This window comes from Euwallacea similis, chromosome 35, assembly GCF_039881205.1.
Source record: "Euwallacea similis isolate ESF13 chromosome 35, ESF131.1, whole genome shotgun sequence".
Taxonomy (NCBI): Eukaryota; Metazoa; Arthropoda; class Insecta; order Coleoptera; family Curculionidae; genus Euwallacea; species Euwallacea similis.
Genome location: NC_089643.1, coordinates 972094 through 1110838, shown reverse-complemented (window position 1 = coordinate 1110838; position 138745 = coordinate 972094). Strand labels below are relative to the sequence as shown.

Genomic DNA, 138745 nt, shown 5'->3' with positions numbered 1-138745 from the left:
GTAGGACAACTTTTCAAAAATTAATATAATTAGAATTTTAATAGTTATAAATATTTAGATATACGTTCAATATGAAGCCAGTGTATGTCCAAATGCTTCTACATAATAATTTGTTTATTTTTATTATTTTGTGAAATTTTATATTAACAATATTATTTTTTACTGGAAAAAAGTAGAGTAACTTGTCAAAGTATAGCAAATATTGTGTCCATTACACTTTAAGTACTTTTTCATTTGTAAGGAAAAAAACAATAATATTTTTGGCATCCTGGGGATATTGTCTAACGAAATAAATGTGGGTTTTGTTCATTTTTTCATTAAAAAAAAATTATTTCAATTGTTAACTGTTTTACGAGACTGTGGAGTGAAAAGAGGTGCTGGGTGAGATAACCAAAACGTGTACTTTTAGTATTTTTTGTATTTTTTCCATTAATTTTTTTTTTAATTGAAGGCCTGCAACTCTTTTTTTAGCACTTTTAGATCTTCCTGGAGCTTACCTTGCTTCACTCTTGGAGGCTTACTCCAACCTAATGAAACACAAAAATAAACCAAACCAAATCTTAGCTAACCTTACCTAAGTAACATAAATAGACTTTCCTTAACTAATCTTACATTCCCTTACAAAAGTAACATAACTTGATTTACTGTAATTAATCATATATTAATTTATCTTACATTATCTAATCCAACCTACATGACATAACGAACTATATTTTTAAAAAACAATTTTTTCTGTTATATACTCAATAATATTTCTAAAAGTAGTGGCATTGTCACTTCCATAAATTTGGAACCACATAAAGTGATCAATATGTTGAGCAAGAAAGGACAACTGCATAACATATTTTTTTCTTAAGAAAAACGTGAGACGTGACCATATATAAAAAATACTAAAACCACCCGTTTTGCTTACCCCACCCAGCACCCCTTTTCATTCCACGGTCCTCTAAGGTAGTTAAGTATTGAAAAAATGAAAAAAAAATTAAATTTATAAATGAATAAGACCCACATTTATTTTGTTAAATAATGTCCCCAGGATTAAAAAAAACATTTTTTTCCTAAAAATGAAGAAGTACCTAAAGTGTCATGTTATCCAAATATTTTCCTTAAAATTTATTTCATTCGTGGTTCATCGTTGGTCAAAATGCCTCGAGTAAAATATTTATCAGTTGAAATAAAAGAACGTGTTGTTAATTTATATAAAAGTGGCCAAAAGCAAACAAATATTGCTAAAATATTTAATTTAAACAAGTCCATTGTTTCTCAAATTATCCGACAATATCGAGTATCCGAGAATACTGATAGAAAAAGAAGTGTGTCAGAACTAGGAAGACCAATCGTTACCAAGACAAACAAATTTTAATTAAAAAAAATAAAATAAAATTTTAAAAATTGCGAAGAATGAACCATTTCTAGGATCGAACAAAATTAAGGGCCGTATTTCTGATGAGCTCGGTGTTGAAAAAATATCTAAAACAGTAAGAAATAGTTTACTTGAAGGTAAATTATATGACAGAAGACCAACCAAGAAAACCTCTTTTATCCGAAAGAAATAGACATGCCTGATTTAATTTTGCGCGACATCTCCATTGGACAGAGCAGGAGTTGAAAAAAGTGATCTGGAGCGATGAATCAAAGTTTTCTTTATTTAACGATGATGGTACGACCTACCTGAGGCGTCCTAAAAATAAAAGACTCAATCCAAAAATACCCCTGTCTTACAGCATGGAGGTGGGTCGATAATGGTATGGGGCTGTTTTTCCATTTATGGTGTTGGCCCCCTTTCCAAAATATATGGTCATATGAATAAATTTCAATATAAGAAAATTTTAAAGAATCAAATAGTGCTATATGCGGATGATATTATGCCCTTAAGACACATTTTGCGACAGGATAACGATCCAATACACACATCCAAATATGTAAAAGAATGGTTCAGGAGAGAGGGAATACATGTTTTGGAACGTCCTTCGCAATTTCCCGATATGAATACCATTAAGAACCTCTAAGAAATCTTAGAACGGAAAATTAGAGATAGAACTTATAGGAATCAAGACGAACTGCTTCAAAAGACGCATGGATAAGCATGGATCCAGTTATCCTGACAACATTAATAAGATCTATGACAAAAAGATGCGATTCTGTAATTAAAAACAATGGATATTTTTTTAAATATTAAAATTTTTTTAAATGTAAATTGTTTTGCGAAAAAATAAATTCATTTCCTTAAAAGTTGCTTTATTTTTTCCAACAAAAATATCATTGTTAATATAAAATTCCACAAAATAATAAAAATAAACAAATTATTATGTAGAAGTATTTGGGCGTACACAGGCTCCATATTCTAAATATTAATAACTATTAAAATTTTAATTATATTAATTTTTTAAAAGTTGCTCTATATTTTTCCGCTACTGTGTCTTGTTTTGGGCCATTGAACACATGACCCCTATCCCTAACAACTTGGTCTAAATTAAAGATTTGCTCAAATCTATTAGACGTTGTGGGTCCTTTTCGATGTTGGACATACTTCTTAGTTCCTAAAAAATAATTTAGTTAATAAAAGCTATTTTATTACCTTAGAACCTCCAACATGAGGCCCATACGTAATGCAGCTCTATGAGTAATCCACCAAAGATTTTGAAGGAATTGTCCATCGTGTCCTCCGCTAGAGAACATGAAGAGTTTTTCGTTTATGTTTTTCAATCAATTGAATCAATCAAGTTAATCAATATAAATTTCCACCAAACGAAGATGTGACACAATAAAAGATGCTTTCCTCATTAGGTTGCCCATTCATGATGAAGTTTGCCCCATTTTCCTGCGATAAGCGTTGAAAGTAGTACTAATGGGATTAACTCTTGCTGGGGCTGTATAAAATCAATACATTAGATTGAAACCTACACACTGCACCAAAAGTACAGTTTCTGTTCAATATATGGTCAAAGAATGTTTCCCCAAAAGGCGCTTGTGTGCTCTCTTGTCGTATTTTACCTAATTCCTCAGGTAAGCTCGAGATTTATTTACAAGGAGTCTCTAAATCCATGCCATAAATTCAACAAGGTATTTTAGGTCGTAAAATATGATGAAAACTTCATATAAAGATATATCGAAAGGCGCTTCGTTTTCGATATACAGCGTGTAAAAAGTTGGTTTTTCATTAACATTTTCGAAACGTTTCTAGATAACTTAATAAAACTTTGTACTTTATTGTAACTTTTGTGCTCTTTCTGAATCTGTATAAATAAATTGCCACATTTTTCCAGGGACGGGTAATACAGGAGGGCAGGGCTTAAAAAGTACTTACATTTTTTTGCTTGTAATTTTATTTACGATTTTGTAGGAAAAATATTAAATTTGAAGATTTTTACATAAAAAAGGCATGCTTAGTGAAAGTCGAAATTTCCAACAGTTTTTGAGAAATTTGAGATTTAACAAATCGGTGGATATTAATGCTTTATTAAATAAACATTAGAGTTAAAACCCGGTTGGCCTTGAAATGAAACAAAAGATATCTTTGACATTTCCATCATGACAGCACTTATTAATAAACTCTGGTGAATTTTCATCGTCACCAGAACAGTGTTTAATCTCAATTATTGTTAAAGAAAATGGATTAAAAAGGGTTGAAAACCTGATGTTTCTTTAATAAAACATTATGTCCACAGATTTGTCAAATCTCAATTTTCTCGAAAACTGTTGACGATTTCGATTTTCAATAAGAATTTTTAACATTTAATATTGTATTTTTCCTATAAAATCGTCAATAAAGTTAAGTACAAAAAAGTGTAGGTATTTTTTAAGTACTACCCTCCTGTATTACCCGCCCCTGGAGAAATGTTCCAATTTCTTTATAGAGATTCAGAAAGACCACAAAAAGATATACTAAAGTACAAAGTTTCATTAACTTGTCTCGAAACGTTTCAAAAATATTAATGAAAAACCATCATTAGGAACCAACCTTTCATTTCATGTACTACAATATGACCCATAAGGTCCGCATCATATGGGAAATTATTTTACTTATGAATTTGGGTAAATTTTATCTTTGTCTTAGGGGTGTGCTTCAGAAATAATGAGAAATGATATACAAATCGAAAAACAAATGACTGTTTATAACTGTGAAATTTCGTTTTTTTTTCAAAAAATTCAAAATCTACCATTATTTCTCAAAATTTTGAAAAATCACAAAGGATAAAGTTTCTTAGTTTTTTATTTTTTAACCATATGCCATTTTTCAACTTTCTCGGACGACTTTCATTAATTTTTTTTTATAATCCTACATTTCCAATTTAATTTTGAAATATGCACTTCTTAATGACCAAAAACTTCGATACGAAACATTTTCTTCTAAAACTTATATTTACTGAAATATCGCATTTAGACGCACTAACGAGCAACTCCGTATATACAGTGTGTCAATTTTAAAAATTTGGATTGTTTATCACTCCGAAAATTGAAATTTTTTAGAACTTTGAAAAACCGTTTCGGAAAAATGGAGGGGAAACCAATTTAACAGGGGTTGCTAGTCTGTACATCTATTCGTAAAAGAGGTAAGTACTCCAACTCTATCGACAACGATCTACAATTAAACAAAAATCTTTTACATCTTCGATTGGATGGTGCTCCACCGCATTACGTTCTACAAACAAAACTAATTATCCAGGAAGGTGGATTAATCACAGGGGAGAAATAGTGTGGCCACCGCGATCACCGGATTGAACACCCCTCGGTTTTTTTTGAGGCCACGTCAAATCAGTCGTTTACAAAACCAAGCTAGCTAATTTGTAAAATTTACAGCTTCGAATTACCAAAGTATGTCACTCCGTTATCCCTGAAACATTTGAGAAAGTTGAGTTCTGACTTTTTTTGGTGATAAAAAATAGTGAATATCTTGAATTGCTTTTGTGGATATTTTTTAAATATGATATTTCTATATTAAAAATGCTGTAACTTCTCAAAAATGCATTTTTTTTAACTCAAACCGTTTTTTTTATACACAGTTTACAAAGACTTTTACAATGAGGTATCACATGATAGGTGTTACAATTTAAAATTTGAAAGCTGGAGTAGTTATCCCCCTTTGCACATACAAACATACAACCATTATTAAACTGGTTCCCCCTCCATTTTGCCGGAATGGTTTTTGAATGTTCTAAAAAAACTTCAATCAGAGTTATAGGCAATCCAAAGCTTTGAAATTGACATACTATATACTATAGTATTACATTCAACTAATGCGATTCTGTTCTTCTTCATATTTCAGAGCTTTTCATCTTCATACAAAATAACAGACCAGATTTACATGAATATCAATATTGATAAGAATTACGTTGGTCAGATCGTATTTGGATTGTTCGGTGAGGTGGTTCCCAAAACTGTTAGGAATTTCAAGCACATAGCTCTGCATGGAATCAATGGCAAGGGGTACAATGGCACCAACTTTCTTGCTGCGATCAGAAGAGTGATGATATTAGGTAGAGACAAGGGAAAGTCTTGGAAGAATTTTTAGTATTGTTGTTGTGTTGATAGGAGGGGATATTGTTCATAATAACGGTAGTGGCTCGCTTAGCATTTATGGGCCCAGTTTTGAAGATGAGAATTTCGAAATTTCACATGATTCCAATGGATTGCTAGCAATGGCTAATTTTGGAGGTAAAACCATTTTTCATATCATTAATGGACAAAGTAAGTGTAATACAATTCGATGGATTTAGTGCCAGATTCAAACGGCTGCATGTTTTTCATTACCACCCTGTCTACTCCATGGCTGAATGGAAATAACGTGGTTTTTGGAAAGGTATCTATAGTAAACGCCAAACTAAAAGTCTCGCACGTCATCAAAGTTCTACGTCACGCTGTCCTACACTGTTGCCAGACTTCCGAACAAATCCTTGAGGCGATATACATATAATTTGTTTCAGGACAGTCAGTTGTAAGATTTAATAAAAAAATCTTTTTAATTATTTACAACACAAAACCTTCTAAAAAAAGGAAAATATAAGAGCAAAAATAGACACAATCATCGGTATTATAAGGTAATCTCACAAAATAATCAACACATAAACACACGTGATTTTGCGATTGACGGCAACTCTGTTGGTTTAAAATTTTTCCAGTGGTCATGTTTACATCTCAGTGAAATTATCGAATTTCAGCTAATTGACGTCACATCAAAATTTCTGACCATATTTTATTATATTGATGTTTATATTTTATTTATATTTTATTATATATGTACCTGTATGACCATATTCATTATATTTTTAATAATTAATGCGTTTTACCTTCAAGTGATAATGATAACTAAATAAGTTAGACATACAGGGTGTTCCGAAATTAAGGCACCATACTTAAACAGGGTAAATTACGTCCAAAAATAACACCAAAAGTTTATATAAACATATGTATATCGAAAAATGCTTTTTTAACGATCTATGGCTCTTTAAAGACATAACTCTGATGATGGTTATTTTGACATATTTCCAAAACGGTGCAAGATAACTTTATGAAATTTGGTACGATTTTGCACCTTTTAAACTTTAATTGACTGATGTGGCTGAATGGAAAATATTTCGTCAGAAGCGTGCCACACGGGGGACGTCGGAGTTAAAAAATGCTACATTTTTTTTATGTGCCCGGTTTTTTAGCTGCTGATGCAAAATTATGAAACCACATATGTGTCCAGAAAAAAAAGGTATTCTTGGTTCACATTGATAGAACTATATTGCTTCCGAGATAAACATAACCAATGTGACCATTTTATTTCGTCATAGATGACGTGCGAGACTTTTAGTTTGGCGTTCACTATATATCTTTTTGTTGTTAATTTTATACCAGGTGTCCCAAATTCATGCATTCTTATCTTAAAATTTCAGCTTCTCAAAGGTCACGATGTAGTGCATAAAATTGAATATTTAAAAACCGACTATAACGACAAAATTCTGCAAAATGTCCAGGTTGTTGAGTGTGGAGAAATCGTGGCTACGCCTTTCTATGATGATCATAAGAATTATGAGTATGGTTTAGAAATTTGAAGGATTTTTGCAGTAAACTAAGCGTTTTCAGGTTGAGCTTTTGGTCATGGATTAAAGCTGGTTGGTTTCCGTTGAGTTGGTCGTTTGCAATATTGGGATTTTTCCATTACTTCATAAGAAAGCTGGATGTGCTGGAGTATGAGAAACTGGAATAAGTCCCAAAATCCACACGTCAACAGAATCTAAGGACAATGACAAAAAATCACAAGTTTTTATTTCCGTACGAAAACCAAACATTTCTTGGTAGAGTTTCTAACATGTCTCAAGTTATTAAGTTTTAGAAAAATTAAAAATTAACAATTCTTTAAAAATTAGCATAAACTATTGCAAAAACGAAAATCTTGAAATTTAAAATTTCACCATAAATTTAATAAATAATGCAAAAAAATGAATAATTTGCGTTGCCTCCTCTCCCGTTTAATCCAGTTCTGCATCGTCTGCTCATACCCATAATAAGCACATCGATATTGTTTTGATCAATTGCTATCCACTCTCTTTGTGGGCATAAAATGGGCTGCTTATGTGCATTAAAAGCCAAATTTTCGCTTAAGGTCCGTCGCTGAATCACATCCAAAACGTGCTCAATGGGGTTTAAGTCTGGAAATTGCGCTGGCTAGAGAGTAACATCAACAGATTTTTCAATTAAGAAATTTAGACCTATGTGTGTAGTATGCAGACGGGCATTATCTTGCATAAATATGAAACTTGGTCCAACAGCTCCTCATAGGGAATTACTACAAGCTGAAGAATCCTATCACGATAGTCAACGGCACATAAAAAGCGCTCCAAGGGAATGAGATCAGTTTTACCGCCAGTGCTAATCCCATCCCAAACCATCGCTGTTCCTCTACAAGTGTATACCTCTTGAGCAGTTTGCAGGCGTTCTACTATTTCAAATTCGCGTCATACCCTAGTTCGCCTTAAATCTGAACGAAGACCAAACCGAAATTCATCGGAAGACAGAATTGTGCTCTATTGTTCATTTGTCTAATTTAAATATTCCTCACACCACAAGATTCTTGCTTTTTGAGTTCCATATATACAATAAAGGATGAACTCTGAGTAGGCGTCTAACATAAAGATTGGATTCATGTAAGCGTCTTCTGATGGTCTAAGCAGTAAACGTCGCATTATGTGCAAGTTGTAATTCAGGTACCAACTGGGGTGCTGTTTGAAATCTGTTTCTTTTGGTTTGAAAAGTTATAAAACGATTTTAAATCGAGGTTGTTAGTGTTGCTCGGCCCAAGTGTCTCTCACGTACACTGTGCTATGAAACCAATTGCAAAGTCTACTAATCGCACTTTGAGAGCTTTGCAAATGAAGAGCCACCCATTGTTGGGATGCACCACCTCCAAGAATCTCAACAGCCCTGTACCGAGTGGTCCACATAAAATGCTCCACTACCTTATTTCAAAAACCGTAAGGTTTAGAAAAAAATTTAGCATAAAAGTTATTCAGTTTTTCAATAATTTCTATTTTTTTAATATTTTAGAAATTGCAAGGTGGACCAGCCAATCATGGTTTGATAAAAATATATTTTGAAAAGTGGAATGCCATGTATTTTATTACGGATACTAATTCTACTTATAACTATAAGTATTTTTTGTTATTAAAGAATATGAAATTTTTTTTAGCAATTCTTGAATGAATTCAATTTAAAGTAGAGATTGAAGGAAAATGAAGTTTTTAAAATTCTCAATAAATTCACGTAGTTTTAATTGAATCGTTTGAAAATTTGTTCAGTTAAAAACAGAGTTGCTCTACTAGAATATATTTTTAATTTTCGAGAAATTTTATAAAGGTGTGAAAAAAACCAAACATTTCATATTTCAAGTGCCTAAAAATTGTGTTTTTTTTAATGGGATACCCTATATGTATTGATACAAGCATTTATTTTTCGCTGAAAGAGAAATTCTTCAAAAGTGTCAATTTGTTCCAAAACTATGAATTGAATAAAAAAATGTTTCAAGTCAAAACACGTTTGTTTTCAACAATAAATCAGAATCTGTGAAAACAATTTAGGGAACCCATTTGAAAAATCAAAGTTGGCCTTGATTAAAACCTGAAGATAACCTTGAATCGAAACAATGACAATGCGAAAACTCTTCATACAATTCCTTCTTTATTTGAATCTTTTATCTCAAAAACTGATAACTTCAGAGATATTTACATGACACACTTAAAAAACTCACCCTGTATTTTTAAACATTTTAAGTTAGGGTGTACGTCTTTCAGAATATAAATTACAATATTCTTGACAAGCTCTATGCCTGTTTTTGTTATTTTTTATATAACATTAGACTATATTAAACCTTTTTGTTTAGAGAATCTCATAATTAACTAAATTTTTAAATTTAACATTATTACACAAACAGCAACTGTTATTTGCAAAATTCATGACCAACTGTAATTTGCACAGAAATGCATTTTTTAATGGAAATATTAAATCGAATCCATTGAAATTATACATATATAAGGTTTGATAAGGACGGAAGGACAGAAAAAAATTAAAGATACAAATTTTTTCAAATTTTTTTTAATAAATTTTATAAATCTTCTGACGGTCAGTTTTCGATGTTATGGTCCTTCCGGTTCCGGTTCCGAGCTGCCGCCAGAAGATTTTCCGGAATCGCTATAAAAACAAAATGAACAATTGAATTAGTATAGAAATTCTCAACTCTGTAAAATGTATCGTAATTTCTTACCTGCTCGTTGCCACTTGCGAAATTAGGGACACAAACTGTCCCTTGCTTTCTGGACTTGGAAACTTTAGAGTTAACCTCGGGATTTGAGCAAAGGTCAATTCCAACAAAACGATGTCTACACCAACCTCATCATCATAATTGATGATACTATTTTGAGTTAAAAACAGGTTTATTACCTCGGGAGATCCGATCTTCACCTCGTTATCAGTAACTTCTACGTCCACGGGGTAATAACCCTGTCCGGTGTTAGCATACACGTTATTGAAATTAACCATTGTCAAAATTTTTTTCTTCCGACGATTCTTGTAGATTTTCCGAAGTTCCTCCTTAGCTCTACGTAGCATCTAGAAAATATGAAAACAAACAAAACAGTTAACATTTCGCCTTTGTATGCAACGAACTAATAACTATATTCGTGTAATAATTAAATTGGTAATTCAAGATTCTTTAACTTTAACACCTCACTCCATAGGCCTGCTGTTCTTGTAATGTCCATTGATTCAGAAACGTATTAATTGAATACTACTTTAAACTAATTTCAAATAATGCACGAACACAGTTTGCAAAGTTATAAAACAAACATCGCTCTAAATTGACTTTTCTGTTCAACAGAAGATTCAAGAGTGTCCAATTTCTCAACCAATTCATTCATTATATCCATATACTGTTTTAGAAGTAAGTTTATTATTATTGAATGCTAAAATATTAGGTATCTAGATGAACTTTACTGAACTCCTGAAGACCAAATGCTACAAACGCAGTCCTGAGTTGATATTACTTATTTACCAAGTAATGGGAGCTTAACACAATGTCCATTAAAAATACACGCAACTTGAGAACAAATGGAAACATTTGGGAGCAATTGAGAATAAAAATATTACCTATGAGTAAGAATAAATATTAATAATTCTGAAAGAACAAGTGCTAAATGCACTAAATCTGAATGATCGAGTTCTATAAATAGGCTAATTGATATAAATTAAAAATGAAATAAAGAGAAGATAAAGTGGTAATAGAATATTCAAACCACCGAGGAAGCAGCAATCTGATTTACAAATATTAAAGAATAGCTACAAATCTTTTTCACAAGACGCTAAAATTGATGTACCAAAGAATAATAACGAAATTACACAAATGAGAAATCGTAAGAATATTTACTCTAATTAAAGATTATTCTCAAGTCTCTTAATGATCCATATTTTTTCAGCGGTTCTTGAAATTTAACTTTTTTTAAAAAATAGTTTCAGTTTTTTAAAAACACACGTTGTGCTTGCTCCAGAGGAGATATGTAAATTTAAAGTAAATCGTCCATAATTATGTCAGGGTGGTAAATTAACAACTCCTTTTTGATTATAGGATATATTATTAACTTTTAAATATTTTACTACAGTTTTAGGATTCATTTTATATTTTTCACAAAAGGAATTAATATAATTAGATAAAAAATTATAAGATGTTAAAAGTTTAATAAATTAATCAGGTGTAATCGTCCTCGAAATTTTTGTTATTTATTTAAATTATTTTTTAAGTTATTGTAAAGTATACTGTGGAGCATTGAATCATAATGTAAGGTAAAGTATTGTATAGTATTAAGAAAGCGAATTATTGTAATATAGCATGGTATTGAGGAATGATCCCGTGGCAAATAGTAAAGTATTGTGTTGAATGGCATCGCGTTGTAATGTTTAAAAAATAAATCTAATTAAAGGGAAAAACAAATTCCGAAAAACGTGATACACAATAAAAGTGACTCAAAAAGAGTTGTCTTAGAAGAGTGGGAAAACATATCAAGTGACGTTACAAAAAAGTTAATTCGGTCAATGCCAAACTGTTTATTGGAAGTACTGAAACAAAAGGGGTACCTTACCCAGTATTAATAGACTTTATTTTTTGTAAACATAGTTCTTTTATTATCTGTATCAAAACTTCTGGGGAAATTATTTTTAATTAGAATAAATTCATCTTGTTTTTCAATAAGTAGGTTTAAGTTTTAGAAATAATTTGCATAATATTATTAGTGTGTAGACATATTGGAATACATACGTTTAGTTAAAATTATATATTGTTATTTCACCAAAATATTTAAGACTTTTGTAGGTGGTAGTGTGGTGTACCAATACTTTTGTGGGTGACTGTATGTTTACATTAAATAGAATTAATAAACTCCCTCTATGAAATTCACTGTGCGTGATCTAAAAAAATTAATTCTCTTTTGGACAATGGCCATAGCCATCGAGTCGTGATTTTGCAGTGAAAAATTTTTCTTCGCCATATTATCCAGAATTTACACCTTTTATTAAATACTCCTAGAACATTTCTCAGTGATACTGGTCACTATTCCAATATTTGTAATAAATATGTAAACATAATTCTACCTGTTAATGGGCTTATTGAAGGCTTTCTTACCCTGTATTTTATATTGAAAACCCGATTAAGAATTGTGGTTTTCCTTGGTACCTCCTACTTCCATAGATATTCCAATCGACTGGGAATGGCTGTTAGACCTTGGAATTAATTTTGCCTCGAAACACGCGCGAAACCTGAAACACAAAAGAATTCAACATTAATTCCTCAAAAACATCTTAAAAACATACACAATCATCAACTTTGCTTTAACTTTAATTTGAAACAGAGAAGTACACGGTTGAGACCTGAAACACAAAAAAATTGTTAATCTTCGTAACGGCTCAAGTTGCGATATTATTCTTCGACCACGTTTAAAAATAGTCTTGAGTACTTTCTAGAAGAGCCTAAATTGCAAGTAATTTCAACGTTCAACTACAATTCAAATTATGTCGTTCTCTTTGACTTAACAAAACTTAACTGTGAATCACAAAAAATAATCATCAAGACTCAGCTCCGAGCATCAAAAGCGTGTGCTAAAATCGCGTGAACCACACTTAATTTCACTCACTGAGTCCGTTAAACGGCGTACCTCACGAGTCTTTAGAACAAAAAAGAAACGATTGTTCCGATTATTATCACCATCTTGTTCATCTCTGCGCCAGTCACATTCGTTAGACGAGCGTCTTAATTTAAATAAAAATTACTTAAAAAAATACAGGAGATTAATTCCTTTTATGGAACGGACATTCATTCTACAATAATTAACGATAACAACAATTGTATGTGTAAATCTAACTATTTCTTACATGCTAACGACCTTTTATGTTCTAAAACTGCACTACAAGCATCTAAGTAAAAAGCGATACAATTTATGCAATGTACGCATCTTATAGTCCTATACTGCCTTGTTGTGCAGTGATAAAAATCGTAACTACAATTTTGTGAGATGTCGCGTTTTTTGAATCAATGAAATGGTGCCAACAATATCTGTCGATATAAGGTAAACCATCCAGATATTGGATAGTGGCAGATATTGGACGATCCGAGTTTCACATAAAAAAATAAGAGTCCTACTTAGTGTTTACTTCCCCTAAAAATTTAATTACATCGCCAAGCATACTACAATTTTATTATTTTCACGTAAGTTTACTTAAAAAAAATATCTTTATTCAAAATATAATATACAAAGATAGTATCACAAGGCAGGATGCTTAAAGACTAAAAACTATACTACTGATTTGTGCATTTATAATGTAATAAATGCTGAGTCTACCGGACTTCATAGACAATAGGTGTACTGTGGCTATTGTTCATTCATAAGAAGGAAATGTCCATATAACTCCTCCTTCCCTAAGACTAAGAAAATAGGAGTTTATTTTCGAGGGGTGGCAGTTGTATGCCCATTTTTACTTTTCTTAGGTCGTTTACGGTAATAATAACCAGAAATTACTATTAAAATAATTAGTACAATTAATATTGGTGAAGTAATCGATAAGCTAGTACTTATGGTATCAAACTGCCTGAGTGGGCGCATTGTTAATTCTTTCGCGCTTTCAAGATCCTCCACCCAGCTTCATCAACAGCCGGGTAGTATGGGATTCAACCGGCCATTACATCGCCCGCCTACGCACTAAAACCACCTCCCCTCTTCTGCCCCGGAGCCACCGTTAGGTATTATTTCGGGACGCCTATCCTCCTTGGACTAGGTGCGGACATGGCCTCGCACCCCGTTCTTCTTCTCGTTCTCCCTCACAGTTTTGGCTCTCAAGATTTTCTCTATCAAGCCCTCAAACGCTCGACCCACTTTCCCTCACTTTTCACTAATTCGTTCCCTATCGTGCTTCGGTTCAGGTTGAGTCCCCTCTCCCTCGATCCGCACGATAGCCCTCTCTCTCTGGACATTCCCAAAGCGTGTGCTCCAGGGTGTCCTCTATCGCGTCACAGAACCAACAACAAGCACTTCTCTCCACCCCTATGCGCTTCTGGTATTTCCCGAACACGCCATGTACAAAACACCACATTCAAAACAAGGTTACCCAATGACACAACATGGCTAACAGACTATTACCGCGACAAAGATATAGAAATTCATCTCACAATGTTAACAGTTCAAAACCAGTTCAAAGCCTACGCAATGGATGTCCTTAACCGTTCAGAAAAAACTGTTACTCTAGAATGTAACATTAACAACGGCTTACCATTAGAACCTATAGAAATCAATAAGTTCGAAACGTTCAATTTAAAATTCGAAAATAACCCTCCTCCGCGAAATGGAAACTTAAAAAATATCGATCTTAAATCTTTAACAAGGCACGAACGCCTTAATTTTGAAGAGCGGGTCCAACTAGGCAGATGCCAATATTTCACTACACTCGATTTGGCAAGCGGCTTCCATCAGATCGAAATGGACCCGAAAAGTATACAAAAGACAACCTTTAACTTAGAAAATGGATATTGTAACTACACACGAATGCCTTTTGGCTTAAAGAACCCCCCCTCGACATTTCAGCGAGCAATGGATAATATCTTAAGAGGATTAAAAGGAAAAATTTGCCTTGTATATATGAATAGAGTAGGATATAATAGTTTGCTCGACGAGTATACGAGAACATCTAACTTCTTTGAAGGTAGTTTTTGACCGCCTTGTCTTTTATCACGTGAAAATCTAATTTGACAAATCGGAATTCCTACACAAAACAATTAACTTTTATTTGGAATTTGAAGTTATTTGACCGTCACGGGCGGGGCACCGGTGTCTTCCGGACTACAATCTTGCTCCTGCCTTGTCGGCCACACTTCCCCTTTCCTCAGTGATACTTGCGGAGTCATCCCCTTCGCCGAATTCGGACGAATCGAAGAAAGCCTGCTTGCTGCTTCTTGAATTATCGTAGGCCTTCTTTTGCTGTATACGAATTTATTGAAGACAGAAAATAAATTATCGCGTATAATTTGTTTGCCGAGGGATACCACCTGTTTTTCTAAAAGACCCCTCAACGGTACTTTTACAGCTTAACCTAGGAAATTTTCGAAATTAACCGGATTATAAGGAAGAACATTTTTCTCTAGGATACTCTACAACCTAAAACTAATTGTTCAATGCCGTTCTTATGCTAAATAAACTACAACTAACCTGTGTGTCTCTTCTCTGTTGCTGGATGTAACACTAACACTCCCGAACTCACTGTTTTACGGGGTATCGACTATGAACTTTCGAAGAAACCGTCGTGAGACCGACCAGTCGGGATCAGGTACTTCTTCCGAGATTTTCGCTTGGCCCTCCGGGAACCACTTCACACATTCATTTACGTGAGGTACTTGACGAGGAAGAGGACACGTGAGCCGGTAGTTGAGAACCAAGAGCAAGGTCCTAAGACGCGGGGGTGCAAGATTGCAAGAGAGCTCTGTCTCGTGTCGCAAATTCTTAAATACCCCGTCTACTGGAGAACAACCATAGGCGTACTTAGACTATGGGGTAGTTATCGGTCCAATAACTACTGGCCGCGTTAAAGCGTAACGCTGGAGAGGCACGATTTTGCCTTTTTCGGGTCTTTTGGCAAAGGTGATTGCACCCTGGTACTAGTCTCGACAGATAAGCCGCTGGAAATTCTACCTCTTAGCTTATGTATCATCCAAGGATAATGGGTGAAAAAACCTTGTGCTTGGCGGGAGTTACTCTCATCATCATCAGTGATGTTCATAGGCGTATCACGAAAATGCTGAGCCCGAAGATTACACGTTTTTAATTTTTAAATTATCACATGCGTAACCACCTTAAATTAACAAGAATTTACGTTAAAATTCTGAAAAACACTAGACGGTACCCTGTGGCGAATATTTTTCTTTAGCTTTTATAAAAAATTGCGATTATTAAGACCTACAGATTCTGTGGCAGGCATATCCACGACAATTTTTTGGACACTAGTAACTCCTGGCGGCATCAAGTCAAATCCAAAAAAAATGAAGCAATAAAAATTTTTTCAATTCCCAAAACTCCCAAAGAAATCAAATCATTTTTAGGGCTAGTTGGTTCCTATCGGAAATTTATCAAAAACTTTGCTAAAGTAACCAAACCACTAACACATGGTTTAAAGAAAAATGTCTAAATTGTCCATGACAAACTCTTTATGAATGCTTTCAATTTTTGCAAAAGTCTTCTAGTAAATGATCCCATACTTCAATATCCCAATGTTACGAAATCCTTTGTTTTAACCACTGATGCGACACACTACACAATAGGTGTAAAATTCTATCCCGGGGATCTACAGGAAAAGACCTTTCTGTTTCTTTTGCCAGCCGAACTCTTAATTCAGTCGAGTGTAACTACTCGACGATTGTGAAGGAGCTTTTGGCTATCGTTTGGACAACCAAGTATTTTCAAACCTATCTGTTTGGCAGAAAATTTATCATTATAATTGATCACGAACCGTTGCAATGGCTATTCTCGATTAAAAAACCTAACTCAAAATTGATTAGGTGGAAATTAAAATTGCGAGACAACGAATGCACTGTTTAATATAAAAAAGGTATTAAAAATTCCAACGCTGATGCACTTTCACGACCACCGCGGAATATAAACTCCATAGAAGTAGAAGCTCACTCGACGCATATGGCAGCAGTTGCGGACAAAACGAATAAGGACGAGAACCAGTACCTGTGGCACGATAGCGATTAAACACTTTTTTGAGACACAGGAAAATCTATTTGAAAGACCGAAAAAAAGACAACGATAATAATACACTACCAAACGAAACTAAAAATCAATATTCTCGACTATAGAGGATATACAAATTAGGCCTCCTAACAGGAAGAATTGTCCAACTCAAAAATTAAACATCGCTGAGGAAAGTATGAAAAACGGCTCCATCACGGAGTCGATAGAGGAAACCGCTAACTCTAAAACGAACTCAGAGACTGAAACAGTTCATTCTTCCAAAGAAAACCCGATTTTGGGAGCACCTTATGTCGACAAGACTGTTAACAGGTATAAAAATTAAGTCATATTTAAATGAACCACTAAGATCAAAAATCCCGATTAATAACTACATTATGACGATAAACCACTCTTACCTACTAAAATCGGTAAATAATTTCTTTGTCCTAACATTAAAGGAGTATCTCTTTGTGAGAAAAATCGATGAATATTTCAGGAAAGTGCACCATGGAACCGTTACCCTAATCAATCATTGCCCCATGATACTGTAAAGCACCCCAGGTTACGCATATGTATCATTATATTATACATATAATAACTCTAAGCGAGACACCTCCAATAACCCACAGTCAAATCCTTTTTTAGCCGAACGCGGCAACGGCAATCCAACAACCTCCCGAGTTTCCCGCCCGAGTCCGGCCACGACGGGAAACATGAACCTCATCCAGGCCGAATCTCAGTTGTAAACATTCAAGACCTTACCCCCTACGTATACCTTTTTTTTTTTATAGAGGTTTAGGGCAAAAAATGCATTTACGCATTCCAGGTCGCGATGGTTCGTTGTTGTGTGACCTGGGTATGTGGGACTCGGCGTGCGCATGCGCAATACCCACTAAAAAACCCTTTGTTTTCCTCTCTTCACCCTTGATCCCCTCGGAACCGCCTTCCGGCATTACTTCAGAGGGGGGGAGTATCTTTGGGCTACGCCCCTCCCCCTTCTACGGGGGGAGGCGCTGCCTCACTCCTCCTTCTTTCCCTCCTTTTCATCGCCAGGATCCTCCTAAATACTCCACACACTCCTGTTCCCGTCCTATGTCCTCCCACATTGCACAACACACACCTCTCCTCCCTGTCACAGTCCTCACTCTTGTGTCCCTCCTCTCCACAGGCAAAACAACAGTTCCTCCTGTCCTTTCCATCGCATTCCCTGGCCAAATGATCCAGCCCCCAACATTAACAAACACCTCCGAATCTCCTCCCTTCTCTCCATTCTACACCTTGCCAGTCCCACCCTGATAAAGTTGTCCTCCATCAGTTCCCCCACTCTTTCCTCATCTATGCTAAGGGTCACGGCCTGCGTATGTCCCATGTTACTCCTCATGTCCCCCACTGTACACTCCCAGTCTTTAATTTGCTTTATCCTCTCCTTCACCGCCTCCATCACCTCCCTTCTCGACGCAGTCACATCCATCCCCCTTATATTCACTCCCATTCTTTTTCCCCTTGGCGCCCTCACCGTGACCTTGGTCATAACTCCCCTCTGTATAGTTTTCCTCACTTCTACCGCACTTTCCTCTTGCTTCCCCATTTCCACCAGTATTTTACCTTCTTTTGTTTCCCTAACACTTTGTATGTCCGCTTTCCCTTTTTTCCCCCTTACTGCGTCCTTAATTTTTCCCACAGTCTTCATAAATTCTTCCCCCGGTATTCTTTCAACCACCAGCGCATATGTTGTCTTTTTTTGTCTGTTTATTTTTGTTACGTCTTTTTTTTCAGCAAATATTATTATTTTTGTTTCGCCCCCTTGAAATACAGCTTCGGCCATTTTTCTGAGTTGCCCCGCATCCATCCCCTCTATCCCATGCAGAGCCACACAATCCTCCTCCCGAGTCTCCTCCCTTATCTTTTCAAGTTTCTCCCATAGTTCCTTTTCCCCTCCCATTAGCATTATTTTAATAATTTTATGCCCCTGTTTCCTTTGTTCCAAACCCGTTCCTTTAAAAATAACAGTCCTTTCCACTATCCCAAAATCTCCCTCACACTCCAACAGTTCCGGAAATTTTACCCTAAATCTGGCAGCAATCCCACTTTCCATCCCATCATCCTTCTTCCCAACCATAACCACCTTAACAACTTTTCCCTCGGTTTCCAAAAGATCCACAGTTCTAATTTCAGTTTTTTTAAAAGTACTATCGTCCCATCTACCCCCACTTATTTTTTTAAAACCCTCAAAATTATTTGTTCCTTCCAAATCAACTAAATCCCCTTCTTCCCCAGTTTGTGTCCCCTCTGCCCTTGTTTGTCTATCGTTCTGTATGTCTGTCTGTACGTTTATGTCAAAAGTAATTTTTTCAGCTTTCTCGTATTTGTTCGCATCCAACCATTTAGTTATGATATCCCTATTTAACACTTCTATTTGTTTTGTCAGTTTTTTTGAAATTTCTTTAATATCTCTCTGAGTATTTTTTTTTATTTTCCCCCCTAATTCCCCAATTAAAACCTTTACCCTATCAATAGTCTCCCTTAACAAAAATACCTCAGTACATTCCTTTTTCTTATAAGCCTCCCCATAATTTTGCCCCATTGACGTCTCCAAAAATGTCCTTTTTTTAACCCCACCCTCCCCTATTTGTGTCGTTCTGTCACCGTCCTTGTGTGTCCGTGTTTGTCTCCAGTATGTATCCTCCATGGAGGGCTCCGACAGGCGCCTCTCCGTGTATACTCCCCGCAAGAAACGTAAGTGGACTTGGCCCCCTCCAGAATCCGTGGGGCCAGCACCGGCCACCGGGGCTTGCACCCGGTCGGAACCGGTGGCGGGATTAACACCCGCCTGGGGTAACACATTTTTTGTCTCACTCTCCATGTTCCCGTTTTTGTGCCTCTCTTTGTCAATCTCCCCCTCCCCCGTTCCTCTCGGCAGGATTCCTGCAGGAAGGGACAGAGGAGCCGGAGATCTCAAGGCCCCCCACCACGACAAGGCGGAGACACCACGGGGGGGGCCCCCTATATACCTAGACATTCCCGAGTTGCAAAAACGGTGTAGGTTTCTAATCGACACCGGTGCAACCATTTGTCTATATAAAATCGGAAATTTAGTCAACGGAACTGCACATTACGACGATATGCCTATTTTCCTTAAAGGAATCGATTCAAATCCCGATAAATTATCAAAAACTTTATCTTATTCATACTTCTCGGCGGAGAACTTTAATGGCAAACCTCTTCTACGCCGTCTTCCACGCCGTCTCCGACGACTTCCCTATCGAATTCGAAGGCATTTTAGGTAACGACTTCTTAAAAAGACATTCTGTTACTATTGACTACAAACACGATCTCATGCTGATAAATGGACACCAGATTCCAATTTCTCATATTTCTCGCCCATCAGATACACCGACATCTGAAAGTAATACATCTCCAATCACTATTCCCCCAAGATGCGAACACATAGTCAAAATAGACGTCTTGAAGACTCCTCTAAATCGCGAAGGTATTCTTCCAAAATCCGAAATCGCCAATGGCTTGTTTCTATGCGAGAGTCTAGTCTCGGTTGACGACAATAATCAAGCTCTTACCGCAATAATGAATACTACTGAAAACCCTATAGAAATCGCACAACTCAAATTTGAAATCGAAGAAATAGAAACAGAAAAAAACCCCCAAACTAACTCAAAAATTCTCAATATCGAACCAATACATAAAAATTTTAACCCAAGCCGCCTAAACGAAATCTCGACGCGCTTACGCGCTGATCATTTGAACCAGGAAGAAAAGATATCCCTCATTAAACTACGTCACGAATATAATCATATATTTCATTTAGAGGGAGATTTATTGTCTCACACCGATTTAATAATGCATAAAATACCTACTAAATCCGATACTCCAGTAAATGTCGAAACTTACCGCTACCCCGGAGTTCATAAAGCCGAAGTCAACAGACAAATTCAACAGATGCTAGAACAAGACGTGATCGAACCATCAAACTCTCCTTGGAATTCCCCCGTCTGGGTCGTCCCAAAAAAATCTTTGGAACCCGAAAAAAGGAAGTGGCGTTGAGCAATCGATTACCGGAAACTAAACGATATCGGCATTGGTGATTCTTATCCGCTTCCAAACATTACTGAAATCCTCAACCAATTGGGTCATTCCAAATATTTTACAACTCTTGACTTAGCATCGGGATTCCATCGGGTTAAAATGCATCCGGATGACGCGCCTAAAACAGGATTTTCTGTCCCTTCCGGACACTACCACTACTACAGTTCAAACGCATGCCATTGGGTCTGCGAAATGCTCCTTCTACCTTTCAAAGGCTTATGAATTCCGTCCTTGCCGGTATCCAAAATTGCCGCTGTTTCGTCTACCTTGACGACATTGTTATCCACGCTGGAGATCTCGCTACTCGTAATTCTCGTCTAAAAGATGTCTTCGAACGTTTGTCCCGCCACAACCTCGAGCTACAACCCGAAAAACGTGAGTTTCTCCGTAAGGAAGTCATGCACTTGGGACACCTAATAACTGAAACTGGTGTAAAGTCTGACCCTGACAAAATTCAAGGTATCAAAAATTATCCCATTCGAAAAAACGTAAAGGAAATCCGAGCTTTTCTAGGCCTGGCAAGCTATTATCGCAGATTAATTTCCAATTTTAGCGAACTGACTCGACCTCTCTCAAAAATTCTTAAAAAGGACACCGATTCCATCTGGACTACCCTACAGCAGAAAGCATCGAATCGACTGAAGCAGATTCTAATTGAGGAACCAATCTATCGGTTTTCCGATTTCTTTATCCCTTTTAACCTTCGAACCGATGCCAGCGATCTAGCTATTGGCGCCGTTCTATCCCAGGGTAAAGTCAGTCACGATCTCCCGATGGCCGACTCTAGTCGCAGCTTAAACAAAAGCGAATCCAACTATGGCAAGATAGAAAAGGCGCTCCCTGCCATAATTTGGGCCGTAAAGCATTTTCGCCCCTATTTATGTGGCGGGAAATTCAACATGCGAGCCCAGGCTCATAATAGTTCGGCCGGGCGAATATTTCTGTACATTTGCTTTGACTATAACGAAAGACAGGTCGTCGAGTTACAAAATCAAAGTATTTTATTCCACATTTACAATTAACGACAAATATCCAACTAAAAATGCAACTCAACTCGTGGGTCATAATAGTTAGTATTGCGCAACACCGCTTTTATCGGCATCTACAGCTTGAATTCTTTTCGACATCGTGCCTACTACTGTTACACATTCATCTGAAGTTATGTTAATTCAAATTTCTCGCAATTATTATTTAATTTTTAATTCTTGTACTGTACGAGCTGGCTTTCTTCGCATTATGCCAAAGAGTGTCTATTGATATAGAGATAAATCTGGACTAGAAGATGTCCACTTTCCACTTTAGGAATGGTACATTATTCTCCTGAAGCCACGATTTAACTATTCGTGCCGTATGACGCGGTGCGCCGTCTCGTTGAAAGATAAAGTTACCTTCCGTTGTTTGGCACGTAGGGACGACGTAGGGGTAACAGACTCTTTTCGGGAATCTTCTTGTATTTTTTCGCGTTAACGTGACCATCGACGAAGTGTAACCTACCCACACCTCTCGCAGACATGCATCCCCAAACCATAATAGAGGCAGGAGACTTCACTATTTTTTAACTAGACAGTCGTTACGGTAAGCTTCGAAAGGTGTTCGTAAAACTCGCTTGCGACTGTCACCGACACAAACGTAGAATTTCGACTCATCAGACCAAATTACGCCATTTCACCGGTTTGGAGTCCCGTTTTTATGCTCTCTAGCCCATTTCAGTCTGTTGCGCTTCTGTGTTGTCGTTAAGAGTGGTTTTTCTTTTGCATAAAGATCAATCCGAAATTGGCAAAAATCAAAAATTGGAAAAAAACGAACAATGCTTAAGTACATCTTTAAAAAGTCCGAAATAGAAATAACCATTTTTCATGATGTCCTTATTTCACCCCTAACAGAATTCATTCTGATCATTCTTGAGGAAAACTATTCAATTCGTTCGTCAGGTCACTTAGGCTGCCATAAAACTTACGATCGTACTAAACGGTGTTACAATTGGACAAATATGAAAAGTGATATCAAGAATTTTATAAGGCAATGTGAGTCTCGTCAAAAAAATTAACTCGTTAGGAAAAAGATCGAACAAACCGTGCAAATGTTATCAACACAGCACAACAACAACAACAACAACAAGATTCCAGCAAAACCAAGAAAATTAAATAAACAGATGTACCCGCTTACGTTGGGAGTTGTGGAGCGATGTCGGTTGTCGAGGAGAGGGACGGACGAGGGAGGGGCCTCCGTACGTTTTTAAAATTATAAAAGTAACTCAAGTGAATCGTACAAAAGCATACACGATTACAGGCCAAGCCTAATACTAGTTATCGACGATCATAGGCAAAGAGCGTAGGTAAATCGGTGATTCCCCCGCTTGTCTCGAGATAACTTGCATCGTACCTACCTTCAAGGGCATGCCATATTTTTCGGACTACAAGACGTACCTCAAATTTAGAGACAATTCATTGAAAAAAATATTTTAATGTTACCTTCTGACCATAAGACGCACCCAAAATTTGAGTTCATTTTTCTACGTAAAGAAGGTGCATCTTGCAGTCCAAAAATACGGTAATGGTATAAAAAATTCGTAACGATAAAATATTTTAAAAAAATAGTCACCTTCAGAATAACTGCCAACGTATCACTTTAAAACTAACGGCAGTGAATATTGGATCCAAGCCACCTTCTGTTCACCTCATTCTGTTTTACCCAAAAGAGCAACTGAAAAATATAATGACCCTATGGAAGGGTGTGGCGGAACAACTCCCATTATTAAACTTCCAGAGCACGTTTCGTTTTACAGGCAACTACCACATTAGCATTGTTTCAAAATTTGTATTTTTGTTTGAAATTATTTTAGTTGCAGTTCGACTTTTTTAAGTTTACCAGTTAGAAAACGGATTTATTCACTTTTGTCACATTACGATTAGTTTTGGCCTTCAGTTTTTGCTCACGTTATTGTGTTTTCATTCATTCATCATCTGTTCCGAGAATAGACATTAGTTTTACAAATTTTTTTCATATCTGTACCGCAGGGGTAAACTGTACTAAGTCCAATTTCTATCAAACGTGACTTTTCTGTACTCAGTCTAACAACATTCGATGCTCTATAACATAAGATTTTTTACAGATTTTATGATTTAGTCCTTTCGGATTTAGCACATGTTAAAAAATACTAAGTCCCATAATCGGCGAGAGGTAAACTGTACCATATGGACTTGGTACAGTTTTCATTTTGTTTTGAAAATTGGTCAACACTTGACTAATAACAAACACTCCTGCTGGATTCGTTTGTGCCTGTTGATCGTAAGTGGACATCTAAAATCGTGACGTTAGTCCAACCGACACTGCAACCGACAAAATAAATGTATGACAAGTGTTGACGTAAATTGGCGCCAAAAAATAAAATGTCCTCAAGAACTAATGAAATTTTTGCTGCGCTGCAGAACGTGCAGCTTCCTGAGAATTGTGAAAGTGGCGATTATGGTATGTTATTATTGTGATGTACCCTCCGCATTATCATAATTCTCAAGATGTAATTTTAAAGCAACTAAACATATTACAGAACAATTAGATTGTTATTTCTTTGTTCAGTATAAGTAATTAACTGGGTTAAAAGTCCGGATCCCGTTGCAAACTACCCTTAATGACACGATAAACAGTAGTGTTTAAGCGACTTAGAACCCCTTAGTCGGCAGTTCCTGTTCAGCAGTCCTTCCTCATCGATCAGCTTAAGAAGAAGCCACAACCAGTACTTAATGTTTTCTTGTTCTTGTGTAATAGAGAAGTTAAATAAAAGTGTTTTATCCAAAAATTTAACATACACCATTCCACCTTCTTCACACGCTCGCAACCCTCAATCGTTCCCTTCACACTTGTGTTAGAACGAACTGATAGGTGAATCGTTTTCTGCATTTTATGTTCCAGCCAAGACGATAAACAGACTCTCTATCTTTTACGACAAACGGTTTATTCTAATTTAATACAGAGCTAAACAATAAGGGTGTAATGTACCCTTAGGCTACGCCTATGTATTTTCACTACTTTAGTGACATGCCCGGGATGGTCATATGTTGGGAACCCATTATCTTCCAATAAGGGCTACCCTTCATAAAAACTTTCACTCCTTTTCCTCGTCAAGACAAAAGTTTAAAATATCCACATTTTGCCAAAATCTCACTACAGCTGCAACACCCCCGTAAATCATCATTTCTTATCATTATCTCGACGTTACGGGTTAAGGATTTAGAAAGTTACCATCTGTGGATTGACTTCTTAATTGCCTAAAACCGGAGTGCGCCTATGGGTACGGACCCCCAGATTTGGTACTTAAGATACCTCGAAGCTTGTAAAACCACCATTATAATAATATAACTCGACGCTCCCGGAATTTTGCCACCTCCCTCATTAACTCTTGGCTCTCTCTATTGAAGTGTCAGTTTAATCCCGAGATCTTTAGTTTTGCAAACGATTAAGGGTTGTGTGTGTCATAACGAGTGGAATAAAAATCTGCCAAAGTGTTCCCGAGTTTTGTTTCGCGAGTCCCATTACAAGGGACAGACTGTATATATGTGTATATATACAGTATGTCCACAGATAGAGGGCCCAAGAGGACAAATGGACAAAAAATGTCGTTTTTCGACAAAAGATCGTTCTTGATAAAAGTCTCTGCTTCTCGAAAAAATACGATTTAGGAAGATAACTTTGAACTTTTTTATACAGGGTGTCCAAAAAGTACGAACACATGAAATACTATCAAGAATAAACTAGCTTTATTTCTCATTTTGGAGCAAAATGGTAATTAAAAAACAGATTTCCAATCCTATCCAAAGTTTAGATACAAAATTTCACTATTCCAAAATAGTTTATAAGTAATTCAAAATAAAAGTTAGTAGATATTACTTATTCAAACACACCTCCCCCGTATTCGACGCATTTCTCAAACTGCTGTCTAATGTGATTATAACTTCTTCTTATCTCCTCAAGTGAAATCATTTGAACTGACTCTAAAATTCTCTGTTTTAAAATGTCGATATTATTATCAATGGGTTGCTGAAACGTTAATTGCTTCAAACGGCCCCAAAGATATGTGTCAGAAATAGTGAGGTCAGGACTTCTTGCAGGCCACAAAAAATTATTTTTCAAAACGAGATTATTAATTAATATTGTGACATTTGTTGTTATGCTTGTTGCAAATACGTGAAATGAGGTGAAAAAGGTAAAATTAGAAATTGGTTGAATTTTAAAAGAAAAATAAAACATGGAATACTCAGTTAAAATTTTGTCTGTAAACTTTGGATAGGATTTGAAATCTGTTTTTTATTTACCATTTTGCTCCAAAATGAGAAATAAAGGTAGTTTACTCTTGATAATATTTCATGTGTTCGTAGTTTTTGGGCACCCTGTATAAAAAAGTTCAAAAGTATCTTCGTAAATCGTATTTTTTCGAGAAGCAGAAACTTTTATCAAGAATGACTTTTTATCGAAAGACGACATTTTTTGTCCATTTGTCCTCTTGGGCCCTCTATCTGTGGACATACTGTATATACACATATACAGGGTGTTTCACCCCAGCTAGAACGTTCGATAGCTCCCAAACCAATGGAGATACAAAAAAAATTATTTCATAAAATGTGTTATTTTCAAATATGGCGGACTTCCGTTTATACCGGAAGTTGACACTAACTTACTTATTTTAAATGGAACACCCTGTATACTGTTACATTTTTGGATTCCTTATTCAAAATGAATCAGTTTATTAAGCACATGGAAGGGTTAATTCGTACCATTTACAAGTTATTAGACAATTTATAAAAAAATTGACGTATGCATAACTGAAGAAAAAGTCCAAAATCAAGGAAAGTAAAAGAGGTAAAATTTTGGGGTTTCTTTCATTTCAAAGAGCACAAAATAGACTACTACAGCAGCTACGATTTTTTTATTTATTGTCTAAAATATCAATTTTCTGATACTTGTCAAATGGAAATATTCAACTACCAACAACTTCACTTTTTCAAATGGAATGATATAATTATTTTTGGCCTATCCGACGCAGAAAAAAAAACTTCATTTGACTATTATCAATAAGTATTCTTAAATCAATCCGCAACAAGAATATTTTCCTCATTTTCTACATACTACTGTCGTAATTTGCATAATAGGCTTGACATAATATAGCTATACATTTGTGAATAAATGTGCAGCTGAAGTCAATCAACTCTAGCTAAGCCGTTCTTTCGTTTATATCAAATTATTTAAGTTGTTTAATTGTCATTATAAGTTGTTGATTTCGAAAAATGTCTCACAAGAAGAATTAGTAGATATGATGTTTATTCTTGGCGAGTGCCTTGAGAATTCATTATTAGCTGCAAGGGTGTATGCCGAGCGTTTTCCCAACAGAACGCACCCCCGTCGATTTGCGTTCGAAAAGCTTTTGGTGAGATTTCGAGCGACCGGAAGTGTTCTTCGCCAACCAAGTGTCCGAACAACGACCGTCATAACAGAGGCAAATGAATTTCTGGTATTAGAAAATTCCAATATAAGCGTAAGAGCAATATCCAAATCCCACGACATTTCGACAACCACGGTACTGCATTTCCCTGTTATCCTGTTTCGTTATTAACACCTTGGCCGTACTATTTTTTGTTTCTAATGGTTTCCCAACTATAAACTCCGTGTTTGCATATAAATTTTCTGGCCAAATTTTGTTCGAAATTTTCTTCCACTCCCCATAGGTCTATGTTCCGTTCATTCTTACTTCTTTATCTTAGTCCCTCCATTCCTGTGGAGTCTGCGTATCCTGGTCCCTCATACTTTTCCCTGTCTTATTCATATCCACTTGCCCATCCTGATCAAAAGTCATTTTCTGCAAAGTTACTGCATACTTAAAACCCTCTAACCACGCATTGATTGATACCCTATCTAGAATACCCCTATGTTTTCTCATCTTTAAACTGATATCCTTTATGTCCCTATTCGTATTCTTCTCTATCCTGCTCTCCAATTCCCTTATTAATTTTTTTGTGCATTCTAAAACATCCTTCAATATAAGATAATCCTCGCTAATAACCCTCTTATATATGTAGTTCCGTGTCCTCTATACACATTGACGTCTCCATAACCTTTCTTTTCTTGCTTTGCGGATATCCAATTGAATTTCTTCTTATCAACCCACTGTTCAAATACTTTACCCTTTGCAGTGTAGGTACGTCGTAAACATTCCTTTCCTTATTACCCCTTTTCTCCCCCCTTTTTTCTAGGTTAGTCGATTGATTGCCCCTCTCAGAATCCTTAGGACTGCCTGCCAAAGCAAGGCGAGATTTCCCATGGCCGATGGTACCCGCCTGAGGTAAGTTCATTTTATCAGTCAACATTTCCTTTTTAAATATGCATTTGATCCCTTCCAGCAGGCGTTTTGTCAGTTGCGTGAGTTACCTCTGGAATCCTCCACCAAGATTAATTTTCTGGTTTCGTACACCAGGGACATTCGGGAGTCATCACGAGGAGGTGCAGTTTGAACTTTGACCCCCAATTGATCTGAACCTGACAAATAAATATTTATAACACCTTAAAAGTTAAAACAGCCCACAACAGTTAGGCAAACAAACCAGACGGGTCATGCAGCGCTGCTTCAAAACTGTACCTAATGAATTCTTTCCCATTATAAAATGCTTGTAAGTTTGATTTGTTCAATTTTGTTTTTAAATTTTTTTGGGGAATGGATTTGATATTGCCAGACGAAACATTGATTGAATCATGCATGATTAATCAGTATTAGGGTTTGCGTGCATAGATACATTTTTAACAAAAAAATTGCCATCTATGTCTGGCGGGGTACTTCTGGGATTATCTTTCTATGAGAGTAAGTGTACCAGAGAAGAGAGCCGCAATGCAAAAGAGTGATTTCTACGTTACAAAGAACTTAGGTACTAAATCTATAAGCGTACCACTAACTAAAGGATGACAACTAGCTAAATCCTTATCTATCGGTCACCAAGACGGATTTTTCACAGTGGTTCAACAGTTATACTGCTACGCAATGTTAAAATAATAAATATCGCAATGATAAATGTCGATGTCGTTGAACAACTAGACGTTTCGTGTTTGGTGACGTTCCATGGCCTCCGAGATCACCGGACTTAAGCGCATGTGACTTTTTTTGTGGGGGTATTTAAAAACGCGTGTTTACTTTCATGAACCCCGTACATTGACAGAACTAAAGGAGGCCATTAAGGAAGAAGTCGCTCAAATCAACGCTGAAATGGTGGTTCGGGCAATGGCCGATTTCGTGCGAAGATTGGAAACCTGTATTCAGGCGGTATCTACGCGACATAATTTTTTACACGCGATCAAATGGCATGTAATAATAAACTATTTTATGAATTGTAATTAAATTTTTTCTAAAAAAATTACTGTATACGGCTCGTTTCAAACTCGTCAGGTTCCCGTCGGTCACCCTTTATTTCTCTTGCGGAATAATCAAACTTTCGTAATAGACATTTTTTTTCATAGAGCGCTTATTCTTCGATATGTTGCGAAGTGGCAAGTTAAATGTTACAGCTTATATTTGGCAGAAAGGGTCTGAGTTTAACATTGATTTTATTTCTGGATATTTCTCAGTAGGTATGTAAAATTCGTTTCGTTCACATCATGATTTTTTCTTCGGGTATGTGAAATGTTCAAAATTACTCATGGAATCGAGGTTAAAATAAAACGAAAAAAGTGTATGTGATAAATATATTTTATGATTAAACAGAATCAAACTGGCTCTCGTGATTTTTACATGTCTTTGTCCAGTTAAAAATTTCTGTACACCACCCAAAAACAAAACATAATAATAACTTTCAATATTTTCCTCATTTGCGGAATAAATTTTCACCGATAAAGCTATTTTTTATTATAATGTAAGTAATATTTTTCGGGAGATGTTCACATTGCTTTCGTATGGTTGTTCCAACCAACACGTGAGAGATGGGCCTTTGTACTGATGGGATTTCAGCCATATTAAATCGTAACTTTAATAATAATAATAATAATAATAATAATAATAATAAAACCAGTCTCATGTTACAATACATAATGACAAAATATTTACAGTTTTACTTATTTCGATTGACCATGCTAAACAAAATGGACAACATCTAATAACAGTACAGTGATTCTCTACGTCTACTATGTACAGGGTGTTTAATTTAATAAAGCTAAATACTGGCATCGCCAGTGTCCCCCGGACACAGAAAAAGTAACACAGCAACCATGAAAAATAATCATATTAGAAACTTCGTTTCATCACTTTGTAGGCAACAAAACTTGGTGGAAAATAAAGACCATCAGGTATAAATAAGTCAGGAAAGGAACCTTAAAGTAATTGCTATAATATTTTACATTGCCTATTATTCAGCTACTATAATACAAACTTTTACCAACTAAACATTAAACTTTATAGTTAGATATCGATCTAATTACACAGCTTCTATATACGTAAATAATCATATAATAGTTTGATATATCACAGTATGCATTGCCCCGACCGTATCTGACAAGGAAAACGCTAAGGAAAATAATGGTAATGCAAGAACGAAGAAAATGCAATAAATAAAAATATGTTTTAAACCTTAAAAAGCAATTTAAATATTTAGTGTGGAGTCTCACTAGGATATGTGCTTGTTCTTCTATATAACTTTAATAAGAGAACATGAGATCTGAAACTCCATGTTCGAGTAAAAACCAATAGCGGCGGAATGTGGAAAATAACTGCCTGACCACCCTAAGTATTAAAAATGCAACTATTCGTACTCAAAAACGTTCGCAGAAGCTCGTTTTTGATTATCCAATTTCTTGTTCCAGATACTGAAAAATTGCGTAAAAAACGGCAGAATGTCGTTGAACGTTTTAAAAATTTAGTTTAACACGTCATCGCGTTTTTTTATCATTTTGCAGGGCAAAAAGTGATATTTAAAAAATAATTATTAGATGCTGGATTCGTTATTTCGCGGCTACAACATTTCCAAAAGATTTCCAGCGTCAGTCTCCGCTTTAATTTACGACTTTTCATTCGAAACTAGACTTAATTCTATAATTTGCTTTGAAACCAGCAAACATTTTAACGACATTTTGGCTCAAACATTTACGAGCATTTTAACGATATTTTGCCTTCAAATATTTGAAGCATTCTTGATCCTCAGGAGCTTTGAGGCTGAAGCTCGTTTGAAGTTTTGCAAGCATTCTTATGATGTCTTGCCTTGGAAGTTGCAAGATGCAAATTTTCTCTTAAATTTAAAAGATTTAATGCGTTATTTTAGGCCAATTTGCAAACATTTTAGCGATACCTTACTTTCAGGATTTCTAATGTGAGCTTCCCAAGTTAAATTAAAAAAAACTTACATGATATTCCACTACTTATTAGATTTGCGTTCGTATTTTACCTTTAAATATGCAAACTTTTTGAAGACATTTTTCTTCGATATTTTCAGGAATTCTAACGTTAGTTTCCTTTTACCAAATTTGTAAGATTTTATGCAATATTTTGTCATTTGACTTTGTTCAATATTTACATTTGAACTTGTAAACTTAAATTAATTTCGTCCCCGAACTGTGATGATATTTTGCCTTATTCTGTTTTGAAACTTGCAAAAATTTAACATTTGCAATAAGATATACGAGACCTTATATAGCGCGGCTAGAGTATTTTGAAGGGAAAAAAAATGTCTATTTCGTCACCCTTATGACCACTATTGGTTATACGGGGTGATAATTATGTTGCTATATATAGAAACTCTAAGAAACAAAATTTCAGCTAATTTTAAGATCAACAGTTCATGGGGACGAGGCGGTGAATCTTCCATTATTCCAATAACTAGTGAGCATTAAATTTGCAAACATTTTTTGCTCTTTTTTCAAATAGCTCTCTCAAATTTCTAATCGCTTGGGTCATATTTGGAGCATCGATTCCGACTTATCCAGAAAACACTAGATGCTCTATGAATTAATTGTAAACATGCCATAGAGATGTGTTATATTGAAACGATATTCTGGCGATACTCCTCTAACTATCGCACGGAATAACTGGGCCTTAGCTTCGCGGCGACCCTTAAAGGTTTTAGTTCAGGCAGGTTGCAGTATGTGATTCGATTTACATTCGCAGAATAATCCACAAGATTAACTGAATTTTTAGTACGAATATTCATAAAATATTGTCTTACTTTTTCGTTTTAAAGGGTGTATGATATTCCATAAATGTTTGTGGATAATTTTAACCTGCGGAAATATTCGGCATAGAATATTACCAGATTACCCTATAATTGTGTGATATCAAATATATCCAGATATTCTACGAATGTGCTATAAGTACGCATGCCAGCTGTGAATATCTGGCATATTTGACGAACGTTTGGAACTTGGAATATTCCATTTCATCATTAAGTCTAGACTCGCGCTACCAAGACCTCTATTCTGATTGTTTGATAACAGCATTTTCTGAAAGAACTATTTGAATTCTTTGGCATGCCAAAGAAACCAAAAAGGATGGGCAATACAAATTCGCCATTCATCGTACCAGAAAGCTGGCTTTGAGAAGGGCAGTACTGCAGTAAACTGGAGTCGCGTTGGGTTTAGGTCCACAGTCTTGAATTTAGGTACTTTACTTAGGCGAGTCCATTCAATTTTCCCGATTTCTAATTTAGGTTGCCCAAAAATCATAGAGTACCTATATGGACCGATTCACAACCCACAGCGATCCACTCCAAAAGATCAACAGAATATTCAGAGAATATCGTCTCTCTTTTTCAGTTTGCAGAATATCCAATATTCTGCAAGTGTTCGTAGATAGCTATAGATATTCTTTAAATTAGGAGAATACCCGGCATAGAATACTGTCAGATTGTAATTATGAGCCAAATAAGGCGACAATCGAACTTTTGCTCATCTCGTAATCAAGAGACTTTGGAAAATGTTTGAGTACAGGCCTGTATATTTAGATAGCGCCTATTAGTTTTATTATTTAAAAAGGGGAAACTTTAAATGCAAAAGTTCTAGGGTTTATCTTAAATCGCCAGAGAACGTTACGTAACACTGCAGACGAATATTGCAAAGTTAAAAAAAGACACAAAGCCGGTAAATTTATAATGGAACACTCTGTATATTTTATAAAAATTGAATAGATCTTTGTATTTTATTTTGAAAATGTGTAAGACATTAAAATTTGGTTTAGGCATTTTCGCGCTATTTGATTTAAAAATCGGGAGTTGATTTAAAAATCGCAGTTGCCATGAATAAACAAATGAACAAAACGTCATTAGTAGTTATTACGTATTCGACTGTCACATTTTGTTTCTTTTGTATTTAAAGTGTTTCTTTTTTTTTATAATAAAAGTAGCAGGCGCTGTTTAAACACATGGACAAACCCTGTACATACCAAATGTGTCTCCAAAAAGATATCGAGAATCTGCAATTCATTTTTCCCTACCTTCCACGGTCAGGTCCTGCCCTACACCGTAAATAATTCAAAAGTGTCCCCCTACAATATTTGGACGATGGCATTACTGAAAATGCAATTTTTGTTACATTTTGCAGTGTAGAATCTCTTTTTCAAATACTGTTCAATATCTTTTGCAAGAAGTTGGCTAATCTAATTCGAGCTTGCCGTAAACGCTCACTAACAACCGCTAATTTCGACCAAACAAAATCCTTGTCACAATAAAGACTAGTCAAACATAGGAACAGGTCTTCTAATCCAGAATAACCGCCCTGGGCCCTGACTCATTTAAACCCCAGATCAAGCGGCCAGGCCTTCTCTGGACGCGGACAGAATGTCTTCGCGAGGGGCTTCTGCAGCTTTTCGATCGAAATGCAAGTCCCACAATCCGGGTCTCGGATCCGGTTCGCTCGGAGGACGATCCGGGGCCCTTTCTGGGGAATTCATCCTGGGTCTTGCACCCTGTGGTGGGGGGTACCCGAAACCCAACAGACCGCCATATTTCGCTGATGGAGCGAGTCCGTTTTGGGTTGGGCCCACTGAAGATATCTCATTTAGCTGCAAGAGATTCCTCTAGAATTCTTTGAGGTGGACGGAGAGGAGGCAACTTACCTTTTGTTGCATGCCGTTAAGGAATGGAGCCGGAAGGTACGGGTAGAAGAGGTCGGGCCTCCGTTGCAGAAATTCGGAATCCTTGGGAGTCATGGGGATGGGCGGCAGGTCGAGGGACATGCGACGCCCTCGTCGCGACGCTCCGTTGCTCCACATATGGGTACCCATGTGAACCTACAACAAAACAGAGCACATCTACACTTTCTTTTAAGGCCTACAATCCTCTATAAGAAGCTTTATAGGAAGACATTCTTTTTACCCAAAACCCTAAAATGAAACATGAAACGTTAGTACTGCATTAGTAAGCCAAGAAGCCACATGACGTGTACATACCTTAAGGTTTCCCTTGGTGGTGAAAGCCTTCTGGCACACGGTGCACCTGAAGGGCTTGTCTCCGGTGTGAGTCCGCATGTGTATCTGCAGGGCCGAGCTCGAGGAAAAGTTCTTATTGCACACGTGGCACAAGTGTTTACTTGATTGCAAGCCTGAAAAGACACACACCACACACGTGTTAGCCCACAACCTAGAGCTTTGTAGTTAGTGCAAGCAATTGTTGTTAACAAATTATTTATTTACATTAGAACATTTCGGTTGGATATGACCTTTGTATGTTGATGAAGTGTCTATAGCCTTTTCAGATTTCAAATTCCCATGAGCAAAAAGAAAGAAGACTTGACAGGAAATTGAACTCCAATTATCAAAGTCTCATGCATTTGTAATCTGAATATTAGGCAAAACGTTTGGATATCTATTTCTAATTTCGACTGCGTCAGCGTCTGCAAGTACTCTGTATATTACCGTCTGAAAGTAACATACTGAGTGATTCAAGAAGGTGACTCGTCCTTATAACTTTTTTGTTTTTGAACTTAGAAAGTTGAAATTTGGAGGGAAGCTATTAGGTTGTTCGGAAAGTAATTTCGTTTTTTCCCGACAGAGGATTTAATGGTATTTTTTTGCACTTAACCTCACACTTAAGCCATATAATTTTTATATGCTTTGAGAGCTCATATAACAAGGCTTGTGTGTGAAACATTTCAATTAATTCTACGCAGTAGTTTTTGGTTGGTGCCCTTTTAAATATGGAGAGCGATAAGCAGCATTTTCGACATATCCTACTGTTTTACTACAGAAAGGGTAAAAATGCTGTTCAAGCCAGAAAGAAATTGACCGATGTGTATGGAGAAGGTGTGTTGACAGTACGCCAGTGTCAGAACTGGTTCTCTAAATTTCGATCTGGCAATTTTGATGTCGAAGATGCACCACGTTCGGGAAGGCCGGTTGAAGCTGATAAAGACGCCATAAAGGCATTAGTTGATGCGAACCGTCGAATAACAACACGTGAGATCGGATTGAAGTTAAATTTATCGAATTCAACAGTTTATGACCACTTGAAAGGCCTGGGATTATCCTCGAAGCTCGATATATGGGTTCCCCATGTTCTCACAGAGAGAAATCTGTGTCGCCGCATTGACGTCTGCGATTCGCTTCTCAAACGTGACAAAAATGATCCGTTTTTGAAGCGCATCATTACTGGGGACGAAAAATGGGTTGTATACAACAACGTCAAACGCAAGAGGTCATGGAGCAAAAAAGATGAATCGACTCAAACCATTTCCAAAGCCGATATTCACCAAAAAAAGGTGATGCTGTCTGTTTGGTGGGATTTTAAAGGAATCGTTTTTTTTGAGCTTTTACCGGATAACACAACGATTAATTCGGAAGTCTACTGCCAGCAGCTGGACAAACTGAAGGATGCACTTCAACAGAAAAGACCCGAACTAATCAACAGAAAAGGTGTAGTGTTTCACCAAGACAACGCGAGACCTCACACAAGTTTGGTCACTCGCCAAAAGCTTTTACAGCTTGAATGGGACACAATGCCACACCCACCATATTCTCCAGACCTGGCACCATCGGATTATTATTTGTTCCGGTCACTCCAAAATTTTTTAGACGGTAAAACTTTCATCTCAAATGATGAGGTCAAAAACCACCTCGATCAGTTTTTTGCCAGCAAAGACAAAAAATTTTATGAGCGTGGAATTATGCTACTACCAGAAAGATGGCAAAAGGTGTTGGACCAGAACGGCCAATATATAATTTAATAAAGCATTTGTTTATTATACGAAAACTGTCATTCATTTTCACATAAAAAAACGAAATTACTTTCCGAACAACCTGATATATAAGAATAGAGCCGATTGATTGGCATTAATGACGTTCATCTAGCACTTCTGGTTTAACCGAAAATGACCTCAACTTTCGATTTTTAAATGTAATGCCCTATAAATTTTTCCTTTTTTGGTATCTAGATAAATTTATAAGGTAAATGGGAAAACTATTTTTCGGTATTTAAATTGCTTATAAAAGAAAAAGTACTCAAAAAATGACAAATTAACATTTTTCCCTATAATTCTGATCTAAAATTGTGTCTAATACGTATTTCTCAGTGGCGTAGCTTGACATAAAAAACTCACCCCTTTTTTTTGTTTTTTAAATGACATATTTTAGACTAGAAATGACCTCTAGACTCTCAAAAAGAAAAAAAATATAGGGTATTACATTTAAAAATTGAAAGCTGAGGTCATTTCCGGTTAAACCGGAAGTGCTAGATGAACGTCATTAATGTCAATCATCAATCAGCTTTATTTTCATATAGCTTCACTCCAAATTTAAACTTTCTAAGTTTAAAAACAAAAAAGTTATAAGGACGAGCCACCTTCTTGAACCACCTGGTATATTTCCGAGAGCTTCTAAAAATCTTTTACAATTCTCAGGATGATATGGAAAACCAAACAAATGAGCATTAAAAACTATTAAACCGTCCTTAGCCTTACTGGGAAGAAATCAGTCTCAAAATAGCTCGATAATTCAGTATACATCCAACTTTCTTCAATTCAGGGCTGATGAAGGATACAGGTAATATGTACCTATTGATTGATTAAACTCAATAATTAGTATCTTATTACTTTTCATCGATAAAAAGCTGCTTTACTGAAATTTGTTTTCGCGACAATTTACGTAATGAATTTGAACCATTGTGTTCTATGCAAATTAGAGGTTGAAACGAAACGAAATAATTTCCGTTCTCATTGCAAAATATTTCTAATTTATCGTGATTAAAAGTTATACAAAACCTAAATGATTTGAATAGGGGAAGTTTGGGTAATAAAGGACGGACTTGAAACACTTCAGAAATTACTTACTTGGAGGACGTTTAGGTAAGGGCAACTCCGCCTCAGTAGGTTCCCTCTTCACGTGAGTCTCCTGCTTGTGCTCCTGCAGCTGTGAAGACATGTGTGAGAGCTGCACTACTGGAGGCACTGGAGCGGGCTGCTGTGCCTCTCTGACCTGCTGCACATGTCCCTCACTCTCCTCTGAGTGTTCTCTTGGAGGGACACTGGGAGGTAGAGGGGTCGAGTCGTCTCCACTCAGCGATGGCGTTTTGTTTTCGAACATGTGCTGAGGCATGTCGCGGATCTTGTGCGTGAGCATGTGCTGTTTCATGTTACCCTGCAAATAGATTCCATTCTGAGTACATTGAAGTAATGGGAAGGATTTTTAAAAGCTTGATTTGAATAATTTATTTTCAATTAAGTTGGCGTATGCTAGATGTCGTGGCTTACCGCCAGCTGCATCCAAGTCGAGGCGTATCCGGGGCTCATCGGTAAAGGGAAAACTGGGGGGATGTTGTGAGAGGCATGATTTCTGGATCTAGGCTTAGCGTCCTCCTGGATACGCCTCTGCTTGATGCAGTCACAATTTTCCTGAAAGTTACAATGAAAGTCAATTCGATGGCCTCTCCCGCAACTAACAAGACCAATTAAAATCTTTATTTTATTTCAGTGATAATGTTAGTAGTTATACTGTGTGACCACATGTCCCGTTATTGTGTCCATCGGCAGCTAGAAATGAATTTTTGGAGCTAAATTATTTTTTAAACACAGTCTTCGTGCAAAATACTCTTATAGGTATAAAGGAAAATCTATAATTGAATCAACAAATTGTTAGTACTCAGATCTACATTTACTTATGTATTACTTCTAGTTAGCCCGATTAATACAGTTTGATATAACAAATTTCGGAAGAAACTGCGAGAAGTGAGAGTATACGACGGGAACTTTTAAATTAAGACTACATGCTTATAACATTTAAAAAACATTACAATTTTTGAAGTCACCGAATCGACGCATAAATTTAAAGACTGACTCAACCAATGTTTGCTTAGTAAATATTTTCTTATTTCTACAATTCTCATTTCTCAACCTTGATTATTTTAATTCAGCGTCTTAGCATCCTTTGCTCATATAATGGCGGGTGCGCTTTGTTGATCTCATTTTCAACGTAAGCGAATTCGGTAAATATTTCTTTTAGCAGTGTAGTTTTGCGTCAACTTGTGTGTATTATTAAAAAAATGCAGGAAAGTGTTGGAATGCACTTGTAACACAATTTATTTTCTATAACGGAAACTTAACCGGTTTATTAATATTTAGAGGATTTCTGATGCCAATTCTTCTGTCCGAAGAGATACAATATTTGGTAGTTATATGGGCGACTTCTAGGTTTATGCATAAAGAATTACTTGACAAAATGGCGGAGGCGAAGAGCAGGAAATAAATATCGTTTAAAAGAAAAATTGTAGAATCCTGATGGACATTTTGTAACGAGTACAAAATATTCATGAAATTGGCAATATTAATGTAAAAATAAAAATAGTTGGTTACTGAAAAATTAATAAACTTGCAAAAATTAAAAATCTGATAAAATGATGGAGTCACATAAAAATAACTTGTGTGTAAACTCATTGAACAAAAACTAAATATTAAAAAATTATAGATTAATATTGCCGAAGTCACCTAGAATGAATGATTTTTTTGATAAAACAGTGAACACGAATATTTTTAGTAACAAATACTAACAAACAGAAAATTTTGTAGAATCGTTTTACTTCACTTGTCAATAATTAAAAGCCTCACTGAATAGAAGAGGAGCTATTTTATGAGTACATGAAGTACAATTGGTAGAGCAACATCTATTGTTTTTGTACTTTAAAAAGAATTCCGTTATGGTTATGAGTCCCACACGTATTTAAACAATTCACTTCGTGAGAAAAGTAAAGTGAGATAAAATTTGTGAACATTTTTCTCAAGACCACAAAATTTAATAAAATGGTGAATGTGCCTGAAAACGTTTGTTACCTACTTTCAGTTCCTTTTCAAGCTTTAAACATTAACAGTTGATTTAAGAGAAAAACAGCATTTAACAAATTAAGCATTTAATACACTCACTTTCACATGAAATGCACCACCCAGTAATAATAATAATTAAGTCTTGTAATTTTGGCAAAATAATGCTTCATAATAGAATATCAAATGATCAGACTTTCAGTTAAAAGATACAACATTTGATAATGAAAAAATTAATAATAAGTGACATCGCCTCGTACGGCAATGCAAGCACGTACTCTTCGCGGTATGCTTTACAATAAATGATCAATATCTTCCTGGGGTATTTCATTCCATGCTACCTCAAGATGATGTCGTAGGTCATCCACATTGTTTGGAGGCCTCGGTAAATTTCGAAGACGGCGACTCATCATATCCCAAAGATGTTCGATGGGCGATAGGTCCGGTGACCGTGCAGGCCAAGGCAGTATTTCCAATTGTGCTTCTACCAGGTATCGTCGAGTAATGTTCGCACTATGTGGTCTTGCATTATCCTGTTGGAAAATACCATTTGGTAAAGTTTGCATGAAAGGTACTAATACTGGCCTCAGAACATTGTCAATGTAGCGACGTGCGTTTAGGGTGCCTGGAACGAACACAAGAGAAGATCTTCGGCCAACACATATCGCACCCCAGACCATAACACTAGGTGTTAAAGCTGTGTGGCGCCTTTCAGAAAATTGCAAATTTCTTCTTTCACCTCCGTTTCGTCTGACTCTTCTACGACCATCATTGATCCATAAACAAAATCGCGACTCGTCACTGAAGACGATATTGTTCCACTCATGATTCCAATCAATTCGTTCTTGACACCAGGCCAATCTGGAAGCTTGGTGTTGGGCGGTTAGTGGCAGTCGTAGATTTGGGCGGTATGAATGCAGGCCAAAAGACGAAATTCTTCTGTAAACTGTTGCCATCGACACCCGACGATTTAGAGCTCCCATCCAATCTACTGCAACAGACATTGTTGTTTGAAATCGATCACCAATGGCCATCAGTCTAAGAAGTCGATCTTCACGTGCGTTGCTGCTACGGGGAGGACGTCCAGCTGGACGATGTTGCTAAACCCTCTCTTCAGACCACGAAGACCATATTCTCGCAATCGTGGTGTGGTTCCGATTCATTCTTCGGGCAGTCTCACGAAAAGAAAGTCCACCCTCCTTCATGCCGATAATTCGCCCTCTATCGAAATCCGAAACGTGGGAAAAATTTCGACGCTGTCTCACTGGGGGCATTTTGAGATGTCTTGTTCACAGTTCAACAACAAAATAAACTGATATTTTGATGTAAATATTATTTTATTTATTTACAATTGAATAAAAAAATCTAATAGGTCGATGACAAAAAAACCACCAGCATTCTTTCTTTTTTACTGAAAGTTTGATCATTTGATACTCTATTATGAAGCATTATTTTGCCAAAATTACAAGACTTAATTATTATTATTACTGGGTGGTGCATTTCATGTGAAAGTGAGTGTATGTGAAAAACAGGGTAAAAAATTATGTTATTTGACGATTCTCCATAAAACTGCATTCGAATTTTTAAAAAGATGTACTTATTGAGCTATACCATTTGGACAATAATTTTTAAGATTTTTTCTGGATAATTGAAGAACAACATTCCGAATTGAAGATCTATACATTTTTTTCGAAGGCTTCTAAATAAAGCAAACAGTATTTTTCTATAATTTGAAACGTATCATGACGTATCCAGGTTCAATGTATAAAATGTAAATTAGCGCTACTAAACTAGAAAATTCAGAGGGGGGGAGGTACATACCTACCTATTGTAGTCAAATTTTGTGTGTTCAAAATTTGACATTTGACAACATGATAAATTACGAATATCGCTCACAAAAATGCGAAAAATAAATTGTTAAAAGGAACCTGAACAACTGTTTTTTTTTTCTGAATATTCAGACACTGAGTAAATATAAAATACAAATAGTGCATGCATATAGTGCGTTCCATTTTATAGTGATTGCAGCTATTAATTATTAATTTTCTTATTTGAAGATACGCTTACAGCAAAAATTTAAATATTTTTACAATTTAAAAACATTTTACAAATTAAAAAAGAAATGGGAATTTTAAAATTGATGAATTTAAGACATCTTCGATAATTAAGATAAGTGATGAAAGTGCAATTGGTTTAGCTAAATGTTATAGATAGTGACATTACCAAAAAAGATCAAAATTTTCTCTGCTATTCTCCGATAAAGTATTTGAGGTGGACATAGGACAAGCTTCATAGAAATAAAGCGACTTAGATAATTTCATTAATCTGTCAAATTTGACATCTGAGTAATGCAATGCTGCCTTTACATTGTTGCGCTGAACCAATCACTGATGAATGACAGCCGTAATTTTCACGGGTGCAATTGTTATATGTAATACGCAGTGCATCGAAAATTATCCATGATATCGATTACACGGGTGCAAATAGTGCAGTGTACGTAGTGCGCGTGGTGCGTGAGGGTTTTTTCTGACCCTGATTGGTTTGTGATGCACGAGCTATATCCAAAGATATCAATCAAATGTTAAGTAGTTGAATTTGTGATTCGTTGAGATTGATAAAAATTTTATCACGATAAAATTTCGGTTGGTGTCTTTTACTGTGGTTGCAACTGTTACTTAATAATGAGATACCTCATTTTTTATACAGAACAAGCGGTGAATGAAGCTGTTGCGATAACCCTATAATGTCGCAACGAACTGCAAAATGTATTTTAATCTTCCGATCGTATTTTTCCAAGAAGTAATTTATGAAATTCTTTTCTTAAGTACAATTCGTGCAAACGGAAAAAATCTACAATATCTGACTCTTACTCTCATAAATATGTTATAGAATACAGGGTCAGCCACGCTGCCCGTTTATTAGAAAATTTTGACATCCCACTATCGTAGATCAATGAAATTTGGTTTAGGACAGGAAGTTGCATGACTTCAAATATCTACAATTTGCTTCAACACCCTGTCTAGAATCGGTCCAGGGAACCTTAAAAATATCCGATACAGAATGAAATTCTAGACTCTCAAATGCTTTAAAGTACAGGATGTTTTATTTTAAATAAGTAAGTTATTGAGATTTGAAGTCATCCAACTTCGGAGAGATGTTCGGGGATTGTGGAAAACTTTTTATCAAATTGAAACATATTAAAACGTAGCTTATTAGGTCTTTTTGAAAACCACAACACCAATTTTAAAATTCGTAACGGCTAGAGTACAATACTGATTTCCAGGTATTTTCAGGTATAATTCGGAAATGGTAAATTTGAGACATAAGAAATTATATATAAACTGGCTTTAAAATTTAATGAGAAATCTGAAAATGGCAAAAACATGAGTTTCATTTAAAATAATGACGTTGGTAGCACTTCCGGTAAACTTGGTAACCGGAAGTGCCTCCATTTTGAAAATATTTTACTTAGATTCAAAATCGTTGGTTCTAGACTGAAACCAAATTTCATTGGACTACGACAGTGGGAAGTCAAAAATTTTCTAATAGATGGGTTGCGTGACTAACCCAGTCTATTTGAAGTATTTCTTACTTTTTCTCTTATCTTGTTTGGGATTAATGTCTCATGTGTCAGTAGGGATTGTTGAAGCGATGGAATTGCACTCTCTTCTCATATTAAAATTAATTAGATATACGCCAACATAAAATTTCTCACATTAGCAAGAAATTTAGTATACCGTGCGGCTCTAAATTATGCCCTCCCCCCCTCAACTTTTTAACAGTTTTTAAAAATTCAAAATCAGCATAAGTAGGACAAATAATAGTATTTTTTCAATATTTAAAATTTTTAAAATGTTTTAAATGTTTTTTTTGCGTTATCGGTAGCGCAAAATGGCCGAACTCAGTAAAATAGTATATAAACAATGAAAAACCTTGTTTGTTGATGGGATATTGGTTTCTTTTCGATTTTGTGCTCACAGTCTTTAGTTAAAAAAATATAATAATAATAAACAAAAATAACCAAAGACTGTTTGTAAGCACAAAATCGAAAACAAACAAGTTTTTTTCATTATTTATGTAGCATTAACTGAGTTTGTATTGCATTTTTTACCAAGTTTATAGGTGCTTTTCTCAAAAACTAATCGATAGATTTTAAATCTCAATACATCATTGAATGTAGTTTTGAAAGGCCTTTAATCTGAGATGTTACTTGATCCATGTTTCAATTTTTTTAAAATCGGTCATTTTGCGCTACCGGTGACGTAAGCACCATTTTAAAAAATAAAGAAATGTCAAAAGACAGAATTTTCTGTTCTATTTAACGCTGCTTGTGAATTTAGAAAAAATAATAATTTGTTAAAAAGTTAACATGGGGGGAATGTAATTTACGGCCGCACAATATATCATCCCCTAAGCCATCATGAGAATCCAAAAATGTAATATGTTATATCCTGTGTACCCCACTTGAGACGATAAAGATGAACTTCTGTTATCTACAAAAGTCACGACTTTGCCAATATTTAATGTTGTCATAAATAAATTGAGCAAAGTATAGTAATTTTTACTTCAACCATTTCTGGAACATTTTTGAAACACTCCGTATATATAAATAACATGCAATCCTTATACTAGAAAACTCAATTATACATTGCCCAAAACTTTCATGAAATAAGTTGGAGGTTTCATCCAAGGCCAAATTATGACACTACTGTTAACATTACCAGAAAAATAATTTCCATAAATCAAACTTGAGCAGCCCCCTTGTTCCGATTACTAACAAGCTGTCGTGAAAAAATGTGCTTAAAGCTGCCGCTCTAGAATCTGTGGGTTAAAGTCCGGTCCTGGTAAAAACTTACTGGAAAAAGGTATGCAAGAAAACATTGTTTATCGTTGAAGGCGTTCAGTCTATATACAAATACGTGCACCTGAAAAGCTTGTTATGAATCTGATTTGTAATTATTGCGGCAGAGAAGAACGCCGTTAATGCGCTCTAGACTATTTCTGTGCATCGGGATGAATAATAACGCGTTTAAAAATAGGCCCAAAGTTCAAGAAAGCGTCTAGAAGAATGTGCCATTTACATAGCGGTTTTTAATCGAAAACGAATATACCAGAGCAATAAGTATTGAATAATTGCACACGAAAATAAACCGCACCAGTTACCGAATGCTGAAGAATCCGTCTGCATTTTTCACGGCAATCACTTCAGATCTTAATGACGACAAGTTAAAAAGTGCATTTTGACATAAAAATAAGATTCTCCATCAAAAATAGACCACTTAGACATGCGACATAACTTATTCTTGGCGGACTGCCAGCGGTTAATTTGAGATATCTCCGAGTCTATTGTGTTAGAATAACATTTCAATCATTTTTATAACATAAATTCCAGGATATATTGTTTGACAGCCACACACAAGGATTAATAATTTATCAACATATTTGAAACTCTTTCAGCTTAAACTCACCTTCGTGGAAAACCCTCTATCGCATACAGTGCACTTGAATGGGCGCTCCTTGGTGTGGCTCCTGTAATGAATTTCGAGGGCTGAATGGCAGGCAAAAGTCTTGAAGCACAAATTACAAGTTGTATTTCCTCGACCTATAAAATAACCCCAAATCAAAACTCAATTCATTGTATCCACTAAACAAATATACCTAAAGTTGCACCAGGGCCTACAGCTAGCCTCAGCGGGCTAAAAGACGTTGAAGTCAGCACTGAAGAAGTCAGTGAGGACAGAGCAGAAGTCATCAGCGGTGTTGAGGACTGAGATCCTTGAGGCAGAAGTCCGAAAGCAGAAAATAGCGAAGGTGGCCCTGGACTGGGCCCTGGGCTTGGGATTGGAGGATTTTGATTCGGTTTTGGAGTCAAGTCCAAAGCTCCCATGGAGTTACATTCCGAGGGAGTGGGGCTTGTTGCTTGTTGTGAGGAGGGTGGTCTGGGTATCTAAAAGGCATGTTATATTATAATGCGGCAACGCTTTTTTGAAAGGAGCAGACGTCTGCCAATCTTGTCAGCTTAGACAGATAGCTGATATCAAAATATGTCAAGTTTGGAGTGACAATGTCAGTGTCTATTTTTCATGCAGCCCAATGCAACGTGTGCGAAATAAAAATAACAGTGTGCAATATGCCTTTCTAACACATTGTTATTTCGATTGAGGACACGAAGATGACTTTAAATTTTAGTTTTCTAAGACCGTGTATCAAAGTAGCATCTGCTGAAAAAACAATATCTTCCATGAATGTTTGTCAAGGAGCCGTATTCCTGGCATACGCTTTTATATGACAGTTATGTCACGCATCAAGTAGTCAGATTCAACTTTGTATAAGGGAAAGAGAGGAAATCCCGAATTTATCACCAAATTTGATCTAAAATTGCAATTAAGACATATTGAACTATTTACTGTCAGGATAGTTTTTGAACTTCTAAGTTTTTGAAGTTCTGAAAGTTACATATTTTATTAGTATACGTACATCATTGACTGGATGAATGTAAAAAAGAGTTGAAACTTCCTCTTAGCATTAATAAAAATTTGCGCTGAAAGACGTTTCAAAATACTTTAACCAAAAAGTGAAAATGGCAACAACGTGACAGTGTTTTGTCAAACGGCCATCTTGCTGGTATGAACTTTACATATGATAGTTACGTCACGTATCAAACAGTCAGATAATGGGCCATGTTGCCAAAAGTTTATAAAAAGCACAAATCGGGGGAAAACTCATTTTAATAGAAAATTGCAAAAAAAACCTACATCGTAAGATAGAAACTTTCTATGTCGCTATTTAATCATCAGCAGCATTTAATTTTGTCAAAAACTTAAAGAAACGACAATATAAGGTTTGCATCATGAAATAGAACACTTAGAAGTTCCATGCTAAATACATACTCGAACGGCCATTGTCAAATCAATTTACGTATATACTACATATAATATAAAATTGCTATAAATCAGCCTGGAAAGTCATAGATTTGTTTTGTTAGCCTTAACGGCCGCCGATCGTTAAGGTGTTTTAGCGGTCACCGTCCTTTAAAGACCATTTACCACGTCTATTTGAAGATACCTTAAATGCAACTAACAGTACGGTATAACGAAAAATTGTTAACTTTGACACTTAAGTTTATTAACTTAATTTTAGTTTTTCCTGTTTCAACTCACCTGGACGGGTGTAGTAGTCATTCGATGGTGAGGAGATTGTACCTCAGCACTCTCCCTGCTGGTGACTGATCGACTAGGAGATTTTTCCCCATTCTGCATGCTTGCAGCCTGCGGAGACATGGGTTTATTGCAGCTCAAATCTTCAGTGGAACAATTCAAATCACTCGAAACATTTATATGGTGATTCCCACCTGATGGTGACGAGGAAAATGGGGCCATATTTTGATTATCAGTGTTCGTGCTCATGTTATCATCATCTTCATCTTCATCATCCATGCTCTCATGCTCTGACCTTCCATCTTTTTCGAACTTAAGGTGAAAGGGCAAGCCAGGAGTCCCTAAGGGTGACAATCCAGGTAGTGGGAAACCCTGGCTTAGGAAGGGGTGCATCGAGTTGGAGAGGCTGGGAAATGCTCCTGGAGAGGGAAAGTCCTTAACTTCAGCAGCCTGAATTTGCTCTGGAGTGAGATCAGTAGGTTCGCCCGTATGTAGGCGGATATGTTGCTGCAGCACTAAAGCATTGGTGAATTTCTTGTGGCAAACTGGACACTGATGCAGCACCCTCATTGGGGGCTTCGCGCGGTGCACCCCCATGTGAGTCTTTAAGTTCCCTTTAGTAGTAAAAGCCCTTCCGCAGATTTTACACTTAAAAGGCCTCTCCCCTGTGTGCGTCCTATAGTGCATTTGAAGAGCGCTTTTGCAAGACAAAACTCTATGACAAATCACACATTGATTTGGGTCTGAAAGTTTATGCTCAATGTTATCTACTAGTTGCTGCAATTTACTGGTTTCAGAAGTTTTGGTCACTTCAATGAGACTCTCCCAGGAATTGTCGTTGCTGCCAGGCCTTGGTAGCAAGTTAGTGTAAATCGCAGGATCCTTAGTGATATCATGGAGAGGATTTGTAGGAAAATGACCAAGGCTTCCAGATGAGGTGCTACTTGGGGGTGAGCTTTGATGCCCGAAAGAAAAGTTGGCAGGCAGTCTCTGCCCTGTGGCGATGCTAAGAGGGGTTGACATAATGTTTGATCTGCTGCTCGATAAGTTTTCAGGCTCATCCTGCATCTCAGGAGAGTGATCATCAGGACTCCTCTGCTCACCCTCATTAGAATATCTGCTCTCATTGCTACACTCTTCAAACACATTTGGTGTCCCTGGGGCGTACCTGTCACACTCACCCTCGAGCTCCTGATCATTGAGCTCCTGTTTAGGAGTAACCTCAGACATTTCCTCTTTCTCACTGTTTTGCTTCCGATCTTCTCTGTCACTTTCAGATTTGCATATCGGTGAAGGACTTCTTTGAGGTTTCCTTAAGTCCGCTGGAACTTCCTGCTCTTCACGTTTAATAAATAAAGGCTGAGGTGGGAATAATCTAAGGGGAGGAGTGTGGGGTGAAGGTTGAAGCCTACTGCTAATCAGTTCTGGGGGTGGGGGAATTGGGGGTCGATAGAGAGGTAAAGATGTTGGGGGGAATGGGTGATGAGCGCCGGGAAACCCTAGATGAGGAGGGTGTGGAGGGCCTCCAGGTGATAGAGATGGTTGCTGGCCTAGTTGGGCTAGTAAAGGAGGGTGATATTTGTCTAAGTGTTCAGGAACTGGGTTAGGATTCATTTTGATATGTGGGAACTTAGCACTGTGTCTTTGGAAATGCACTTTCAAGTTTCCTTTTGTGGTAAACCTGCTACCGCACACGTTGCACTTATAGGGACGTTCTCCGGTATGAGAACGAATGTGGATCTGAAGGGCTGAATCAGACCCAAATACTTTTCCGCAGTATCTACAGCGATGTTTAAAAAAAGGCTCATTACGCCCTTTAGAATCATAAGGGGACATAGATCCTTTATTCTTTCTAAAGGCCAGCTCATCTGCCAAGTTAGTAGCCAACAATCCTTGACTGGCATTATCTAAGACTTCCTGGGCTCTCTTCTGGAGCATTTCCAGAGTATTTGGTTCTTCTAGCAAGGGCGGTTCGTTGCTGTGAGTGATTATAGTAGAAGCTAATGACGATGATATGGAACACATGGGAGGCTGCATCTGCAGAGGTAGATTGCTGATTTCCGGCTGCAATGGCGGAGGCGTGCTCTGTGGAGGAGTCTCATCGGCTATCGAGGGAGGTATGGGTGTAGGAGTTGTTTCTCGTGATTCTGTTTTAACTGGAAAGCCTGGGGGTTGGTCTAGTGGAGAACGTTCAGAATCGGAAGGAGCAGGGGAGCCGCACTGCTCGTCCTCTTTAGTCATGTCGATCTGAAGCTGATGCTGGAGTTGGTTGATAAGCTGCAACTGTAGAACTTGCTGATGCTGCAAGGTAAAGATGGTTGATTGCAGCACTGCCAGTTCTTGCAATGCAGCTTGGTTATCTGTACTGTTTGCCATGGCTGCAGCTGCGAATTGCGCCACTGCGACTTTAGTGTTTTGCAGAGCTTCCAAAGTGACGTGTCCTGCGGCTGCGGGGGGTGCCGTTGGTAGGGGAAAATTAATCGCATTTTCATCTGGCGAACTTTCTTCTACGCTGTTATTGTTGGCGGCGTCCTGCCGATGGCGTCGCATGCGCTCAAGACGCTTTCCCCCTGATTCGTCATCGTCCTCGTCATCTTCAGACACCACCATATCTTCGGGATCGGAATGCGCGGGGTCGTCATGTTTGATCGCTTTCTTGTCGCACTCGTCTTTGTGCGATAAGTACTCTTGCAATTCCGTGAACTGTTCTTGGCATCGTTGACACATAAGCACCTCGGGCAAGGCTTCGTTGGCGGCGAGGCCATCTGAAAACAAAACGCCGGAATAAAGAAAACGCGCAAACAAACGCTGAAGGAGCAGGCACGTCTGCTCATTCCCGTACATCACGCGGTTCTATACGTCGGGGTGGGAGCCCGGATTAACATAGGCCGAGATATTATTAAATGAGATATGAAAGTGGTGGGGCAAATATGAAGGGGGCGCCCCGGAGCAAGCGCAGAATATGATAAACGACCTGGCCGAGAACCAGCCAGAAGACCGGTTATGACAGCTGGGCGGTCCTGTTGCGTTCATAAATAAAATTCACTTGTTGCTCTCCCATAATCCACGCCCATAAAATACGCCCAGAAATTTCATATCTATAAAGCATAACAGAACAGTCGCAGTTAGGGCCTGCCGCCGTTAGGGTAAACGTGTTGGGCCCTTAGGGCTGAATTGAAACGATTTCACGCTAGAGCGACGCCGGCGACGAACTTCGGTTCTGATTTCATCGATCGTTCTTAGCCTTTGGCCTGTTTTCGCATTCATTGTAAATACCCTTTGATATTGTGACTGTTATAAAATTTAATGCCGGCACAATCATAAAAGATCTAAGAAACTGCTATTTGATATATGGCGCTTTTACTACAGCTACCATTGTGACTGAACAGTCTTTAGCAGCTTGTTGGAATTTAGTGCATAGATTGTTGCTAAAACTGTGCCAGATTTGTACAGTAGACCCAGCATATTTAATTCAACCTGTGCGGGCAAAATATAAAAGGTTAGAGTGAAGTAGAGGCGAATTTACGACCACCACCCAAAAATAGAAATTCTGTTTATAAATATTTATCTTCTTTCTCTCTGTGGATTCGAAAATATTACCACAGGCTTTACTTTTGGTTTTCGTTGGATATATCCAACTATAATTAAGTTAGAGCTATAAATGGGCGAACTATTGTCTATTGACACGTGCTTTTATGGGCTAATAGGGGAACTTCAAAGAAACCGCGGAGTACTGGAGTCTTTCAAAAATTTCGGTAGATTCGAACCAGTAAAGTAGTGCATCCTTGCTTACGGAAGCAGGTGACCACTACGTGGACAGGACTGAGACACTTCTTCAAAACCAATCATTTTCCGAAATTTGTTGAGACTTGAAGTGAATTATTGTGTAAATAGTTTTCCATGGTTTGATCCTATTTGATATGTGCCCAGTACAGCGCTTGGAAACCGAGAAAAATTGATTCAGACATTGCAACGAATCCACCCATTTCCTTTTATGCAGGGTGTTATTTAAGTATGTGGTCTAACTTTAAGGGGCGATTATAAGGCGAAAAGTTTATTTAGACATAAATCAGAAAGTGCTTCGTTTTCAAGATACAGAGTGTTAAATTTTTCTTTAAAAATCATTTTTTCGGAAAAATCTTAATAACCTTTTAGACGATTTTGTTTAAATTTGGCATTTATTTATTATTAAACGTTTTTTATTTAAGAAAATTGCGGGCTATCTATTTAAGTGTAGTTTTAATAAAATATTTTTCTTGTTTGATTTTTCTTAAATTTCCGGCATTGCCCCTGTGTACGCCATTAGCAAAAGGAGACAATTTCCAGCTTAAAGGGCTCCTTTCTACTACATTAATAATTCTTTCTAACATCATATTAGTTTGCGTCTTGTTATTTACGAGTTTTTTTAATTTGTAACGATTTAAAAAAAAAAGGCCGACACCCTGTATCTTGAAAACGAAGCATTACCCGACCTATCTTCAAATAAACTTTTTGTCTTAGAATCTCTCAAAGAGTCGTCCCTTAAAGTTCGGCTACGCACTTAAATAACACCCTGTATAGGGAACAAGCCATCAACGATGGGTTGAGAGAGCAGGTATATGACGAAATTTGCTACACAGGGATAAAAAGGACAATTTTCTTCTCTAAAAAATGTGTATGAAGTCTTAAACCATAGTTTTCGCAGGTGTTCTCTTAATTGCGTGCGTCCCTTAATGCGGGAATAGATAATATAATTGGCGAGGGTATGTGTAATTTGTAGGCAAGCCCAGAAACTAACCAACGCCTTGTTTGTATATCATCCACTATATATGAAAATTACCCTCTGTGTAATCTTATATAAACGGAGTTTGGTTTCCCGGTGTACGTATTCATAGATTTGCGTGGAAGGGCTATGAGATTTCACAACCTGAGTCAAGTAAATCTAAGGAATTATTATGATTTGCCACAATCCAATCGTACCTTCAAGGGGCGCCAATATGTTTTCTTTTTCAAGTTCAATCAAACTATAGATTACAACAAATAAGGCTTTCCTAAGTGAATGATTCGCATTACGTTTAAATGGAAATAGTTATTAACCCACAAGTGCGGAAAGCGATACTTTATCGCACGCTGATTGCAGTCGAATGAACGACGCGAAGCGGAGTTCGGCCAGCAATGGAGCACGGAAAAGCACTTTCGCACATATTAAGCTTCGTACAGACCTGAATGTTTGGCTGTACAGCGAACAATGCAACCAACCCAACGCCGAATAAAACACTAATTTGGACGGGGCAAGATACATGTTTGCAAACAGGTTTGAAAGTCTTACGGGTTTATTGTTCGGTTTAAATTAGTGTTTAATCATGTATAATATAATAAATAAGATGGTCCAAACCAGTGTTTAATTCAACGTTCGGTCAGTTTTGCGGTGAAATGCTTAGGTCTGTACGATGTTTTAGACACAGAGTTTTATTTTTTTCCACAACCCCATCAACCACTGTCACAAAACGTTTTTGGGACTGATACATGCCGCTTTCTTTTCTGCACGCGTGCAGCATTTTTTTTTAAATTGCACATGTGCGAAAAGTGCAATGTTCAGCTTGCAAATGCGTGCGGTAAAAAAAACCCACACTATTGCAACACTAGAAATTTGCAAACTAAACCAGTAAAGGGCGAAGTTTTCCACCACTCGAGGGCGGTAATAAAAAGTACCACAAGCATTATGTACAATGCGTTGTCAACAACCACTTGAATTTCAACCACATTAATTTCGTATGAAAAACGGCACAAAGTAAGGTAACTTTATTAAACTCGAATAAGCGCGGAAAATGCTACTTACCGCACGGTTTCATGGATCAGAAATAACGTTACGCAATAAGTAAGCATGATTCAATTCCAGAAATTTATGTCAATATTGTATTAAATACGTTAGAGTATATAGAGATTACTGAAACTGGAAATCGACCATCATTATGGAAGTGGACAGGAGACTGGTCGGGACATGCACTCTATACTCTCATAACCGTGAGCAAAGTGCAATTTTGACGCGCTAATCTCAGAAGCGCATTGTTTTTACGGTAAAGTTAGCTCTTTGACTTCTAGATTTAAATGTAAAAAAAAACAGTTTCCTGTTTAAAAAGAGCTAACTTTTCTGAATTCTCTTCAACGTTGAACGAGTTTACAGACAGATATAGGGATGCACTTGTCCAAATTTAGCTTTTTGATCGCGCGTTTTAATACCTACAAATATTTATATTATACATTTAAACAAAGTCACTTTAGGTGAGAGAAAGATGAGGGCACGAAAATTGATGAGGCGAAAATAAAGGATTATTGTGCGCAGGATTTAATACTAAGGACACAAATGGGACTTTGGACGACCTACATAATTGTGAAGGAAACACTATAGGAATGTATGCACGCTATGTGAGGATTTTACTACTTATTAATATTTATATTGTCAGGGTCATAATAATGTAATGCAAAAATATGTTGTTAAGTTGTTCGGAATGTTTGTGAAATTCCGAATATATTCTGGGAATATCCTCCAAGAATACTTTTTGTCTTATGCCGAAAAACATTTAAATTAGGAAAAGTCGACTTTTGCAATATCATCATATCTGAAAATAAAGAAAAATGTGTTAACGCTATTATACTTCTTAAATGGGCACCATGAAAGTCAACTCATCTGAATTACACATCACGTCAAGAATTTATCGTCGACTTTTTCCTTGTAACTTTCCAAAAGGAAGGATGGACGGATGGAAGGACGATGGAAGGATTCGGCCATTCTAATTTTGTAAACCTAAACAATTTAAGTACCTTTAAAAATTTTGTAGAAGTCACAAAACGAATTGCAAAATTTAAAGTAGAAAATGTATAAAAAATTCAATCATTAGGGGAAGGTCAGTTATATGGGACCATTTTTATTAAATCTATTTTTTTTCATAATACTTTAGAACTGGCTCAGTTATCCATTACACCAAATGAAACGATAATTATTACGTAATTCGATACAATTGTTATATATTTCTCAATAATTAACAAAATTTGAGATCAAAACTTTGTTCCAAATTACCGACCAGTTGTATTAGTTGAACCACGAGGTGGCTAAATTGGACTTTGATAGAAACAAAGCAAAAAATAGATTTTTTTTAATATCTTGGAACAATAATAGTAGGTAATTAAACATTAATGATAGCAAATATAGCTCATAAAATTAAGAAAAATAATTATCGTATTTGCAGGGATTGCTGGTGCAAGTTTCATGATTCCAATTAGGGCAACGTTCACACTCCAACCAATCCACTTTAGGTCCTTTTTTATCAAAATAGTTAAGTTTACATTTGGCACATTCATTCTTTTGATCTTCTGACATACAGCTGTCTGAAGCATCTACAACTAATATTTTCTCTTCGTAGTCTGCTTTTTCAGTTGTGCTTTCCTTCATCGTTTTTTTACGCTTCTTTATACGTCTTTTTCCGTAATCTGCTTCCCTTTATTTTCTGTTTTACAAATATACCTGTTTCCTCTATTTCCTTTAATTTTTTTTTATAGGTTCTGAAGCTCATTTTATCGTTGTGCTCTTTCATGAAAGCGTAATACCAAGCTTTGCCTACCACTTCTTTTATATAATTAAAATTGTGAGGAATAGAATTCTTCTCTGGAATTTGGTAAGCCATTCTGCGAATATCTGTAATTGTTAAGCCGAACATATGTTGTTTCAGTTTTAATATGTGCTTAACCATAATATTTTTAAATTGTTCTTTGAAAACAGTCAGCCTTCCTTTATTTATTTCCGCACTTTCGCTTGTATCGCCCTTATCCAAATGTCTTTTCAAGGTAACTCTAGGAATTTTATGCAATTTCGTGCATTCATTCTGGCCAATACCTTCATTTTTCTAATCATGAATTGCATTTTGCGAATCTTCAGGTTTCCACTTATAATACTTATTTTCCGTCATCTGTGTAAAGTACTCCAGGTTACGCCCATGTGTTCTCTTCTTACATTACTTGTATTACTTTGTCATGAAAATCTAAGGGCAAAGTTTCAACATAATTAGAATGTATATTTATTTAGAAACGCAATTTCTTTGACCGATATGGCTAAACCATCAAATTGTAATTAACTGAGACAAAAGGACTCAGTACTGTTTAAAGTTCAAACTATCCTTATCAATGTACTTTAAAGAAGTCCATATATGTATCATATATGTAGGAGAGGTCTACACAGAAACTAGAACACACACAACACAAGAACCAGTAGAAACGTTCTCAACAAGTCTTCTCAGACACTTACATTTACGCCAAAAGGGTCTTTGCTTTTCACTTCCGCTCTTGCATTAACGAGCAGTTAATAAAGTGTTATATTTTTAACTTATAGTTGTTCCAACCCGTCACACCACGTCTGTAATGAAAACCATTTTGCATCAACTAAATTGGACCGGTCCATTTCACCCAACTACTTATGGTCTAATTTACCAAACTGCACAATATCAAAATGAAAAAAAATGACAACAACATAACCTATAAAAATCGATGTTTGTGTCACTGCAGTAAATTCTAGATAGATAATGAATGTAAATTATAAATTCAAGCACTGTAAGCTTATCATTAACTTTACTACGCCTTCAGAACAAAACACTAAAATTTACATCAGAACATTCAAAATTAGTATTTTGCAAACAACACACGACGCGTTATTTTAAGTGAAAAAATAAAATGGCCGACCAACATGAAGTTGTTCCTAATCGTGTGGTGCTGCCAACTCATAAAAATAAAAACTATAATTGGAGATGGACAGCATAGCAAACAACAAAGTGGTCCAACATAGCAACGGGTCCAATATACTCAACTTTCCCCTATTTGATAAATCTTGTCGAATTTTCGAGACACATGAGAAAAAATCGATATAAAAATTCTTTATTAGAGCGCTTTGCTATATGTTGGGTGGTCCAATTGCTACGAGCCGCTATTGCTATCTTCTAAACCGTGTACGCTACAAATTCGGTTAAATTAGACAAAAGTTGTCAAATTTGATGACAAGTTAAGATCTCGAGGCACTATTGCCAAAACGTGTTCGGTTTCGGAAGTATTGGGAAAAAGCGAAATTTTGCCGAAAACGTTTTTTTGTAATTAAACCGAAAACTAATGCTTTTCAAAGAAAGTTTTTCTGAAAGCATTTTATTGGGTTTTAAAGCTTTACATAGTAATGTTAGGTTTTAAAAAATAGTACTTTTAGTTTCTGAGACATCGACTCTAACTTCAATTTTTTAAATACGGACTTGGATTCAATTCAATAATGACCTGAATCATTCATTTATTTCCTTATTTCAGTAGAGGTATCTAATTTATTTCGTTTTACTCTAGAGTTTTAGGATTAGAACAAAATAAAATTTATAGTTTCCAAAAGACAAATCTAAAAGTATAAGAAAACGAAACATATTTTCGGCAAAATTTCGTTTTTTCCCAATACTTCCGAAACCGAACACGTTTTGGCAACAGTGCCTCGATATCTTAACTTGCCATCAAATTTGACAACTTTTGTCTAATTTAACCGAATTTGTAACGTTTACGGTTTAGAAGGTAGCAATAGCGGCTCGTAGCAATTGGACCACCCTGTAGAGGTGTTCCACAAACAGCCCCCGAGCTGCTAAGACCTTCGAAGGTTTCCCAGGAGGGGCAGTATTTCCTCGTCAGTAATTTTCCAAAATTTAATCGACAGTGCGTTAGAAATTTCGTAGAAAGATACATCCCTGAAACTTAATCCCCAATAAAATTCATCCCTTATTTGGATCTAAAAATATCGATATTTCCTCATCTGTATCTGACCTAGTGAATCCCGCGTTCGAAGTCCGCTCCTAAATTTGATCTATTCCCTTAGTTTCCCCCTTTCTACCATTCACAAGAGGGTCCTCTGGCTATTACAGATACCAGAATAATGGATCATATAAGGTTATGTGACAGTTGCGCGACTGACCGGCTATTAACTGCATTACACCCCCGCAATTTAGTGATTTATTGGAATTAACGACATCGGCGTGTGCTTCCTCCCTCCATGTTCCAATATGCTGGTACATCGATATTTCCAATGGCATAATTCTAGGTTTCAAAGGACCAGCTGCCGTGCACATTTCCCCGTGACAAACTTAATGCTTTTTTGATGATAATGTTCCAAGATAAGGTCAATGACGGAATTAATATTAATGCGAGCGACAATTGATACGCTTACGTTAGAAGTTTAAAATGAGTTGTGTTGGGTTGATAAATGGGATCCGCAATAAGATGCGAGCGTAAAAGCACAAAAGATTCCGATGTGGCCAAAAATAAAAATCCAGCGACGGGGCTAATTAATTAGCTGACAAAACTTTTGAAAAGACCCGAACAAGCAGAATAAACACAATAATTTGTAATATATTAGGTGCAAATAAATCTGAGATGTGTTCCACATGTTGCGACGCTTAAGACCGTCTTTGTATTGCGTTTAATACCCCATAATTTATGTGCCGCTTAGAAAGTTATTTCGAAAAACCTGCAAAGCAAAAGGTCGAACAAGACCGTGGGGACCTAATGCAAAAATACGTATTCTTAAATATATGAGGCTGTTAAAATAAAACAAAAGCATAAGTATGGCGACAACGACTGCTGCAACAAGAAGAAGAAGGACCGCGGGAAAGGACGAAGAGGATGAGGAGATATGGCCATTGTTTAAAAAACCACTAATTACGCGGTTCGGAGATTTATTTTTCTTGAATATTGAAAGGTCTGGTTTGTTGTTGCTGCCCAGTTGTTTTCAGCTGCATCGGACACATCTGACCCGGAGTTTTCTTCAGATTTAAAAGTCCGCCGATAGACCAGTTCTCGCACAATCGGAATAAATTCATACGCACATTCCGGAATAAACTTCAAAATACAGTAGATGTCAGTGGTATGAAACCTGTGATTCATATGCATATAAAAACATGTGTTTCATACGTTTTTGCTGCTTACCTCCACGTGACTTTCACATGAAATGAATATGACGCTTCATATGTTTCATTCATATGACGCTCACATGCATTGCACTATAGGGAAGTCGTACTAGTATTGCCCTTATTCAATCTTTTATCTTTCTATCTTCTTTTACCTATCTTATCTATTCCATTTTCGCCTTACTCCTTCTTCCTTCACTCTTCGGTCCTCTTTCTTACTCGTGTTTTGTCATCGTAATGCAAAGGAAATATACGGTGGAACAGCCTAATAGAATAAGTTCAATACTTGCATGTTTCGACATATGTGAACAAAAACCGGAACGCGTCACTTTTATTGTCTGAAATTACATCCTGCAACGTAAAAATTTCATCTCTAAATTCAACCCCTTTAGGTGACAATTGCAACTCCCAAATTTTTAAATTGGAAGCGTGGGTTTGTGATTCCTCAATTGAAAGGTCTTTTCATTCTCTATTCAACACTGCTATGGTTTTAAACTTTATTGCAAAGAATAATAGAAAAACAAGAAAATCATGTAATTGACGACATTCTCTACAATCAACTTAAAACTTAATAACTAATACCATTTCATTATTGATGTAATAAAATGATAAAACAAATAAATCACAATCTTCTATAAGATTTTCAAAATGTATGCTTCCAACCTTTTGGCAGCATCCTTACTGTAAATAAAAATATCTTCTAACATTAATCAATATTTGAGGCGTAACCCATCTAAACGCAAGCGTTATTCTTCTTTTCAACTTAGCGAGATCATGTGGTTTAGCTTTGTACACCATACTCTTTACATATTCCCATAAAAACTCTCATGGAGTAAGATCAGGTGATCGTGCTGGCCATTCTAGCGATCTTCGCTTCTCTATCCGCCACTTTAGAAAAGTTAAATCAAAGTACATTTAGATTGATTTGTTTTGTTATTTTATTACGTTATCAATAACGAAGTGATATTAGTTAAAAAGTTTGTACTTTGTTATGGAGAATTGCGTCAATTACATGAATTGATTTTTTCTAATATTCTTTCAAATAACGTTTAAAACCATAGCGATTTTTAATAGAGAATGAAAAGACCTTTCAAATGAGGTATCACCGACCCACACTTCCAATTTAAAAATTTGGGAGTTGCAATTGTCGCCTAAAGGGGTTGAATTTAGAAATGCAATTTTTACGTTGCAGGATGTAATTTCAGACCCTAAAATTGACGCGTTCCGGTATTTCTTTCGCATATGTCGAAATATGCAGATATTGAATTTATTTCATTTGGCAGTTCTTCTCGGTACGTATTGGAACTTGAGAGAATTTTCAAGTCTTTCACTTTTTGCTGATAACAGAGTATTGGACGCGATTTTTATTAATTAAGATATAATTCAAATTGAGTGGTGTTATTTTGCGAAAATGCTAAAAATCGGGAGTGGTGTCATATTAGATGAGAACAAAATATGCATAAACCATTACTAACTGCATATTCCCTTTTGAATGTGCTGCTCATATCCTTGAGTGCATATACCCCTTTAACATCATATGATTATACACGGCCTAATGTTCTTATTTCGAATTACTAGCGGCTTTTGGCAATATATATGTCTAGCCGTTGGCCGCTAGGCCCCCGGGTGCCAAGGGCTGAAAAATGTGGAAAGCTGCGTTCTATAGAAGGATTTATTAGTAATTAAATTATGCAGTAATTTCTGAAATTGTCGAGGATTTTGTAAAAATCCAAGCAGGCAAAAATCGGTGAAGCTAAAGATTTGGATTTTGGGTAAAGCACCAAAAACCTCAAAGGAGATACACTGCATCGAGCACAAAAATACCATTATATTTTTTGATTTTTTCTCAGAAATACACAACTTTCTGATGGAATTAGTCACAGGCACAGTTCTATGAAGCTGCCATTTCACATTAAATCAAATTCCGAAAAGTGGCGCCGGTCCAAGAAAATCGAAAATATGATATAATTATTGAACATATTTTCCCATTGGAATTATTATGAAGCGCTGATGGGGAAACCTGGAATATGTAAGTTTTCCGCGAAATGAGGACGCAATAACATAAACATTTTATTTCATGTTAACTGAATTATGGGATGTACCACACATCAATCACCTACATCTGAATGCTCGCACAGATGACCGTGTCTTCGTTTCTATCTCCATTGTACAATATCTTGGACCATTCAGTGAAGAAGCGCCTAAATAAAATATTCATATAATTAGTTTCATCGAGAAGCCTGCATTATATTTAGAAAACCTTTTATAGACTGGAATTACTGGATCCAATAAACTGACTCCTATGTGTATAATCAACAGGATGGCACCGCATATTCTTATGAATCAAAACCAGTTTAAGCATATGCACGTTTTTAGATAAAAAAAACCTCGGAGAGGCACGTTTAAAACACAAATATAAATGAAAGATTATAAATAAAACTCGTCCTTACCCAATATATTATAGGCCGGGCCCCACCGCATTTTGGGACTCGTGTGTTTATTTTAATGAGGGGACATGTTTCGTTTATTTCCCTCAATCTTCCGTTTTAGAGTTTTATAACCCCAAAGAAGCAGCGACTGGTTTTCAAGGACGCAAAGCGTCTGGGATGAAATTAAAATGTTATTATTATGTATAAAAGATATTTCTGGGACCTCGGTTATGTCTCTCTTTGTCCTCGGGCGATTTTGCACGAATGCACCAAAGAAGTAATTTTATTTCGCTTATTATCATCGCGCCAAATCTTTTACCATAAGTCTTAATACCTTTATTAAACCGACGACGTGAAAGTCTAAATTTAACCCAGGCCCACTCCCTCCCCTACCCATTCGAAGGGTGAAAGACAAATGGGGATGAGTTCACCGGCACGAGCCCGATGCTTCCGTTTTCATAAAGCTGGAAACAGCCTGTTGTCATATGTGACTCCTGGATTCCACTAACTTAAATACGCGCTTCCGCACTAAAAAATGATGATTATTGTTTTTGAGGGGAGTTTTTTCCCTCGCCTATACGCCTCAAACCCGTCACGCGCCCTTGCATTGTCAGCCAAATTAGGGTTTTTTTCTGTTTACCGTTTATATCCGCAGAGGGTGGATTCGGGGCCATAAAATATCAAATATGCATATATGGCTGGATGTCAGGACGAAAGGCTTCCAAGATATAGGATTCGCTACGTCTGAATAAAATAGGGGCTTGCCGCATGACGGATCTTGAATCTGTTACGTAGTTCTCTTGTATTAAAATGCTACCGAAACTGCAATTTTAATTCATTCATTTCTAGCCCTTTTGGCACATGGAGAGAATTTCATGGGTCTCCAGTCTTAAGAGCGCACCCATAAGTGCTCTAATGCAATCGGAAAACGTTGACGTTTTGGGCACTTTATGTCTTCAGAAGTTGAGTTGCGAAAATCCTCAAACGTAGTCAACACATGACCAATTGACCCTGCCAGATGCCGGGTGTCCAGGCGAACCATGGGCACAGGAGACTAACCTGGGAAATCGATTTTAATTTTTTTGCCCCTGCACGGATTATTCAATCGAAAAACTTTTACATGGAGGTCATAGTACTCAAGACCGGCCATTATTCCGCAATTTCTTCAATCTTCTAATTAGAGCCGTTTTGCCTCAAAACGTCTCCAAATTTCAAAAATTTGAATGTCTCGCGTAGCCGTTCGAGGCCACGATTGGTCAGAGTTAACGTCAGAATTAAACAAACACAATGTTGCCAACAACACAAGCGTAAAAACCTCAGGTCAAGTGAATTTTCTCTTTTCGTTAATTTCTCAGTAATTTTTAACTTATTTACGAGTTAATTCGGTGAAAAAGATCTAATTAGAAAATTTTAAAAATTGCGGAATGATGGTCGGTCTTGAGTACTATGACTTCCATGTAAAATTTTTTAACTGGATAATCGACGCGAGCACAAAAAATAAAAATTGATGTCCCATGTTAATCTGCTATGTCCAGGATTCGCCTGGACACTCGGTGTAAAAAAGCTCGGAGAAAATCTCAAATTGTGGGGAAGCTTTAAAGTTTAATTTTAAAAATTCGACTTTGACTTACATATTACAGTTGCCGTAATAAGTCTGAGGCCTGCTGTAAAACATCTCATTTGAAGTATTTATATGAAATTACATGAAAATTCCATAAATGAATAGTATTTTTAAAGGTTCGAAATTTTGCTGTGGAGAAGCAGTGGTGATATGTCCGATTTTTCTACCTATAACTCTCAACTTTAGTTGGTAGTTTTTCGTATGAAATTCCAGCTCTGGAATCGGAATAACTACTTAAATATGCAAAAATACGTTAAACTGAAGTGTTAATTGTATTTTTCGCTGAAATTCCGCTATGTCTGGGTCATTTCCTATAAGAAATCGCATAATAGATACTTGGACTATACAATGCTCAGTCAATCAACTTATATTTTCGAAAGTTGGGTTGCGAAAATCTAAAAAATTCTGAAGAGTGGTTAACATATCGCCGATTAACTTTATCAAATATAAACGGTCTAGGAGGAAAATTTCCAATTGTAGTGAATTTTTAAAGTTCAGTTTTTAAAATTCTAGCTTAAATACATTTTTTCATTTTTTTATGGCTCATTACAGACTATTCAAAAGCCTAGTTTGCCCTACAAAATCCATTTTAACGTTTTTTTATACGATTATCGCAACATTGAGCGTTCTCGGCGTATTGGGAACTGTAAATACTAGTGGATTTTCCTTTCATTTTACTAATATAAAGTGAATATAAAACAGTATTTTTGCACTTCGAAAGATAAATTAAAATTTACTCCCTCTGGATTTCTCTTTAGAGGGAGTAAAGTTGCAATTTTTGGAATTTCTTAATTTATTGTTCACAATCGAATGGTTTGGTATCGACATCGACCACAGTTTTTTTTTTGAAGATAAACAAGAAAGCAGAGAAGGTTTTTAGGAAAAAGAGAAATAAACAAATGTTCGGGGCTGATATATTAGCTATTTACTTTAGTTTCCGTTCCTTTTAATTTTCTACTTTTATTTTCATTTTATGGAAAATAATTAATCAACAATTTAGTTCCAGTTGCGTACCGAAAAATCATGTTAAACAAATCCGAATCAGTTTCAGCTGTACCGCAGTCGGGCGAAAAAATATCTATGTCCCAGTTAACCGAAAACAGTGTGGAGAATATTAAATTCAGTTCTACTTATAGGATAGTTCCATTATCTAAATTTGCATAAAATGTGGCAACGTTGCGCCATTGACGTAAATGTCATCTTGTCAAAGTTTGACGCATGTCTCAGAAATGAAATTCTAACCGCGGCGAAGCCATTTTGAATTTTTGCCAATGCTTTAGAAGTATGAATTTAGTACCAGACATTGAATAAAGTTTTAAACAATTAAATAATAAGATACAAATATGCGGGGTGATTCATTAGCAATGGAACCGAAACCTGGAGATACTACACGTCAAATGGTGACGATTAGAGAAAATATGCCTTGTCTGAAAGTTGATAGTTTGGAATAAATAGAGGGTGTTGAAAGTTAAAATTTTAATTCATTTTTTTGCCATTATTTTGAAAATATCTAGTTTAGACTTTTGAAAATTCGTAAAGTTATGTTTTCTTTAGATGACGAATTGTGTGTTCTAGAAAATGAGAATAAACTTGGCTTTTAATTTCTCGTATTCTCAAATTTACACATAGTGTTCGTTAAATAGATTTTTCTCGAAAACGAATGAAGATATCGGAATGAAACAAGAATATATAATTAATGGAAAAATGATTGGTTTACAGAGCAAAAAGTTCTGTAAAATTCACTGCAAATGGCCCCCTCCATTTGCAACGCGGTAATTACAAAACGTATTTTGTTCATCATCTAAAAAAACGTGACTACAAATTTTTCAAGAGTCTAACCTAGATATTTTTAGAATAATGGCAAAAAAGTAAATTAAAATTTTATCTTTCAACACCCAGTATATTCGAAACTATCAACTTTCGAATTAAGCATATTTTCTTCAATCATCACCGTTTAACGTGTAGTATCTTCAGCTTTCGGTTGTCCCATTGCCAATGAATCACCCTGTAGGTATGCCTTCCTGTCAAAATCTGACGTAGCTGTGAAAACAAATGTCGAGCGCCGCGTTGCCATTAGTGAAAATTCGTCAAATGACTGCAAATCGTTTGTGTTTTTCTGGCGCTCCACCAAGCCAGTGCGGTTAAGTGCAACTTTTTAGAATCTCAAGTCTAGTCTCATTCGTTATTTTGAGTTGTAAGAATTTTCATTCACCGGTCGTTTCCATCCGTGTTCGGCGATCCTAAGTTCCAAAATAGCCCATTATTAAGCGATTATAGGTTGAAAACTGTCCCCAAAGCAGCCATTTGAGCGTATGAAAGAATGAAAAACACACCGAGCAATAACCGGAGTATTTCCTTTCCTCTTTTAGTCGAACACCGAAACAAATTGTTCGAGGACAATCCAGATATGAGCCCCCTGTAACCCGATATATTTATATGCGGTCAGGTAGGACGGGCACATTGTAAAACGCTCAACCAACATATAAACTCATGACGAAGACAAATAGCACCATATTTATGTCATTGTCAACGTTGCATCCTTTTGTCCTAAAATTTGCAGGGGATTACGCCAGGTAGAGGACGCCTTACCGAAAATTGTGCAGATGCTCGGAAAGGAGATTAGAAGACATTGTGAACGAAGATATTGCCCATCTTTGATTATCTCCTGTAAAGGCAAAACATTTAGAACTTTCAGCCATGCATCAGGGGCTTTAGCTCCAAAATAAAAAGAGTAATGAAGCCCCAGCAAACGAATTCCTATTTATTTTAGATGTCTGCATTATACGGATTATGTTTTACTCTCCAGTTTACGTGTGTTCACGGAAAACGAAAGCGGGACTTATTTTTAGAGACCGAATTTTACATTGTGCCCGATGCTGCGTCAGCTGAATTTGTTAGTGTCAAGGTAATTTTACCAGTCGTCATAAATAGATATGCGGCTAGGCACGTGTATTTACTTTCGAAAACGGAACCATAACAAAACATACAACCAGCTGTTGACAGGGATAAACCTGGAAACGAGACCTGTTTAATTTAGATCGAACAGTCTCCCAAACGGGAGATTCCTGGAAGCGAGGTGTATTATCCTCCAACTCCCGGCTGCTTCAGCATTTTTCCCGTTATCGTTCAAGAGGCACTACTCAACGCAGCATCAAAACGCACCTCTAAAATTGCGACAATCGAGCAGAACCGGATTGTAATGGCGCAGTACCGGCGGAGATAGATGAGGGGTCAACTAACTCGGCTCAAAAAAGATACCAAATTGCACAAGAAGCAGGAATGTGGTCAAGAATTAGGGGACAATAATGGTCAAGAATAAGGAAACCCGAGAGCATATATTACAAGGAAGGCCTTTGACGAGGGCCATCATCGGAACCAGCAACAAATGGCACAGGCGAGATATTTAGAGATAAATCAATATTGTTGAGGAGCAGTAGTAAATGAAGGCCAAGACAGGGAAAACAGAAGTGGATTGCAAAAATAGAGGAATATCGTCAAAATGAGAGGGAGATTGATGGCCAAAAATGGGAGAGAGACGAGTGGAAATGAAGGGTTTTGAGAACGGGATCGGGGTTGAAAAAATTGATGAATTTGAAGGAAAAAAATGAATTTTTCCCTTCCAAAGGGTTGTGCCGACACGAGCCGGCGGCAACGTGCTTAAGGATACCTTAGATTCATGTGCAACACACAGAACGAAAACTGCTTTTCGAGGCTGAAAATATTCGACGAAACAGGAAAATTTATTGGTGCACAAAAGAACTCTACACTGGAAAACGTGTCACACTGAAAAAACTGCTTTTCAACGTGCAACATGTTAACAAAAACTCTTAAATTTCTTTTTACCAAGCTGGCCCAATGGAAGACGCTCTTGAAGGGCACCTCAATTTCATGCTCTTGTCTCTTCACGTCCGGTTTCACCTGGAGTTTTCCTGTAGTAGGATCGCAATGCAGTCGGCACTGATTAATCAGAAAATTCAAATTCGCTTGCTAAATTCCCTAATTATTTACCGCACCCGTTTGGTCCTTTTCAGGCAGTCGAACGCAAACTTTGGTTTATGGAAAAGCTGTCCTGACCAAGCGTACTTGACCGTGGCGACTTGACTCGAACGAGTGCGCTTAATTCCTAGTCGAGTCAAGTAGCTCGAATGTCTACTGACAGCTTAAGCTCCGCTTAAATTTCCAAATAAGGCGGCTTTCATGATTTAAACTAAGCGACTGCCATGACGATCCTTTAACTCACCCCTTAGCAAAATGAAATTTTGCTTTCTCCACGCCATCCCACGCAAATGCCATAAGAACTAATTCCAAACCGGCGATATAATCTCGGCCCGTATCTTCACACAACTTATTGCGTGATTTCCTGGTTTTTATAATATACAAAATTCTCCAGTGTGAATACAGATCTGTATTTAATTTAAATACAACAATAAATTGCTTATAACAAAGCAATGTTCGCGTGTAAATATAAACGTAACACCCGAGCAACAATAGGGTGTGCTTGGAGCTTCCAAATACGGAATTTAAATCAGATTGAACTGGTCACGATGGCGTCTAAACGTTTTTGCTTGAAATTCTCAAAAATGGTCAAATTCAAGACTCTTTAATCAGTCTCCGGGGAATGAAAGTCATGAAGAAAAAAAGCAGCATGACGATAGTGGTCAGAGCAACAAGGAAACCAATATGTTGCATAGAAGTTATGGTACGTGTACGTCGTAACTCGAGACGTAGCCAGACGACACAAGACGATGCGGTGGTCAGGATCGCATATCGGTACCATTGCACCTCCGTATTTTAATTTTAATTAAACAGAATTGATCATTAACTCGGGTTCGTTGGCGAGTGCAAACGTATTGATCAGGTTATGGGATCGCCTTGAACCGAGACCGGTGCCACCCATTCCAAGGTCGAAATCACTATCTGAATTGCTTGTACTTGCGTTAAGAATTCTGTTTCAACGAAAGGTTTATATGCGTGTCGTCCGCGTATACCGCATAAATATAATTCCGCCAGCAAAAGCACCCGATGGCGATTAAATTGAAAGCTACAGTGGTGCTTTACTGGGATTATAAGTTGGTACCCGAGACTCCAAGGGGGTACCCGCGGGGGAGCGCGAAGGGCACTACATTGCCTCGAAATGCCGCCGAGTATTTAAGGGAAATTTTAAATATGCAAATTTCCCTACATTTTCTATTGAAACTCCATTTTGACCTTCCACTCCAATTCGCGCTTTGTGTAACTTTGGTTTGAAGTCAACCTGCTGCGAACTGGAGATTTTAACCGATAATCGATCATGATTGGCCCGATGAAACTCAGTAAACTTTAGTTTGCCTTAACAAATTTTATTGAAGAAGTCCTCCTAAGGAAACTTTGAGAAGAAGCTCAGCTTTACGATTTACCCAAAGAATTCTGAATTTCCGAACAGAAAAGCTCGTTTTTGAAATCTTCAAGCAGAAATTCTGGATACAGGAAGCTTGTCGACCAAACCTGATTTGACTTTACTACAATGAGATATTTACTTATATTAAAATTCCGCGAAGCCTCCAACAGTTAGAAGTGGGCACAATGAATATGAAGAAAGTTATAAAAATGCAAAACGGTCATTTGCAGGCAAATTTGCTTTGCGGTTATTCCGTTGATCGCGCCTGATTATTACAGACATATGGAGAATAAAATGAAGGTAAATAGCCACAAAACGAATCAGACAGTTAAAGAAATTAAGCAAAAATGAGATTTAGTTTCGGGGCGGGAGTCAAAGCTAACGTATGAATTCCATAAGTGCCCAGAAAATAGAGCAGATAATTGAAGAAATGAAGAAAAAGAGATGTTTATCTGCTTCATTTTGTGGCTGTTTACGCTCAATTTCATTATCTATATATCCGTAATAATCAATTGCAATCAACGGAATAACCGCAATGCAGATGCGTTTGCAAATTTCCGAGTAGTAACTTTATTACTTAGTTCATATGCATTGTTCCCACTTCTGCTTAAACGCTAAAAATTCCAAACTTAAACTATTTATAGCAGAAATTAAATTCAGTCGAGCTATTTGAAAAAGCTGACATCAAGTCACTCCTCACTATAGAACTGATCATTTTTCAAGCATGTGCTTGACTCGGCGAGTCTCTAAGAAGGACTTGATCTAGAACACATTGTTAATCACTCAGTTCCTGTTCTGAATCTTAATTGCACCCAATAGCGAAATTCTCAATAGGTATTTATCAGTCCAATTCTCGTGATGATTGCTACCTAGTTGGCCGCAACCTAGAAAAAATCAAAGACATCTATGTCAGAAGGACAGAGAAAAATGCTGAAAAACTTCGGACTGATACCAGAACAAGGTGAATTTTAATTTCGTGAATTGTGGACAAATATCCGGAAATGGATGATGGAACGGATTCTTGGAGTAATAGAGATGAGGGGAAGGTGGGTGGTTAATAGCTTGTTCTTGCGCTAAATTTGTCGTTAGTTAGGCAAATGGGGCTAGCTTTTTCTGAAAGCACGGACAAACGCAGTGCCAGGACAGGCTTACGCAGAAAGCCGACAGGATTTTGCCTATGTAAACCACATACGGTTTTATTTTTGAAATTGAATGCCTTCAGCAAAATCCTGGAGCCTTTTTAACGAAATTCAATGCGTTGTTGCTCCGCAAATTGCACAAAATGTATCCAATAAGCGTTCGAAAAATTTTAAAACCTCCATTGGCAAATTCTTAAGAAAATTTCCTGATTTCTTGAGAAGCCATTTCGCTTAAGTCGACTACTTAATCTCCTTCAGATTTTATCGTTAAATTTTTATGATTTTAATTACGTGACATACCGGAACTACCTAGAGATTTTCGGTACGCCTCTGCGCGTTCGAGGTTCGCTCCAACTCGGACTTCTGCAGGAATCCCTTCAACTCCGAGGAAGTCTCTGGTTCTTCTTCGACGAATTTATTTTCTTTGACGATCTTCGCGTTTCCGAGGCATCCCGAAACTCTCTCGAAGGATTTTTTTTGTTTTTCGCGTTCGGGGAGTCTGACCGGAAAATTTTCCCGTTCAATCGCGTTTTCAAATGATTAATTCTTCACGTGAACAAAGGTTTTCGAAGCATTAAATTTTCAAGTAAAGAAATCATGTTGCAAAGGCCAATCCGGGCTTGGAATCTGCGCGCGTGCATAAAATCAGCCTCTCGACGTTTAAATCGACTCGTTACCTTCGTTTTCCGTTTACAGCTTATGTGTATGTATATTACTTGACACAGGTAGTTTATGCGAGTGGTCAAAGAGGAATTCGAGTTCCCATTGGCCGAGTCGACGAGTTATGATGAAGTTAGATTGGCTCTACCTCGTTCGAGTCCCGCCTCTGTCTACCTTCGTTTGTCTCCTTCATAAGCTGCTTTATTACCTTACCTTTCAAGTTATGTGCTACAGAAGCTGATGGTAATATCCCATTGCGGTCCCCGGTGTGTGCTACGGGTTCTTAATAAATACATACCATTAGATTTAGATCTGCAACGGCGGCTTTTGGTAATGCAATCGCCATGGGTCTTAGGCGGATAGCTATGCTCTTATTTAGAAGCGAAACCAGTTTTTGATGGGCGAACGTGGTTGTGGACAAGAGGACAAGCGGTTTAATACCGGTATTGTACAAGAAGTGATAGCGGGCTTAAGAGCAATAAGAGCGTTGTGAGTGTGATTACAAATTGAAGCTGCTGAGGTTGGAAAATCGTTTCTCTCAATTGGCTCTTAAGGCTCTGCTGTCGACTGCCATTTGGAATTTGATCTACCCGAAGTATTTTGTTTTGCATCGGTTGAAAGAGCGATGGCAATTTGGAGAGAATTCAATCACACATACATGTTTTTCTATGTGGTGTAGTTTCATTGTAACCAAAAGCGTCAGGATTTTTCTGCGCGACTCTTCTGGAAGATTAAAGACCTCGTTAGGAAACGTTAACAATCTCCGGGAAGTTGCGAAATTTCAATCCGTTTAAAGTCCGCAAAGAAAACGTTCCAATTCTTAGAGAACAGACATAAATTTGTTTGGATTTGCTAACCTATTGAGAATTGGCTAAATATTATTCATGACCCGTTGGATTTACTTCTCTGAAAGCGCGAAAACCCTTTGAAGACCCGAGTCGAAAACTTCCGCAGACGGAGTCCTAAAATCTTAAGTTCTATTTAAAAAAATTGTGTAGTAAAAACAGAGAAATATGTTTAGTGCCCCGGCACTATCGAAAACCCAAAAGCAACTTTTCACCCGCTGAACTGCTCCGAAAAACTCTTTCAGTTTTCAAGATATCCACGTCGTAGTTGCGGAACTTGCTGCAATGAATTTTTCTGCTCAAACGTAGTCAAATTGGAAAATGGAAAATGGTAAGTTAGTAAAATTATCACTTCGAATAATGTATGTGTTACTTCTAGTGCAGCACAGCAGAACCTGCTTGAGAATTCTAATAAAAAATACTAGGAGGCGATCCTACAATTCTCAGTTTTTGAATGATTTTTTCTCCTTAAAAGTAGTTAAAACCATAATTTTTTCCATAGTTTCCTGGCATTTATTAAACCTATGACTGTGAGATTCGAACACTCGCAAAACTTCTTTTGAGAACGCTTCAGACCCGTGAAGGCTTTGAACCTGGTTGGAACCAGCAAGAGTCCCTGAAAGGTCTGAAGCCTCAGTTTTTGACTGAATATTATTACTGAAATGTTTTGAAATGAGAACCAACAAGGGGATGAAAGGCCGCTGAACAGAAATTAAGGCGGATGACATAGCACTCCTCTATTACGCTACATACATGTACCCCATTGATTCGGGGTTGATTTGACCTGTTGAAAACACGATTGGAGTGATATACTAAGCTCATTATGACAGTTTTTTTCAGGCTTCCAAAAACCCTAATCAGTTGTGCACCGGAACGCAAAGGAGATGAATTTTGTTATTTTTCCTCGAGTGTCTCCAGGACGCATCTGCTTCCTCGGGCTCATTTAGAGTGTACCACAACGGGAGCAATATTGCCGCTCTGCCGTCGGAGCATATTTACTCAAGAGTTCTCGAAACAGTAGGTGATCTACTGTCGTAATTGAAATATACGAGAAAATAAGGAATTCTATTAAAAGCATTTCTTTATTCGGAGGTCAAAATTGCTGCTCCCAAGCTGGTGTTTCTTGCCATCATCACAAGCCAGTATTCCAAAAACCCTTGTAAAAATTTCATTAAAAGGTCCTCTGCACTGTCCACGTTCTAACTCTCCCTTATTGCACCTGCGCACAGTCCGTGCGGGGATCGTATTCCTTAGCGCTGAAGGCAGGTGGCTCATAAACAAAACAAATTCAAAACTTCTTCATTTGACTGAATAACTCAATTTGAGGAATTCTTATCGGAATTTAAACACCGCCTATAAAATATCGCTTAACTACAATCGAAACATTAGCTAATTAACATTAGTTAACATAGCTCGATTATGTTAGATTAATGATAAAACCGTGTATAATAAGTCGAATCCGGTAAATTATACGTTTAGCGACGACGTACGTTGATTTACTCGATAAAATTAAAAGAAATGAGAAAATATTTGTTTTCATTTTTTGTTTGAGCCGACCTACAACGTAGCGTTAATTAAGGATTTCGCCACTTTCTCGAACAAAGGGTATCCTGATGATAATCAAAAGAGTTGCAAGAACTGGCAAGATTGACTACTGCTCCGCCAGTTGAAATCGGGCAATTACCATATAAATTGTCAATTAAAATCCAATCAGGCTACTTGGCGATCTAAAGCGTTCAAACACTTATTGATTAGGTTTTTATTGGATTTAGCATAATGAAGTAAGCGACACACTTGACCATGGAGGAAGCGTGGGCCGCGACACCGCGACCATATTCACGATTCAGCAATAATGTTGATGTAGAATCGGTATCGTATCGATGGAACCGCGCTGGATAACGATTCTCCGCATTGTAATGTCCGCATTTAACAAGTCTCGATAGCGTTCAATACTATGGAGCACACACGGACCCATCCGACTGATAAATAAATCCCCATTGGTGGAATAGTTCGCGATAACGCTATAACATCATCTATTTGTAGCCGAGGATGCCGCGAATACAACTAAAGTTAAAAGCTACCACAATTACATGAGATGCCCATTACTGATCTCTTATCGCAAAAATTTTATTGGCTATTGCTGTTCAGGTTTTTTGTTTCAGTCCGTGTGATCGGTTTTATGCTCGGTATTGCAGATTGAGGTATGATTTCTTTTTAAAAACTTCGGAGAACGACATTCTCATTTTTTTCTTCTTCGGCAAAGAGTTAGGAAGACGCAGATAAGAGGCTCGCGAAACATTTCGTTGAACGGGACGGGACGGGACGGAAGTCTTCGTGGACGCGTCAGACATTAATCGCTATTGGCTCAAAAACTGCACGAATGCGGATAAAGTGTTTACTTGATGAAGCCTTGAAAGTCTATCGACTTACGTAAACGAAGTTGCTACATCTCTCTTAGTTTCCTAGATATTGATTATCTCATATAAATTTTGTTTTCGTATAGGTGCCTATAAGACGGTCTAAATGAAGTTACCTCGAACTGCATTTCCAATACTCTTGGTTGTCAAATGAAGTATTGAGGATCTATGTACAGGGCGGTGCGCGTAAAATAGCCCACTGCTTTATCTCAACAACCGCAAGATTCAGAAAAAAAGTTTAATATAAAAGTGATTCAGTTTTTCATTAATTTTTATTTTTTAACATTTTCGAATCTACAAGGTCATCTAGAAAACTAGAGCAGGACAAAAATATGTTGTTTTTTTTAATGGAATACCCTATACTTTGTTACGGACACTAATTCTGCTTGCAACTATAAGTATTTGTTATTATTACAAGATATGAACATTTTTTCCATTTTTGAATTAATTCAATTTTAAAGTAAAGATCGAACGAAAAAGAAGCTTTTCAAATTCGCATAGTATTAATTGAATTGTATGTAAACCTATTTAGTTAAAACCAAAGTGTCGTTCTGTTAGAGTATATTTTTAATTTTTGAGAAATTTTATACAGGACGTGAAAAAATATCCAAACTTTATACATCAACATTTATCATTAAATTACATTTCTATCTAACTTATTACGTGATGCATCAATCTAGAATGTAGTTAAAGAATAGAATTCTATAATTTTAATTTAACCTAAGTAATTAGCAAATTAAATGGAAAAAATGTTCATTAATGATATTAATCAGCTAAGTATGTACGATGTCTTCAGTTTAGAAATTATAACACATATGTAGCATTTGAAAGTGAAGTAAAAGAAGAATTAATTTTCCAAAAAAATACAAGATGTCTTATTAAAAAAACGAGTTTGAGGCAGTTGAAATAAGAAAAGTTTGGATATATTTTTCACACCTTATATAAAATTTCTTAAAAATTAAAAATATAATTTACTAGAATGGCCCTTTGTCTTTAACTAGACACGTTTTGAAATGATCCAATTAAATACTATGTGAATTTATTGGGAATTTTGAAAAGCTTATTTTCCCTTTAATTTTTATTTTAAATTTAATTAATATAAAAACTGCTAAAAAATGTTCACATTTTGTAATAACAAAAAATACTTATACTTACAAGCATAATTAGCATTCGTAACAAAATATAGGATATTTTATTTAAAAAAATATATTTTTGTCACACCATGGTTTTCTGGACAATCTAACTTCGAAATTATTAAAAAATTAATGGAAAACTGAATAACTTTTATAATAAACTTTTTTTTCTAAACTTAACAATGTTTGAGATTACGTAGTGGATCATATTACGTGGACAAACCTGTATAGTACATATGTACATGAATGGGATCCCAATCAGGTGGTGATTTGAGTAAAAACGTGAACGTTTTCAAAAAGCATTTAAAAAAAAATTCCTAACTTTTCCATAGGGAGAAGTACTTAGGTAGTCGTTGCAATTTCTAATTATTCAGGTAACTCCGTAATTTGTGCTAAAATTTGAACGCCTGTCTCTCAATCAGTTGCAGTAGACCATCTAAGTACAACAAATTAATATATTTATTACCCCTATAGGAGTAAATTCGGTTTTTATCAGGGGTTAAATTTTTTAATCTGGAGAGTGGAATGTTTTTGGATCAATAGATAATCAGTCAGGACATTTTTGCGATTTTTAAGATAATGAAATATGCGTTATTTTTTAGTGATTCTCTGGGAACGATCTACTTTTCAAAATCAAAAATTTTCTCTAGAGCATTTCGAAGGCCCTTCTTAAGTTTTTCTATTTTTCCGAGTCTATGGGCTTTTTTGGAGACAATGAGGAGTAATGGTAGTTGTTAAATATTACTTGGACTAATTAGAAACTTACGAAAGTTTTCTCTAATATTTTTGAAATGCTGTTAGGTTTTTATCGCTGTTGGATTAAATTCAGGTTTTACAAAACATCCTCCTACCTGATATGTATTTCTATTTTTTGGAGTCTGTGGGGAATTTTGGGAGTATTGAAAAGCAGTCGTAGAGCTCAATTATTTTTTAGAATTATGAAATCTCGAGGGGAAATTTTTCAAGACATTTATTGGAATTCGGGAAAACTTTTATCACTGTTGGCTTAGAACTAGATTTAATCAGACGCCTTTCTTACTTTTTTTTTTTAATCTTTTTCCAAAAGTTATAATCCAAGACTATTATTAGGACGTCAAAAAAAGAAAGAAGACGTCGCATTGTCGTAACGTGACTGACTTTACGTCACATCGACGTGATTTATGCACCTAAAGCACGAAGTGACGTTTATTTGACGACATTCTGCTACTTACGTAACTAACACACAAGTAACTATTATAACTGTGTTGCATACGTTAAATTTGAAAAGTTTCCCGTCATTAAGTTTTTGAATCTTTTAGGAATTCACCGAATATGAGAACTTCGACGGAGAATCGTTACTGTTGTGAAATATCCAATACATACAATCAGTGGCAAAAGTGAGTACACACAATAGAAATTGAAAGAATAATATATCTAAGATAAACTAAATAATGAAAAAGATTTTATAAACATTAAATATAGATAAATATGTGGTTACATAAAAACATGGTAATAATTGTAATTACCCAAATGAATTACAAATCGATTTATAGATGACTGCCTTATAACAGAGCTTTAAAATAGAGGCAAAAGTCAGTACACAATATTACAAATCGTCGTGTTCCAATGCATTTTGTTAACATTAACGATAAAAATTAATACTTTGTTGGTCCACCATTGGCCTTGACGACAGCTCTTAATCGTCTGGGCATAGAATTAATTAAATTTTGTGTAACAGTAGGCAAAATTGTATCCCATGCTTCAAGTAGTGCAGTTTTGAGAGAAGTTGCGCTTGTAACTTGTTTAGAACGCACCTTCCTGTCCAATATTTCCCACAGATTCTCAATTGGATTGAGATCTGGGGACTGGGGTGGAGTATGGAGTTGTTTTGGAACGTTGTATAACAACCATTTCTTGACCACATGGGCAGTGTGCTTGGGGTCATTATCTTGTTGAAATACCCATGACCCCTGTAAACCTAATTTAACAATACTGGGCTGTAAATTGGCTTTTAGGATATTCATATATATTGTTTTATCCATTATTTTGTCAATAAAAACCAACTGCCCCACTCCAGAGGCTGCCATTGCACCCCAAACCATCACGGAACTACCCCCGTGTTTGACGGTGCTCAAGAGATTTTTGGGATCCAGCTCAGAATTTTTCGTTCGCCATATTTTTTATCTCTTTTTTTGACCAAATATCTCAAATTTACTTTCATCTGTAAAAAGAATCGTGTTCCCAAATTCTAGTGGTTCTGATAGGTATTTTTTTGCAAAGGCCACTCTGAGGGTTCGATTTTTAGCACTAATAGCTGGCTTTTTAGGGGGTGTACGACCATGGAAGCCTTGCGAATTGAGTGCTCGCCGAATAGTACTAACATTTATAGAAGTCCCCTTCTGTTCTGACATATCCGCGGCTAATTGCACTGCACTGGTTTTAGGATTTTTTTTAACTGTCCTTGTTATATCGCGTATATCAAGAGGTGTTAATTTCCGTGGACGTCCTGAACGAGGTTTATTGCGCACACTACCCGTAGCTTCATACTTATCCCAAATTTTTTTTAATAGTTCTGTAATGTCTCTTGCGTAAATCTTCTGATATTTCAGTCCTTTTATGATTTTCATTACGTTTTGCCATGTTGTTACTTATTGGATATTGTATCAACAGCCAAACAATTAACAAATCGTACGAATTACTTCTTCACTGCATGCTACTTAGTTTTAACTGATCTCTAATACACAGACTGTGTACTTATTTTTGCATCGCATTTTGTGGAGTCCTGTGATTCCCCAAACTCTACCTTGTTGCCAATTGTATATAAACATGTTTTTGAACGGTAATTATGAAGACAATAGAACGAACATTCTACTGTATTCATAACTTTAAATAAGGTTTTTTAAACATTTTTTACTACGGGATAAATTGTACAACTTTTAAGTGTGTACTCACTTTTGCCGCTGACTGTATGTGTAATTATTAAGAACTCTTCCTTTCACACTTTGAGTTTGGTGCCATTCTCTCTCTCGCATTCGAGAGGTCTATAATGTAAAACAGACTTACTTTAATAACCATCAGGTAGCTGAAACACTCAATTATTTCCCCAGCCCTGTCCATGCAAGTGTCTGAAATACAAGGTGTTAGATGGACTTGAAATACGGCGTGAAATTTCTTTCGCCAAAGGCTATTAAAGATGGCGGGACTATCATATGTCGGAACTACGCTTAAAACAACCGCGTTAATTAACAACAGTCATAAATGTATCGTAAAATGTGCCGAGTATTGACGGACAATGCATCGGTTCGTTTATAAAAACCATCTTTTCATTACTAATATTACGAGCAACATTGGCAAGACCATTGAAAACCGCAATCTATATGCTAATGATAGCATGTCATTGACTGTACACTTTTTAAACGGTCCAGTTGGTAACAGTTGTGGGGATTTTACCGCCCATCGCCTTCTTCCAGGTGCTCTTTGCGTTGGTTCCACATTGGCGTGCCGTGGGGCCTAGCATCTCCACCTATGGGATTAACGACGGTTTGGAGGAAGACGGAGAGACGCCTCTGAAGTTCGATAATGCGAAAACAATAACTTAAATGAACTGCCTCGTCCGTGCCGAATCGGTTTATGATCAGCAAATTACTTCGGTTTGATGCGAATTGCTACCATGAATAACTTAACTAGGGTTATTATTTCTTTATAACTTTGCCTTTAGCTAGTAGTTTAGTTCTGGTTCAGTTTTTGCCTTATTATGGCGGCGGCTTCAAACCATCTTGCAGGGACCAAAGAAACTGCTTAAGATCTGCTTGTAGGATTTATAGGAGAGGTAGTGGCACCAAGTTGCTCGAGGTGGTGTTATATCATGCAGGCTGCATGGTATGAGGTGGCATAGCATGCAGGCTTGTTAGCAATAAAAATACTGTGAATTGGAACCCCATAGAAAATTGGGCCATCTCCAACGAGTCGACGATCGTAGAGATTCATTACTACTGCGTGTATTTTGCATTGACATTCTCACTATAGCGAAACTACCCAACGTTCGACAAAATTGAATCCCACATATATTAGACGAGATTTTAGTTTGATATTCATTTGGATTTATCGGATCTCTCGATGCTGACTGGAAAACACAATGGCTTCAAAAGAGTGGATTGAACGTAATGATTCGATTCTAAAGAAAGCAAAATCCATTCAATGGACTGCGAAGGTGAAGGCATCGATTTTTTGGAGGACGGAGGTGGCGTGAAATATCAGTTCTTCACGTCTTTTACTTTAAGGCAACGCAACGTTTCGATTATTTACTTTATCGTGGCGTAACTTGATTGTTTCAGAAGTGTATTAGAGAATTATGTTCGTCAAATATTTTCACTTGGAGAGAGCTACATATTTCAGACTTGGAGAACTCAACAAATGTTCCTGGATTGGGTCCAGAGGCTGCAGACACTTTATGTTATTTTTGACAATATTTTATCCACACTTTCGAAATATTAAGTAAGTTTTAATTTAAAATCTGTCCCCGAAGTGATGCCGAGAGGTCCAAAATAGAAATGTTGGATTCATTAACCCTTTTAGAGGTGTCGCTGGTTTTTAAGATCAAATTGAATTTCCCATATTTTTTTAAATGATGAACACGTTTTAGCTCGGAATTGGCTTTTTCAGTGGCATAGCGAGAAACTGAGAAACTTACATGTCTCTTAAGCCCCCGAACAAGGACTACGACTGGTTCCGTTAGAAATTACGTTTTGCTGGAACTCTATACAGGGTTAGCCGTGCAACCCGTTCATTAGAAAATTTTTGACTTCCTACTATCGTAATCCGATGAAAATTTGGTTTCAGGCTAGAATCGACCATTTTGAATCCAAGTAAAATATTTTCAAAATGGTGGCACTTCCGGTTGTACCGGTTGTGTTGTTGTGTAAATGTTAAACATACGATATTTTATTGGCTTTAAAATTTTACAATAAAACCGGAAATAATGAAAAAATTAGAGGGTTTCATTTAAAATAACGAAGTTGGTAGGTACTTCCGGTATAACCGGAAATGTCACCATTTTGGAAATATTTTACTTGGATTCAAAATGGTCGATTCTAGTCTGAAATAGAATTTCATTGTGCCATAGTGGGAATTCAAAAATTTTTTAATGAACGGGTTACGTGGCTAACCGTGTAGAGAAGTATTTTTGGATGAATCACGCGCGCATTATGAGGTTTCTAGAAGTATATGAAGACATTTGCTGCGTTTTTTTAGAAAAGATTTTAATTCTGACGATATTTGGCAGGTCTAAGAGATCGCCGAGATATTTTAAATTATTGAGACAATTTATCTTCTCGTATTCAGTGGTCAATATCCAGAAACCCCGCTGACAAATGTCGAGGGTTCTTGTTCAACAAAAAAGAAGTCGTATTGGTATCTTCACGATGGTTCACAGGTGTGTACATGCCATAGAGAGTCAATTCTTCAGTAATAAGACCATAGGCTCTCCAATGGCGTGCGAACGAGCACGTCACTGGTCTTTGAAGAAAAAAAATGATGGACTGATGTGCTCTTTCGATGATTTCGATTTTTTATTATTCACGAAGTTCGTCAGCAGAATTTCGCTTATGCCCAATCAACTTAGAAGATTAATCGAGTAGGGTCTAGGTGTACATATCGGAAAACACGAAAATTTTCTCGATTTTCTTACTAGAAAATTTACGTCCTCGTTTTCTGAAGTTTCAACAAAGTTCTGCAGCCCGAAACTGAAACAGCCGGAGCCTATTTAAGTACATAACATATCCACAATCACCCCCACAGCAATCCGATGCTCTTCGAAGGGCATGAAATGGCAGAGCTTAAGGGTGGAAACACCCCTTAATGAAGCTGTCATTATAATTAATAATTTGGCTGAATCGGTGTGACAGCGCGACCCTCTTCGTGGATGGGGTCAGCTTCCGTACACAGAAAATTATTATCCGTAACTAAAATCTCTTCTATTGTTGGTAAAGCGGGGGTGGAATCGGGATTATTATTATGGACACGTGCTCATTTGAGCGCCGCTTGACCGTCTAGGTAGACTGCCGGACACATGTCAAGCAGCTGCGCTTTCTTTTGTCGCCTCCGCGCGTGCTTCCAAAACTGCCTAATTTACTTCCATTTCAACGCACTTCCCCAAATATTTCACACATCTGGGAGTAATATTTTCGTTAGAATTCGGCCGCAATTAAACTAGAAATTTTTAAGACTTTATTGGGTCCCTCCTCATTATGTGTCTACCTGTCCTGCCATTGCTTCGCTTTAATCTAACCAGACACCCCGGTCATAAAAAGGATATCGGAAAAGGGCGAGGTCCGGTTATTTTATAGCTCATATAGTCGCGATGCACACAATAGAAAGAGACCCACCAATTGCTAATAAGACCATAACTTTCGTGATATCATAATACGCCAGCCCAGCCCTGGAGTCTCACATTAATTAAAACATATATCAGCTGAGGCCCTGGCTATTTTATGTATTTATGGCCCTTTTACGTTCCATACCTTGTCAAATTAAGATTTATGCCGCTGTGGTGTTATTAACTTGAAAATGGCTTTACTAGCTTAGGTAATAAATGAGATATACCTGGAAAAAGTCTCTTCCCAATCGAAAGCTCTGTTTAATTTGAAAGCATGCTTAGTACTCTGTATTTTATTGAGGAATGGCTAAACAAATTGCTAGGACAGTTAAACGTCGTATTAGATAGGATACAGAGCTATTAAAACATTAATGGCTCGTACTATAATTGCAGTGACATGAGTAGTTTAAGAATGCAATTTCTCGGCGTTTTGGCACCAGATCTGGACGATTAAATATCAACTATTATTTTAAATTTAGTCAGTTACTCATCCGTCAAGCACATTAAAATAAATTTAACTTGTGCGAAAATTTGTCTTCGTGTCATAAACTCATATTGAGGATCGTCGCCAGACAGCTGCAGCAAAAGCACTGTGACAAATGGGAAAATTCCTAATCACCCTTTTGCGTTGGTTTCGGTACACGTCGCAATGGATTGGACCAATGTGGTACCACCGCAACCTCCCACTAGGTGCAATTGCCAACATGGAGGTAAAAACAGCCATTTAACTTAATATTATTCAAACGCTTATAGCATTATTTTATCCGACGTGTTCTCATGTTCTGTAAAAGGGATCGTCTGAATCAATGAGGATCATTTACAATTACAAACTTTTAATCTGTTACAAATAAGGCAGCACAGAGGAACGAGCGGATAATAAGATCTGCAATTCTCGGTACGGATTTTTCTAGCACGGTACTACTTAGCGAAGCAAGTCTTAGTTAATTAGTGAAGCACCGAGATTAAGGTCCAACTGGTTCAAATAAATTTGCTTCCTGTTATCGGGTACCATGTTGGAGGCACGATGTCTCCGCTGATATTTTAACATTTGGTCATTATCAAAGGAGAAGCTTTATTGTTTCTGTTCGTGCAAAAGAAGGAAATTTCTTGAGATAACCAACGAGAAGGATCGTCTTCCAAACACTTTTCAATGGTCAATTCAGTAACAGCAGTCGCAGCAGTAGCGCCAAATCTCGGCTATTTTTAAGTCACTAAATATTGCCGGACAGCCTTGACCACACCGGATCAACCATGCAGTTCATAGATCTCCATATGTTTATAAACAAGGAGAGTGGCCACTGCGCTGATTGTGTATTACTGAAAGGAAGAATTTGACTCAATGGAAGAGTCCAAAGGGTCAAGTCGCAACATTTAACTCACACACAAGGAAGAGTAGATTTTTGAATTAAATATTAACACGCATATGATATTGAGTATTCTTAGTTGTACATATGGATCTGCAAGATGATGTACCACGTGATTCGAAGGTACGGGCCGCTACTTCAGGTGCGTGTTCTCCACATTAATATACGATAAAATGTTAAATCCTTTTTTTCTGAAACGTTTCTTAAGAAAACTACAACGAATCACGGATGGGACCGGTGAAGTGTTTTTTTATCCTATTTGGGAAGTCACAAAGTGTTGAAATGCAGTGGGTAGCCATAAATTTGGATTTTGAACATGTTTACAAAAAGACAACGTTTAAATAAGGAGGGGGGGGGGGGGGGGGACACGTGCTTATTTTTTAATAAAAATTTTCGATAATATGAAATTTTGGACATGATTTTTTAAAACCCATTTTTCTGAAAAATGGTAAGTTTAAGCAAATTTGAGAAACAGCACCCATTTATTGTAAAAAAGGTTGCTTTTTATGAATAATTTTTTCGCGTGTTTTTTGTTAGGGTTTTTCGATTTTTTCCAGTCTTTTGAGAAATTCCAAATTTTTTTTGCGGTTTTCTAAATTTCTTGATTGACAAGTTTCTAAGTATTTCTAATAAAATTTTGTTTTTGATAATCTAAAGACTGCTGCCCAGCATATGGTACCATATGTGTCCTAACCAAATCTAGGCATAATTAAATAACTTTCGACAAAAAAAACACCTTTAAACTGCACCTGAATGATATCATTTTGTGCTCGAAAATTTCAAAAACTATGACTCAACTAACAAAGGGCCGCTGGGTGCTTCACCTTCAATAATTCGAAATGCTTTCGAAATGTGCATAAAGCGACCACCAAGTCAGGGTGGCCGATGATTCTACTAACAGTGCCTTATTTCAAAGATTTTTTTATATACATCTTCTATAATAAATTACAACCCTGTACTTGTAATCATCAAGCAGATTCGTTCAGGTGGACTTCATTCAATCGAAAATTGAGCCAAAAATTGAGATTAGTTTCGCATCACAGCAGTTTTGATTTATGAGATTTGTGAGGCGTATAATATGGTACTAGATTTTACAATGCCAATTCTCCGGTACATTTTCAGCATTTAAGCAGAATGATTCAGGTTGCACCTTGATTCCTTAGAAGACATTGTTGGAGACTTTTATGACGGCACTTTACATAAGGCTTTTAGTGCATTTAAGGTAAAAGGAAATTGAACCTTTTGCGATAATCAATATGGATTGCCGAAGATGCGGTACTCGAGAGTCTGACGATTTAAATCACGGATTGTTCGAATGCCTCGGTGATTGTAAATTTTGAATATATAATCAGTAGAAAAATAGATTTCACGGTTATGGAAGGAGCTTCGTAATTAGCAATTGCCGCAAATTATCTAAAAAAACATCCAATTAGCGTCTTATTTACTATCCATTGTAGAAAGCTTCGTCGAAACCACAATTACGGCTGCAAGCCGTTTTTTAGTCAGACCCTACCCGCAAAATATTTACCAACAATTCTGCAGATTGATCAAAATATTGCAAATTAACGCCAAAGTCCCACGGTGTCTGGTGTAGAGGAGTCAAAGCCCGTCCATCATCAATACTCTTCATCCATTAAGGCGTGTTCTTGAACTGCCATAAAAGCAGTTCAAGTCATTTGAAATGCCCCCGAAACAATTTCAGGCTATTAAAAGACTTTAGCTGCATTTAGTGCTGTATCCTTGAGGAATCAATATAAAAGTGTTAAAAATACAAACGGAATTTCTGGAAGCACAGTGGTGCGCAACACGAAACACCATCGTTCCGCTCCATTTTTGTGAAAACCCTTAGAACGGTTGACATGGTAGATTTACGACCAACCCTTTGCTAATGAAAAAAGAGCGTTTCAGTGTCATCTTTCTACAATTTAGGGGCATTCTTTTACGTCTAACAATATCAAACGTGCTGGTGCCATAAAGCTTGGGTTTAGGGCCGTAAACAGGTGCAAAAACTCGGTAAATAATGGGAGCAGTGCAGTTTTATACATTTTCTTGGATTTCACTTTTGAATCTCAAATGTGCTAAAATATGGTTTTATTATGGCCTTTTCGAGGGTGCATTCGAAGGTTTTTTTCATGTTTCATGTCCCTACCATAAACCACCAGACGCGTCAGACGTAAACGATGTGAACTTTACACCAAGACACCATATTCGCAACGGTCGGTTTACACTTTATACGGGAATATTCCAAAAAAGTCCTAATTGCACCTTGTTCGATAGGTTACAGTGTTTTACATGTAATCATCCTTTAATTGCAATGACATTGTTATGCGTTATTTTTATAATTGATATAAGAACTTATTACAATACGCTTTTAAATTGATATATTATTGACGTGAGAAACATAAAAAATTGCAAAGTTTTATTGTTACCGCCAAGGTCTTCTATAAATTATGTTGCCTTGTGTATAAAATGACATTAATTTATTGTTAATTCGGGAAAATTAAAAATTGGAATTTTCCTCTATCAGTTAAATGAAACTTGATGGATATTACTCCGCACTCCCATAAGGAGTAAAACAGTAGTATAATGCATCGGGAATGGGTTTTTAAAATAACTCAGACACGACATTAAGGCATACTATAAAGCACACAAGATCACAATCTAAAAGCCATAGTTTATACATTATTTTTACTCTGCCAAGTAATATTTAGATTTTTATGGTTGTTTCAATTTTAACGGCGTTTATATTTTGCTGTAGTTGTATAAATGCCACACGCAATTGCTGTACCGCAAACAAATTATGGATTTTTACTGCTCTTTTATGGATTTTTTGCACGGTTTTTGTCGCATTTTAAGCTTTAATGTGGACGGTTTTGAAGGAATTCAAAATCCGGACGTGAAAGCAAATAACGGGGCAAAGGGATCGAAGCAAGGAGCTTTTCTGTTACCTTCACTAGAAAGCCGCTTTTTTGGGCTCCCACCACATGCAGTCAGGAGTCGCAGGATGAACTTACCTGAAAATAAAAAAAAGCTATGAGTAAAGTAAATTGAACCTCATTACGTGTTTTATAATAATTTTGCTGTAAATCTAAAGTGAGCATTGTTGTGAGAGTAATGGCCCATTACGTTGTTTCGCACAAAAATATCGTTGATCTAAAACAGTAATTAGCCGACTTAAAAAAATTAAAATTTTGAGGGTACGGACTTTCCTAAGATTGGCCTCGATTAGTTCAGATCTACGAAACTCATGAAGGAACGTTTCATCCCGCTAAGAATTTTGAAATTTTGCAAGTTTCAACATTCAAAGTTTCTCTTCTCAAGTCACTCGGGATTAAATGGGATGAGGAAGGAAGATGAGAATGGAATTAGGCAAGTCTTTAGGGGAAATTTTGAAAATTCTGACTGAACATCCAGAAACGATGATTTGACAGACTTTAAGGCAGAGCCTAAAAAAGAGTTTAACGAACTTCAAAAGAAAGTTTTGGTTTAAGGTTTTAAAAACCCAAAAAGGAAACACTTTTTTAAGAAAAATTTTTAGGTGCGTATGTTTGAAGCTTGATTTGGATTTGTTCAGGTTAAGAGAGAATTTGAAATTTAGCAGAATTGACCTACTTAGTAGTTTGAACTAACCTCAAAGCCCCAAAGAAAACGCAATGTCTTACTGGCCATAGGGTTAAACCAAGGATTTGTGAGGTAGAGTCTTTCGGAAAACGACGTCGAGCTGACCTTTACCAAAACATCCCTGCAATATATACGTCACATTGATGTCACTTCCAGGGAATTCTCTGACCTCTACAATCCAACCCCGGCTAAGTTTGCTTAAGGGTAAATTCAAAATCAGAATTTGAGCAGAGACAGTTATCACACAGCTGACTTTAATAGAGTTTTAGAGGTAATTTTGAACTTGAAGATTAGGAATGACCCCGGCAAGAGAATTTTGCAGATTTTTGAGGTAAAGGGGGATAAACAGTTCTAACCTTTCTAATGCCCTATGGCCATGACTTTAAGCGAAGAATCTGGAGGTTCGAACTCTTCCGAAGCTAGTTTTAATTTGAGTCAGATGGTGCGCACAGGAACAAAAGCCACATCAGACTCAAAGAGAGAAGTTTGAGAGTTTTGTAAACGTGGTCTCTCTCTCTTACTCACGTCAGGTTTTAAGGGAGAATTCTCAGAATTCACTTTCTCCATGTCGGTTTAGACCCAGTTTGAATCAACAATCATGACGCAATACCTGCTGTTCCAACTAGCGCAAGAAGACATTTACTCAGTTTACTGCGTTGTTATTTCCTATTAACAAGTTGTTACGGAAAACTATTACTTCTGAACCTCTTGGTTTGAAAATAAGTTCGTTCCGTTACTTTTGATAAATGGTTCTTTGATCTCTTCATCTCAACTCGATCCTGGATTGACAAGCTGAATGACCTGATTAACGCTAGGGATCATCCAGTGTGAATTTTCTCGTAACATGTTACTTAATACACTACTCATATTCCACTAAAAAACACCACGCTCCCCACAATTCAGCAGGCTGGTAACCTGACAAGTGCAACTAAAGCTAACGTTTATATCCGTCGTGTTGAATTAATACCATGCAGGTACACTCACAGTCACAGAAAAACAATACTACACAATGTATTAAATGAATATTATAATTGTTATTCAAGGCACATTGCTAAGTTATAAGCATCAATTTAATACGGGCTATGGGCTGTCGGCGTGTTGTATTTTTATGAACACCCGGCAGGACCGACTCTGGTATGTCACAAATCAGACAAAGTTGGTATTTCTGAGTAGATCAGGTGTAGCGAGAGTTTGCTCACCTCGTTTTAACCAAAAATATTCCTGGAAATTGAACCTGAGGTTGGTTTAATTATGCGATTGAAATCTTAAGAAGTGTTGCGTCTGTGCGCGCTGGCGAAGGTGTTCCGCGACGGTATGGGCGCATGGACCTCTGAAGAGCCAGTCCACCTCTGGATTTTAATACGAGAAATCATTATCTATGCCTGTTGCGAACGACACTATACGTCATGCTACAACACAGCGATTCCACAAAAGTCCTTTTTGTGTGTCAATTGTTCCAAAAGTGTGGGATACAAAGAGTTCAAACACCCCTATTATCATGTGACAAGAACCACTTTTGCACTAACAATTCGCCCTTGATCAATAAAACATGAGGATCAGTTTGTCTTCTATACTCCATTCTGTTGACTTCATTAGTGGTTGGAGCGACGTCATTCCACGTCAAGTACCATTTAATGGCCATTAATTTTAATGGAATTAAAACTACAAATCGCCTATTTTACATGCAAGCTTCCATAGTGGTGGGAAATGTCGCTGAGAAGATATACTGCTTGGAGTTTAATCATTGATCACGTCTAATTTGCTATTTGCACAACAAACAACAAATTCACGTTCAGGTTCAGTTTCCATGCGCTGCGATTGGTTAAATTCTAGAACTTTTATTCTATGTAAGAACGGAAATGGTTGGAAATACTTCGCGGTCATAAGCACGCGATCCATCACCTCCAAAATGATAAAAGGTTATTAAGAGCATTCCAGAATTTTAATTTACGGAAGTTTATGGAACGTTCCTTTCTGCCTCAATACTAAAAATAATGTGAATCCTTCCTCTTCTAAATTTAAATCCATATCTCATACGTTTAGCACCCTAAGCCGTTAATTTCCCCAAACTTTCAAAATTTTAAACCTCATAAATCCGGAAAAGTAATAATCCGATTTCATCAGGGGGAACTTACAGCACGAGGAAGTAATTTTTCCGTTTTCACCCCTTAAGTAAACGGTGCGTGTGTCACATTTCCAAATATTTCAGGTCTACTCGAATTTTGTCTCGTGCCTAAACGAACCAAAACAGAGATTTAATATAGTGCCATGTGTTCGACTAACACCCGTCTTAGTTTACATTATGAAAAGCCCTCGAAAGAGACTGTTTACGAGGGGTTAGAGAAATATTGTTAAAAGCTCTTATTTAAGTTGGATCCTGAAGGTAGCTGCAGCAGCATTGACTATCAACCTTCCGTTGGCCTGTTACCAGGTATTTTTTTATGTTGAATTGATCCAGAATGTTGTGTGCCCCCTCATTTTTTCCATATTGAGGATTCCAATTGATGAGGAACTCGACCAGGTAAGATAACAACTAGATTCTCTAGATAACGGTTTAAAATGCCATACGCTGGAAAAGGTTTTTATCCTGCAGCACCATTAAATTTTATAGAAAACTCTGGATCAAATTAACCACAAATTCAGCAAGATTTCACTATTAAAATTCATAAATAGTTTCAGTTAAAAATTAGCCCCAACATCACGGATACATACCACACATGGATACACCCCACCACTATATTTTATAAAAAACTGGCTTTTTTTATTTATTAATTACCCAACACTAGACAAAATTCTCATCCGACTTCACCTTTAAATTTTATAAAAAAATCCACGACATGAGTCACAAGACAACACGAACATTCGCGTAAGTTAATCAGCCACTCGACAAACATCTCAACATAAAATTATCACCAACTCGACAGGATTATTAATGAACATCAGCAATAAATTCTCTAACTCAAAATGAACTCCGTCTCTATCAAGTTTTTATTCGAATTCGCTATTGAATTTTAAAGCGAAGTTCACTCCAAACCGAGCACCAACTCAACTCAGGTTATATCCAGACATCAACGCCGAATTCTTTAGAAAACTATGACTTAAAATGACTTCGAGTTGGATAAGATTCCTGTCTGATTTCATCATTAAGTTTCACAGATCACTACCTCTAAAATGAGCCTCAACTGGACAAGATTGCTAACTTCTTCGGAAAGTTCTGGTTCAAGGCAACAATCACCGACTTGGCAAGGACTTCACTATTAAAATTCATAATTTGTTGCAGTAAAAAATTAGCACTAACTGAACAGGGCTATTAATAAGCTTCGTTAATTAAATTCTCTGGCTTAAAATGAATTTAGCTTCACCAGACTTCTATTCGCCTTCACCATTAAATTCTGTAATGATTTGCAGTCCAAAATGAGCGCCAATTTGATAAGATCACCAATAAATTTTTTAGAAAACACTGGATGAAGATAATCATTAACACGATAAGATTTTCACTATCGAAATTCATAAACTGTTTCAGTCAAAAATTTGCATCAACTTCAAAGGGTTGTTAAGAACCTTCACCAATAAATTTTCCATTTTTCAGCTCAAAATTAAATTACTTCCACTGCATCAGGTTGATACTTGATTTCGCTATTGAATTTTATAGCGAATTTAACATAAAATGGGCATTGCTGAACATCACCGTTAAATAGTGCTTATTCAGACATTACTATTGAACTATTTGTAGAAGGTATTGGTCCAAAGTGTTTTTCGACATCATAGCAACATAAGAAAATCCAAAGTAGTCCGTGATATCTCAAAAACCAATAGTCGAGTAAAAATGTCGATCACACTATTAGAAAACCAAATGAAAAGTGCTTTAATAAAGTTTCATTATCAGCTTTCTGCGAATAACGGTTTTCGAGTTTTTTGACAAAAACCAAAATCCAAATTTTAGGTTTTTATCGGATATTTCCGAAAGTACTTGGATTTTAAAAATTCGCAGATGGATTATTGAGCGTCAAAATACGCAACTTTGCCTCCATTCAACCAACTTGGTGTCTCTTACCGTTTCCGGGAATTCTATGCATAGACTCGAATTTGTTACACCTTGTTAAGGGAAGCGATCTAAATGATCGGAGAGGTAGTGTGGCTGATTAGGGAAGTATGAAGTTAGTTGACTGAAGAGTGTTCATGGGTTCCAGGTCCAAGGAACCACCTTTGTTTTCACTTGCGTTAGATGACATTTTTATAGGATACCAAAAGCCTCCACAGGAAATTTACCGCGCAGAACCAAATAACAATCCCGAATGAATAGGAAAGATACAGGAATTACTTCGTGGAACTGACCTATTTCTTTCTGCTGTGGAAACATCTAGATTTTGGATATTCTTCGGATGTTATAAAGTTTCCCGGCCGAGTAATTTCGATCGACTTTGATATGGCCGAAAATAGCAGGCATCAACTGCTCTAAGCAGTGCTTCGCTAGTTTGATGCTTTTCTTCTGTTCACCATTAATATTTCGCTTATTCTATTTTTGACTGCTGTTCTCTAACTCCTCCCTTAACCAATTAACGAAAATATCGCTGATCAACAGCGTTAAAGCAGCTCTTTGTGTCGGACTGGGTCGCCGCTGTCTCACCCCTGAACTCGCCCTTTCCTAGCTAGTTCTCTGCTGAACTAGCATCTCTGAATGGAACGTCTTCAAGCTGCCTCGCATCTTTATTGATGTGCTTAATGTACCATGCTCCATTCGTTGACAAGAAAAGTTTGAAGGAGAATCTCCTGATTAAAAATATCAAATGCAATCATAATCTCAAGAGCCGCTTGCCAAGACGGAACGGCATTAATAAAATTTCAGACGGCATGCGTACGTCAATGTTCAACGAAGTATTGAATATTTATGTGTGTTGTTTTATATCCCGGCTTATGTCTGATGTTTCTCATAAAAACTTTTAGGAAAATAAGATGTCATATGGAACTGATGAGGTATACACTATCAATTTTATACGCTCTGTTTTGCATGATTAGGAGATTTGCTCTGTCATAAAAACCGGAGTAGCGAGGACTTTATTGCAGGGCCCCAATGGCGCTCGGATGAAGTTCAACTTTGCGAACTTCCACAATAAAATGTGCGTAAACAGTAATTGAACTGTATAGGACATAAAAGCAAGACCTGTATCACCTCGATTTCAGATTATCGGGAAATTCGTGACTTAAGATTTTTAAGAAGCGCATGTGAACTCGAGAAAGTTCGTGGCTGACGGGTACGTTTGTCATTCAGATTACATCACCGAAGACAGAAATGTCAATGAATTGATTTATTGATGTCACGACCCAGCCACTTCTATAAATAAAAGATTCCTTTTATAATTGCAAATTGCGAAGCCTCAGGCGACAACATCAACTTTACGGACGTTAGTGCAAATTTCAGTTATAGCTACTCAAAACGAGCTTATGCTCGATGAAGAAAAACCTTCTCCAACTAAAAATAAGACATATTCGACTGACAAATTCCACACATTTTCATCAAGATACACACCTTAAAGCATTTGGCCTAACGGCCCCAAAGATAATCTACAACATTCATATACGGGAATACCATATATCAAATTAAAAATAATTTATTGCTTTAGCGGGAATTCATTGATCATGCTAAAGATTTTATGCTAAGTGCCTAATGATATTATTTACTCGTAGGAATATTTTTTCGTTTTATGTGTCTATTGAACCGGAAACATTTACTTAAGTGGATTTTTTCTGACCAAATGGACTAAATTAGTTTCACCTGTTAAACATTAACAATGGTTACATAAAATAAACGCCATTTTACCTAACGCAATAAATGTAAGAAAAATGAGCTCCATTACTTCAGGATGCCATTTAAAATCTAGTTTATTATAATGGCAGTCAGACCTGTTTAAATCATATTAAACTCGATGGTTCGGTTCTACAAAGTGTTACTTTTTGGCCTCGGTCCAAGACCGATTGTAACGCTTCATATTAAACGTTCTGACATTTATGATTAATTAGCTGGGTGTGGAATGTTAACGTCGACCATTTAGAAAATTGTCCGCGTGCATATTAAATGGGTGTGTTCACGTGACACCCGGTGGGATCGCGAGGCGGGGAGATTTGATTTAAGACTGGTCATCAGTCTACCTTCAAGATGGCTCTTTTTTTCTTTTGATGCCGGGGAATATGAGTCAAAACATATGAAGACATTACCGTAAGCCCGAAAGAGAAACGTTTGCCAGCAGGAAGTGAAAGTGAAGAAGTGCCAGGATTGGCTAAAGTCGTTGGAGGAACCATGCTCTGAAATGCGGAAGGAATAGGGAATGCAATGGGGAATTGTAATGAAGAGACTTTAGATTAAGAAAGGGAGTGCTTGCAAGTCCGTGATTTTGCAGCTATAGAATTCTTATAGACTATAGCAGCAGGTGAGCATTGGAACGGCTAATTATGCAGGAAGAACCATCAAGGACTTCAGAAATATATAAATTCCTCCTGATAGTAATAACTCTCTTGTATATGACAACTTTATTCTCCTTCTAAACAATAGATAATGAAAACGTGCATAACCGAGTGTAGAAGAATAACATTCCAGAATAATAATCGATTAACATTGGGAATCAACATATGAGAGAGAGAGAGAGAGAGAGAGAAAAACTAATAGGGATCGGGCGGAACGAAGAAAGCAAAGGAAAAAGAAGGAAATAAAAACTAGATATAATCTAGGAACCCTTATGCACCTTGAACTTGACATATGGGATGAGAGGTCTTCAGTTCTTGTTCCTGTCTAATTCAGGGAACTTCAAGTGGATTCAGTGAGGATCTACTGACTGCGAGGTTCAATCAATGTGGAAGATTTATGAGAATTGAGAGTAGTTTCGCTTAATCAGAAAACTGTAAATCATATGTTGTCGAAGAATGCGGATGAGCAAAACTGGAATAGTAGTAACTTGTTAAATCGATTTCTCCCAAAATCTAGAAGCTACTACACACATCAATACTTCCCACTCCATAGCGGGATTTAAATCTTTTGACATCCAAGATAACCCCGCCTGATGGACCAAACCTCACCCACATAATTTTGCAGTAGAGGTACTAAGATTTAGCAGAAAATATAAAAATAGCCAAAATTTTCAAACTCCTGTGATTCGTAGATCATTTGTAATGCTTAAATCGCACAATATATTACTGCGTACAAAATGACAGACATATCGATAAGTTGCATAAAAAATTTTTTAAGTACGAACCTGGAAATCTTATTCCATATTTTGAGGGATTTTCCCCCTGAGACCCTGAACAAAACGATTACGCAATTAAATGTCACGGCCTCAAGTAAATGATAATCAAGAAACTCTAGTTTAATTTGAATTACACAGGGTGTAAAATTTAACTTGAGACATCGCAATACCTCGAATAATAAGCGCTCCACGGAAAAAAAATTGTATTATGAAAGTTTAATTTTATAAAAATATATTGATGCAAAAAATTAGTGCTCCTCTGTCCCTCCTTATGGGGGGGATGGGGAGTAACTTTGATTCGAATTCTACGGTAAAAAACATGTAAAATTTGTCTGAAACATTTTTTTCGATTCGCGATAGGTGGCGCTGTAACCAACGAAATTTGATTTTCCTTTATGACGATTTACCGGAATGTTTGGTGAAATCTGTTTTGAATTAATGTAAAAAAAAACTTTTTTTAGTTAGTTTTTAAAGTAAGTGCTGATAATAATGGCCTTCAACTTCAATGCACTTATTAATCCGCATTTCGAACGACCGAACACAACCGAGAAACGCATCTGCTGGAATTTCGGCACAAGCATTTCTGATACGGACAAGTTGTTGCAATTAGTTGTTTCTTCAAGTTACTTCTTTTTTTATGTCTTTAAGCCAAAAATATAAACAAATAAAAAAGTGCTATTTTTATTTATCTCCAACAACGCGTGAGAATAAAGTGTTTTTAAAGCAAAAATTAAATTTCGTTGATTACAGCGCCATCTATCGTGAATCAAAAAAATGTTCCAGACAAGTTCTACGTGTTTTTTGTCGTAGAATTCGAATCTGCAATAAAAAGTAGGAGATGCCATTTAAGAAATTAAAGTTACCTCCAAGAGGGGCAGGGTGGCACTAATTTTAACATTAATGTATTTCCCTCGCGGAATCATTAAACTTTCATAATAGACATTTTTTCGTAGAATGCTTATTATTCAAGATATTGCAATGCTTCAAGTTGAATGTTACACCCTGTAGTTGGTTAAATAGTAATGGGAAGGCGAGAATGGTCATTCAAAAGATGTTAAAGTTTCTAAATTGATCAGGGAGCTCAAATTTTCAGAAAGAAAGAATGAGGGGGGAAGGGGGGAGAGAAAATATGAAGTTGTAAATTTTAATAGATATTTCATGGTTCTTAAATATTCAAAATTAAAAGCGGAAAGTAGGTATCTCAAAAACTGTCAGAGTACTACATCGAAAACTATTAAGACCGTCTAAGGCAAATGTAGCTAAATTATGATATTTTTCCAGAAAAAATAGGTATGTGTTTGGCTTCCTGGAGCTCCTTTCATTCACAATTTTCTATTGCTATTCCCCAACCTAACCTGAATATTTGTTTTTCTCTCTTCTTGGCTGGGTTCCAAGTAGCTCTTTACCATAGAATAGTTAATTCACACTGCCTGAGGCGAGCTAACAGAATGACAAAAATCAAGAAAATTATTGAAGACTTTTAGAAGTATGCGATAACTAAAACGGAATCCTCAAAAGTTTCTACGAAACTTAAATTTCTCCCAAAACTCAAATTTAATTAGAAACACCTCTGGCTAGGCTCTTTTATAAGGTGTTCGAATATAGTCAAAGTATAATAAAAGGACAAGAAGTAGGAGAAGATAAGGGTTAGGGCAGAAAACGTAAAACTAAATGGCTAAATAGCAATTCAACCATTGTTGAATAGTTCATTAAGTAGGGTAAAGGCACTTGTTACGACCGTTTTAAGAAACATTTTAGTTTGATACAGCTGTTTTTAGGAGAAAACTTTAAGTTCTTTTGTATCACAAATATCAATGCATGGTACCATGTCTAGTGTTAGTAAAAAATATTGTTTAAACATAATCCACTTGAGGCATTTTTCCTACCGATGATCGTTGCTTTCCCCAATTTTCACCATACAAATTTCTGATCAAAAATAATAAAAACTGTAAACAAAATACCAAAAACCGGACCTTTAATGCAAAATAATAAACTTGCAACTTCTTTCTTATGACCATTGCCTCGTAGAACCATTTTTCATAAATGGCGACAAAGGACTTGGGAAAACAGTTTTCGGCATTCGTTCATTTTGAATCTTGAACTAAATAACTGAGGCTCTAGTGATCTCAAAATTTCTTAACTTATTTTAAGATCTCTTAACCAATTCCCGATTAATGAGGACTTTAAAATGAACACATCATCAAGATCTATGACAGAACAAGAGAGGAAGTTTGTCAAATAAAAAGCGTGAGAGCCGAAAACGAGTGAAAATAAAGAAAAATAAGAAAACAACATGAAGATAACGTTGACTTGATTGGTCTCTTGATTGACGGAAAAAGCTGTACATTTCTTCGCTCTTCGGCAGTGGAAAATCCATTTCGAGTGTGGTATCCGGCTGTTTGTGTTGCAGCGGTTTTTCTAATTTAGTTCAGATTCAATGGTTGTTAAATTGAAAAATGGAGAGTTGATTGAGGAGGTATTCCGTGATCCGATTAAGGCTTTTGACTGTGCGTGCGTGAAGGATTTACCGATGTTCCTAGCTTGTTTTTATTAAACTTGACCCTAAGAAAATTTCACACCCCAATGGGATGATAATGACAAACTGCTTTCCAGTACATCTACCAAACTTCACGTTATCACATTTTTTAATTGGAGGGTTCCGGAGTTATTGCGAAGTTCAGGATCAGTTCTGCTTGAATAGAAACCATGCCGGAGGAAAATCACTATACCTCCCACCGTAACAATTTGTCTTAGCGAGTTCCACAATAGACCCCCAAGATTTACGGTCATAACGACTATCACAATCCTCTCGTAAATTCATCACTATCTCTGTATCGCATATAAATATTGCTCTTGCTACTGCTTTTAAACGCCGAATCGAACTTCCTTGTTCTTTAGCCATTTTTAAGATGCGATTGTTATCGGACAAAAAGCTATTAAAATACTTTCGCTCGGCTTATTCTAATGCACGGAACAGCAATTTGTTATTTTTTCCCGAATGCAAATCACGAACCATTCGACAGGTGTATTTATATGCGTGTACAGGGACCGTGAGATCTCAGCTCATGCCTCTGATTCCAAAGCTTTTAGAGTTTGCAGCCCTGTAGGTGTTAATTGATAGGATGGTTTCTGGCACAAAATCGATGCAAGGCGCGTGAACAAATGTAGAACAGTTTAAAATAATAGTCTTTTATATTCGTAGACCTATCCATTACCATGGATATGGAAGAGCCTATCTGGCGATACAAATCTGAAAGCTGACTTTAAATATGCCTGCATTTTACTGCTTTCGATATTATCAGGTATTCGGTTCGGCGTGGGTTATTTTTGACGTCCGCATAAATCTTTTCTCTAATTAATGCCCAGATTCTTACTGTTTTTATAATTAGGGCTGGAAAAACAACTTTTGACCCTTTGAATGGTTACCTGAGCCTCCGGCCGTCGAGGACGTTCATTCATGCCTCTCGGAGGCACCAATCAATTTCCTGTTAACGTAATATCCAAAAAGGTTTCGTTAAGGTACATATAAAACTATACTCATTACAGGGAAGCCCATATAAAATTATGGCTAAAACAGAACGATGCATATTTATAGGGCTTTCCATTAGGAATCGATACGCTATGTGTACAATTAGTAATAAAACTGGTGTGTGTAATAGCGTCGTAACACGAAAATATGTTGTTGGTAAATCACTTTTAAATTCATGCGGCTAATTACCTAATGGAAAAACTATATCCTGGATGCGCGGTCCTATTAAAAACGGATACATGGAATTTTTATTAAATATTCATAGTCCACCAATGGCGACTGACCGAACAAATCGACGTTTTCCATTATTCCCTAAATTACAAACGATATTTCATTTCATACGGGGTTAAATTCACCGTTATTGTTTAACCCCAAGCGGGTGTAAATGTTAATTTTGTTGTCATGATTTATTACTGAATTAATTTGGAGTTGTAATGCTTTATTCCTGCGTTGACACTAGGCGGTGTTAGAGGCCTGGTTTTATTCCACATTGACTTGCAATTTCAAGTTTACAGTTAAGTTGATGAGGGTTATAGGTTGTGACACGGTTAACAACACTGTCAAGGAGTAAGTGGCTATTTTTAGGGTTAGTTCCATTTTCCTGTTGGTGTAGTTGTTTCCGTTCGTCTCCTTCTCAATGACGCCTTGCTGGAGACTGTTTGCCCATGGCCATCTGATGAGCGCCAAACAGAACGAAACGGGTAACGGTCTGGTCTGAGACTCAGTATCCAACGCAATGCCGAACATGCTTCAACATGAAAATTTAATCTTGTAATAGTTACTGGCTTTGCCTTGCAACTCCACTGCTTTAACTCTTCTTCGCAGCTTTTAGAGTTAATAAGATATTTAGTTGACATTTGAGGTCACTTTTAAACGCATACACGATATGACATCTCATTCGGAGCTGGCAGTCTACAGGGTGATAGTGGTTTTGAGGCACAATTCTTATGTTAGGAAAAATAAGTGGGAGCCTGAGTCAAAAAGAGTCGATCAAAATTTGAATGGTTACGAAATTTTTATGAAGAAATTTATCAATCGCGTGCAGTGTGTATGTCCTCAGTTTTCTGTATCTTCATCGAGAACAGACGTCAATAATTCATGTACATAGGACATTTCAAATTCTATCCTCACCATTGGGAGCTGGAAAATTAGAGGAGGTGCGAAGAAGTCTAAAAAGGTCAAAATTGCGTAATTTAGCGCTTGACTAAATGCCGTTTTCAAAATTTAAATTTTCCGACTAGTTTCGAAGATATCGGAAAAACTCGAATTTGGACATTTCGCTTCTTTTTTTTTTGCGCTATTTGAGAAGGAAGTCCACAATCACAATCACATTTTCATTGTCACTTTTTTTTAGCTACACGATGAAATTTTAAGATTTGCCATCCCACGTTTCGTCTTTCGGCTACCATCATCAAGTTTATTTTTTCTTATGGACGCCGCATTGGATTTTTCGACAGAAAAATAGTCGGATGGCAAATTTGAATACGTCATCGTGTGGCTGAAAAAAGTGGCAAGCAAAATGTGCTTATGATTTTGGGCTTTCTTTTCAAATAACGTTAAAAAAAATAAAAACGAAATGTCAAATTTTTAGTCTTTTTTGGATATCTTCGAAAGTATTTGGAAAATTCAAATTTTGAAAACGGCATTTGGTCAAGTGCTAAATTACGCAATTTTGCCCCCATTTAAACTTCTTTGTGTCTCCTCTAGTTTCCAAGATCTCAATGGCATAATACTTTTAAACTTTTTAATACATTGTTAAAATTCACAATTTCTTTTTTGACTGTAATTAGGGGCCCACAAGAAAGGGAAAGTAGCAATGAAATGGAAAAAAATCTTCCACATCCTGCATTTTCCTCATCTTTATAGACAACATACCTCAAACTTCGTGTTTGTATCGATGTGGATCTGAATGTTCACGAAATTACATGTTTATTTTTCGGTCTGAACTTGAAGATCATGCTACGGAAGTGGAAATATTATCGACAAATTTAGTGGAAATTAGCGAAATTAACCTGATTTAGGGGATGCTATTTAATTCTCTTATTGACATGGGAGACAAGAGAATTAGAAGCTTTTTTCGGAACTGAAGATTTGGATCGGATTAATTCTTATCGGCTAATTTTCAACCGATTGAAGTGTCGATATCTCGGAAATCGGTGAGGCTACTGCACAAGAAAAGTGGCTAAAATTAATCGGCTCTATCTATGAGCCTGCACGTGATGAGTTCCAATATCTCTCTTAGTTTCCCAAATATGGGATCACTTTTATACCTACTATCACGATTATGAAAGTGCCGAAAATTCGTAAAATTGCATTTTCAAGGATCCACGGCCTCAAGAGCTGTGGGTTCCAAAAGTGACATTTTCAACGCAAATTTGGGCGCAGGTACCTATTTTCCTGAGGCTTTGTTTATTTACCAGAAACACTGGGTACCTTCGTTTTAAATCAATCCGTCAAAACATTGCTATAAGTTGAAGAGCTTTATAATAAATACAAGAATAATTATAATAAATTGTATATCGTTATTGAGAGTGTAGAAGTATGTACCATTTTGAATAATAATTATTCTAAAAAGTGAAAGCATCTGATGATAGACACACGACTAACTCCCGGCTTTAATTATCAGAGTTAAAGTCAAAAGGACCAAAAAATCAACGGCGGGAAATCGTTTCTTCATTTCCCGTAGGTAATTGGTGTTCGGGCAAAACGGAAAGGAAAAAGATATTGGGAGTAATCACAACTCATAAATGTGTAAAAAAAAGAAGCAAAAAAGGGCCAAAACAGTGGAATAATATGAAGCACCGCAAGGTACAATCAAGAAGAAAAGTCGGTAGCAAAGGTAAAAGAGAAAGGCCTAAAAACGTTTTGGGAATAATTGTGTTCAGATTCTGATGGGATATTCAATAACACCATACATTCAGTATTATTTGATGAATGGGTGGTATGTACTTAAGGAAGATCATGGGGTGCCAAAAATAACGAGTACTGATGGGAGTGCAACATGTAATTTCTTAATTCTCGAGTTTCTTGTTATTATCCATCTTCTAACACATTATTTTTATTCATTTTTTTATTTTTTTATTTTAAGTTGCTTTACTAATCTTTCGATCGACTCGATTATATTTTCTTTATTGCTGTATCTGAAATTCTCCACTCACACCGCCTTTATTTCATCTTTTACATACAAAACGAAGGAATTTCTGGAAACATTCATCATGAGTGATCACGCACCGTGAAACAAACCGATTAATAATCTGTTAATCGCCTTCTGAATACGCCATCAGTTGAGCTTTCGACTTAATACGACGAGAAGCAACTACGTAATAACACATGGTGACCAAACTCAACAACTGAAGATGATAAACTAAGGATGGCTCGGTCGAACATTTTAATAACTTGAGTAAATAAATAGACGATTCACTGAACGTTTATTGCTTTTCCCGAAAAAAACCGTAAATATTTCGACAATGAACGCAACTAAGGCCTCCGTTGTTCAGTAAACTATAAAATTAATATTATTGTCGTACCCGGTCTGGAAACACGTAACATATGGTAGGAGCAGTCTAGTCTTTAACGCACTTTATTCTCTATCGAAGTTTGTATTGATTCTATTTAATGAAATGGTAAATCAATTGGTCTTTTAGCCATTGGCGTGCTCATGCTCATGTGTAATTTATCAATCAAGCAATTTTGTTTTATGGACTACACATCTGCCCCTGTACCATATGGTGGACAATATTTTAAATTTAAATCGTAATGGGGTTGTAGGAATTCTTGGCTACGTCGAAGACAAATTCATATCGACAATGAAATTAGGCTGTCTGGATGGTGTCTGCTGCTAATAGCTCAGAATAGCTAATCGCAGGCAACTGCCACGCAGGTGGGCCCCTATCTTCATCCTTGTCGCCCTGATGCCACTCCGTTGCATACTAATATTAGGACTGTAACATGTTCTCTTGCTTACAGTCATGTCTCGTCAGCGTCTCTCTTATTACCGGACATATTTTCGAACGTTCCCAAAACCATCGGACACCAACAACAAGGGTCAGTTATTGTGGGCTCAATCAAAATAAAACGAGTTCAGTGCCACCATCACTTTCCATATCTCGTCGATGTTTTATCTTCGGCCATCACAGATTAAACGATTAAAACGTGGTTAAAATGGAGTCACCATCAGAAGCGACAATTCTTTTTCTCGTTTTATCAGAATTTATAATACATATTTTTCAGGTATAATCTCTCGAATATGGTCCAATTAGTGCGAGCGTAGGGTTTTACGACTGAAAAATGATAATCCACTGCCTTGAGATGCATCCACATAAACAAAGAATTTTCATAAACACCGTCCAATCATCTGCCTTCCATTTACAGCCAGATTAAAAGAACATGGATCACGATAAGTTTTCTGCTTTTTAGGAATTATGGTGATTACTTATTTGGAGACGTTCGTTTGAATCGGCTTTTCTTTTGTTGTAATAATGTTTATGGCTTCTTTATGTATTATGATCGGTGATTATTTGTTTGCTAATTCGCTTCAATTGTATGGAATGACCCCTAAATGGGAGGACATTTACATTATTGGAGTGATTGTAAGCGGTTGAATGGCATTTTTGGTTACGCAACACTCTTGGCACTTTTGTCACACTTTGACTCACCTTCACCTGCGCAGTGATCGCGTCCACTCTATGAGAACGTTTCTCACCAATTTCGGCCCACGCACATATTGAAAATTCTATCATGGTATTGTAGCTCAACAAGTCGAAGGACAAGCGGCTGCATCACATTTTTTATGTTCTTCTTCTGAGAGTATAAGGAGCCTTGCAAGTATTCTAGTTTCGGACGTCTTTTTGATCCTTTTCGTCCTCAGTTCCTGAGACGCTGAGTTGAAATTTTGCCTACGCACATCTTAATAGATCCAGTAGTAGAGCAGAAAATACATCCTGGAAATCGATCTGCTCATACGATGCAGGAATTTATTTGTATTTGAAAATTACTAAAAAAAATTGGAAAATTGTGAACAAATTGGTGGTACTTATCGATGATTTTTATCAAATCAAAACTAATTCGTTACTCCATATTGCTGTGAATTCCAGTTCGAAGCTCAAGCCCTTTTTTAAAAAATCGGGAAAAATCTTAAATAAATTTCAAATTATGAGAATATTTTGAATGAGAGTAAGCCAGTTCAAATTAATGGAAATAAATGACAAAATATTGTATTGACGATGTTATCAAGAAAATCGTGATAAGATGCGAACGCTTTTCAGGAAAACTCTAAATAAAACTCATGCCAATTCAAGTCCGAACAAAATCGTGTATAAAACTCATGTACCAAATTTGGGAAAATTTTGTAATTTTAAGTTGCTTGGGAGTAACCTAAAATTAGAATTAAAATTAGATGAGTTCAAATTATGAAAAATTGTGATAAAGTGGAAATACTTTTTTGAAAATGTTAAAAAAATTTAATCTGATTTAGATTACAGAGGAATCATAAAGAAAATTAAGACATATCTCAAGAAAATCCTGAAAGCACTCTGAAACCAATAGTCAGTGTAATCTAAGTCGCGATAATGTTAAGATATTTTTTTACAAATTCAATTTCGTTTGACCTGAAAAATTTCAGGTCAGGTTAAATTTTAATGAAACTAAATGTAAAATTGGGATACTTTTTTCACAAAATCTGAAAAAATTAAGCTCAGTTCGGATTGCAGGGAAATTTTGAATACGCGTCAAGTTAATTTAATTTAACAGAAATTCATAACAAAAATCAAATCAATTTTCCGATAGTTCCGAAAAAAGTAGCAGGTCAGTATAGATTCATTTTCATTATTCATAGTTTTCAGCATTCAGATGCATCTTAGTATTTGTTATATTACCTGTTGATGCTTCTATTTAAAAAAATAGTGAGCTATACCTTTTTTGTACATAAGATTTTGGATTGCCCTGTATAACATTTAGAGATCTCTACGAAGCAGTTTGCTCCACTGCAGTTTTGCTGGTGTTCGAGCATTATCTATTGCAAATGCCAACTCAACATCAATGTTTTTCTTACTAGTGGAAAAGTTACTTTACCGCACGCATTTGTGAGCTGAAATTTTTTTTAATAAATTTGCGGGCTGCAATTTTTTACCGCACCTGAGCGATAACAGTAACTTACCTAGTAAGTACGGAAATTGATTCGACTATGCGTCGATCGGCAAATTGCACTTGTTAAGCGGTTAGCAATGCGTGTGCATGTAGTAGGTATAGCATTTTTCTTCTATTCGAGCACAAGAGGGTTAACTTTGATGATTTTTCTAAGTTTAGTTACATATTAGCGTGCAGTAACATCTTACACGCAATGTAATAAGCTTTCTGCGCGCATGTCAAAGATTGACATAGTTGACAAAGATTTTTGACAGTGACACATGCCACCTTCTTTAGAGTGCAGTAAAAATGTTTACTTTATACGTAGGGTAAACTGCTATTTTGATTTCGCAAATTCGTGCGGTAAAGGTGTTTTATCGCAAGATATTTTGATTCCTAAACGATCGTTTTCCAAATTTGGATTCGTACGCCAATGTGCTGCTATTTGCCGGACTATTATCCCACGCAAAACAAGAGGACGTGTGTTAGCGTAAATAATATTTGTGCGGAACAATAAACGCAAGCGGTAAAGTTTTTACTGTAATTGCACGTGTAAAGTTTTGTACCGCACGCTGATATTTAACTAAATTACAGAAGGTAAATAAATTGCCAGACATGCGTTGGTAGGAAAAATATTGTACCTACCTAATGCGCATGAAAGTGTTTTTACCGCACTCGTTTGCTGACTAAATTTCGTTTCGATACTTGATAGGTAAATAAACAATTCTTAAGGCATCCCACTGCAGCTAACCACCTCGTGCCAATTTTAGCCAAGAGTGTCAGTAGTCGAACCCTTGAATCACTTCTATAGTGTGCGATTTTATGGAACTATTTCCAGCATTGGGCCACTTTTATCAGGACCACCATTGGTGCAATTTTCTTTTCTCGAATTCATTCATTGCGTCCCAAAAGTGTAGGTATCTAGAAGGAGTAGGAGGAGGATCTTCGCCCTCTTATATCGCTCCTAATTTGCAGTTGAATTTCTTCATTAGAAGGGGACATTGTCTGCCGCAAATGCGAGATCGCTGGCACCTCCAACTGGGCAAGTTGAAACCCACCGATTTTTGCAGATTAAAATACGGAATGTCCGTACAGCTTTTGTTCAGACGAGCAATTCCTCGCGACAATGCATTGCAGATTCCTTTCGGTGATCTCCCGCAAGCCATCCTGCTGCGCCCCTCAACCCACCGTTCGCAGTTGAAGTTCTTCATTAGCGTCTTGCTGGACTCCTGAGCGTTATCCCCTAAGAGCTCTGCCCATTAAAGCTACCCAATCCGGGCCGATTATAACCCAGAATGTTTGTAATCGCACCCCTGATTCGCGTACACATTCGAGAGTAAAGATTTAGGAGTCGCGTCTTGACTTTGTCACATTCGGTTTACGGACAAAATTACAACTTGAACACTTTAATTTAATGGGCCCGCTGAACCGGAATTCGAGAACTCAGACCACGGTGGTCGGTCTTTTCAGAATTAGTAAACTGAATGGGGCACGCCGAATACTAATTTCGTTTTTTGGCCCTCGGGATGTTGGGAGAATTTCAACAGTCGCGAACAATCAGAATACAGAGAATTGCATTATTTAAAACTTATCGATTCCCTGAAGTGTCTTGAGTCGGTTATCCTCCCTAATGCCCATACACGATACTATTCGCTCTAAATGATGTTATCTCTCGCGCCTAGCGTGTTAGAGAACCATAGTCTAAAAGTAGTATCTATAAATTAAAACTAAATCATTAAAGTGCCGGATATCTAGTTTTAGTTCTTTGTTTTGAGCGGGTTTTGGGCTTAGGCCACGGCAGTCCCAGTACATTTTTGTTCTGCGAAGTGCGGGACTTATTAATGCAGAAAGAATTCGGAATTGGCCACGTGCAAAGTGACAAAACCAATGTCAGCAGATAAATATCATATTCAGAGGAGCTGGCAGGATGCCAGGAAATAATAGACACCACTCAGACAGTGGGTGGCGTCTTCTTAAATTGTCTGCTCACGTTAAAAACCGTTTCAATTAACTGTGTCAAAATTCACTAATTATGTTTGTCAGTCGCTCTAGTCGTGTTATTTTTTTAATTCCTAAACGAAACCTTATTCTTTTAGAATAGATATTAAAATATTACGCTGAAATATCAAAGGAAGACTTAAAAGGGCCCCATATAACCTTGCCCCTGATGCAGCCTTACGACCGAGTCCAGCACGTCCAATTAGTATATGTTTAATGCCATCTGGACAAACTTTAAATCTGAAACGTTAACGTCAGTTTCACAAACTTGTGACTGGCTCTTTTCTGGTTTCATGGCTGCTCCTCGACCTGTCCGATTGATTTTGATCTTCCTCAGGTTATTACGCCTTTGTTCCTTCTGTTCGTATGCAAACGACGTTGCGACTGACGACGGACGTTTTCATGGAAGCCGTTTTCGCTAAAATAAAATACACGCTCACGTCAAATAAAATGCCCTTGTTCTGTTTAAACGAGATCAAATAATAACCTTTTGTCGACTATATTGAAATATCTCATGTCTGGCTTAATTGAAAAGCTGCACCGTCGTTGATATCCTTCTAAAATTAGTGCGTGAAGAGTAGTTGTCCACCAGGCATGTCCGCAACTGCAGAAGAAGTGTCTTGATTTTGTAGACGATTTTGGGGGAATGTGGAATATCATTTATATTTTTGTGCAAAATCTATAGTGCACGTGTTACTTGCAAAGAATCGTTAATGCAGCGAAGTTGTACAACATACTACCTAATGATGACGACTTTTTAAAAGCCTCGAAATAGTTTGAGTTCGACAGAGTATGGGGCAATAAGGAACACACAGTAGTGCAATATGGAATAGCCGTTATCTATTTATTTAATTCCTAATAAATATGGATTGTCGACTCCTTCGATGGATCCGTTATTATTTTATGAATCAAGATAGAGATTTACTTTTAATGACTCCTGAATTACTTCAGTACTAGTATCCGAATCCTCATCTTCCAGTTTTCTTTTTTTCTCATTGTCCTTTTATTGACCGCTTTTTCTTGGTTTGCGAACATCGTTTTCCATTCTTAGGCAGACATTTGTTTTTTTTTAATAAACGATTGTTCTAGTTCTTTGCGTGAAGATGGTGTAAAAACCTTCATTTTTCCACATTTACGACCTCGTTGGGAAGGTTGGCTTTTTTAAGGCAATGGTAAGACGTCACACGAACAGTATCCTTTCATGCTACTAGTTGATGGCCGGCAGCCGCATAAATTTCTCTATTTTGAGGTTCTTCAAAAAATGCAAAGCGGTTTTCGGGAAAACTTAAATTTCGAATTGCTTCTGGCAAAAGTTCATGTTCACTAAGCAATCCTTTATTTTTCATCTCCTTTGTACGCTTCGCAACTGGCGAGATACTCGACTGAAACGTAGCGAAAATTTCTTCTGTTACTAAATTTATACCGGATGCCCAGGCGAACCCTGGACATAGGAGATTAACATGGGAAATCGGTTTTCATTTTTTTGCGCCTGCACGGATTATCCAATTGAAAACCTTTTGCATGGAGGTCCTAGACCGATCATCATTCTGCAATTTTTTCAATCTTATAAATATAACCGTTTTGATTCAAAACGCCCCAAATTTCAAAAATTTGAATGTCCCGCGTAACCGTTCGAGGCCACGATTCGAGTCAAGATCAATTTATGAAATTTTTTTGCCTTTTTTATTCTTTTTAGACTTCATATTTTGAAACAGTAATTTTCTATGTTTTTCTCCTTTTTTCATCCACTTACAGAAGGTTTTTGAATTCATTAAATGCACTGAAACTTTGAAGTTTTTAGCAGTTTTGAAACTTTCCACCTCAGTAAGAGATAGTGGTATATCTCTTTTTTCAGAACTGCTATGAATTTTTAAAATTAAGAGTTACAAAACTCTGAATATTAGATATGGACTATTTTCAGGTATGGCCATTCATAAAACTTTGAACAACGATATGTGTATGTCGGATACTCTTAAAGCAACTGTATTAAAAATTAATCTTCTCGGTAGGCTTTACATATATGCATGCTCAAATCGGTTTGTAATAACTATTTTAGTACCTGAGAGAGAACAGTTTGGTACCAATTTTAGAAAATTTGGAAATATTCCAAAATTAAGGTGCTTAAAAATGCATTTCTAAAGTTCCAAAACTTATTAGTGTAGAATCTAATTTGCTAATATGAATGAAAAATAGGATCTTAAAAATGTTCAAATTTAGTTTAAAAAAATCGAAAATTTTGAAAAGAGAGAAATGCCAATTTTCAGCCACTTTTTAAACTATACAGAGTGTTTGGTAAGACGATAGAAAGTTTTCAATAAGAGATAAGTGAGGTAATTTTGAATCTATACAACGACATTTATCTTTATACAAACTCTTAATGTTTTTGAAATATCGGCCAAAGGGCCAAAGGAGGGAAGGCAGAGTAGAAGGGGCAAGTAAATGCATTAGAAGTGGAGGGTCTCATTTTGGAAATAAAATGAATGAATAGCTGCATTTTTTAAGTTAGAATTAAGATTACAAGCTTTAAGATGATTAATACTTCTTAATTTAATGTAGCTTATTTTTTTGTTGTGAGTAATATTTCCTTTTGGATTTAGTTTTGTGAATTATAATGTTGTTATAACGTCATATATCATATTAAAAGAGAATACCATAGAGAAGTTTCTAAGACTATTTGAATTTTTTGAGTCAGCGCGGCATAGGAGTAAAAATTTTGTTTAAAATGGAAGAATAAATTGAAACCAAAGTATTTTATATTACGTATTAAGTAGTCAACATAATTATTTGTAATAATAATTTTTAATTGATTTTTGTTTTGCTGTATTAATACGCATATTAAGAATACTTATAAAAATATTTTCAAAAGCAGAAAGTATTCAAAACTAAAAAAATGGACCTAATTGTATCACCTTAATTATTTCATATAAAGACCCAAGAAGGCCGATATTTCAAAAATGATGAGACTTTGTATAAAGATAAACGTCGTTGTATAGATTTAAAATGACTCCATCTATCTCCCACCGAAAACTTTCTATCGCCCTATCAACCACCCTGTACATTCTTTCTTTTATTTTTGGGAATAAAGCCTCACGCACCAGTGGTGGCCGTTGGAGCAGTGGAAATGGCGTGTACTGCGTCATCCCTCAAGAGATAAAAGAAAAGTTGAATAATTTGCTTCAAACGTATAGAACGTAACTTCAAACTATACTCGTAGGTATGGATGCTACTTTGAAACATTACGGCGAACTTCATGAATTTACTTGCTTGCCTGCTTGCTCCTTTGTTAACTAGATTATCAGTGTTTCACATATTAAACTAACAAGATAATATCAGTACAACAATAGCAGTGAGATTAAATGACAACATTTAATATGAGAGCTCAGTCATATGTATACATATATGGCTTAGAAATTCAGTCACCGAAAAAAAGCATTATTCAGCAAGATACTTTTTTTATCTCTATTTTCTCTGTTTTGTTAATTTCTTTATCTCTTTAGCACACGTTAAATGCGCACAGATGACATATGTCGGTACCTTAGATTAAAATTTTATTAATTTTTTTCCAAATGTACCGTTTATGAGACATTTATGGCTTGTAAAACAGTTCTTCATGGGCATTTTCACAAGTAATCAATTTTTAAATTAAATATTTGTAAGTTATTTTCAACATTTCAGTGCCTCTTCATGCATCCCATTTGGACTGAAGTTGTATAGGCCCTCGAAATTGGGAACAATACCAAATGAAAAAACCTACAAATTCAATTTGTAACATTAATAAACGAGAATTTCAGTACGTTTTGTTATTTATCCAAGTAAAATTAGCCCGAAGACTGGTTTTTTCATCGTCCGTGATCCCCCAACCATACGTATGACATCTCCATCCAACTGGTACTGTTACACAATAAGGAGATAATGTAAACAATATGACAAGCGGCTAATATGTCGCAAGGGGCCTTATCCCTCGTTCTACAGCGCGATTTTACGGGCCAGGGCACATGAATAGCCCGAACCGTAATACTTTTTTTGTCGGATTTGATAGCGCTAGAGCAAATGCAAACACCGTTTGGAAATTGAATAAATTTTTAATAAAAATGCCTGCAACGCTCTGTATTGAAATGCCATTTTAATGAAGCCCCTCTGTATTGAACGAGGGGACTTTTAAAGATCTTTATGCGACTTTTTCTAACCATTTTAACTATTGTTTCCATTGGCATCAAAACACAAGATAAACATGTACAGTAAAATACATACAGGAGACGTCACCTTAATAGGCGGATGGGAAAATCAAGGGGAATTGACTAACACCTTTGGCAAAAAACGTTTTATTATTAGATCATTTTGGACATGATAATTCATTCTAGAGGGTCAAGAAACTGCCATTTTGGTTTTTAACGTGTTTCGGATTATTGCGTATTGGAGCGGACACACGTAAATTTGCCTTGATTTTCCTATCTTGATTTTGTCTGTAGTATATGTAGTCGAACTAAACGCCATCATTTGGGGCAAAGAAGTTTATTAATGAACTGGTATTAACACTGTCACCATGTCACTTCAACACATTTCCGTTACTTGCTTTGAAAAAGAGAGAGAGGGTGCGATTAAATCTGATGACACATGCCCCAAAGACAAGATATATGATTTGATAAAATCTCTGATGCTCGGCAGCTGGTCGGTCTGCCGCATTGTAGCAAATTTAAACTTACATTAAATATGCCGATATGGATCGTTTATTATGGTTTTATGCCTACGTTTAATGGGCAGGATCTTTTATTTTCTACTACGCTTAAATGAATTATGACAGTAATCCGAAAGATGAAAAATGAGCCTGACGGTGTTTTTATAAATTATCCTTGTGCAGTGACTAATTGTTCAGACATCGGAGTCTTGATGTGTGCCATTTTTCTACAAAGGTGAGGACTAGACGAATTTCATACAAGTTCAGAAAGAGAAAAAGTTTCGGATAACGGTCAAGACCTTCTGAAACATTCCTTGTTGCAAACTTTTGACATCTGAAGTTCAGCGCCAAAGCAGCTCAAAAGATTAACATGTGCGGCATAACTTATCCGTAAACAAGGCGTACGTAATATCAAAAATTATTTCCAGAGAGTACTGAGTATAATTAATTGCCAGCTGACATAATAAATCGGGGAAGAGGCGAAATTGGTACTTGCCTAAGCAGCACGAGTTGTAAATTGGTCTTTTCGGCTTTAATGAGGCTGAGATGATGGATGGGAGAGGTATTAATTAATAACAGCGACGAAAGAAGCAAATTGAGAAGGAGTTGGTACTAGAGTTGTAAAATGTCCTGTCAAGAAAATATTTTTTCCTCGCCCGAATACCTGACTGGCACATTACAAAACAATTTTAATTAGTGGAATAATATTTTACACGTGTATATATTTGTCCGATAAATTACCGATGCATTTCACTTGGTATGTCGAAAGTGTCAACAGTCACTGTCATTTGAGTTACATATGTCACTTATTCTGTCATCATTGAAGTTGACGGTCCCATTCAAAAATTTCCAGACAAATTCAGTATGACTTGTCAATCTTAGTCAAATATTTCTACGGTGTTTTAGCGATCGCATAATTATCATTCTATTTTAGTTGTTACTAACCTCGAAGGGGTGATAGATGTGGCATTTATAAAGTATATAAGTTAAGAACATTCTTATATAGGGAGACCCAAATAAACCGAGTTCAAAAGTGATGGTTAGTCGAAATCTAGAAGACTGAAAAATTCTCAGAAAGCTATTTGAACATTAGTTGTCGATAACAGAAAATTGCAAAATTTCGTAGAATTTACTGGAACGGTTTAGGCATAATTTTTAATTTTAAAAACAGACGTTTAAGCCTTTTTGACTCATATTCTCACATATTTTTAATTTTGTAACATTATCTGAAGTGGCAGGAAATGCGCATATTTTCTCCAATTTAAGTCGTCTTGTACGTTTTGCCGTTTCGAAAGTCCCCACGGAAGTCAATTTATTTGAGGCACGCCTGTATAGTTAGGTTCACAGTGAAATTTGAAGGAAAAAATATTAACTTAGTGTGGAAATCCTCCCCAGATATTAAAATAAAACTGTTATAAAAGCGAAACATAGTGGCATCAAATAGAAAAAAAAACTAGGCAAATATCAAACGACGCACGTATAATACATTGATACAAGTATAGAGAAAACATAACATGGCGAAAATTTTAAAGACATAATAAATAGTTTAAACCTTATTTAAAATTCTAATAATTGGGAGAAATAACCGAAGAGCTGAAACGAAGAAGTAGTAGAAAAAAGGGAAATATATAAAGAAATTTTATTAAATACAATTATCTGAGCTTAAACAGATTTATCTCAGTTAAGTATACTTGTTTTTAGCTTAAGAATCAAGTTTTTCTGCGCAAAATTCAGAAAGTTAACAGCATTCAAATTCAAATGCTGGCTTGAGAACATTCTAGGCTTAATTAACCGCGTTTTTCATACATCAAAGCATATTTATTTTTAGTTCATAAATGGAAGTTTTTCTAAGCAAAAATCCAGTGCTTTAATGGCGGAGAAGCACACTTTTAATTTTAGAATAAATCTAGAGAATAAAATCCAGTTTTCTCTGCTTGAGATCAGAATATCCTGAGTTTAAACTAGATTATTTATACAACTGAGTGTACTTCTAATTCACAAATCTTCTGAGCAAAATTACGGTCGTTAATAGCGATGGCCGATTTAAACTTTAAAAAATAAATCTAAAGAAATAAAATGAGTTCTCTAAACTTAAGTTTTAAATTTTCGGAATATAATCTAAATTATTTACGCAGCTGAGCATTTTTACTTTTAGCTCAGATATGGAAATATTTCTGAGCAGAATTATAGCGACTAACAGAGGTGGAGCTCATCTTTAGGAATGTAGGAATGAGATTTGTCCACTTAAGTTTATTATATTTTGAGCTCAATTATTGAGCTTTTAAGCTGCAAACATAAATCCAGAAAATAAGATTTCTGCTCCCGACTGTATTACATTCTGAGCAAAAGTAGGTGAATTACACAGGTGCAACATTCTTGCTTCCAGTTCAGACATCGAAAACTTTCTGAGCAAGAGGCAGCGATGCATCCGTGGACTTCGCCAGTTCTTGTTGGGTTCGAGTTTCTATTCCTTCACCCAGCTCTACCGGATTATTGTTAACAGAGCACAATTTGCTAGGTAGAGTGAGTTGTTTTAGTTTCTGTGTTGTAAAATAAAGTGTTTGTTAATGTTCTAAAGCTGGTCTGTATCTACAAACTACTGTTCGATCCAGACCAAACAATAAGTTCCAATCCAAAAGAGGATAATCATGAATAGCTCAGTTGTGAAGTGAAACTTTACTACTGCTAAACTGAAATCGCAAGAATCATTACCAGACTTCACAGGGGATTTGACCTTAAAGGCGAGTAAGTCCAACATAATTATTGAAGGAGTTTCTAATGGAAAAGTTTCTAATTGTTGGCATCTTTCCTATAATATTTTGGTTGAATCAAATTATGGCTCACTAAAACACTTTTTGTGTATCTTCTCCTCCCTGGAAGTTAATAATTTTATAGGCGCCTAGAGCATATGTTTGCGGTCTCATCGTTCTAATAATAATTAGTTTTTATCGTTTTGAAAACTTCTGTTTGTTTTAACAGCAATAAAATATTTAAATTATGAACTGGCAGCCAATGGCAGCTCGGGCAGTGTATATTTTCGAAATATGCAAAATGAAAATTCGTTTAATTAGTTTTCGGCCCGTTTGTTTGTTTAATATTTTAATTTTAGCCAGGCGGGAATTTGGATTTATTACGTGTCATAGATTTGCTCGGACTGCTTTCCAGCTTGGAAACGCATCCGGTTTTAATTTAATTTAGTAACAAGACACCTTTTTAATTCCTTATCGGGACTGAGTGAAACAGTATCCGGGGCAAATTGAATTAAAAACCCCTCAAAACGAGAAAATGGAAATTGCAAAGAAATCAAAGAAAATTATATTTCTGTTTGATAAATCCTGATTTCATTTTCCAATAAAAGTCTCTCCCTCTTCGCACAACTGAACACACTTTTTGAGCTCTATGAAATTAAAGTATTCGGATAAATTGATTCGTATTCAGCAGCTAAAAGCAAACAGTTGAATTAGTGCCAAATTTTAAATTAAAATATTTTGATGTCTTAAAGATGTGTTTACTAAACGGCCGAGAAAGCCGGATTCGGCGAGTCTCTATCTCTAATTCAATTAGCCCTTATCGAAGGCCCATTTCTGCGACACCATGAAATGGTGCTAATAATTTCCATTCCTACTTTTAGCTGTAAATTGCGACCCGATTAAATAGTCATGTATGTACTCAACTATCTGGAACAATTTGCAAACACGATAAATGCATTATATACTACGAAATTGCATAAACAATTATTGCAATATTATTTTTCTAGTTGAACAAGTCCGCGTTTGACCGATCGGGTCGGTGATTTTGACACACGAACTGTTTCCTTCTGATCTTTACTGAACTCGAAGACGTTGACCACCTGTCTTCTTTAATCAGCTGTAGCGCGAGACGTTTGAATACGTACAAAGACACCCCCTCGTTGTTTCCGGGGCTCACACCTGTTTACTGTTATTGATACCCGAAATTGTAATACATTCCCCGGGGACTGATATTTAAATTTACACGACTCTTCTTTCTTGTTAATTCTAAATTCACGTATAAGCCCAAGCATATGCTCCTCTAATTTATGAGCCGGGCATAAATTATTTCCTGGGCTTTTGCCGAACAGAAGTGTAATTTATTTCTCTGTCAAAAGGATTTTTCCCAGCAAGAGATACGTATGTTTGATAATAACTAGGTTATTGTCTTGTTAAAAATGTCGCGTAAACAAAGGGGATTAAGCTAATGAGGCCTAGCGAAATAACACGTAAACATATCTCAGCAAAGCCCTAAAATTTAATCACCCTCCAACTCTTTATTCCGAAAACATTTGACCGAAGTCCTTCAAGACACTTTGTAGGTACGGTACAGTGAGCCCCAAAGGATCTGACATAATACGCTCCCGGGTGACACTAATAACTCCAAAATACGGGTTGGATTTCATCCCATTGAGGCTTTATCATTCGAAAATCTAAAATAAATGCCCTTATTATGACGAAAATTTATATACGCCTGAATGGAAAGCTTTTAAAAACTCCGAGCTTTTGTCGTCGCACCGGTATTTGATATTTTGCGACAATGCTGGACGACAATGATACCACAATGTCACATAATAGGTCGGGTTCTTGAAATTTTTAAGGCCATATGGGATAAGACATGCGACAGCGAGTGTTATTCTTATACGGATCTTTGGTAATGTAAAATTTCATGGTCGATGAGGCGAGAATCTATAACCATTCGTGGTTCAAAATGTTCTCTTCAAGTTTCAAATACTATTTCAATACAGAAGAAACGCACAGGTGCTTCTCTAAAAAACCGATCTAGGAAATATTGATATTAATTTGATTTTTTAAAAATTTTTTAAACAGTGAGAATTTGTCTTTAAAATTTGAAAATCTCCCCTGTAACTCCTTTGAATTATTCAAAAACTCACGCAACTGGAAAGCTGAAAGAACCATAGAAAGGTGAAAAATCCCTTCATCTTTCGACATTTTCATTTGGAAGAACAAACCCATTTTGAAGCTTAAGCTGCGCTTTATCCGTGTTAAATCTCAAAAACGCTTCTAAGCAACAACTGATACCCCGAGTTGACTAGACTCCGAAATATCTGTAAACCCTTTTAAATATCCAAAAGAAGCAAAGTCATTTAAAATTCCGAAGAAAGTCTTTTGAAATTAAACATTTTGGATTTTTTGTTATCAAATTTTCCACAAATTCACGGGATTCACCATCACGGCAGGAAATCATGATTCAAAACATTGTTCACGTGCAGGTGTTGATTGTTTTCATGGATTCTTACGGTTTGCAAGCCAAGATTCATGGGCTTATTAAATGTACCACTTCGTACGTATAGGCTGCAATTATCTTACTACAGAATTGATTGATCAGATGTCTCTGATCACTTAGCTATTAGTACTGATATAATGTGTGGTGCACGTAATTTAGGTCAGGTGCTGATTGCGAGTACCTGATTTACTTCCTTACTTGTTCCTTTTTAATTGTTAATAATTAGCTTATTTATAGGTGTATTATAATTTGGTTGTTGTCATAGATAGGTCTGGCAAACCACCAATTATTATTATTTTTTAGAGTATTTGCGAATTACTTTTTGTGAAATTAGTTTATTTAAATAGTTGTCAAGATTAAATATAAACAGTTCTTTACTACATTCGCGATAGTCAACATCTTTTAACCAAAAGGACAAATGTAAACCTGATATTAGCAAAATATCTCAGTATAGGAGAGTAGTAATTTTCAGGGTGGTTCATGGTCGATGGTGGGTGAAATGGCTACGAAAAACGACACACATGATTTTCTAAATTGCTGAATATAAAAACCTTGCTTAAGCCTTGCTTATACCCATTTCTAGCAGATTTCGAAATACTACATTTTTTTTTGTTCAAAATAAAGCCCTAATAAAATCTCTGTGATAACGCGATTTGAATCCGTAAAACGCAGACATTTTGAAAATTGTTTTAGAAAAGTCCATGAATTTGCTCAAAAAAATGATTCTACTTTGTACATGGTGATTTAAAATTACGGTTAGAGACGAAAGCTGCCTAAAAGACTTTTTTACAATAGAGCACGCGGTATATTAGAAAACAACGTTAACCGATAATTAAATTTCCTTTAAAACGATGTATCGTTTATACAAGATGACTCCTTAACAATGGAACAATCGAAAGCTGGAGGTACTACACGGCAAATGGCGATGATTAGAGAAAATACGCCTTATCCGAAAGTTGATAGTTTCGGATGTACAGGGCATTGAAAGTTAAAATTTGAATTCATTTGTTTGCCATGATTCAGAAAATATCTACAATTGAAAATTTGTTAAGTTACGTTTCTTTAAGTGATGAATAAAACACGTTTTACAATTTGCGCCTTTCTAATAAAAAGCATCACTTACGGTCAATTTTACAGAATTTACAGTTAATAACGTTTTACCCTGTATATCTAACATGAAAGTTAATTCAAAATCTGAGAGAGCAATAATTTTTTCATTAATTATATATTTTGTTTCATTTCGATATGTCGATCCTTTTTCGAAAAAATCTATTTAACGAACACTATGTGTAAATTTGATACAAGAAATTAAAAACAAAACAAATCAAGTGTATTTTCATTTTCTAAAACACACAAAAATTATATACCTAATAATGATTTTAAGTCATTTTCTAACCTGGATATTTTCAGAATAATGGCAAAAAATTAGTTAAAATTTCAGCTTTAAACACCCTGTATATATCAAAAAATATAAACTTTCGGATAAGACATAGTTTTTCCAATCGTCGCCATTTGACGTGTAGTGTCTTCAGGTTTCGGTTGTCCCATTGTTAATGAATCACCCTGTACACCTAAACATTTCGCAAATAAATGTCGTTTTGTACATTGTCTCTAAACATCAGATTATTTTGATGTATTTGCCTAAGGTGGTTCTGGATTGCCATAATGATTGGGAACCATGTACTTGTTCAGATAATTTGATTGTTAGCAGGGCTGTGAATATTTATTTGCGAACTTATACGAATAGTTAATAAACTATTAAAATGGGAGCAAGTTCACAGTGGCCCAAAATAACCTGAATTCCAACTGAAACTTGCAAAAACAATGAAATAATACAATTTTTTTAATATTTACAATAAATACTCAAAAAGACCGCCATTGGATTCCAAAATGTGTAAATTTACAGACTGTTTTGCGGCCCAATGGATCTCATTTGCATCAAGTTCACGAATGCAGTTGGTTACACGTTGGCGCAATACCTTTTTACGGTGTACTACTGAGCTGATATAAACTTGTTGTTTTATCTTAAGTTGTTTTACCTTATTTTATAAGTAAAAATTCAATGGAGCTAGATTGGGAGATCTAGCAGGCCAAACCCGAGAGCCCAAATGCAGCATTGGTTTAAACTGCTCGAGAAGCATTTCAAAGAACTCTCTTGTTACCTGCTGGGTGCAAAGAGTCAACGATCAGTTTAGTTGGAACCAGCAGGTGCGTTATTCTTCTAAAGTTAGATTTTTTTAATTGTCTATTTACCACCAGCCATAGAATTTTGAGGTACTTAGTTTATAGAAAGTATTTTGTCTGTTGAAAGTCTTTTCTGGACCCTTGGGGTCATTTGACTAAATTATATATTTTTTAAATTGTATCAATAATATCTCTTTTTGGAAAAACATTTGAAGCTGCGTGAAAACACCAACCATGTTCATATCTAGAAAATCTCAATATCCTGACTCCCCATCACTTTAGAAATGCAGTACTGTTTTGAGAAAAAATAAATATGTGTTGAGACATCTTTCTTCAATTTCTTAAAGGCATTTGACTGTGGCTCACATGATTTCTTGTAGGCAAACTGGCACACTGCAATTTTGGTAAAGACTCCCCTTCTATTTTGGGGTTCTACTTGTCGAACCGTCGCCGGTATGTGTCGCTTGGTGGGAATCTGGAATGCCGCAAGGGGCAGTTTTCAACACTAAGAAAAATCTTGTGTACATTTGATATAAAATTTCCAAAAATTGACGGTTTTTCAAAATTGGAAATTTGAACATAATTACTAAAGAAAATAACAAAATTGAACTGGAAATTTTTTTGCCGCCACTATCAAATTTTCCGAAATCCATAACCTGTTCGGAATACCTAAAAAAGCGCGGTAATATGAAAGTTTGAATATTCGAGGTGTATACATATGTTATCTGAAAATTATACTGAAAGTTTAAAAATATTTAGCGTTTCTAACGCAAATGGTAATTTTTATTAGCTGTTTTTAGGATTTTGCCAGAAAGTTTTTCGATACAGTATAGAATGAAGTGACCGCGTAATGCTGAAATTTGTATCAATTTTTCGTAGACGACTCTGGATTTTCTAGGAATCTGCTAACAAGCATATCGGTAAAAAAATAACAGATTTTCGGACCCCGAAACAACCTTAACCGAAATAGGAATTGTTCTTAGGTTTTATAACCGAAATTTCCCAATAATATCTGCAAAAGATTAATCATCCGGTTCGAAAAGCAGGTTTGTTTAATTCCTAAAATTGCTATTTATGCCAAGCGGTGTCTTAAGATCATTGAAAGGTGTAGGCACTCTGGTAGAATGCTATTTACTTGTGACAAATTAAAAATAATTAAAAATATTAAATAATGTTGCAATCTTTATTGTTTAAGATTAACAAAATGTGTCCGTAAATCCCCTTTTTATGCAAAACGTCGAAAATTCGTCTCGGATTGGTAAAGTGGTGACAAATTTATTACTTATAAGAATATATCCGTCGAACCATGATGGTTTCCTTTGCCCATTTTTTTTATCTCTTCCCAAAAATAACAGACATTCCTCAGGTTGAATGAGTATTTTGAGTTCACGATTAGACACAGAGGAAACTGGTATTTTGTCGAAGTCTATTGTTATCTTTAGACGACAATATTTCGCAATTTTTTACTTTCATGCAGGTGCCTAAATTGAATTTATGGTTCACCTTGACTAACTTTTGCACTAGAAACCTTCATCATTCTTCGCTAAAGCGAGGCTGAATTGTGATGCTGATGGACTTGAACTTCTTGTCATATCACCAACTGCTCATTTTCTCACTTAAATGATATTTGTATAGGCACATGAGGGAAAAACCTGTTTAAGCAGACGAATCGCTAATGGACACTAGTAAATCTGTCCTCTTTTTCAGATAAGATGCGGGTTTCTGCATCTTTTTTCATGTCTAAGCAGTTTGTAATGCATACGGAATGACCTTGTTCGTTACTTTTAAAGTGGCACAGATTATTTATTTCCAAAACTAGTGCTTTCGTGACAGTGGCGTAGCTACCAGCGTTCGTTCCCATCTTCTCACAGTCCATAGAAATGTGATGGTTATCCAAAATACTGTGCCGGAGTCTATCCTCGTAATGTTAAGTCTTTGTCAATCGGGTTCTAAGCTTGAAAGGCATATGCAAAAACTCTCCCCTTCTCTTCACCTACTTTTTGTCCAATATGTCTTAGGGGCATATTACCACTGGGCGATTGTAATCAATTCAGGCTGCATTTGGATTGTCCCCTTTATGCGGAGTGACAGGACTAGAATTTTATTTTTTGTCATTATGCACACTGCACAGTGGCGGTAATTCTAAATCTTGTTAGAATGCACAGTGGTGGTAATTACAAATTTTGACAGACAAATTAACATTAATACGTGATAAATCTTACGTGCTAAAATTTTAGTTGTTCCATTCTAAAGCATGTGATGGATTTTGTCTGTGTAGCTGCTAATGCAACAAAACTCGCATTCACACATGAATTCGAAGGTCGCTGGTTATTACACCCACGCCCAGTGTTTTGTCGTATAGACAGCGGACAAAAATTCTATAACCACTTTCTATTTGGAAAATTACCATTTTTCGGCTGCTGCTTAAGTGCCCACTAGGACCCAGTGCCTTATATAGGCGAAATTCACCTACCACTCGTTTGATAGCTTCGTTGGTGACAACTTCCCGAACGAACGTCCAGGCCAGTTGAACCTTCCTCGGGGAGAGCGGCCCCGCCTGTTTCACCAGGGAAGTGAACGTTTAGGAGATTCGGGGTGTTTCAACGATCAGTAATCCATGTTTCGTCTTGCTTGTTTATTGTTCCCAACTGATTTTTGTCGTTTTGTGAGCAACTTTCATTCTACCCCACTGTTTTCTATCACGGAGATTATGAATATTATCGCCCCTTTCAGTGTTTGTTTGCATTGGAAATACCAAAACTAGTCTAAATAATATATTCAGTTTAAAAACTACTTAGATTTCCCATCATTACCTATCCAAATAATATTTCCGAGTATAAATAAAACATGGGGGCAGATAATTTTCAAGAATATATTTAAAAATGTGGATGGCGCTGCCATGTTTAGAATTAAAATCCATTTATTATGAAAAGTAATGCGATACGAAGCTTTTGATATCGAGCGAGTTCAACTAACCCTGACGGCGTTTTACATTACTTCCTTGTGTTATTGCTGACCCATGTTAAAATACACTAAATCAATAATCAAAATAACCGTTATAATCTCGAAGGGTCTGGGGTTGCAGCCCAGCGTGTTTCCGATAACATTTTAATTCTTGCAGAGTAAAATACTAATCCTATGACAATGTGGTACGACAGAAATTACCACAATTTATCCGAGAGAGTGAACAAGAATTGGACAATATGAGGTTAATACCCGTGAAGAAATTATTGTCAGCTGCCTTGGATACATGTGGCCAAATATTATAACAATTTTTCACATGACTTTCACCCTTGGGTTTCACAAATTCATCATGATTGCACAACTGCTTTTTGCCCTGAATTTTAATCTAAACCCTCGACTTCCTTTTAAAGGCGTACTTCCTTACAGAAACCAGAACATCCCCATAAAAAATGACTATTATTTTAATAAACACGCTTTAATGGGGTGTGAAATAAACATTGATTTATTTACAACTCCCATAAAGTCGATTCCAGACTCGTCATGCCTATCATCTCTCATCGCTCGTGAATGGGGGTATTGTTTCTCGGGTGTGTTACCCCTAAATATTGTCTATACGGAGGTTGTAAGTGCTACTTAAGGAATCGTCATTAAAAAGTTTGCTGAAAGCTCTTTGGCCGAGTACTGGGCCCACCGGAAGGGTTAGTCATATTTTTGTGTAAATAATTTGGGGTCTTTCGAAGTGGTACAGAAATGTGAATGTGAGAGACCTTTGTTTGCGCTGGTTTCGGGAAGTGTACAGGGTGTTCTAAGTTAAGTGCGCATCGTGGGCAGCTTTTTTGTTGTTATAGGTGCAAAGTGGGTGAAATTAGCAAACTAGTAGCATTTTTCTGCTGATTAAGATGGCGAAAACAAAAAACAATTTAACGTGGCTTCTAAGAAAAATGAAGAAAATCCGTTTTTTTAATGGAACACCCTGTATATTTGCACTCTAAACTTCGCAAATCACTAACAGGATAAAAAATGATATATGCGATATTGGGCCAAAATTGAAAATAACCGAATTTTCAGCACTTTGTTCTTTTTGACTAGTTAGCTGTGCATGTGTAAAATAAAAACTTGAAAATAAAAATACGTAACTTAGAACACCCTGTATATTGGGTAGTGTCCTGAATGCATGGTGATATTTGCACGAGCCTGACTATAAAACAGGGAGATGTTGTTGCTTGACATAAAAATAGAACAAAGGGATTATGAAAAAAAGAAAGGGCAACTTTGAGATTTGTAACAATGGAAATGTGCCATTATTTGCACAGGTCTTCAACACGACCACTATTAGTATTCTAAATGAATACTAATATTTGTACAAAATTCAACAAAACAGTAATGTAGAGAGAGCATATTGCCTGACCCAAAAAGAAAAAATAACACAATGATGCGTAAAAAAAGAGGGTTACTCTGGGGAATTGCAATAATTTAGGAACTCTCTTAATATTGGGAATGGCTGGTAATACGTATTTGTGTCATGATTTTCTGTAAAACGATGTGTGCACATTAGAGTGTAGGGAGATGACATTCCTAGAGACAAAAAAAGGCACGATTCGCTTCATCCAAAGGAAAATTTCGAGGCCTTTGCGCTGATTTTGAAGATGTATGAGCCTCGCAGTGTTCTAAACGAAAGTATGAATATAGACTGCAAACTAGTGATATCGGGCGACCTTATTGCTGGACACAATAACAAGAACACTTCAAAAAAAGAAAACTGGGAAAACTGAGTTTTTATTTCATAAGTGAATCTCACTCTGAATTCCGGGCGATTTGAATGCACATTTGCATTGCTAGTGCTTTCTAGAACTTGGAAGTTTTGCTTTTGTGTCAACTTTCTCGGTTCGAAGCTCCCAACATATTGCATCGTGTTTTTCAAACGAGAGGTCTACAATATTATTTGGTGGCTGTTAATTATGAGCCTTCTGAGTATAAATTTCTGAATTTCGGAGAATATGCTGCTAAGTGGCAGGCTTCTTTAATTTGGTTAAAATTGGTTATTAAACGTGACGTAGGGCAACGTAAGGCACAAAAAGTAACGCAATGTGTGTTTAAAAAAAAGGTATTTCGAGAGCATTTTTTAATTTTATTTTGCTTGGGAATTGCAGGGATTGGTGAAGCGGAGTTGCACATTATTCTCAGCTAAAACTAGCGGGGGATAATAGTCATCCCTTACTGAGAGCTCGGAGAAAAACCCTTTTTAACGTTTCGGTGATAAACTTCTCATCGTCTTCACAATTTCAGAAAAAAGTATTAGAACAGCGGAAGTTATCACAACTATAACGTACGGATTGTGAGTGCGTAAAATACGTGAAACACTCGGAATAACGGTTTTTGGAATGAGTCATGCCACGATTTCAGAAGGAAGTCTTGACGTAAGCGATTGGTGTTTAATTATCGTACCTAATTTCTTGTGTTGTTTACTTTATTATCTGTGTTGGTGATTACCTTAAATGATATTTGAAAGAGCTTTCAGCGAAGGTGTCACAAGACCTGTCTTACGACTTAAAAAAGTCGAACATGGCGAATAAAAATGGACATCAGTATCGTCGAAATGTCGCTTAAATAAACCTTTTGATGAAAAATATTCAGGCATTTTCAGATTTTTGTGACACCCTATATGTCCGCCGTATCGATACACAGCTCGCAAAAACACGAACGTGTTTACCAGCCCTTTTTAGCCTAAATTCCACCCATGGCACATCCCGCTTCCCATCCGTATTGCTAAATTGGCGGATGCACCTCGAAAGAAAAAAGCCAATTTGTCTCTGAAGATGAAGGGCTGATTTATTACACAAATGACTCGACCGCCCTCACGTAGATGACTGAGCAAACTTATTCCATTAGCATAAACTTCTTGGGGTAATTCGGTAGTTAAGGTGTTTAGATGGGATTTCGCCTGCCTTAAGAGCCGAGACCGGCGTTTTTTGCTGCCCGCCCGAAGGCCTAACGAATCGATTTGTTACGTAACGTATTTCGATGGATCCTCCAAGAAGACGTGGCTATATCTAACAGGGGCGGATCTTAGATCGTGATACATACCAGATTGTAGAGCGTCATCAATTTCCTCCCCTAATGCTGCAACCACAATTGGAGCAAAACCTGGGAGGCCAACAACATCTAGGTCTCGCCCAAGCAAATCCTAAAAAGTTTCCTAAATGACACACAAACTTCGGTCCTGAAAAGTGTCACGACATCGGAAACCGAAGCTGGCTTTTTCTCTTTAAAGATGAAAAACGGAACCTTCAAGGTGGGTATATGACTCGGCATCTATTCGTGACTTTAAGAATGAATTTTTAAATTTATGAATGAAATCTGAAACCGCAGATGATATCGGGCGAGTCATTCATCTGTAGTGAAGCGACAAAGCATGGAATATAGCAGGAAAAAAGTAAATAAAGTAGCAGAGTTGATGTCATTTCTGGTAGATTTTGTATTGGAATGGTTTCTGGTTTATTCGAATCAGTTGGTTTATTTTGTTAGTTACGGTTTTTGATATTCTTATAGCTTTTTTGGCTGGAAAAAGTAATTTTCATTTAGGAGATCGAGGCTTTCTCTGCTTAGAGTAACAATTTAAAAGCTGCACACGCATGCCAAGATGCATGACTATATTCAATAAACACCGTTACGTTTACGATCCTTTTAGCTTCGCTTATTAAATGTTTATTAAATTACAGTGATGTACCATTTTCCGGTTTAAAACAATTTTGTCCATAAAGCCTTTTATGATCCCCACGAAAAAAGATATAACCAACAAAGTATGGTGTCCACATACTTTAAATTTTACAACTTGCATAAAATTAAAATGTTTATAGACTGTCGCGAGTCCCGACTACCTCGCAGTCACTATAAAACCAATAAAAATCTACTAGAAATACTCAGGTTGGATTCATTCAAATTCACAATAAATGCGAAAACGAGTTTCAGTTTGCCGAACTCTGAACAGATTCAAAGACCCAATATTCGCCTGCTGGACATTGGTTCCGACAAGAAGCATTAAAAGTCAAGGACGAAAAGTGGGCACCACCAAGGTACCTGTCCCTCTTATCTTTGTCATATTTAGAGCGAACCTATTATATTTATTGACGTTCTTGGAATGGTAAATTTATCGGCCAACTTTCGGGTGAACAAAGTTTCTATTCACTTTTAAAATGGAAAAAATCACTCAAGGCTGCGGTACTTCTGGTGCCCGCTCGTAAAGCTTATTTATTTAGAATTTATGCAACATGTTGTCACATAACATCAAGTGTGTTGTCGACATGAATGTTTAATTATGATATAGCGTTGCAAGTCGTAATAAAATGATATTGGCCTAGTATTCATAATATACAAGTGTGGTGGATTTATGATAGCGTGAATTGTGTCGATGGTATTAAAGACAATGGGTGCATGCGGAATTCAAACCAGATATTAGTTTACTCACAGTTAGGTTGAATGGGACGGAATGGTGTATTAATGAGGATTATTTTAGCGATTTAGTGAGGCCGGAGTTTATCGTCTGAACGTAAATGCTCATAGAAGAATCGAATCTGAATCTTTTGTGTTGACCACTCAAGAGAAGAATGCAATTACTGCCTGAAACTGATTCGAAAACTAAAATGTTTTCGGTTTGGAATTGGATCAAATATGTTTGATACTTTTGTAGACATTTCTAGGGCACAAACAAGAGAGAAAACTGTTTTGTCGACGATTTCTTCCATTTACAAAATAATTTTTCTTTCGCCTTAATTTGCTGATGAACACTTGAAGTGGGTCTAGTCGAATTGTGACCCACTGGATGATTCTAGCATCGAAACACATAATTTGGAATTAAAGGTGCTTTCCGTCCTTGACAGAAGACGAATTTGAGTCTTCAGAAGAAAATTCGATTTAGAAAGATTCGAAATCAACTGATGAACGTTGAATTTGAATCAAAGTAATTTTGACTTCTCTAAAGAACCTGAACACACCTTGGCGTACTGACAAATAGAGGAGATTATGCTACGTCCTTATACAGGGTTCGCCTTTGGGAGCTGATACAATCCGTATATGGAAAATCACAATTTCAATGTATTTTTTTTCTGAGAAAAACCTAACATTGTAAAAAAACACAACAGTCAATCGAAATAAACATTAAGCAAATTGATCGTGCAAAGGTGCGTTGATGTATCTATTACTTACGCAGCATAAAGTAGTTTACAATTTTCTTCGATTTACTCAAATAGTATTAATTTTTTACCGTTATGGTGTATATCCTATTTGTTTTCTTTTTTCTACCAATCTAATGGTGCAAAAATAATTTTAAGGCGCTATTTGAAAAATGACTTTCCAATTTAAAAATTCTAAATTCCAATAATTTTCTTCAAAAACTTTTTCAAATATTTTTCTTAAATCTATACTTGTTTATAAAAACTTGTTAGTTTTCCAGTAATTTAAAATTTGTTTCATCAATTTACATCAAATAGTTTTGCAGATAATTGAATTTTATTAAAGCTCTACAGGTGTCGAAAAAAACGTAAAAATCAAATTAAATAAAAAATAATTGAGAATCAACACTATGTTGTATTATGGAACTTGTGTTTATTGTCATTAAATTCGGCAAAAACCCCATTTTCACTAAAAAGAACTGCCATGCTTCATTAAAAAAAATTAAATAAGGGCCAGTTTCCGGTTTAACCGGAAGTCAATCAAGTTGAAAATATTTTACCTGTCAGGGTTTTTCCGCAACACAAAACTATAAATTTCAAAAACACTTTAAACTCGTAGTTTTCCATATACGGATTGTGTCAGCTCATAAAGGCGAACCCTGTATGTATGTATGCTAGAAGCTGTCAAATTCTTGTCAAATTATCTGAATGTTCAAATATTACTCAAAAAAATTCAAAAGAGGGGCAGAGGGGTTAGGTAATTTTGTCTCGGATTTTGCTTCTTTCTAGTTGATTTTTAAAATAAAACATGTACTTTATAGCATTTTTTCCTATCTGAACTAAAAACAATACAAAGATTTCCTCCCTCTGCTATTATTTCACCACCAATTATAGGCAGACATGCAAGGTACGAAAACAAACGAAAAGATAAACTTATAAAACCAAACAACACTAACATCCCGGAAAAATACACATTTAGTGTTCTATCAAGCAGGCATATCATCGATCGAACAGCTAAGTTAACATAATCATAAAGCTGTGTGTGTGTTGAAAAATGATCTAGTTAAATAAATGCCCGTTAACTGCCGTATTGGTAGTTTTTAGCTTTCCTGTTTGGCGATGAAGTTATTGTTCTACTGTTTGAATTTGTTTTGAGAATTGAATTCGGGAGCTAAATATTATTTTTACATGGAGTACGGCCCTGGCAAAACGTGCCTGATTATTACATTATTGAATTAAGTACCGTTCACGAGATTCATAACCGTTTAGGTATAAGGGTAAAAAAACGTCGACTCGGTAGTCTAATTGATGATGAATGGCTGTCGCGCAAGAACAAAGAACCATAATTTGCTGTCAATTTCTGGATATATTGACGTCAATAATTATGCGGCGGTCACTTTGATACCGCCACATTTCGCCTCTTCTTATGCGAGGAATTCCGGAATGCTTTTTATTAAATAATAATTCCTCAATGTTGTCATCCGAGCGGTGGTCTGGAATTGTGCCGCTCTTTTTCTCTTTCAAAGTTATTACAGTCGATATTCCTTTGTCGAATTGAAACACTAACCCTCCAATGAAAGCTAATAATATCTTCTCCCGCCCATTAAGCACGCACATTAAAATTCGCGAGATTCAATTTAAAATTTCGGCTTTAAATGAATCGTGACAAAATTCCCGCTTTACCGAAACAGGGTGAAGGGGGAGCACTCCCTATGATCATCAGAACGCAAATACCAGTAGGAAAAATCAAATTTCAAAGCGCCCCAACCGATTAATTGCCAACCTTATTATTACGCGGGTATAGCATACACATGACCAGCGGCATTGAGAGGGGTATGTCGATTCTTCAACCCCTTTTACCCCCGTTTTAACCCTTGCATCGGTTTTTTACGCTTGGCCTGCCAACATAGACGCCCCGCTTAATGAGATTATTATAGGGCGAAGGGGGGAGAAACACAAAATGGCGACTTTATTAATATCTACGAATTAAAATTCAGACACCATTATTAATTTGTATGCTATATTGGAATTCCTCGAGGGAGAGGTTACAAGGGTTTAAACGATTTGAAATTAAGGAAATAATTAGGGAAAATTGCAAGGAGGAAAGTCTGCCATTTCGGGTTTCCCAGATTATTTTTCCTCGATTTTGCTACTGTTCGTGTTTCTTAAACGCTATAATTTTTTAAAAACGAACACGCACATTACGTATTGTTCCATGTACACGTGCAAAGAATCCTCATGTGGTTATCTAATTTTTCGATAAGAATTCTCGGATGGCTTTTAATTTTGAGATAGAAAATTCACCCCAAGGAGTTAAAAATTTCTGGAGACAAGCTGGCTTCGAAAAATGAGCAACTTAATGGAAACGCATCTTAATATCTGAAGATAATCAGCAAAGACCACACCAAGAAACAATCAATCAAAATAGGAAAAAATCTTATAAATTCTTCAAAGAGAATTGTGCTGGACAAATCGTAAATTTGAGACGACGAGCTCTTGAAATAAGAGAGGTAACTCAACTCTTCAAGAAAATCTTCAAACGTAGTGAAAATTGACAGGTTTCGCGCACTAAAAATGAATTTTAAAACCTGGAAAGGTCATCGAGGTAAATAGGTATGCCCACTCCTCATGTCTTTTAATTTCGAGAAAAAAATTCAGTCTGCAGAATTGCAAACTTCCTGAAGCTTCTTTTTCTTGAAACACGAGAGTTAGCTAACTGTTTTTGAAAAATATCCAAACTCGTGCTAAATGTGAGTATTTTGACACGTAGAAATTAATTTTAAAACCGGGCGAAGTGGATAATTACATGTGATCTTGAAATTTCTAGAGTTTGATTTCTGCCTGGAAATTTGCACATTTGAAATATGAAAATTTACTTATTTCTAATCTTCAAAACTGAAGGAAAAACATCGAGTTTTGGTGCAGCGGAAACGAGCTTTAAAACATACAAATTCAACTGATTTGACATAATTTTGGATTCGGTCGAGAAATAATATAATTCTGCGTGACAAATTAGAAATTTGAAAAAACGCGCTGATCTGGAAAAGTTGGAATTTATTTATTTCTAAAAAGTTCGAACATCGGAGAAAAAAGGATTTTTGGCATAATAGAAATGAGTTTGAAAACCTGGAGATTTGATATAGTCTGAAAATAAAATTTATCGAAAAAAAGCAAAAAAAAAAATAAAAATCGTTGTTACGAAGCCGATAACGAGGAGGTAAATAAAGTTCGGGGTTGATACTTGTAAACCGGGGCGAAGCCGAGGTTTATACTAATCCCAAGTAGGTTATTCATACATTTATACGAATCGTTCAACATTTTTCGTTACACCACACCTGACGTTAAAAAAAGTTCTAATAGATCACACAAACACACCTTCGACCTAACTACTTAGGTGCAAGGTGTGTTTGTGAAGAATTTTGATAATTATGGCAAGACGTAAATAAGCGCGAATTTTGATATTTTTCAAAACCAGCTAACCCTCGTATTTCGAGGTACGAGATTCGCTAAATAACGTGAAGAGCTTTGGAGTTTCCAGAAGGATTACTAAAAGAGACATTGTTGAATCAATTTGGACGTATGCAATGACGCCAAATAAATATAGTTTAACAATAAATCTCCTGATAAACAACTTAACTTTAATGACGTTAACGGCTGACGTTAACAATTCCTATGGACCGCCATCCGTTAAGAGCGTTTATCATGTCTATTTAGAGGTGTGCTAAATGTAAATTATAGCATGGTGTAACGCAAACAAAGCTACCGCCCTTTTAGCCCCTTTGAAAGGGCATTATTGAGAACCGAATCATGCCTTGGCGTTCTTTGGAGGTAACACATCGTATGCTGAACTGCAAGCGCGGTTTCGCTCTTTTGAGATCATCAGTAGGCAGCAGGGCGTTAGTTTTCACCAGCTGCTCAACTTTTTGCTTAATGATACAAAAAATCGTCCAGACCTTCGGAAGGAGAAGAAGACGAAGAGGCTAAAGGAGACGAGATGGTAATTATTTTAGAAAAGTTAAAAATTCCACATGACATTCTGGTTTTTAAATTAACCTTAGGAAATCGATCGATGTCTGAATTATTGATATACTTAGAATCGCACAGATCCACAGATGCGCAGAAGTAAACGAAAACAAAAAAACTCGAGCTAAACCGATTAATCCCATCGGGCAAACGTTAGTGGCTAATTTATGCATCAGTAAAAAAGGCGTGTCTACCAGTGGACTATCCATAATAATTAACAGTTACAAGTAAGAACAAAGTTTTTGTTTTATTCGCGCCACAAATGCTAATTTAATAATCGCTCATTTTAATCCTTAATTTTTTATCTCCCAATCTACGATTTGTCGCCCAAATTGGCAACCTGGATTTTCGTTCAAACATGTTAACCGTGGCATGTATAGATACTTACTATAGGTGGCGCCATCTTTACATTAAGAGGGAAATCAGCGTCCGATTTCCACACAGCAAGATGTCCAGTCTAACGCAAAATGTGTATAATATTAAAAATATTTACAGTAAACAGATGACTTTCAGCCGTCGTTGGTACATGAAAACCAAGATTTCTACGTTTAAACGGCTTTATTTACGACTGCTGAAAATCATTTGTTTACTGTAAATATTTTACTCATTTTGTTTTAAAATTCCGCTATACGCCACTATGTTTAGCATGCATGCACAACGTTTGCCCACACTGTTCTTTATGCGTTAAGGCCTCAGTTTCATGAAAATAAATATTCAGGAAAGTTCAACTGCCACGGTTCGCTATTGCTATCTCGTAAACGGTTAAAGTTAGAAAGTCGGTTAAATTAGACAAAATTTGGTGAATTTAATGGTAAATTAAGATTCGAAAACGGCGTTACTAAGTTTCATTTAGTTTACTAAATATTGGATAAAAATCTGTCAAAATCGTTTGTTCAAAATAAACCCGAAACTTATGATTCTGCAAAAGAAATTAAATTCAAAGTACTATTGGTTTTATTATGCCCTACATAGTGCTGTTAATTCGTTTTCTTTTTGACGTTTACTTTCTGAGAATTTCACCTTAACGTAATTTTTTTAAATACGGTTCTGATTTTTTGTTGTACTGGAAGTAGCTTCTGTCCCCAGTTCAAAGATTCATCTATCACACGATTGCACGTTTGGACGTTTCATTTGGAGGAAAAATCATAATCAGATTGTTTTATGGAAAAATTATGACTAACGAAAAATTCAGTTTTCTAGGGTTTGGTTTTTTGATACCTTTCAAATTTAAACTTTTAAAGTCACGACGAGATTCAGGCTGAAATTTTTCACAAAAAAGCCTGATGATGGATTTTTTCAAATGAATCGTCTGAACATGCACGGAACATCTTATAATACATTATTGAATTGGAGTCCTCCTCAAGCATATCAGGGTCGTAATTTAAACAATCGAAGATGTGCCTGTTTCTGAAAAAGCAGAAAGGAAATCGGAGGAATGTCACTGTGTAGGATTCAAAAAATGAATAAAAATTTTATTCTTGAAGTGGTTTTTTTTATGTGTTTTGAAAAAACCGCTTTGATAGAATTTGATTTTTCTCCATTAGCAACTGATAAGGTTTAATTCGGAAATCTCATAATTTTTAGTATCGAGCCTTTGATATTAGCTTACTTTTTTAGTTTAAGATTATCTAAGTTTAATTTTCTTAGTTTAAAATCACCGTAGGGATTTTCAATTCAAAATCAATATTGAGCCTATGTGAAACATGAATTTTCATGCTTGTTCTCCAAAAGGCTGGACTACGCCGAACGAATTTCCAAAAGGCTTATTTAAAACGGTTTTAAAAATATTAATAATTTAGTTTGTTTTTAATATAAAAAATATTTAAATTTTAGGATTTAATAAATCGCGTTTTGAAATAATGAAACAACATGAAATCAACAAAAGAACTCTTATAATTCCTGTTCTCGAAAATATGCAAAAAAGGTTCTAAATGAAAAAAGAAATTCGAAAAGCGAAAAATGCTTGACAAAAAAATTGAGGCAGTAAAATGGGAAAAAAGACCTTTCTCAAATTGGAAAGCTTACGAAGACCCTACTAACCTGAAGTAACCCAAACTAATTACTTAATGGTGCAAATTTCTGTACTATATGCATAAAAGTTCGCATTGGCACAAAACATCTCACTTGAATGCATCATATTCTGCATGTCTCTTAGCCTGAAAATCCACGCAAATCCTAAACCAATATCATTAAATCCCTGCCTCAACAGTCCACAGTTATGACTCTTATAAACTCCTCCATCCCACACGATTCCACAGCCGCACCACTAAAAAGCAATAAAAGAAATAAAAGAACTAAATTAAACAACATCGGTGGAGACAATCGTTCCTCTTAATAAACTGAAGGAAAATCTAATGGGCCCAACAAACCATCTAGTGAATGGGCACCATTAACCCGTTGAAGGATCTCTTCACCCAAACGACCGGCCTTTTTGTAGCGCCGTCAACACTATTAATCTGACGACAGATACCATCTCTGATTAAATAATATTCATATTAAGGAAGACGAAGCATAATGCTTAGAATATTTAAAAGAAGAAAAACCCGCCCAGGTGTACGTGAGCGTTATCCGTAGCAGATCGCATATTATGGTCGCTTCGTATTACGTTACATCTGGTTGCTGATAAATCCGAACCTCAATCGTGAGCATAGCTTAAGAGGTTATCGTTAATATTTCCGCAATTGAATATGAAAATTACTTGTGGACTTCGGGATCGACCTGGCAATATCTGATGGCCAATGCTAGATACGATTCATGGCTTCCTGGAGTTTATTAGTGTCATCTCAGATCACGTTTCGGAGATATTGAGGTCTCTCTGGCGGTAAATCGGCCGATTTTCAGACTGTCCGATGAGAAATTCACCATCTGTGAGTGTTTAGGGTAAATATCTTACTCGTATTAAAGGTAATCGTTTGCTACCACGGACATAATTGAATAATATGACTTATGTATAATATTCGAGCCACAAACTCGGACTCCGTTTTTGTAGCTCTTAAATTATAAATATTATTGGTCCATAAATTGTGCGTAATTTGTTCTTATTACGGCAATTTCAAGAGTTTATTTGTGTCGCGGACTGCGCGGAATTTGGAAAATTGTCATTCTCTGAACGCGCTCCAACTTCAAACGAACCGTCTCGCACACACGTACGTTCAATGGGATCCTGTTCAAAATCCGCAAATAAAAGCGAAAGCTTTCGAAAACTTTAGGCCTTTAGGCCCTATAGTTTCGATCTATTTTTATTCAGCTAAATGGCTGTTTGACGTATTCCATCAGCGGTGGTTGATACGCGGGCTTTATAGAAAACACTCTGATGATAATGCATTCAATTAATAACACGATATTCACGAAAGTTGCTTAAAGCGAAACTCTGCAAAAGAAAAACTCATTGTTGCGACTATCGGAAAGAAAAACGCGACGCGGCAATGCGGCACAACTTGTAATCCTCACGTGATACCGTATGTGTGTAGGGTATGTGACGTGACACCGTAGGTACGTAGATTATGTCTCGCTTCCTTTAGCCCGCACGTTGAACAAAGATAAATTGAAAGAATATCAAAAGAGAGCCTCGACGGCATGTTCCACATTGTGGCCGAATTACAATTGTGACCCAAGTCTCAGCAGATAAAGTGCATAGTTTTCTGCACAAAATTATAGGGGATCCAGGGATATACAATTTAAAGGTATTTTCCTCGCATTTTCCAATTTCAATATTCAATTATAACCTTCCACATAAATGATGATGTACCTGAAGGGAGTAAAGCCCGTCGGTAAATAAGGTCCGGTAGCCATATTTTAAATCTAAATTTGAAATAACCAGCAACTCAGGTTGGTTCTTGCTAGACATCCACGCCCACCCCCTCACAACACCGGCTGAACGTAAAATTATTTTTGCAGTCAGTTGCGCTAGAAAAGTCGTACGGTTCGCACGTCCGTGTATCAAATTACACCTAATTCTTCTGAGTTTTGACAAAAAGAAACGTTATTTAAACGATAAGAAAAGTTGTTGTACTCGTTTTTTTGCATTTACCAGGAATTTCGGCAAAAAAAGCACACCAGGGACTCGACCAATAAGACCCACCGCGCCTTATTAAACTACCTCATCATGCATACATATATTATCTTCTTTTCCTTAGATGTGCCCAAAAGATAAGAAACAACTGGGTTAAAGAACAGCTCAAGCTGCTGTGGAAGCTATGAAAGGAGGAGTATACTCACAACACGAAGTTGCATACCAAATGTAGAAGGACTAGTAGGGAGCAACTAAAGCCAAATAATGCCAACAAGAAAAGAGACCCGAACGAGAAAATCGGTTTTGTGGAAGGATAGTGCGACTTAATGATATTAAATTGTCCCCTACTTCCTTATCAGTTCGACGCTCTCCATAGGAAATCTGCGATAAAAAATAGCATTGTTCACATATTTAACCCTGCCAGAGTAGTTACTGATAAAGACTGATTTTATTCTTTTTTTAAGACGCAACAAAATTGCAAGAAAATTTGATGAGCTGGATTTTTATCACAATCCACATACCCTTTTCAGTGTGGACAAAAAAGACTGTCGATTACAAATTCATCATCAGTAACAAGTTATTGAAGCCAGAGATGCCAAGCGTGCCCACCTGGTGGCTCCAGAACAGACAAAAAATGTGGCCGTTGTGGGATTTTGCAATACTTTAGGGAACAGTATTCTTCTGTAATTGTATTTAAGGCCAGAAGATTCAAACCTGAATTTCAGGATGATTTACCTCCATGTTCCTTGGTTAAAATGGCAGATTAAGGACGCACGACCTCTGAACTTTTTGATCAATTTTTTGAAAAAAATTCAGTAAAGTTTAACCTAAATGTACAAACAGTATCAAGGACTCCCAAACAACAAGTTTATACTCGTTTAATTCTACTGCTTTTCCCGAGTCAGCTTTGGCTCCACCATCACCAACAGAACCATCCCTAACCCTACACAAGTTAATAAAAACACCAATAACGTTGGTGATAATCAGTCAGATGGCATCAGCAATGAACAACAAAATATCATTAAGAATTATTCATGCGAGTCTGAAGATAACATTGCCCTCAGTAGGTTAATGCTTGCTCAAAAGAACGCCTTAGATGGGATGAAAATCTCTTCTGGAACATCTGTTACAACTAGTGAAACGACCTTAACACAATCAGAAGTAGTAGTAGAAGTAGTAAGTCAAGTTCTCCATAAGTCTTATCAGGAAATGCTTCTAAGTTTCAAGAAGTTAAAATCAGGAAAGAAAATCATTTAATTGGAAGATCTTAATCAAAGATTTGTTCACTTCGAAGGATGATTTTAATGTGTTGGAGGTGATTAAGTTAATTCAAGAATTTTCTTTTCAATGCTTAATTTAAACTTTGTGGGCCTTATTAATCGATTATCCGGATATTAAAACACAATTGAATTTTTTTTTCCAAAATAGTTAAAATTCCAATGTTAACTGTGTTCTGTACCAAAGACAATCATTGATCTTGTTTTTTTAAATATCACTTTAAACTGCCTTGGTCTGCCTAGTGACGCCGTATTGTCAATAAAAAAATATTTGTTTCTTCAGCAGACTTTACTCGCCTGAGGTACCTCATTGCAAGTCTGATATGTACGTATCTTAACAAAGAAAAGAAGCATAACGCGGCATTGTCACTTTCCTGATTCAATTTCTTCTTAGAAATAAGTAATGCATTCGACTATAAGTAAAGAATTCGAATGTCAACAAAGAATTTGAATTCGAAACAACTTTTGGAATGTAAAAAATAATCGCCACTAGAATTCAACATTGACAAGACATCGACTTCGTATACCTCGAAATGCGAATGTCGAAAGTATCAGAAACTTAAATTCCCTCTGTTGATTGATAGTTAAGATATCGCAATATTCAGCCCATAACCCAAGAATTCATTACAGGCATTCGGATACAACTAGTATTCGAATACAAATCTGCATTTGAATACAAGTAAGTATTAGAATGTTAATAAGTATCTCTAACCAGTCCAAGACTCCCGTACTTAGACTCCAATTTGTGTAACCCTGTATATTTCTATTAAACTTCTTAATTTACATCACTATTCCAATGCCATTCAATCGTATTCAACGCCACCTGCTCCGCTATATATGTCTCTATTTATTAGATGAGCTTAGACGAAGACGAGAACTAAGGCATTGCCCCTGCTACCCTAACTAGTAAAATGCTTTGGATGCAGTTGACACATAAGCTATATCTTCTGTCTTCATTTAAGAGCATGTACCAGAAAAGAATGGTTATTGCTACTCAGGAATTAATAGTAGCTTTGAGTCACAGGACGACACGAACAGCCGTGACAAATGATAGTGTGAACAAAAAAAAATGGGGATTTTTCTGAAATTTTTAGTATGATTTCGAACAATCTTGTTGATAGTTTTTACTTTCTCTAAAGTTACAAAGCATTGATGTTTATGTTCCACATCACCGTTGTTTTTCCAAAAAAAATACCATGGATTTTTTAACACGTTAACCGCCACGAAGCCCAAACCATGGGTTTCACTTTTTCTGTCAAATCGGCTCCGAATCCCAAACGTTGGGTTTCATTTTCAAAGTGTGTTTTTACTGATTTTTGGCATTTTTATAATAAAAGTCGAATATATATGACAGTAATGTAATCAAAAAATCATTTTAAAACAAAGTTTCATTTTGGGCCCCATCGACTAAAAATTCAAATGTACGGTGGGCGGTTAACGTGTTAATATTTTCTGAGAATTTCATTTAAGTCAGTGGCATATCGTACGAGTGGCAATTTTGCAAACGTTTGGAAAATACACTTTAATTATCCAAAAATTCACTTAAACTCTTTCAGACATTATATTTGTAAGTTTCCATAAGCTCCAGTAAACATGAGCATATAATAAATCCCGCTACACTTGATACAAATAATAATAAATAATGTTGTAAACCATACATTGTTTTGGCTGCGATCAAAGAGTCAGCTCTTACTTATAACCAAAAATCTTATAAATAATTAATAATTAAGATAAATATATGCAATCAACGTTTCGGCCGCTTATTATAAAAAAATGGTAATATCAGAAAAATCAGTTTTTCATTTAAATTTTCATTTGATTTACAAGAAATCGAAGTTAATGAATTCTCTTCATTAATATCTGTTTAATTCCAATAACACGTTAATTATAATTATTATTATTGTGCAGTACGTATATGCGTAAAATTATCATTTATGTGCGGAAAATCAGCATTTTTTTTGGTAAATGCAGTGCATAAAGTTTTATGAAACTAATTATAATATAAACGAAATTATGGTTTGTGCCACCATATACGGAGCGTTACAAATTTAAGGGAAAATACGAGAGCCTTCCGAACCATATGAGAGGGGATCGTTTAAATCAAAGCAAAGTTGTACATCGATTTAAGTTCTTCTTAGAGATTACTGGAGAAATAGAAAAAACGAATTTTATTTTGTTGAACACTTTTACCTTTGACAACACGGCGATGTAAAATCGTGAACTCGTAAATGCGACGCTTGTTTTGATGGGAATCATCAACATCATTTTCAAGAGTCAACAAACACAATCCATTTTCAACGCTCAAAACACAAGGAAAAACGCCTTTTTTTGTGACTCTAACTCAATCTCCAATTAAAGCTGAGAAAAAGTAATGTCGGTAACACAAATTTTGTAACTTATTCTACTTTTTTTTGTACAAGACGCAGTTCTGTTCAAATTTTCTATCGCAACCACGCAACTTTTCCCTTATATTATTGGATGGATTTGAGTATTTCAGAATGTTTTCAATCTGCCGAAGTCATGTCGGATATCCATCGTGCTTACATCGATTTTGTAGCGACTCGATCTCATAAACACCTCTATCATTTATTATATATTTATAAAAAGCTACATATCGCTTTCCATCTTGAACTCAGTACGCAAAGTCAGCTTTTTCGTTATTTCCCGATGAATTTTCACTTTTCTGTCTAGAGCAAGTTATTGATGGTTCAATGTTCAATACTCAATATTTAGAGAAGTAAGTGAGCATGCAGTTTGGATCACGGTGTAAGCCGAAGTAGATACGCTTAGGGGCGTTAAAGATTTCTTTTCTTTTCCGTAATTATTTCGTGCATTAAAATTGTTGATTAAGAATCTCTTATTGTCTATAAACAGAAATGCTATTAATTTTCTCAACATATGGAAGTTGCCAACATCTGTTGTCTATACGGAAATAATCGCCTAAGCGTTCAGGAATTTGATACCAGATTAGAGATGCCTATATTTTTCATTTAAATTGTTTGAGAGCTATATTATTTAAAATTTTTTTTATAAACGATTTCTTTGAATGTTGGTCCATAATGAGGTAAAACGTTCATATCATCTTCACCTCCATCACCTTTCAATAATTGTAATTCACTTGACGTCACTTGAAATCAATTCATTAGATGAATGGGTGTTCGGTTTTGGCACCAATTCCAATGCAGACTCTGAGTTCAAGTATTTTTTATCCTCAGTTTTTCTGTTCACATAAACTTTTTCGGCTTGTCTTCTTTGTTTACTTTCGTTCATACTCTTCTTTGCGTATATTCTTAGTCGTAAAAGGCTTAACTCCAGTGACAATTACCAGAAATCGATATAGGCATGATGTTTATTTGTTCAAGTTCAATAAACTGTTTTAGGTCTTCACATTTTTCCATTAACGGCTGTGGCAAACCTCCAGGTTATTAGTCATAAAGTCTCCCTTTGCTATTGTCGTTTATTAAAATCCTAGAGATTCATCTGACCTGAATTTGTACTTGTACATACTACATCTTCTACAACTCAAGCGGCAGTGATGAAAAAATCAATTTATTAATTTTTTCGGAGTTCTCCATATTTTTTAATCAACGCTGATGTTAAGCCTGGAGGTAGTTGTAGTTTCCTTTATCAATATTTGTCGTCTCCTTCATGTTACCGTTTATGTAAAGTCGCGAAGATTCAACTGACCTGCCCTTTTTTTGAGTCCATTGTCGATAATGAGTATTTTATTGCAACTTTTCATCTCCTAGAAATCGAGAGAAAATCGCCAAAAAGCGGCGTAATAATTTAATAATTTCTCTTCTCGTGGAAATTTACTCGGTATCATTATTTCTCATTTGTCCAGCAACTGTCCCATTTTTCCACATTTTCCTGTTCGCGGTTGTGCTCAACCCGGACGTTGGCTGCCTCACAGTTTTCCTTACCAATTATTACTCTCATATTATCGCTTATTAATGACTCGAGGGTTGAAGGGTTTAAGGGGTGTTGGCATTCCGATAAGCGCCGGAGACGAGAAGACTTACCGACAGCAGATGCAGTAGGAAAACTTGGTGAAGCGACGGCAGCAGCAGTGTCAGCGACAGCAGAAGCATTGTTTTCTTCATCTTCGAGCAGTCGGATGGGTCTGGCCTGTTTTCTTCGCGACATGTTTTCCACTGCACAAGACACTGTCACGGTCCTGGATCACTCAACATATCGTCGCACTCATATCATCAGTTATAATTTTCGGTGATTGGGGGGCAATACGGGGAAGCATAGAAGTGTGTACGACCTCGACGTCGCGGCGTCGCGATGCTGTCTAACGTAGCGCCGTTACGAATGGTGGGGACTCGATAAGGGCGGCGCGTCCGAACCACCCTCGTCGCAGGTCGGCAGGGGTCGGGTCGCGAGTTGGCGTATTGCAATTTTTGATAGAAGATCATCCAGCACGGCACAGTCGGAAAATATCACTGCAAAGTCCTCTTTTTTCCAGGTGTTTTAAATGAGTTCAGAGCCGGGTCACTGGGGGGCCCCTGCTAGCGAGTTGTACGGAGTGCGGTATTTGACTAAGTCAGAATGATATTCTCAGGCCGGCCCATGAAGCACCGCCCCTCTCGGATTACCTGGGAAGGGGGCCGTGGACTGGCTCATTCAAAGCGAGAATTGCTTACCGCTCGATTCATAAATCACTGATATTTTCAGGCTTCATTTTTCGCGATTTCGAATTAGACGGATTCGATATAACACCATGGCATCGAGATTGCGATTTCGACCAGAGCGAGAGCAGCGGGAATTCGCAGTTTAAACGCATTTGTTTATTTATTCGATTCGGATACTTGTTGCGTACAGTTACGGCAACCGATCAGGTTAACGCGATTTTTACTGCATTTAAATGTTATTTATCCCAAATTAATAGTCAACTTTTAATTTGGTCAATTCGCATTGAACGCTCAAAATTCTCATTATTCCAGTAAATTTACACTACGTGAAGTCACTTCACATTTTTGTTCATCAATTATAGGTAGAAGAGAAGCGCAAAAATCCTACGACTTTCACCAGGTCCCACAACGGAGTGGTATGGTCACTTATTTTGCGATCCCCTCAAGTAGAGTAGTCCAGGACTGGACTGGATCGGATTGGCCCCGGTAGAGAAATCACCTGCTAGCTGCACTAATATCTAAATAGACTGGGTGTAAAAACTTCGGCAACAGTGAATTCTTCTAACTAGAAAAGTGCACAACTAATTAATAAACACCTTGTACCACACGCAAAAGTTGAATGTCTTAAAACATAAATATACAGGGTAAATCACAAACCTGCCGTATTTTAAGGTGTATTTTTTCTTGTGAAACGACACACTTTTTATGATTTTCTTTTCACTTTTCCGCTAATAATTGAGCATCTATTGAATTCTTAAAGAAACCCACGTTTTTTTTTTACTGATCTGAACCAACCTGATTGCTATGCCGTTGAAACGACTGAAACTAGATGGTAGTCGAGTATTACTGCCAAATAATACACAAAATGACTATTATAGAAAGACTATTATAGACTAGGAAGACTATTATAGAAAACCTATAACTTTGCTTGTCCTGTGCTGAAACAGTAGAGCTCTTCAACGTTGCTTTTCCAAACAGAAAACCAGTAGCAGAACCTACAGTTTTAAAAACCATCAGTAGATTCCGAGAAACGGGTAAGATGTAAAAATATATTTCGTTCCGCAAGAGTAAAACCGGCAACAAGTAATGAAAAAACTTTAGATATTGTGCCGCATTTTGTTAAAGATCCACACTTACTCCTCATCTTGAAGAACAGCTACGAGCTTACTTAAATTAGATTATTCCTACCTGTTAGATGGGATAAAGCGTGGCGGGCAAAATAGAATGGCCCCCTATATCACCAGATTTCACGCCAATTTATTAACTGCTATGGGGTCATTTAAAACATGAGTTATGGTACAATATGCGACAACACCGGTAGATTTAAATTACTTCACAAAAAGTATTATTGGTGAATGCAATCTTAACGCTTCTGAAATATTAGAAAATGTTATTGACACTCAAGTTTTATTGGAATTTGGCTTATTGTTAGACAATGCAGGGATACGCATATTAAGCTCTTTTAAACATTTTTTCGATATATCACCTTAAAAAAATATGTTAAAATC

General features: G+C 36.4%; 2 protein-coding genes across 4 annotated transcripts; one reads left to right on the top strand and one right to left on the bottom strand.

The window, feature by feature from the left end:
• Window positions 1–2957: 2957 nt before the first annotated feature.
• Window positions 2958–7239, top strand: LOC136418493 (peptidyl-prolyl cis-trans isomerase, rhodopsin-specific isozyme-like). The gene is made up of 6 exons (XM_066404564.1): window positions 2958–3006; window positions 5267–5477; window positions 5533–5655; window positions 5718–5800; window positions 6879–7018; window positions 7069–7239. The coding sequence occupies exons 2-6, from the start codon at window positions 5306–5308 to the stop codon at window positions 7190–7192; spliced, it is 642 nt and encodes a 213-aa protein (XP_066260661.1). The 5' UTR covers window positions 2958–3006; window positions 5267–5305; the 3' UTR covers window positions 7193–7239.
• Window positions 7240–29544: 22305 nt separating this feature from the next.
• On the bottom strand, window positions 29545–137210 carry LOC136418506 (homeotic protein spalt-major-like). Of its 3 annotated transcripts, XM_066404583.1 has the most exons (9): window positions 136623–137210; window positions 46253–49014; window positions 44751–45039; window positions 44561–44694; window positions 37533–37673; window positions 37113–37419; window positions 34240–34391; window positions 33907–34080; window positions 29545–33852 (listed from the first exon to the last, which is right to left on the bottom strand). In XM_066404583.1, exons 1-9 carry the CDS (start codon window positions 136744–136746, stop codon window positions 33595–33597), a joined length of 4341 nt encoding a protein of 1446 aa, XP_066260680.1. In that variant the 5' UTR covers window positions 136747–137210; the 3' UTR covers window positions 29545–33594. The 3 variants fall into 3 exon arrangements, with proteins under 3 accessions (XP_066260680.1, XP_066260681.1, XP_066260682.1); XM_066404584.1 differs by lacking the exon at window positions 37533–37673; XM_066404585.1 differs by lacking the exon at window positions 34240–34391 and having other exon boundaries at window positions 33727–33852.
• Window positions 137211–138745: the final 1535 nt, after the last annotated feature.

Excerpts from the sequence above, each read along its gene's own strand:
- LOC136418493 (XM_066404564.1), top strand. The coding sequence starts at position 5,306 with ATGAATATCAATATTGATAAGAATTACGTTGGTCAGATCGTATTTGGA. Across the intron at positions 5,801-6,878 it reads ATAACGTGGTTTTTGGAAAG|CTTCTCAAAGGTCACGATGT; the intron begins GTATCTATAGTA and ends TTAAAATTTCAG. Across the intron at positions 7,019-7,068 it reads GATGATCATAAGAATTATGA|GTTGAGCTTTTGGTCATGGA; the intron begins GTATGGTTTAGA and ends AAGCGTTTTCAG.
- LOC136418506 (XM_066404583.1), bottom strand. The coding sequence starts at position 136,746 with ATGTCGCGAAGAAAACAGGCCAGACCCATCCGACTGCTCGAAGATGAA. Across the intron at positions 44,695-44,750 it reads AGGCCCTGGTGCAACTTTAG|GTCGAGGAAATACAACTTGT; the intron begins GTATATTTGTTT and ends GTTATTTTATAG. Across the intron at positions 34,081-34,239 it reads CCACCAAGGGAAACCTTAAG|GTTCACATGGGTACCCATAT; the intron begins GTATGTACACGT and ends GTTTTGTTGTAG.